General features: G+C 45.1%; 1 protein-coding gene and 1 pseudogene across 5 annotated transcripts; one reads left to right on the top strand and one right to left on the bottom strand.

The window, feature by feature from the left end:
• Nucleotides 1–22,860: 22,860 nt before the first annotated feature.
• Nucleotides 22,861–110,134, bottom strand: LOC148473161 (transcription elongation factor A protein 3-like). Of its 5 annotated transcripts, XM_088459971.1 has the most exons (17): nt 109,823–110,134; nt 101,969–102,031; nt 101,712–101,817; nt 101,378–101,450; nt 101,220–101,255; nt 85,653–85,697; nt 84,044–84,109; nt 49,869–49,937; nt 44,244–44,297; nt 44,097–44,171; nt 43,926–44,003; nt 43,700–43,836; nt 43,267–43,323; nt 37,671–37,825; nt 37,117–37,263; nt 24,878–24,949; nt 22,861–23,301 (listed from the first exon to the last, which is right to left on the bottom strand). In XM_088459971.1, the coding sequence occupies exons 1-17, from the start codon at nt 109,889–109,891 to the stop codon at nt 23,293–23,295; spliced, it is 1,311 nt and encodes a 436-aa protein (XP_088316097.1). In that variant the 5' UTR covers nt 109,892–110,134; the 3' UTR covers nt 22,861–23,292. The 5 variants fall into 5 exon arrangements, with proteins under 5 accessions (XP_088316097.1, XP_088316099.1, XP_088316098.1 ...); XM_088459973.1 differs by lacking the exon at nt 49,869–49,937; XM_088459972.1 differs by lacking the exon at nt 101,220–101,255.
• Nucleotides 51,736–52,834, top strand: LOC148473162 (uncharacterized; annotated as a pseudogene).
• Nucleotides 110,135–144,179: the final 34,045 nt, after the last annotated feature.

Below are 144,179 nucleotides of genomic sequence, written 5' to 3'. Positions count from 1 at the left end.
ACCCGTCCGATCACGCCCCCTTTTGCCAGCCACGCCCCTTGTTCTGCTGATCTGGCTACTCCCTCCTGGAAGGAGCAGCCAGATAGTCGGCAATTATGATCTATCCACAACCAGTAAGGTACATTACAGGAGAGCACACAAGTTCCTAATATTTCAGTGCGTGTAAATATATGTGGCTGTGTATATATATGTGGCTATCTGTGTGTGTGCATATGTGGCTGTATGTATATATGTGGCTATCTGTGTGTGTAATTGTGGCTGTATGTATGTGTGTGTATATGTGGCTGTGTGTATATATGTGTGTATATATGTCGCTCAATGCGTGTGTGTGTGCATATGTGGCTGTGTGTATATATGTCGCTATCTGTGTGTGTATGCATATTGACTGTGTGTATATATGTGGCTATCTGTGTGTGTGTGCATATGTGGCTATGTGTGTGTGCATATGTGGCTGTATGTATAGTCAGGTCCATAAATATTGGGACATTGACAGAATTTTCAGATTTTGGCCTCTATTCACCACCACAAATGTTTTGAAATGAAACAAACACGATGTGGTTTAACTGCACTTTCAGATTTAATTTGAGGGTAATTACATCTAAATCGGGTGAACGGTGTAGGAATTACAACGGTTTCAATATGTGCCTCCCACTCTTTAAGGGGCCAAAAGTAATGGGACAATCAACTCAAAAGCTATTTCATGGACAGGTGTGGGCTATTCCCTCGTTATTTCATTATCAATTAAGCAGGTAAAAGGTCTGGAGTTGATTCTAGGTGTGACATTTGCATTTGGAATCAGTTGCTGTCAACTCTCAATATGAGATCCAAAGAGCTGTCACTATCAGTGAAGCAAGCCATCATTAGGCTGAAAAATGAAAACAAACCCATCGGAGAGATTGCAAAAACATTAGGTGTGGCCAAATCAACTGTTTGGAACATTCTTAAAAAGAAAGAATGCACCAGAGAGCTCAGCAACACCAAAAGACCCGGAAGACCACGGAAAACAACTGTGGTGGATGACAAAATAATTATTTCCCTGGTGAAGAAAAACCCCTTCACAACAGATGGCTAAATCAAGAACACTCTCTAGGAGTGTCAAAGTCAACAATCAAGAGAAGACTTCACAAGAGTGAATATAGAGGGTTCACCACAAGATGCAAACCATTGGTGAGCCACAAAAACAGGAAGACCAGATTAGAGTTTGCCAAACAACATCTAAAAAAGCCATTACAGTTCTGGAACAACATCCTATTGACAGATGAGACAAAGATCAACTTGTACCAGAGTGATGGGAAGAGAAGAGAAGGAAAGGAACTGCTCATGATCCAAAACATACCACCTCATCAGTGAAGCATGGTGGTGGTAGCGTCATGGCGTGGGCATGTATGGCTGCCAATGGAACTGGTTCCCTTGTATTTATTGATGATGTGACTGCTGACAAAAGCAGCAGAATGAATTTTGAAGTGTTTCGGGCAATATTATATGCTCATATTCAGTCAAATTCTTCAGAACTCATTGGACAGTGCTTCACAGTGCAGATGGACAATGACCCGAAGCATACTGCAAAAGCAACCAAGGAGTTTTTTAAGGCTAAAAAGTGGAATGTTATGCAATGGCCAAGTCAATCCCCTGACCTGAATCCAATTGCGCATGCATTTCACTTGATGAAGACAAAACTGAAGGGAAAATGCCCCAAGAACAAGCAGGAACTGAAGACATTTGCAGTAGAGGCCTGGCAGAGCATCACCAGGGATGAAACCCAGCATCTGGTGATGTCTATGCGTTCCAGACTTCAGGCTGTAATTGCCTGCAAAGGATTTGCAACAAAGTATTAAAAAGTGAAAGTTAGTTTTAGGATTGTTTAGTTTGTCCCATTACTTTTGGCCCCTTAAAAAGTGGGAGGCACATATAGAAACCGTTGTAATTCCTACACCGTTCACCTGATTTGGATGTAATTAACCTCAAATGAAATCTGAAAGTCTGCAGTTAAATCACATCTTGTTTGTTTCATTTCAAAGCCATTGTGGTGGTGAATAGAGGACAAAATATGAAAATTCTGTCAATGGCCCTCATTCAGAGCCACTCGCTAGCGGCAGTACGCTCGTTCCGAGCGATGTTCGCACATCTGCGCATGCGTACGGATCGTTATACGCATGCGCGAACCAGTCAGTGCGGCCGAAATTCATGTGCTCGCAATATAGCGAATGCCTGCTATTTTGAGTGACAGAATGAGGTGTATGTGGGTGGTAACAGGGGAAGGTGCTTGAAAATGGGGAGTGGAGATCAGAACGCAGGCGTGCTTAAAGGTCAAAACGGGCGTTTTATGGGTGTGCATAATTAATACAGCAGCGTCATTGACCACGTCACTGGGTTATTTTATAGCCAGAACTGCTCGCAAGATTGTGGTAGCAAAAACCAACCACAAGAATAGTGAGCAGTTCATACGCTGGTCGATGTACTCGATTAATCTAATAAATAGCGGACATGACGTATGGTGCGAGCGGCCAGGGGGCGTTTTTAACAAATAAACGAGCGTATGTTTTGCTCGCTCGTTCAGACTTAGAGGTGTGAACAGACTGCAATTTGCGAACGGATCATTTGAATAGCCACCCCTTGTTTTTGAACGAACGACCGCAAATAGCGAACGGCTCTGAATCAGGCCCAATGTCCCAATATTTATGGACCTGACTGTATATATGTGCCTGTATGTATATATGTGGCTATCTGTGTGTGTGTGCATATGTGGCTGTATGTATATATGTGGCTGTACGTATATATGTGGCTATCTGTGCGTGTGTGCATATGTGGCTGTATGTATATATGTGGTTATGTGTGTGTGCATATGTGGCTGTATGTATATATGTGGCTATCTCTCTGTGTGTGTTTGTGTGTGTGTGTATGTGCATATGTGGCTGTATGTATATATGTGGCTATCTGTGTGCATATGTGGCTATCTGCGTGTGCATATGTGGCTGTATGTAAATATGTGGCTATCTGTGTGTGTGTGTGCATATGTGGCTGTATGTATATATGTGGCTGTATGTATATATGTGGCTATGTGTATGTGCATATATGGCTGTATGTATATATGTGCCTGTATGTATATATGTGGCTATCTGTGTGTGTGTGTGCATATGTGGCTGTATGTATATGTGTGGCTATCTGTGTGTGTGCATATGTGGCTGTATGTATATACAGTATGTGGCTATGTGTGTGTGTGCATATGTGGCTGTATGTTTATATATGTGGCTGTATGTATATAATATATATATATATATATATATATATATATATATATATGTGTGTGTGCATATGTGGCTGTATGTATATATGTGGCTATATGTGTGTGTGCATATGTGGCTGTATGTATATATGTGGCTATGTGTGTGTGTGTGTGTGTGTGTGTGTGCATATGTGGCTGTATTAATATATGTGGCTATCTCTGTGTGTGTGTGTGTGTGTGTGTGTATATGTGGGTGTATGTATATATGTGGCTATCTGTGTGTGCATATGCTGAGTGCAGAAACTCATAGTCACAGGTCCATCTTTCCTCCTTGCAGCTCACATTATTGGCTGGCAAGGTATTAATTGGAGGGGGAGGAGTAGATGCTAAACGGTAAACCGCCCCACTAAAAGAGAGTCTAGATCCGCCACTGTTCCTCCTATCCTGCCAGCTACTTCCCACCACTCCTCCCATCCTGTTCCCTGCTTCCCACTACTCCTGCCATCCTGCCCCCTGCTTCTCACTACTACTCCTGCCATCCTGACCCCTGCTTCTCACTACTACTCCTGCCATCCTGCCCCCTGCTTCCCACTACTCCTCCTATCCTTCCCCCTGCTTCCCAATACTCCTATCCTTCCCCCTGCTTCCCACTACTCCTCCCTTCCTGCCCTCTGCTTCCCGCTACTCCTCCCATCCTGCCCCCTGCTTCCCACTACTCCTCCCATCCTGCCCCCTGCTTCCCACTACTTCTCCCATCCTGCCCCCTGCTTCCCACTACTCCTTCTATCCTTCACCCTGCTTCCCACTACTCCTCCTATCCTGCCCCCTGCTTCCCACTACTCTTCCTATCCTGACCCCTGCTTCCCACTACTCCTCCCATCCTGATCCCTGCTTCCCACTACTCCTCCCATCCTGCTCCCTGCTTCCCACTACTCCTACCATCCTGCTCCCTGCTTCCCACTACTCCTCCTATCCTACCACCTGCTTCCCACTACTCCTCCTATCCTGCCCCCTGCTTCCCACTACTCTTCCCATCCTGCCCCCTGCTTCAAACTACTCCTCCCATCCTGCCCCCTGCTTCCCACTACTCCTCCTATCCTGCCCCTGCTTCCCACTACTCCTCCCATCCTGCTCCCTGCTTCCCACTACTCCTCCTATCCTGCCCCCTGCTTCCCACTACTACTCCCATCCTGCTTCCTGCTTCCCACTACTCCTCCCATCCTGCTCCTTGCTTCCCATTACTCCTCATATCCTGTCCCCTGCTTCCCACTACTCCTCCTATCCTGCCCCCTGCTTCCGACTACTCCTCCTATCCTGCCCCCTGCTTCCCACTACTCCTCCTATCCTGCTCCCTGCTTCTCACTACTAATCCCATCCTGCTCCCTGTTTCCCGCTTCTACTACTCCCATTCTGCCCCCAGCAACCTCGGAATGCATGGAGCTTGTGCACCTAGTGCTGGCTCTGTTGGGGGGTAATAGGCCAACCAACCCTGCCCCCTGACCCACCCTAAACACCACCCTCGCCTACAGAACATATCTGTAACCCATCCAACCTCAGGTCCCCTATATATACAGTTACCCCCACCCAAGGAACACACATACCCTCCCTAGCCCCAGAGACTGACTGACTACCACACCCCAGCCCCGGTTACATACACTATCCATCCTACGGCACCCCCACCCCCATAGCTAGGGACATACACTCCGTACCCTACCTCCCCTCGGCCCTCTAGATACAGCCCCCCCAACTCAGGGACATACTGGGCCTGATTCAGACCCGGTCGCAAGCGCTGAGTGCTCGCAACCAGGTCGATGGTGGCCCAGAGCACATGCGCACGACGGAGCTGGCTCCTTTGTGCGCAAGCGCGAGACCCGGATAGCGATGGGCAAGCCGTCGCTCCGGGTCTCGCACCAAAGGGGGTGTGCTGTCGATGTTCAGTGACAGCACGCCCCCTTTGGTGGGTGGGCCGGAGGGGTGGCTGCCCAGACGCAGGCGTTCCCATGAGAACGCCTACCGTCTGGGGCCGGCCCCACTGACATCACATCACCACAGCTATGCGAGCGGCCAGGAGGCCATTCTACAGAAAAAAAGACCGGCCCTGTTTCAGAGCGAGCACTCTGTCAGAGCGTCCGGCTCTGAATCAGGGCCACAGTACATTATCCACACTATCCAGACCAATTTGCTTGTTTTATTTTTTTCCTGTGGGATCCAATGTCTTTTATATTTTCCTGCGGTGTCTAAAGTGCTTTTTTTATTTTCTGTTGGGGTCAATGTGTTTGTTTTTTTGTTATTTTCTGTGGAGGCCAATATGTTTTAATTATTTTTTTTGTGTGGGCCAGTCTGTTTGTTTTCTGTGGGGGCCAATGTGTTTGTTTTCTGTGGGGGCCAGTGTGTTTTATCGATTTCTGTGAGCTAATGTGTTTATTTTTTTCTGTGGGGGCTAATGTATGCATTTTTTTTTCCTGTGGGGGCCAATGTGTTTCATTGTTTTATGAGGGGGCTAAGGTGTATTTTGTTTCCTGTGGGGGCCAATGTGTCTATTTTTTTCTTGTACAATGTTTTTTGTCTGCGAATGCGGTTGAGTTGCACTGTGCATGCTTCGTGCAGTGCTGCAGTACAGATTCAGGCACATGCAGTTGGCTAAGCAGACGCATATGTAATGTAGTATGGGTGTGTTGATGACGTTGCTTGTGTACAGTATAGAGACGCTGAATTGCTCACATTGGAGGTCATACTCAGATGGTTGATAATGCACCTAGCACAGGGCTAGTGAAAGTTTTCATGGTCTGAGCAATAGTGGCGTCTAAAGACTAAAAAGCAGGTAGAAATAGTGTGATAATAAGATAGACCAGATAGACACCTCCATTGATGTATATATATATATTTTTTTCTTCTTGTTCTTTTCCAGTAGCACTTTTAAGTTTGGGGAGGGGGGGGGGGGCACCAACACTTATCTTGCCTCCGGGCAACTGGGATGAAGTTACACCACTGCTGCATGATGTTTCAATACATCAACAAGATCAAGCATAGCATGTGGCAAACAATTGCAGACACAGCTAGCTCTGTCAAAAGTATCAATGAATGTAAAAAAACACTTCCAAAATTCTGAGCAACCCAAAGGCGAAGATGGACAAGATCAAGGAACATGTCTGTGGAGGGTTGGGTATGGGGTCCCAGCGGTCGGGATGCCAGTGGTGAGAATACCGGCAGTGGCATCTTGACAGTCAGAATCCTGACGCCCAAAGGTAAGTAGCCTAACCCTAACCTTCCCCCTAACCCACCTTTCCCACAGCCTAACCCTAACCCTTCCCCCCTGCAGCCTAACCCTCCCCCACCCCCACAGTCTAACCCTATCCCCCCTCCAGCCTAACCCTCGCTCTAGTGCCTAACCCCTAAACCTAACCTTCCACCTAACCCTAATACTTACTGTCGGGATGCCGGCGGTCAGGATTCTGGCGCAGGCATTCTGACTGCCTTTGGGAATTTGGGGCCAGGATTCTAACTGCTGTCGGGATTCCGGTGCAGGTATTCTGAGCACCGCCATCCTGACCACCAGGATGCCAACTATATGCCTCTGTGGCACAGGAGGAGGAAAACCATTTTGGATATTATGCCTTGATTGGGAGCAGGGCCAGCTCTTCCATTGGACTTGTTGGGTAGTTGCCCAAGGGCCTGAAGCTTGTAAGGGCCCACCAACCCGCCCCCCTGCAGCTGCAGCCAGTTGGTATATTTTTGATATTTTTATAAGCCGGCCACCGGTGCACTGTATTCTGATCTAACCTCCCCCATCCCCCCCTCCCCCCCACCGGTGACGAGTACTCACCTCAGTCCCAGTTTCAGTTAATCCACCGACTTCAGACGAGTCAGACAGAGTCTCTATGCATGTGTCGGAGGTCTGATGGGCATGCAGGAGGGTTTAATTTTATTGACCATTTATATTTTTTTCCCATGGATGGGTGGGTAGGGCCCCAGGGCATTGCTTTGCCCAGGGCCCACACTGCAGTTAAGACAACCCTGATTGGGAGTACAAGTAAAAGGAACAACACAATGGAGACTGTGGGGTATATTTACTAAAGTATGGGTTTATAGTAGGGGTGAGCGGGTTCGGTTTTACTCGGTTTTACTCGGTTCTTATCGCCACTTTACCGCAATTTCGGCTCGATTTCATTCGCTATCCAAAACACGTGTTCGGCGATAGCCAATAAAAAGATCCGAGTAAAACCGAGTAAAACCGAACCCGCTCACCCCTAGTTTAAAGCAATGGAGATGTTGCCCATAGCAACCAATCAGATTTTAGCTATTAATTTTAGATAGTGCTAGATAAATGATAAGTAGAATCTGATTGGTTGTTATGGGCAATATCTCCACTTCTATAAACCCGCACTTTAGTAAATATACCCGTATTAGTTTAGAAAGCCATGGTGAGGCAATATATTGAATGTAGACTTTATAAAAAAGAGAAACAATTAAAACCCATACAAATGTTATCCTCTGATCTATATGCACAATATCTACAGACCAGTACCCCAAAAAAACAGCGCAGATTCTGAATGTTGAAGGAAGGAAGTACAGTAATCTGATGGAACCAAATATGTCTTGCATTACACAAACAACCCACCCTTTCTAATTCTTGTCTTTTCCTTTTCCCTTCCAGTAAAATGTTCATTATGTTCCCCTCTAATTTATGCATAAGTGATGAAAGTCCTGATATTCGGTCTCATCATCTGCAGGAGGTTACATAACAGCAAAACTCACAATTTCACAAATTTCCTGTCTTTCCAAGTCTTTTTTACTATTTATGCACATAGGGCCTGATTCAGAGCCGGTCGCTATTAGCGCTCGCTCATTCAGAAAAAGGGGGTGGCTATTCAAATGAACCGTTCGCTCTTTGCGGTCTGTTGCCGCCTCTATGTCTGAACGAGCGAACAAAACATGCGGTCGTTTTTTTTATAAAAACGCCCCCTGGCCGTTCGCATCATACTTCATGTCCGCTATTTATTAGATTAATCGAGTACATCGACCAGCGTATGAACTGCTCACTATTCTTGTGGTTGGTTTTTCCTACCACAAATTTGCGAGCAGTTCTGACTATAAAATAACCCAGTGACGTGGTCAGTGACGCTGCTGTATTAATTATGCACACCCATAAAACGCCCGTTTTGACCTTTAAGCACGCCTGCGTTCTGATCTCCACTCCCCGTTTTCAAGCACCTTCCCCTGTTACCACCCACATACGCCTCCTCCTGTCACTCATATTAGCAGGCATTCGCTATTTAGCAAACAAACGATTTTCGGCCGCACTGACTGGTTCGCGCATGCGTATTAAGATCCGTACGCATGCGCAGTTGGGCAAACATCGCTCGGAACGAACGAGCGGCCGTTTACGAGCGGCTCTGAATCAGGCCCATAGGGCCTGATCCAAGTCCGGACACTAGTGTGTTAACGCAGTTTTTCGATTATCGGAAAACTGTGCATGCGCAGGACCCGTTCTCAGGGCCAGATTAACAATGGGGCGGATGGAGCTCCAGCTCCAGGCCTCCACATAAAAATAGGCCCATTGTCATGACAACATGATGTTGACTGGCCATCTGCTCTCCACACGGTCAGCATTAAATCATAAGTCATAAAAATGTATTTCTATTTACCTCACAAAATGAAGCATTTTTTTTCTTTTACATATTTACGGAGACATTGGGGCTGAGAGTATAGTTGATGTACACACCCACATGGCACTGGCCACACCCTCACAGCACTGGTCATGCCTCCTCTGCTTCTCATAATAGGCCCTTGGTCATTTTCAGCTCCAGGCCCATGTGGCCCTCAATCCGGCCCTGCCCGTTCTACGCATGTGTAGATTGGGTTCTGCTATCTCGCTCACAGATCCCCCAAGCCTCAGGTTTGGGGGATTTAGCGGGGTCTTGTCTGGCCTGCGTTCCTGGAAATGGAGACGGGCCAAAGCCAGAATGTCGACAGTGCTATTTGATCCTAAACCTAACTCTAATTGCAGCTTAACCCTACCTCTAATTGTAGCCTAATAGCTAGGTACACACTATTGTTATCTGTCCAATCTGGCTGGTTGGAACGAAAAACTGATTTAACCAATTTGTCTAAACGACTGTTTTCCTGTGTTTGGGAACAAATGGTTGATCGTCATTGCTCCCATACAATACCAGATTTTTGTTCCAACCAGCCAGATTGGACAGATAATCTTATAGTGTGTATCTATATTTTCCCTAATTGCGTATGTTGACATTATTACTGTCTAATTCGAAATATAAACATTTTGGACATGTCGATGATGACATTTTGGATGTCAACATGTTATTTGTTGACATTCAGAGCATTTTGACATTCTGGTGTTGACATTTTAATTGTCAACATTCTGACTGGAACCTGTGAGTATGCCTGTGAGGAGAATGGGTATGAAGTCCCGGCGGCTGAATAGCCACCAACCGGTTCATATCCCAACGCCAGGAGCCCGAAGGATGAAGATGCCGACAGGGGAGGTAAGTATGCTAACCCTACCCCTCTCCCCCCTCTAACCCTAACCCTCCCGTAGTGGTGCCTAACCATAACCTCTCCCCTGGGGGTGCCTAACCCTAACCCCCCCTTCCCGCACCCTAAACCAAACCCTCCCAGGTTGTGGCCTAACCCTAACCTCCCCCCCGGGGGTACCTAAGCCTAACCCCCCTCCCCATAGCCTAAGCCTCCCCGCAGGGTGCCTAATCCTAAAATCCCCCTGGGGCCCCTAAAACTAACCCTCCTCCCATGGCTAACAGCTTACAGGGACCCGATTACCTACGTTCGGGATGCCGGGATTTCGTCGTCGGGCTAAAGATAGGCTTCAGGATTTCGACGCCTATCTTTAGTCCTGGATCGGGATTCTGACATCGGGATTCCGACGGCCGGCATCTTGGGCACTGCTATATTAACTACACCCCCTGTACATACCCGGTAATACAGACTAATAACATGGTGATACAGCCATGGCCAGAAGTTTTGAGAATGACACAAGTATTGGTTTTCACAAACTCTGCTTCTTCAGTTTTTATTATGGCAATTTGCATATACACCAGAATGTTATGAAGAGTGATAAGATGAATTGCAATTAATTGCACAGTCCCTCTTTGCCATGACAATGAACTTAGAGCCGGACCCTATTTGCGAACGGTCATTCAGAAAAAGGGGCCGGCTATTTAAATTGAGCGCTCGCTCATTGCGGTCTGTTGACGCCTCTATGTCTGAGTGAGCGAACGAAACATGCGCTCGCTATTTTGTAAAGACGCCCCCTGGCCATTCGCATCATACATCATCTCCGCTATTTATTAGATTAATCGAGTACATCGAAAGGCGTCTGAACTGCTCGCAGTGCTTGTGGTAGGTTTTACTTCCCGCAATCACTGCGAGCAGTTCAGGCTAAAAGACAACCAAGTGACGTGGTCGATGACGCTGCTTTGTTAATTATGCACATCCATTAAACGCCCGTTTTGACCGTTTGGCACGCCTGTGTTCGGATCTCCACTCCCCGTTTTCAAGCACATTCCCCTGTTACCACCCACAAACGCCTCATTCTGTCACTCAAATGAGCAGGCCCTCGCTGTTTTGTGAGCGCACGATTTCCGACCGCAATGACTGGTTGGCGCATGCGCATTACAACCCATACGCATGCGCAGATGTGCGAACATCGCTCGGAGCGAGCGAGCGGCCGCTTACGAGCGGCTCTGAATCAGGCACTTAGGGCCTGATTCAGACCCGCTCGCGAGCGCTATGCGCTTAACCATAGTTACCTCCAAGGAAACATGTGCAGTCATCATTGCTTTGCACAAAAAGGGCTTCACAGGCAAAGATATTGCTGCCAGTAAGATTGCACTTAAATCAACCATTTATCGTATCATCAAGAACTTCAAGGAGAGAGGTTCAATAGTTGTGAAGAAGGCTTCAGGGCACCCAAGAAAGTCCAGCAAGTGCCAGGACCATCTACTGATATTCTGCAAAAGGTACAGGGATTGGACTGCTGAGGACTGGAGTACAGTTATTTTCTCTGATGATTCCCCTTTCAGATTGTTTGGGGCATCCGAAGAAGGAAAGGTGAGTGCTACCATCAGTCCTGTGTCTTGCCAACAGTAAAGCATCCTGAGATATTATTATTATCATTTATTTATATGGCGCCACAAGTGTTCCGCAGCGCCTTACAAAGTACATAAACAAATAAGTAACCAGCGACTTACAATACACGGACAAGGGTAATAAACAATTGCTATATTAGCGACTTTTACACCCCCATAAGCAGCCAAGTGTTAGTTACACTAGTGGGGAGTAAGAGATAAATGAAAATACAGTAGGGAGAAGCAAAAGAGCTTACATTCTAAAATGGAGGGGCAGACAAACAGGAGTGACACAGAATGGGGTAGGCGGGGAGGAAGAAAGATGTAGCAGCAAGTTAGGATGACAGCTGGAAGGCTTTAATGAAGTAGTGGGTCTTAAGAGCTCATTTGAATGATTGTAGAGAGGTGCAGAGTCTGATGGGGAGAGGGAGGGAGTTCCAAAGGTGGGGAGCAGTGTGGGCAAAATCTTGGAGGCGGGAGTGGGACGAAGTAATCAATTGGCATGAAAGGCGGTATACATGAAGTGAATGAAGAGGGCGGATAGAAGAGTGAAGGGAGATGAGATCAGAGATGTAAATGGGAGAGGAATGGGTGAGAGCTTTGTAAGTGAGTGTGAGAAGCTTGAGCTGGGTTCTGAAAGGGAAGGGGAGCAAGTGGAGGGCTTGTAGGAGAGGGGAGACAGATGCATAGCATTTGGAGAGGAAGATGAGCCGAGCAGCAGCACCGAGCACAGACTGGAGAGGAGTGAGATGGGATTTGAGGAGGCCAGATAGGAGGAGGTTACAGTAGTCCATCTGGAAATGACTAGTGAATGTATGAGGGTTTTGGTGGCATCCTGGTTGAGAAAGGGTCGGATCTTGGAAATATTCTTGAGATGGAAACAATAGGACTGTGAGAGGTTCTGAATATGTGATTTGAAGGAGAGGGAAGAGCCCAGGATGACTCCAAGACAACGCACTTTGGGACTAGATGAGATCGTTATGCCATCTATTGATAAGGAAATAGTGGAAAATGAGGTTATGTGGGAGGGTGGGAAGACGATCAGCTCAATCTTAGACAATTTAAGTTTGAGAAATTGCTGGGACATCCAGGAATAGATAGCAGAGAGACAGTTGGAGATACGAGTAAGTAGAGAGGGGGAGAGATCAGATGAGGAAAGGTAGATCTGAGTATCATCAGCATAGAGATGATAATTGAGGTCAAAAGAGCGGATGAGTTTACCTAGAGAGGATGTATAGAGAGAGAATAGGAGAGGTCCAAGAACAGAACCTTGGGGAACACCTACTTTAAGAGACTGTAGGGGAGAGGAGGAGTCGTGAGAGGAAACAGAGGAGGAATGGTCAGAGAGGTAGGAGGACAGCCAAGAGAGAGCAGTGTCACGTAGACAAAGAGGGTGGTCCACAGTGTCAAAAGCTGCAGAGAGGTCAAGGAGAATGAGCAGGGAGTAGTGGTCCTTGGATTTGGCAGCAAGGAGGTCATTGTTGACTTTTGTGAGGGCAGTTTAAGTGGAATGGAGAGAACGGAAGCCAGACTGAAAAGGGTCAAGGAGGGAGTGGGAGGAAAAATAATGTGGTGAGGCGGATGTAAACAATACGCTCAAGGAGTTTGGAGGCAAAAGGGAGGAGAGAGATGAGTTGGTAGTTAGAGAGAATGTTTGGATCAAGGGTAGGTTTTTTTAAGAATGGGGGAGACAAGGGCATGCTTGAATGCAGAAGGGACAGTGCCAGAAGAGAGGTAGAGGTTAATGAGGTGGGCAAGATGGAAACAGGCAGAAGGAGAGAGGTAGCGGAGGAGGCGGGAGGGGATGTGGTCAAAGGGAGAGGTGGAGGGGGGGGGGGAGGACTGGATGAGGGCCTTTACTTCCTCTCCAGATACAGGGGGGAAGGATGTCAGAGTCAGTAAAATGGATGGGGAGGGGTTATCCAGGAAAGGTGGAGGTGGAGAGCTGGGGGACTGGTTGGATATGATGTCCTGATGTATGAAATCAATTTTAGATGTAAAATAGGTAGCAAAGTCAATGGCATAGAGCAAGGAGGGGAGACGAGGAGGGGGTGAGCAGAGGAGGGAGTTCAAGGTGGAAAAGAGACGCTGGGGATTTGAGGCTGGGAGGAGATGAGATTCTTGAAATATGACTGATTAGAGAGGGAAAGGGCAGCACTCTAGGATGACAGCAGGAATTTGAAATGGAGAAAATCTGCCAAAGAGCATGATCTTCTCCACTGTCGCTCGGTGGTTCAGAAACATTTTTGCAGGTATCTGGTGCATTTGGAATGCCAAGGTTGAGGTGTGGATTTGCAAGGGTGAGCAGTGATCGCCGGAGCAATGGAGTCCAGAACAAATGTAAGGAAGGCATTATATAGGGAAGTACTGTAGCTTGTTTAGGGCAGGAGTTGCTTCTCAGCCAAAGGGGTGGGATCACTCACAATTTTGCCTAAAAACACAGCCATGAATAAAGAATGGTACCAAAACATCCTCCAAGAGCAACTTCTCCCAACCATCTAAGAACAGTTTGATGATGAACAATGCATTTTCCAGCCATAAGGCAAAAGTGATAACTAGGTAGCTCAGGGAACAAAACATAGAAATTTGGGTCCATGGTCAGGAAACTCCCCAGACCTTAATCCAATTGAGAACTTGTGGTCAATCCTCACGAGGCAGGTGGACAAACAAAAACCCACAAATTCTGACAAACTCCAAGCATTATTTGGCAAGAATGGGTGGTCATCAGTCAGTATGTGGCTTAAAAGTTGATTGACAGCATGCCAGGGCTTTAATGTAATTGTCATTAAAAGCCTTTGACACTTATGAAATGCTTGTAATTTTACTTCAGTATACCATAGTAACGGTATGCAGTCGGGAAGCCGGCGGACCTAATCCCGACAGCCGGCTTCCCGACTGCTTAATCCCCGCGAGGGTTAAATGACAGGTGAAGGGATGCCAGGTGCCGAGCGCGGATAGCCGCAGGGGAGTGTGGGCTAGGTTTAGGGTTCCTGGGGGGGACTTAGGGTTAGGAACCCCCTTGGAGGTTAGGTTTAGGCTAGGGGAATGAGGGGTTACTGTTAGGCACCCCTGGGGGGGACTCAGGGTTAGGCACCCCCCGGGGGACTTAGGTTTAGGTGGCGGGGAAGGGGTGGTTAGGTTTAGGCACTTAGAGGGGGGATTAGGGTTAGGCACTGGGGGGGAAGGTTAGGCACCCCTAAGGGAGCGTTAGGGTTAGGGGGAAGAAATTGGGTAGTATATACTTACCTTTGACGACCGGGATTTCCTCCTCTGCCAGGATGCCGCTGTCAGGATTCCAACCGCCAGGCATGGGTCCGACGGTAAATCATACCTATCCCTGCTTGAGGTGGAGGGTAACAGAACTTGTTGGTGAGTGATGGATTGTCCCCCCTGTAGCAGCAATAGAACTGTAGGAGAATAATGTTCTCCTCATTTTTAACTCTGGTATACCTCTGAAATATGCTATAATAATCTTACTACACTTTCAATAAAACCACTTACAACTAAACACTCTGCAACCTTAGATACACTGATTAAGTGTGATTAAGAAACAGGTGTGCTTAGTGATTGCAATCATGACCCAGGGCTGATTCAGAGCCACTCGCAATCTGCACGTAATGATGATGTTCACAAAGTTGAGAGATTTTTTTTGCAATGCCGCATGCGCAAAAATATCTAAAGATGCATATGGTGCATGTGTTAGAAAGGATGTAGTCATGAGACCGGCGGCCGCAAAGCCGGCGTTCTCTATACCGACATCCGAATCCCAACAAGGGACTTAAGATAGGCGTCGAAATACCGACGCCTATCTTAATACCGACGCCGGAATGCCAAAAGACGCCAGCCCGAACAAGGTAAGTTCGGGACGCCCTTAGCGTTAGCTGTGGGGGGAGGGTTAGGTTTAGGGAGCGTAGCAGGGTTATGGTTAGGTTTTGGAGGGGAGGTTAGGGTTATGTACTCCTAGGGGGGAGGGTAAGGGTTAGGCACCACTGGGGGGAGGTTAAGGTTAGATACCCCCCGGAGAGTGTTAGGTTTAGGGTGCGGTAAGGGGGGGTTAGGGTTAGGCACCCCCGGGGGAGGTTAGGGTTAGGCACCACTAAGGGTTAGGGGATGGAGAGGGGTAGGGATAGGGTACTCACTTGCCCTGTTGGGATGTTCAGCTGCCGGTATTTCATACCCATTCCTGTTACACAGAGTATAAGCACAATATACACTGTTGTAATAATTGAGGCAAATGGCATCAGAAATGTTGTGGAAAAGTGATGGCATTCCTGAACGGTGACAGGGAGGTGGTGACTAGTGCATTTAAATGTGGTCCATTCAGTGGGTGTTATGGGAGTGTTGTGGGTGTGTCAATGCAGGTGGCTGTGTTCACAGACGCACAGCTGCAAGCATAGGAGGATATAGGGGGTCATTCAGACCCACTCGTGAGCGTCAGTACGCTCGCAAGTGGGTCGATGTTCCCCACTGCGCATGCGCACGATGGAGGGAGCTCCGTCGTGCGCATGCGCGAGACCCGGGGAGCGACGGGCTTTCCATCGCTCCGGGTCTCGCGCCAAAGGGGGCGTGCTGTCTATGTTGATTGACAGCACGCCCCCTTTGGTGGGCGTGCCGGGGGCGTGCCTGCCAGACGGAGGCGTTCCCATGGGAACGCCTACCGTCTGAAGCCGGCCCCACTGACATCACTAGTGATGTCAGTGGGAGTGATTTTGGCTCTGATAGAGCCAAAATCACTCCAGGGCTTGTGGCAGGGAGACCCTACCGCAGGGTCTCCATCGCAAGTCCGATGGTCGCGATGGACAAGACCATCGCGACCATCTTTTTGGCCGCTTGCATATGCTGTGGGTGGTCACCCACAGCTATACGAGCGGCCAGGAGGACGCTCCATTTTCATGGAGGAGGGCCCTGATTCAGAGCGAGCGCTCTGGTCAGAGCGTTCAGCTCTGAATCAGGCCCATAGTGAGATGGAGAAAATGTACCTGCCATACAGTTGGTGAAAGTTTTGATGGCGCGACCGATGGTGGCATATAAAGATCGTCCAATCAGTATAACAACGTGCATGGATGCTTAAAGTGCGCGTCTCAGTCCTTCCACATTCAGCAGGTCGAATATACACAAGTGAAGGAGTTATTAGCAGCATTTGCTTAAAGTCGCACTGCTGCCAATAGATGCTACTGTGTGAACTTCTGTGTGTGACTCAGAATCCGCCATTCTCGCAGGAGAGGGATCTTATGACACTGTTAGAAAATTTGAAAGACTCCTCCAATGCAGGCGTGATATAACTCGCAGAGACAGCGGTTATTGCAACCACTGTCCCTGTGAATTACATTTAGTACATAGCAGGGAATCTTTAATTAACAATGAAAAAAGTCTGTTGCAATATGGATTGATAATAATTGCGGCACAGAGAAAGAACAGCATACCATGTATTATGAAAACATAATATAGCTCTTTCCTAACCTGTGGATGAAAGGAAGAAAAGATCAGTCACTTCACAGTACTCTTTGCCTGGATTAGATATAGCTAATATGAACTTCTGTACAGTATAGTTCTGAATTATGCTATAATAATCTATCGTACTATACTTTTATCAAAACACTTAGAACTAATAACTAACTATATAGCCACTGTGGCTTGCAACTATTGACTCCTATAGATGTAATACATTTGATTAAATACATTTAATGATGTGCCCTGACAAGCTCTCCACTGGGATCCAGCTTCAACAATATCTGGATTCTGTAATATCTTGAAGCTGCCCAGGCACCACTCTGTCCTTATCTGCTAATCACCTACTACCTGCTCTCTTCACATGAGCACCCAGATCATGCTTGACCTGACCTGTGTTCCAGCTGACTGCTAGTAAGATAGACATGGCCTGGTTAACACAGATCTATCCCCCAGCTGCAATGCCTCTCGGTTCCACCTTCTTCCCTTCTGGCATTTGTTCCTCCCAGATCCTATACTTTCTACCTGTTCGTCTGGCCATTTGGCTTCCACCTCCTTCAACATACAGTACCCAATTCTCTGACTAGAAACTAATCTAAACCTATTATTGGCCTACAACTATCCAGATTCTTCTCCAGATCCTTCTACCAACTGGTACCTTTCAACCCAGTTATTCCACTCCCGCTCCCCTCACCTGGATCTTCCTCCCAGTAAAACCCTCCCTTTGACTACTTACCTCCACGAACTTAAGCAGTGGTTGCAGCCTAGTACCCACTGCTGTTTCATGACATCCATTTCAGACTCCTGGATCCCTGCCTGCCAATCTCCGTGCTTTAGACTCCAATACTTGCTGACTGTCAGCTCTTTCATCCTTTGTGCCACAACCTTACCATCTTCCTCTAAGTAGTCGGACGCCTTCTCCATTGTAGCCATCCAATTGATTTCCTCTGTGGACCTGCTCCCTGGACAGCTGCAGCCCCTAGGTACAATCCACCAGTGTGTTTGTGTATGTGTGTATGTATATGGCTCATGCATGTCTCACTTTTTGTGGGCCATTACTGTGTGCTTGACTCAAAGGCTAAAATTACCCAGCCAGCCCCTGATTAATTGAACTGATGCTGCACTTACCCATTGGAGGCTATGTCAGATCACTTGTGCATCAGTAAAGTGGTATTGCAGATGAGTGGTATCAATATCAGCATTCAGGCCTCTCCATGATGTGTCACATCATTTGATGCCAATATTTGGGTGGAAGTCATGACGCTCAATGATGAAGTAAACTGCTGATTAATAGCTAGGCACAGATTACTGATGCTGACAACTGGTGCTAACAGCGGCTGTGGTGTACATGAACTCAGGTATCTGATGCAGAGGGACTTATGACTACCAACAGAAAATGGCTTCCCATGCAACACGTACATTCTCCACCACAAACAGGGCATCCAGAAAAACAGACCTAACCACGTGTCAGCAGATGGTAGGGATACACACCTCCCATGTGCTTTAGCTGTCAGGACTGTTTGACAACCAACATTTATTTACAGATTCTAATACAGAGAAGGTCTCTTCAGTACTCACTAGATTTGAAAAAAAAAAATGTATATATATTTATGGGAAGGAATAGGTGTGTGTTGGACGAGTTGCCCTGCCAGAAAGATAGAATATCCACTTTTGTGTAATTATCTTCCTCCTAAAAGGGTTAATTTTACTAATTGAAGCTACAGGATAATTTGTGGGTTATGACAATGTTTACAGTTTTTCTATTCCTGCCGAAATTGTTTAGGATACTCAGCAATAGAGATAGCAGTTCATATAGGGCATCCCCATTTAAGGCTCTATTATGAGGAAGACTAAGGGGTAACTTTACTAAGAATCGAGATAGGTCGAGATGACCATCTCGGGTGATTTATTCATTTTTTTCCTGCTTGCAAATTTACTAAAGGTAAAGTTGGGTGAGTTAGAGAGAGATTTCTCTCATCTCACTTGTAAAACTCGAATGCGATAGCACTCTTGAACCAAATCACTATCGGGCCAAATCGGAAGTACTTTTCACCTGAAACCTACATCTCTCAAATGTACCAAGCATTGGGATGACAAGCTCGGGTGAGATAGGAGCAAACTCTTTCAAAATCACTTTTCAAACTCTCAATCCCCTAGGCTGCGAGATGGTCAGAAACATATACAAATCATTGTGATTTGTGTATGTTTATTTCTGTCAATGGTTAAAATTGGGTTAATTTACTTAAAAAATGATGTGAGGTTCCCCCCCAAAAGACTAACCATCCCCGGGCTTGCCAGCCTGTCCTGGTTCTTAATTTACAGGGAAAAAAATGTGTAGAGTTCCACTGTAAATTACGAACCAGCAACAGGCAGCAAGGACAGAGCTGGTTTTAAATATACAGAGAAAAAAAATGGCATGAGGTTCCTCCCCCGCATGCTGGTATTTGGAGAACCACAAATACCAGCATGCGGGACTTTACGGGCCCACTGGCACTTGTAGTTCCACAACCAAAGCAATACGTAATAAACACAACATACACTGTGATAGTAAAATTTTATTATAACATACATGCACACTCACACTCACTATCACACTCACTATCACACATACTCACCTAGTATCCAAAGTAATCCATAGGGGTACCTATGAAAAAAAAATCCATACTTACCTCTCCTATGCGTAGGTCACGTCCTCTTCTCCAAGTAGGCATCCAAAGGGTTAAAATAAAAAAACGAGTACCAGAATCCAAGCCGGACTGAGCAAAGCTATGTGTTTCCACATAACTTTACTCCGCGCGAATGACCGGGCACACGTAGGCACCGTCAATGAAGTAACCGCCAGCCAATTAGCGGGCATCTCCGTCGGAGCAGCTCGCTAATTGGCTGTATGCGGTCAGCGAGTCTCTCCATAGACTTCTATGGGGAGAATTCTCCACTGAAGTCTATGCTGGGAACCGCGACATTGTATCTATTGCTGGAACCACAAGGGTAACCTCAATTAACCTTGTGGGTACAGCAGTAGATACAATGTTGCGGTTCCCAGCATAGACTTCAATGGAGAATCCTCCCCATAGAAGTCTATGGGGAGTCTCGCTGACCGCATACAGCCAATTAGTGAGCTGCTCCGACGGAGATGCCCGCTGATTGGCTGGCGGCTCCTTCAATGACGGGGCCCATGTGTGTCCTAGTCATTCGCGTGGAGTAAAGCTTTGTGGAAACACATAGCTTGGCTCAGTCTGGATTCAGGAACACCCATTTTTTTGTTTTAACCCTTTGGATGCCTACTTGGAGAAGAGGACATGAACTACGCATAGGAGAGGTGAGTATGGATTTTTTTTATAGATACCCCTATGGATTACTTCGGATACTAGGTGAGTATGTGTGATAGTGAGTGTGATAGTGAATGTGAGTGTGAGTGTGCATGTATGTTCTAATAAAATTTTACTGTCACAGTGGTGGTTGTGTTTTTTCCGTATTGCTTTGGTTGTGGAACTACAAGTGCCAGCGGGCCCGTAATGCCCCGCATGTGGTTCTCCAGATACCAGCATGCGAGGGATGTTCGCTGGGACTTGTTGTTCCACAACTAAAGACAATATTTAACTACATTTCTTTTACACTACACATACACTATCAACCAGGCACCCACTGCCCTAGGGTGCCGGGGATAGCCCCGGGCTATCAGCCTAGGCCAGGAGTGCCCTGGAGAGGAGGACCTCTTTATTGGAGGGGTCCCCAACTCCCCAAGGATCCCTGGCCTGGGCTGACTTGAATAGCGGTCAGGACTGATGCTGCGGCTGGGGGGCCCGGTGAAAGGGCACCCCTGGCTGTGGCATCATTCCCCCGCTAGAAAGGGTCCAGGGCTGGTTTTAAATATAGGGGTAACCTCACGCCAATTTTTTATCCCTATATTTAAAACTAGCTCTGTCCCTGCTGCCTGGTGCTGGTTCTTAAATTTACAGTGGAACCCTATACATTTTTTTCCCTGTAACTTTAAGAATCAGTACTGGCTGGCAAGCCCGGGGCTGGTTAGTCTTTTTTGGGGGGAGGACCTCACGTAATTTTTTTTAATAACATTTAACCCTTTTTTACAAGTCTTAACACACAAGTAGCCAACACATATCTCACTAATATGTGCAGGCTGCTAGCTCGGGAGAGATTTGAAGAGAGAAAACACTGCAATCTCGGGTGAGTAATCTCCTGCAAAACGAGATACTCGGGAGAGATGTCTCATTCTGCTTCACCATCGGCAAACTCATTTAGCCTCAAATCGCCTATTGGTAAATTTGGTAAAAAAAAAGGGATTAAATCACCCGAATTTTGGCGAGTTCCAGCGAGATTAATCTCCTTGAAAGTCGGGACCATCTCGAATCTTAGTAAATTTACCCATAATAGAGGGCCCTCTGTCATTATGGCAAAATCCCCTATTTTACAGTACTGCAAGATGTTTTTAGCCAACTCAGTGTCGTTCTATGCAACAGACACACACATAATAACTTTCCTTGCATACACCAAGCAAATCTGCAAATAAGAAGATCTAGATCTGCCTGTCCCTTGTTTGATATATAAATATGTGTACCTTAAAACTAAACATAAAGAAAGTGAATAAGCCTTGTAGCTTCAACAATTCCTCAAAAAGAGTAACCTGTGACTTAAGTTGATAATATTAAAATGGATTGTCTCTACAATAACATTGATTATCTTTACAATTGCTCCAATTTTTAATTTGTACCAATTATTGTGAGGGAGATATGGTAAGGGTTGCTTAGTTCATCAATTAGTTCATAGAAGGCAATCAAGATGTTAAAATTGGACAAGTGACAAATTGACAAATTATTTGATGTCATCATAATAGCATAGTTGTCACCTATTCCTATTTTCTAGGGTCATATTGGATATAATTATCCCTACTTGGATCTTTGTTATAAATAAAATTAAAGAAGAGTATTTAAAAACAAATAATGCTATTTTAATGCTTGCAACTATAAAAGCATTGTTGCTTTTCTATCAGGAAGAGAAAGTGACTCTGTTCTCTTAACACAGTTCTCAAGTGCCAGATAATTAAATAAAACAAAACAAAACAAAACAATAACTCGATAGGCTGTAACAGTTTTATTACCAAAGATCTCAAGCGGCTGATTGTTTGTGATGATTGTATATACAGAAATAAACAGCACATAACATGCAGCTCTAAAGGTGCCTACACACTTGGCGATGTGCTCACGATCCGACATTGTGTCCGATTTCCCCTTGAACTCTCCTCAGCAGCTCCCGGGCAGTCGTGGGCACGATTTGGTGTTAAAAACTGTCCAATGCGACAAACGATCTATCGTGCCTCCTAACTATTCCAGTGCATCATGACTGAGGTCGGCAAATCTGCCCTACAGCACAGCAGATCTGAAGATGCGATGTACGATCAGTGGGGACGTGCATCGGCATCGTGATCGTGAGTAGACACTCACGATTTGGGCATATTTGTGGTCACGATGCGTCGGAATCGGGCAAATCGTGTAAAATATCGCTAAGTGTGTAGGGACTTTAATGTGAGGATGGATATACAATGCAGTTAGGTATGGGGTAAATAAATCAATTTTAATATCTGGTCTTACCATATATTATTATTATTATTATTATTATTATTATTATTACATTTTATTTATAGGGCGCCACAAGTGATCCGCAGCACCGTACATACAGTAAAGCATACACAGAACATTACATTACAATACATTAACCAAAATATAAACAGAACACAAGTAACAATTAGCAACACAATTCTCCATACACAGTACAGCTCTGAAGGTGAAGGCTGTCATAGAAGTGCTAGAGAAGAAGGCTGTGAGACATTGGGGAGGAGGACCCTGCTCCTAGGAGATTACAATCTAATGAGAGGGCATGTAAAATATATGTATTTTACATGCCTTGAAGATAGTTGTCATATTTAGGGGCATATGTATCAAAGCTTGATGTGAGATAAAATTGTGAAATATATATCACCAACCAATCAGCTCCAAACTATCATTTCTTAAACACAGCCTGCAAAATGTAAGTTAGAAGCTGATTGGTTGGTGATATATATCTCACAATTTTATCTCACATCAAGCTTTGATACATATGGCCCTAAATCAATCTGTAGGAGATAAATACAGACATATAGATCTCATTGGCGACAGATTTATATACCTTTACTAGTCACTGCACAACGTGTTTGTATTCACTAATACAGACATCCAACACTTTAATAGAAACAGTGACACCAACAAAAATGTCAATGAAAAACCCTTCCCTAAAAACGAAGTTTTGAATTTTTTAAATGAAGCATATGCCCTGGATGATAATCTACAAATATTATTTAACACAAGTCTCTCTAGGATATATAAAATGTAAGGTGTGGGCCTGTAGGAGAAATACTGGATTCAAGAGGGGATAGAAGCATAAAAATGAGAGAAACAATTTAAAATTCTGGGGTATTGCTGGATCAAAGTAGAGCATTTTATAGCTGACACTGGGAGTCACAGATCAACAGAACTGCAAGATAAAGAGAAAAGGTTTAGAGCGCTAACAACTACAAGTTATTAAGAGAATGACAAACATAATAGGAGATACAGTCTATAGGACCGCGACACCAACGGCTAATAATTTGTAAAGATATTTAGCTGGAAGTGGTAGATAGACAGAGGGAGTGCAAAGTTTTATAATGAATATTTATAAAGAATGCTGGTGTTTGTTACTAACTGTACATTGTCAGTAGACTGTCCTATGGACTGTAATGGAATTATTTGTTAGATTTTCAAATGTGGGTTTCGGCATTACTCTTCCTCTTTCCGTGTCTACTACACTGTATGGTATCACAGAGTAATCAGTGGCTTCTTAGTACTGATGCTAATATACTGTAGGTATTGCATATTTCTTGATTGGTTAGATAAGTGATTGTTAGACTCGGTCCTCATGGAACTCTAACACAATAAATGTACATAGGGCGTAGGGATGTTGCTGCCTCGCGGTACATGCATGTGGCTTGCAGGGTGCATAGAATGGCACCCGGCAGCTACTAGCCCTACTGCAGAGCATCCCAAATCATCCAAGGGACACTACAAGCAGGCATCCTGCAACCTGTGGAGCTGCCCAGAGCATCCTTGGGATGCCAGCAGCCCCTGCTGTATCTACAGGTGGTATTAATTGGGGTGTGCAAGCGGTGCCCCATAGCACCTGCATCTGGCTAGCAGGGTGCCTGAATGCTCTGGGCACATACCCTGCAGCCTGTACAACCACTCAGAGTTTCCCGTTGCTGGCGGCCCTGACCCGTCAAGTGCTCAGGGGTCGTCACAGGGCACACTGCCCCCTGTTACAGCACTGCCTGAGGATACCTTGAAAACACTCACTGTTAGAGTTTTATGAGGACAAAGTTTGAAAAAACACTGGGTTAGAAAATCTTTGTGTTTTCATGTTCAGCCAAATATGAAAAAATCTGTTCAGTTTTAGTATACAGATACAGGTTGAGTCTCACATATTTTGGATAATTTTGTTTTTCAGAATACCTGGGAGGGGGGTCCGGCAGGTGTCACGGGAGGCCAGGTGTGTGCTGCATGAGGGGGGGTGTCCGACGGGTGTCGCAGGGGTGTCTGGCAGGTGCTGAGGGTGTCACAGGGGGCTCCGGAGGGTGTCGTGAGGGGGGTCTGGCAGATGTTGCTGGAGGAGGGAAGGTCCTGCGGGTACTGTGGGGGTCTGGTGAGTGTCACGGGGCATCTGGCGTGTGCTGCGGGGGGGTGGGGCACGCTGCTAGTCATTGCCCATGGATACTAGTGACGTCATGACAGCAGGCCACGTCATGACATCACGGCTGTGCCAAAATATTCCAGTTTTTGGAATATTTTATATTTTGGTTTTCAGAATTACAGATATGGGAGACTCAACCTATATAGAAAATAGGAATGTAATTAGTGCAAGACACCAAAGAAGATCAGAAATAGATATCAGAGCCATATGATGGTACAATAAATTAGTGGTAGGTAGACAGATATTAATGACATAAGGAGAACGAGGTTGAACAGACAGGCAAATACAGAGTTGAGTGCTGGGACAATAAGTGGTGTGGATTACTTACTTTCCAGCGATGCCCACACTCGTTACACAACACAAAAGTTGTCATTGGCTCATCTGCACTGCGCGTCTGCACCTAGAAGGATTAAGTTAGTGACAGTCAGAGATGTACTGGGGCTCCTGATCAGCCCTGGCATGAATCTCTGTGCGCACAGCGTAGGCACGTGTGCTTGCACAAAGGGGCGTGGCCTTGCCGCACATGGGTATGGCCTTGCCGCACATCGTCTCTCAGTATCCTGGCCGAGCAGTTCTCCGGGTGGCAGAGCTGCTCGACCAGGTTTCAGTCCGGACCGGCCCATTAGGCCAGTGGCCCTTTTGGCATTTGACAGGAGTGCCAGATGACCAGTCTGGCCCTGGTGACAGTTACAGTTTTCAATCTCCCCAAATGTTTTATCAATAAAACTTATATTACATTATATTACTTCTATTGCATTTTTTTTAATTTATCACACAGAGTCTTTAAACATAGATAACTAAACATTTACTTCTGAAATAAATGTAACCTATTGCAGTAAGATGGAACATAAGTGGGGTACTACAGGGATTAGTTTTAGCATCCGTAAACCTAAGTTTGTATAAATGACCCAGTAGGTTGTCTGGAACAGCATTTGCCAGGTTTGCTGAAAGTGGTCTAGAACAGCGCTATGTACAGTATGGTTTTTATTTGATTGAACAAATCAGTCAGGATTTTTTAACCCATGATATGGAACTCTAACAGGTGTTCACCATGGAATATGGGCCAACGGGGGTAAATTCTACTTTTGGTACATGCTGTAGATGTAACAAGGGACTGATTGTAAAAGTAGTTATTTCCACTGTATCCACTGTGTTACAAATTTCAGTTCCATTTACACAACTAAAACACACTTATGCATCACAGTAAAATCAGTAATGCCCTATAATTACATGCAAAATCCTAGAGAAAAATACAAAAGCAGCCATGCATTCATACAATAGGTACTGTATATGAAGTCAGTATCATTAAACTATTCAATACTTAAAAAATATATTTTGCTACAGATATGCTAAAAATGAATATAGCTTTATAAATCATACATAAACGATAAAAAAAAAATCAAGAGAATAGAAAATATAGAAAATAAAAACAACCAGTGAATTATAACATAAATATCTACACATATAGGCAAATAAATCCGCAAACTAAATAGACAGCAAAATACTGTGATAAATGACAAATGTATTAAAGGGCTTAGTAAATCTAATGGCTTAAAAATCAAATATATAAATAATGACAATGTCCTGAAATAGCAGCAAATGATGGATCCAAAAAGAAGTTCATATAGATATTGTATCTCAGAAATAGTCTTGTGCTGTATGAAATCAGTTGCCCTTAATTAGTCTGTACCTTTAAATTAGATGCCAACAAGTTGCAGCGCGGGGGTCACGAGTAGTCCTTCCAAAGTAGTATACCCCATGTTTGATGGTGACAGCGGGGTGTAGAGTAACACTGAGGGTGATGTATGAAGGGGTGATAGGTGTAATTTTGGTAACTGTGCATGGTATGTGCTGCAGTTACCGCTTCCCTTCAAATAAAAATGCAGGGAAGTGATCAAAATGACAGGGGTGCTATGCATTGCTATACCGAAGTGGTGTGGCAATGTAAGAACCGTTAGTGGCACAGGCAAAAGGACAAAGGCAGCTATCGATTTCAACAGCTGCAGCTGTTGTTGCCGCACCACAGCAGTGTCCCTGGCTGTCGGAATGGGAAGCAGTCGGGAAGCCGTTGGACGAAATCCCGACCGCTGGCTTCCCGACTGTCTAATCCCGGCAAGGTACAAATGACAGGCGTCGAAATCCCGATGCCTGTCATTAGACCTATGCTGGGAGCTCGACACCCAGCTCCCGGAGGGGACTCCCTCAGGTGGTTATGGTTAGGCTAGGGGAAGGGCGGGTTAGGGTTAGGCACCCCCGGGGGGAGGTTAGGGTTAGGCACCCCTCCCTGGAGACTTAGCTTTAGGCTGTGGGGAAGGGGGGTTTAGGTTTAGGCACTTAAAGGGGGGTTAGGGTTGGACACTTGGGGAGAGGTTAGGCACCCCTAAGGGAGGGTTAGGGTTAGGGGGTAAAAAAAGGTTAGTTATACTTACCTTTTGTAGTTTCGGAATTTTCACTCCTGCCGGTCTTCTGCTGTTGAGATTTGAACCGCCGGCTATACATAAAGATTTGTTTTCCAAAATAATGCTGCGGGTGCCGCTGTTAAGTTTTGACCGGCAAATGTGCAGACTCAGTGTTAGTGCCAGTCAAGTGCCGAAAGAGGGAGAGTGTAATTCACCGGACAGGTGAATTAACATCTCACTCTTCGGCAAATCAAATTATATATAATACATCTGGGAAGTGTCAGAATCTGCTTCACCACAATAATGGACGAAGCAGGTCCAGAAATGTTATGTTCTTTATCAAGATGTTAATACATATCCCCCACTGTCTGCACTTACAAGACTTCAGCAAGCCGTGATTGAGCTGTAGGCTGGATGCAGGTTACTGCTGTCTGTGTCTGACGCAGCTCAGGTGATGCTAAGGGGCTGCAGATCACTGTGTAAATCTTTCTGTGCAGCTTACTGCCCATGTTGTAGCCCCGCCCCCAGCTCTGCAAGCAGTGTCTGACTATACAGAAGTGAGGCTGAGCTGTTGCTGCCTCATTTCGTCTCCCTGCAGTCTCAGGGAGCTCCACAAAACTGGTGAGTGTTAGCTATACAAAATGATTACAGTAAACAAAGATGTTTATAAGTTATAAATATCTTCTTTGTATTATTCTAATCATTTTTGTATCAAATCTCAGGAGTATGACAGGGTAGGCTCTACCTCCCCTGCCTACCCTGACATCAAGTTATTTCTTGACAAAATATTTCATGCGGCACGGTGTGTGAGTAAATCTGTTTAATTTTACAAATAGGTAAAAAAATGTTTGTTTCTGCGGATGGCCTGCAAAGCAATCATGGCTTACTGCAGTCTTGTAAGTGCAAATCTCTCTATCATCATACTGCAGGTACTAGTTTTGGAGGATTACCTTAGCCTGCTACTTGCTGCCATTTGATTTAAAGGTGCCAACTAATTAAGAAGCACAGCAAAAGAATATAGATTACTAGACCAGTGTGGATCTGTTTGGTTCGAGGCACCCTGCAGCAGTAAAAAAAGAGGTATACCAACCTCACTAAAATCCAAAAATAACAAAGGGATACTGTTCTGGTGTGTCCCAGTCAAAACAACACAGCTGTATTTATGAAGTCAATTTATTAAAGAAAAAAAAAAAATAACATAATAAAATATATCTGTATAGCAGATTAGCTTCTAAATCATATATAGCAGCTCAATGATATTGTAATTGTTAAACACACAATGGTAATTTATATTGCAACATTGTCCCAATCAGATACAAAGTTTGAACCTGCATAACAAAATAAGAGCTGTATTCAATTTGAGCAGACTTTTAGCCTAAATCGTATATTTTGCAGGCGGAAAAGTATCGCGCGCATGCCCGCTTATCCCCATATCCAATTTGAAAGTAGGCAAAAACGGGACCCGGCGATACTTAAACAACCGGAAAGTACTGTCAGAATTGGGGAAATCAGCCTGACAGCCCCCAAAACATGTTCTGACATGGGGGTTCTCTATGATACCCCCCGATTTGGCTTGCTGAAGGTATTTTGTGTTTTTAAACGGGATCAATAGCTGCTAAATAGCGTTTTTGTATAAGTGGTGAAGAATAGTATTCTGGAGGGTTCTTTTGCAGAAAATAACTTATCCCAGCAAATTTGGGGGCCAGCATATTTTAAAGTTGCACCTGCTGCAAGCCCCTGCAATGAAAAAAACACCTGGGGAATACTTGGGGCCCCCCCAGAGTCAAGTTTGCTAGTTTATAACTTTGTCCTCGAACATTTTTTTTTCACCCCAGTGATTTTTTGTGGTGTCCTTAAGTGTTTTTTTTTACTTCTTTGACACAGTTTACCTTTGGGGGACTGTCTGAAGTTTGCACGGGGGTTCCTGCAATGTTGCACCCCAAAACCCCAATTCTGCACTTTTTTCCGCCTGCTATTCCTAGGCGAAACTTTTTCGCCTATTACATTGCATTAACTTTCCGCCTAAGCAGAAAGTCTTTCAAATTGAATATGGCGATACTTTTCCACCTAGCAAAATGACGTCATCGGTGAAAAGTTTCCGCCAAAAACACGCGAAAACGGCTTTTTGCCTCCAATTGAATACGGGCCTAAAGCGGCTAAATGTATGTCGTAAATGCAGTCAATATTGTTAATCCAGTACTCGATTAAAAGTCCAATATATTAGTGATAACATAAACCACGGCTTGTATCAGTCGAATTTAACTCCTGAGTTTCTGTTTTCTATGCGTCAGTTATGGTTAAATGAAAAGCCACAGCTGTGGTGAGACAACCATTGAAGGAACACAGTAAGTTTTCCCTATCTGGCTAACCTGTCTAATCTGTCGGACATGCACTTTTCATTTAATAATAACTGATGCATAAAAAAACGGAACCTCAGGAGGTAAATTCGGCTGATACAAGCCGTGGTTTATGTCTGGATTGTTTATCACTAATATATTGGACTTTAAATCGAGTACTGGATTAACAATATTGGCTGCAATTACGGCATACATGTAGCCGCTTTATTGATTGATTTTGTTATGCAGGTTTTTTGTAATAGATATTTCTGAAACATGAAACTTTGTATCTGACTGGGACAATGTTGCAATATAAGTTACCATTGTGTGTTTAACAGTTACAATATCATTGAGCTGCTATATATGATTTAGAAGCTAATCTGCTATACAGATATATTTTATTATGTTATTTTTATTGTCTTTTTAATAAATACAGCTGTGTTGTTTTGACTGGGACACACCAGAACAGTATCATTTTGTTGTTTTTGGATTTTAGTGAGACTGGCATACCTCTTTTTTTTACTGCTGCAGGGTGTCTCGAACCAAACAGATCCACACTGGTCTAGTAATCTATATTCTTTTGCTGTGCCAGTGTGAGCCAGTGGAGAAGTTGCCCAGAGAAACCAATCAGCTTCTGCCTGTCATTTTATAGAATGTACTTTATAAATACTACTCAGAGCTGAATGGTTGCTATGGGCCACTGGTCCACATATTCATTCTTTACACTACTTGATATATCAACTCCATTGTCTCTATTTATATATTGGGTTTTTTAAGCCATTTAATGCATTTGTCATTTGCCACAGTGTTTTGCTGTCTATTTAGATAGAGGATTTATATGCCTATATGTGTAGATATTTATGTTATCATTCACTGGTTGCCTTTATTTTCTATATTTTTTATTATTTTGATTTATTCTTTTTTATTGTTTATGTATGATTTATTAAACTATATTAATTTTAGCATATCTGTAGCAAAATTTCTTTTTTAAGTATTGAATAGTTTAATGATACTGACTTCATATACCCAATGTATGAACACAGCACTGTTTTCGTTTTTTTCCCTTCTTTTATCCGTGGCTTGCAACCTTTAAATGGAGGCTTGGGGCCTGATTCAGACCCGCTCGTGAGCGCTGAGCGCTCGCAAGCGGGTCGATGTTGGCCCAGTGCGCATGCGCACGAGGGAGCCGGCTGTCGATGGTGAGTGACAGCACGCCCCCTTTGGTGAGTGTGCCGGGGGCGTGGCTGGCCAGACGGAAGCGTTCCCATGGGAACGCCTACCATCTGGGGCCAGCCCCACTGACATCACAAGTGATGTCAGTGGGAGTGCTTTTGGCTCTGCTAGAGCTGAAAGCACTCCGGGGCTTGCGGCAGACGAGACCCTAACACAAGGGTCTCGTCGCAAGCCTGATGGTCATGATGGTCTTGACCATCGCGACCATCTTTTTGGCCGCTCGCTATAGCTGTGGGTGGTCACCCACAGCTATACGAGCGGCCAGGAGGCCACTCTAAAATTCAGAAGGACGGCCCTGATTCAGAGCGAGCGCTCTGTCAGAGCGTCCGGCTCTGAATCAGGGCCTTGGTTCATACAGTGTGTACATTCTCTTTTATCATTATATCAGTTTTGTATAGGTTCATTTCAAAAGCCCTGGGTAACTGTTGTTCGTTGCATGTACTGCGAGATACGCTGCTCTAAAAGAGGACTTTTTACACAGACTGATGGAGACACAAAAGTCCAGCTAAATTGGCTCCTCACATTGGGGTAGATGTATTAACTGTCGATATGGGAAAGAAGTGGTATCAGAGCACGTTATGTGCGCTGATGCTGCTTCTCCCCCATGTATTATTGGGGGTTAGGCGTTAAATGACAGGGGAGCTATGTGCCCCTGTAATTAATGGCGCAGCTATCTACAAGATCGCAGCGCTGATATTGAGAGCAATGTATGATCGGTCAGTCGCACTGACCATTCCGACAGATGCAGCTATCGATATTGACAGCTGTAACTGTCATTACCCTATCACCACAGCAGGGACAGCACTGTCCCTGCTGCGGCGGCTGCCAAGTCCTGGGGCTGCACGAGGGATCTTGCGATGCTTGCCAGATTCCGCGCATGCCCAGTGGAGCCGGCAGGGAGGTGAGACACAGCGCATCAGATCTAGGCTGATGTGCTGTGTACTCAGGCAGGGATCACTGGAGGGGGAAGTTTTCACTCCCCTTCTTCGGTAGATGAGATGTTAATCCATCTCATCGGTAGTGCTTCATGCTTCGCCTTGGTAAAGAGGTGAAACAGAAACAGTTATAGTGTCACAATCTGTGCCGCTATAATACATCTACCCCTCAATGCTTTAAGTAACAATATATTCCTATATAGATGGATGTGATACCCCATGCTTCTATAGACAACAGGGGTATAACATGTATGGACATTGTAATACCGGAGGTGGGCACTTGTTGGCACTGTGAAGAACAGGAGAGGTATACCGGCAAAAGAAAAAAGACTTTGAAGTTGCACATGCACAGTAGAGCTTGAGAGACGCTGAGGAGCGGAGCTGGAGAGTGTGGTGAGGTGTCGCAAAGTTGCTTGAGAGTGCACTACAGACTGAAATATAATTATTGTATTACTAAATGCTGAACTGAGCTATATATACATTATTACTGGAGAGCTGAAGCTGTTGTTTTCTGTGAATCAAGGATGACCAGCAGTAGATGTTAACTTCATCTAACTTTGCCTCTTGTGGATTCCTCTTTGATTATTACAACTACATGATTGTAATAGGACATTGATGACCGATCAAGAGAGTACTCTAATGAAAGAACTCTATGTACATCTACAAGTAAATGACTGATTAGTCTGAGGATATACTGTATATAATTGATATACCACCCAAGGCATGTGTATATCAGAGTGAGATCACACACCCAAGAGTGATATAGCTATCTTACAAAACAGTCATGTTCAAGTTCTTTGAAGAGATCATCTGTACCTGTCATATTTGGTGAGGACTGATGTCTTTTGAGGTATGTGGTAATTCTGCCAATTTTTTAAATATTTCTGATCAAAGTGAGGCAGTCATGTGCTGCCTTTCTTTGAGTAGTCTCTATGTGAGTGATTGTATTGATTACACTTGTGGAGTGATACTACTATGGCTTTTTGATTAGGTTTTGGTCAAAGTGGGAAGTAATGCAGGCATGCGGTCACGCTAGGAGGTGTGCGGCTGTTGAGAAATAATGATCGGCCATGTGATTTAGTATGTCCAATCATGTTAGTGGGATTTCTACATTTTTAACACACCATTTTATCATTAATAAAAAAAACAGTGTTTTGCACATGTGCGGTCTCACCACAACATATGCGTGCATGAACAGGTCCTGGCACCTGCCAGATCCTTTGTGCAGGAGCCAGGACCCAGTCATCCCGGACAACTGTCTCTTCCTCTCCTCCTGCACTGCAGGCAGCATGGACAGTGGCAGCCCCCCTCTTCCAAGAGGGTAGGAGCCACTGCTTACTAAGGACCTGATTCAGATTAGGGAATAGAGGCCCTCATTCAGAGCCGTACGCTCTGAGCAGAGCGCACGCTCTGCATGAGGGCCGGGCTCCTTTTTCATGGAGCGTCCTCCTGGACGCTCGTATAGCTGTGGGTCACCACCCACAGGCTATACGAGCGTGCATTTTGATGGCCGCGATGGTCGTGACCATCGCGACCATCGAAATTGCGAGCCGGAGCCTGCGGTTGAGGTTTTCAACCGCAAGCTCCGGAGTGATTTTGGCTCTATCAGAGCCAAAATCACTCCCACTGACATCACTAGTGATGTCAGTGGGCCGGCTTCTGACGGGAGGCGTTCCCGTGGGAACGCCCCCGTCAGGGAGGCACGCCCCCGGCACGCCCACCAAAGGGGGCGTGCTGTCAATCAACATTGACAGCACGCCCCCTTTGATCGGACACAACGAGCGAAGGAAAGTCCTTCGCTCGTCGTGTCTGGCGCATGCGCACGACGGAGCTCCCTCCGTCGTGCGCATGCTCAGTGCAGACCATCGACCCACTTGCGAGCGTACAGCCGCTCACGAGTGGGTCTGAATCAGGCCCAGAGTTAGAAATAAATAAGACAAATAAATAATGTTTTTGCATGTAGGGTAAATACTGGCTTCTTTTGCATGTAGCCCACTAATGCTGGACACACCCCTCCCAAATCTAAATCTCTGCACATTTTACATCTGCCCCACTTGTAGTGTAACATGGTATTACCAAGATGCACAGTTACTCGGTCTATCTTACTCTGTTCACAACTCTGAATAAGAGATGAGCGGTCCGGATTACCTTGAATCCGGACTGCTTCAAAATTTTTAATCCATCCAAGTCCTGGTTCAGAGTTTTCCGCCAGACTCTGATGTCAGATCGAGGCCGAATGTTATTCTCCTGGCGTCGGATTCTCGCGGGTTTTGGATTCCATATAAGGAGCCGTGGCCGGGACATGGCGCCATCCACTTCAGTCCAGTAACACTTCTGCATGCTGCGCTCTCCTCTGTGGTGTCCAAGTGGGGCTGTGTCCATCTCTACGGGCTGTGTCCATCTCTAAGGGGCTGTGCTTCTGTGTGTCCATCTATAAGGGGCCGTGCTGCTTGGGCTTTGTCCATCTCTAAGGGGTTGTGCTTCTGTGTGTCCATCTTTAAGGGGCTGTTCTGCTTGGGCTGTGTCCATCACTAAGGGGCTGTGCTGCTGAGGCTGTGTCCCTCTCTAAGGGGCTGTGTCCATCTCTAAGGGGATGTGCTGCTGGGGCTGTGTCCATCTCTAAGGGGCTGTGTTATCACTATGTCCATCTAAGTGGCAAACTGTGTTCAGTCCCCTTGGTCCCTTTGGTCTAATTAGTTTAATTCAATCACAGTGGTGCTGCATTGACTCTGCAGGCCCCACCCACTGCGTTCACAGTGTGACTCCAGCAAAAAAACTTTAAAATAATAAAAAAGTATAAAAAAAAAAATAAGTAAAAAAATAAAAATTGTTGTATTTGTACTGTTGTGCGCACTGCACCCCAGTACACTGCATCATGGCTGCCATCAGGGGGGGACTGCTGGGACCCTTGTACCGGGCCCGGAGAGAGAAGGGGCCCGGCAGAGAGCGACGAGATATGCACCGGGCGGCGGCAGGCAGGAAGAAAGATCATCTCATCAGCACTGTGACATATCAACTATGGACTGGAGCCAACCGCGAGCTGTGATTGGCTTGCGGAATGGCAGCCAATCAGGAGCAGCAGCTCCTGATCAACCAATCAGGAGTGGCCGATCCTAATTGGCTGCTGTCCCGAGAGCTGTGATTGGCTCACGGAACGGCAGCCAATCAGGAACAGCAGCTCCTCATCAGCCAATCAGGAGCGACCACTCCAGTCCATGGTTGATATGTCACAGTGCTGATGATCTTTCTCCCTGCCTGCTGCCACCCGGTGCATTCCTCATTGCTGCCAGCTGGGCCCCCTTCTCTCAGGACAGAAGAACAGGTAAGCAGGTATGCTGATCCTGCCCTGTGCCCCCCTCTCTTGTCCAGCTAGCCTTATCTGCAGTTCAGCCAGCCAGCCTTTCCTGCTCCCCCCCAGTTCAGCCAGCCTGCCTTCCCTGCCCCCCTAGTCCAGCCAGCCTTCCCTATGCCCCCCAGTCCAGCCAGCCTAGCTTCCCTGCCCCCCCAGTCCAGCCAGCCTGCCATCCCTGCCCCCCTCCAGTCCAGCCAGTCTTCCCTATGCCCACCCAGTCCAGCCAGTATGGCTTCCCTGCCGTGCCCCTCCCTCAGTCCAGCCAGTCTTCCCTGCACCCCCTCATAGTCCAGCCAGCCAGCCTAACTTCCCTGTCCCAGTCCAGCCAGCCTTCCCTGCGCCCCCCCATGTCCATCCTGCCTGTCTGTCTTCTATGCCCCTCCCCTACTGCCCTTTGCCCCCCCTAGTCCAACCAACCTTCCCTGCCCTTTGCTACCCCAGTCCACCATTCCCAGCGCAGTGTCCCCCCTTGTCCAGTCCCTGCCCTGTGCCACCCCCCACCACCATGACTAGCCATCCCTGGTTTACACACCAATTTAGGAAGCACCCCTGATATAGCTTCACCCACGTTATCCACAACTCCGACCAACTGCCCTATACCCAGGGGGGGCAGTGCCCTGCCTATTTTGTTAGTACCGGGCCCCATAATTTCTAATGGCAGCCCCGCACTGCATTACCCCAGAGCATGTGCGTAAAAGCGGTCTGACTCTAAGAAGTGAGCCAAGCTGCAAGTTTTAAAAATTTTAAATTGTTGTATGTGTACTGTGCACTGCACCCCAGTACACTGTATTACACTAGAAAGTATGTGCGTAAAGCAGCGTCTGACTCCAAGCAGCTGTGAGGTGGTCAAAATTGACTGAAAATGACTATATATCAATGTTAATACTCTAGGAACAAAAAAAAAGCCCAAACTATGTCATTTTAGCTTTTTTTTTGCAAATTTTTGAAAAAAATGCAAATCCAAATTCGGATGACGAATCTGAGCCAAATCCAAATTCAGCAAAAATGGTCCAGCGCACATCTCTACTCTGAATCAGACCCTAAGTTCATTGTGCAGCCCCAACTTAATGAGACACATAAGTGCATCCCACTTTCCTCTTTTTAGAAGTGAACGGGATGCAGCAAGGGGAGAAATGTGATCTAACCCCAAAAATGTGGGTTTGACCGCATTTCTCATATGCACCATGCCCCGGAAAGGGCTATGGACTTCTATTCGTGAAGTGCTGTGAGAGGGATCCAATCGGATACCTCCCAGCACTCCCCGTGATACATGTGTCCTTCTGCACATTTGCAGTAGGATGCCAGAGGGGCTTCTGTGTCATAGACCTGGAAGTCCCTCATTATCTTACAGAGAGAGCTGTCCTTTGTGATTTTCTTCATGCATACCGGCGTTACTAATGCCAGCATGCATGCGAAGGGTGGCGGGATGCATCGCATCCTGAATGTAAGGGGTCATGCATCCCACCCCATGTAATGCTTTGCATAACTACTTATGAGACTGTATGCCACAATGGGATAAAAACACCAGAGTTGAAATGTCACTCATAATTCCTTTTGGATCATCCACTGAAATAATTTCAATATTTTTTTCTAAAATACTGATTATATAAACCTTTTGTATTATAGGTCAAAGGGGTGAGGGGACATTTAGCTCCTAACATGCACTTTCATGCATAAAATGTATCAGCAATGTGGCCAAGGGGGATGTAGTCAATTTGGCAGTGGACGGAATCCCGGACGTCGATATACAGACGCTGGAAACCCGACGCCCGGCATAATGCTGACACCGATATCCCGAACGAAATCAGGATACCGGCATCGGCATCCCGACCCCCGCCATCCCAAATGTCAAGAGCCAGGTAAGTCTGGCTTTTCAGTCTTCGGGGATCCGGCATCGGGATTTGAACCACTATTGAGCCGCCGGTATTTCATACCGATTCTGGCCAAGGCATCCCATTGGAAATATAAGCCGACATCTGATTACCAGCACCTCCAAGGAGGTATAAAAAGTTGCCCATATCCATATACTTGGTTACTGTCATCATCATCATCATCTCGGACTTGCAACAGCCCTATACTTGGCACAAGAGATACTTCTCCACTCAGAATAAACTCTGCATAGTCTGCAATTACATGCACATCCCACTACCATCCAGATACACCCATTAAGTCGCAAGTGGAGATGCAACGGCTTTGTGTAAGACCCAGAGTTGCCCACAGTTCCGTACGCCGAGTTTGTATGCTTGCACAGTGCTAAAAATCTTTAGATCTGTAATAATAATGCTAAGAATACAGTCATCTGAATAACATGCCTGGTTGTAGGTGCAGTTCTTTTTCCTGCACTTATCACATTGCAGTAAGTCTGTCTGAGTTCCTCCTGTCTTTGCCATCTGATGTTCCCTTATGGCCTCTTGTGTCAGAGTGTTCCTAAGTTCCTTCAGCTCATCACTTGCCATCTCCTGTTATATAAGAGAAGATAGTGTCACCTTCTACAGCACAATTTCTAGGAAACATAAGGTCGCGTTATAAAGTACTGTTTCACCTTTCAAGGCAAAAATGCCAAAATTACATAAGTTGACATAAACAATTCTATCTGCCAGGAACATTTTTAAACTCTAAACCAAGTAACCTGGAAATGAATGCGCTCCAATCTGATTTCATAAGAACAATTCAGCAAGCTAGTTCTTAGCAGTTGTTTTTCAGTGCAGACAAGTATGGTGAAGTAAGAAAAGGCTTTTAACTCTTTCATATCCAGCTCACTGAGCTTCTAGGGAACTTTGATCTGAGAACAGTGTGTAATGCTTCGCTTTTCCCTTTTGCAGGTCAGAGGACAAGCCCCTTATTTAATGCTGTAAGATGCAGTCACCTCGGCTGTCATTGTTGCTATGTTCTGCGGTGATACCACTCCACAGAGGACGTTACGTCTGAGGTTGGGATTCTTTGGATCCTTTAGGTTACTAATCCGACTCCTGACCCTATTTCTGTATTTCATATCCGTGGCCTTCATTTCATTGTATATGCGTGAGAAGGTTAGGGATAATGACAGGAGGATTACATAATCAACCAACTAAAATAAACAAACAAACAAACACACTCACACACAAACACGGGGACATACATGAAAAGAATCCGAGGGCAGATACTCTATTGGATTCAAGGAAGACACAAGAGGGCGCCATTTAGAGAGGGATGTAAGGACCTGATTCAGACCTGCTCGCTAGGAAGTGTTCGCTCAAACCCGATTGGATTTTCGCATTCTGCACATGCATATGCATCGCAGTGCACGTACGCGAACCAGTGTGAGAGATCGGGAAGTGTTCGCTCGCTGCGCATAGACTGCCCGGCAGAGTGAGTGACAGGAGAAGCCGTTTGTGGGTGGTGACAGGGGCAGGACATTATAAACAGGGAGTGAAGGTGCGAACGCAGGCGTGCATAATTAAAAGGAACCGTCATAGTGCACGTCACCTGGCTGGTTTTTACACTGAAGTGCTTGCAGTAGGGTATGGTCTGCCTCAAGCGCTCCATTTGCTTCGGATGGTGCCCGATGTACCGATGATTGCATACACTTTCTGGAGATGACGTGCGCAATTGGGCGTCTTAAGACAGGCTGGTGAGCGTCTACATTCACAAAGCGATCACACGGCAAGACATAGTGGGTGTGCTTATGCCTTGCCGTGTGATCGCCTGCCATGCCGTCACTTAGCCGAATTTGCATACGCTGGGTGCGAGCGTATACATCTAGCGAGCGGGTCTGAATCGAGCCCTAAGTGCATATTACAGGTGTTAAAATGTACCTTGTTTTCCTGTGCTGTAAAACTATGTGGAATGTTTAACTTTGGTTAAGTTCCATTTACAGTCTCCTACCCTGGGAGAGGTGGATAGGGAGAATACAAGCATAATTATATTTGCCTACTCTCGCAAATTCTGCATGAGACTTCCAGATCAATGTAAAGTCTCCAGCTGCCCCGGTAGGGTTGTGTTACCATATAGGTAATTGTTTAAATAAAAGATAATTTAGTAGGAAATATTAGGATTAAAGGAAAATTGTTTGAATTAAAATATCATTAATGATTAAATGTGTGTTTAACCACAGTTAATAGTTTACAAGAAGTAGATAGGTTATATTAAATAGTCTGTGTGTGTGTGTGTGTGTGCATGTGTGCGTGTGTTTGAGAATGACTTACTGACTTAAAATGAGTATCTTCAGGATGACCCTATATAAATAGTAAACTTTTGTTCCTTTACAGTGAGGTTCAAACAATTGTGACAAGTGTGGACAAAGAGGTGTGAATGATGACTTGGTCAATGCAAAAAGTTATCTTTTATCAAGTGTGGCAAGATCAGGGGAAGTATGCCGTCTCCTGGGGCAGATGGTTGCACTTTCATACAGCAGCCAAATAGCACACCAGCACACGGCCTTGGTATTGGTAGCCACAGCTATATTTATTTGGGAAACAGTCGGGAAGCCGATGGACGGAATCCCAACCGCCGGCTTCCCAACTGTATAATCCCAGCAAGGGTTAAATGACATGTTGACAACTGTAATTTTCCCTACGCCGGGAGCCCGACACCCGGCTTACCGATCCTCGGTAAGCCGGGCGACGGGCGCGGACAGCCACTGGGGGGGGAGGGTTAGGTTTAGGGTTCCCGGGGGGGATGGGGTTAGGCACCCACCCGTGAGGTTAGGTTTAGGCTAGGGGAAGGCGGGGTTAGGGTTATGCAACCCCGGGTGGAGGTTAGGGTTAGGTACCCCCCTGGGGGACTTAGGTTCAGGCGGCGGGGAAGGGGGGGTTAGGTTCAGGCACTTAGAGGGGGGATTAGGGTTAGGCACTTAGGGGGAGGTTAGGGTTAGGCACCCCTAAGGGAGGGTTAGGGGGTAGAATAGGTTAGAGAATACTTACCTGGGGACGATCGGGATTTTCAGCGCTGCCGGGATGCCACTGTCGGGAATTGAACCGCTGGCCAAATCATACTGAATCCATTTATTTGTAGCACAAAGATAAAACATAAAAGAAAAGCCTAGTCTCTAAGGCTCTAACGAAACAAAATGATTCCCTCTCAAAGTGAAAGAACGTCCCTTTCACAAAACAGCAGTATTACCACAGTACTTACAGCCGGTAATCACAATGTCTCTCAACTGGCCTGAGAGACTGAGACTAGCAACTGACGCACCTTATATGAGCCTCTCACAGGTGCTTTGGGAATCAATGCTGCCAATTAGCTTCTTTCCACCAGACAGAAGCCAGGAATCTAGGGCACACATAGCTACCATTTATAACTTCTCCCATGCTCATATCACACAAGGCAATAGCAATTGGGAATCGAATAAGATTTCTACCAAGACTTCATTACAATTTAAAATACAAAGAGGTTAGAAAGGTCTATTGCAGTATAACAAGAGTCTTGGCCTAAATTAGCATTTGTATAAATGGATGTAAGGTCCATATAGTTATTTTGCAAGACCAAAACACAAGACCTTCACACTTATGTTACAAAACAAGATAAATGCCCTGATGACAGAGAATGCCCCAAAGGTTCACAAACTAATTAAAATTAGTCTGGAATGAAATAAAACTCTTTTGATCACGTGGGGCAGCTCAGATAGCTGAATAAGACTATTGGTATAAATATGAGGGGTCACTCTAGTGAAAGGCAGCCCAGATGGACAAAGACAGACAGAACGATCCTGAGACATCAAGAAAAAAATTAGTTATGCATTTACCCTGATATATTCTAGCAAATGTACAGTATGTGTATTAATTGTTTGTAAAATAGTTTTGTGTTTTGTTATGTATTTAGATAAGGAAGCAGTAATATAATTAGAATATTTATCACTACTATGCTTTTCTAATCTGTGATTTGTCTTACCTTTAAATAAAAAATTATAATAGAGCAGATATTTTCACATCTCTGAAATTACTTTAGAGTCATTAGTTTAATGTGTATGAAAACTGCATATATCTATTGGACAGATATTATTATTATCCTTTATTTATATAGCACCACAAGTGTTCTGCAGCGCCTTACATAGTACATAAGTGAACAAAAAAAAAACAGTGACTTACAGTACAATACAATCAGAGGCGTAACTAGGTCTTTGAAGGGGATGTAGTTTGGAAGACGACGGTTTAAATGCCGACCGCCGGCTTCCAGACTTTCTAATCCCGGCGTGGTACTAATGACAGACGTCAAAAACTCGACGCCTGTCATTAACCAGACGCCGGAAGACCGACGCCCGGCATACCTAATGAGGGTAAACTGGGCGCGGGTAGCCGCGTGAGGGGGGGTAGGTTTAGGGCTCCCAGGGGGACTTAGGGTTAGGCATCCCCCCGGGAGGGTTAGGTTTAGGCTAGGGGAAGGGGGGGTTAGGGTTAGGCACCCCCAGGGGGAGGTTAGGGCTAGGCACCCTCCCGGGAGGGTTAGGTTTAGGCTAGAGGAAGGGGGGGTTAGGGTTAGGCACCCTCGGGGGGAGGTTAGTGTTAGGCACCCCCCCGGGAGACTTAGGTTTATGCAGCGGGGAAGGAGGGGTTAGGTTTAGGCACTTAGAGGGGGGATTAGGGTTAGGCACTGGGGTTGAAGGTTAAGGTTAGGCACCCCTAAGGGAGGGTTAGGGTTAGGGTGGTAGAATTAGGTCAGCGATACTTACCTTAGGGACGATCAGGATTTTCACCCTTGCTGGGCTGCCGCTGTCGGGATTTGAACCGCCGGCCATGCATCCGGCGGTAATACCTACCACACCCATTTGAAGGCCCCATAGCAATTGTTGGTATGGGGCCCTATGTACCACCCAATGCTGAAAAATCTATATAACATATGTAACTTTGAGATGGAAGATGGCCCCCCCTCAGCTCTGGGCCCCATAGCAGCTGCACCCCTTGCACCTATGGTAGTTACGACCATTAATACAATGCAAGACAAGGACAAGGTTTATATACATTGCTGCAATATATCCCAGATAGTCAATGAGCCAAGTTAATACTGTATATCTTTGTATGTAGTGTATTTATTATTACATAGATATATTTCTTGGACTGTAGAGACATATAGTAGGGGCTGATTCAGGCTGGATCGCAACTGCAGCAGCGTACACAGATGGCCGATTGTTGTGCGCAAATGCCACACTGTGATCGGGACTGCGATTGCAGTGACTACGCAGACCCATCGCAGAGTGATTGACAGGAAGTACCGTTTGGGGGTGGTAACGGGGGATGGTCGGAGAAATGCAGGCGTCCCAGGGTGTTTGAACACCATTACAGGGGCATGCATAAATTAGCCACTGCTATGCTATACCCAGCCTGAGCTTTCACTGCATACCGGAAGGTTAGCAATTTCTGAGTATGGTCTGACCTTGTGCAAGTGTGCGTGATGCTGCGATTGTACTTGATGTTACCAATGGTTTTTGCTGTCTTGCAAAGTATTACAGATGTGTGTAAGGTAAGGTGGGCGTCCTTATGTTGTGTTGTAATGGCATAGCGATCTCAGAGATTTAGCATACTGCGTGTGCACTTGCGATCCAACCTGAATCAGGCCCAGAGTCTCCCTTAAAAACATGAGCCAATAACATGCATATGTATAAATGTGTTTATACAAAGTACATAATTGTGTGGTTTGACCAGTATTAATCATTTCACCGTTTAGTTATAAGCAACCAAATTGCAAGCCTGACATAATATATTTGGAGATATATATGAGATATATACAGTACAGTACATAGCGCTCCCGCTAAGCTGTTTTAATGGGGTGCCGCGCCCTGCACTATTTCTAAAGGGCAAAAAGCACTCTGTCCTCCGGCGCGGTGCTCCGCTGAAACAGCCTGCGGGTGCTGTCCCCACCCGCAGGTCGCAGTGTCCCGCGGGTGGGGAAAACTGCAGTGTAGCGGTCACCGCCAGTGAATGAATTCCGGGTGCATGTGCCCAACATGATCACTGACAGCAGCGCTTGGGGACAGCTCGACATGTCCATAAGTGGCGGGCACACAACCAAAGGTGACAAAAAGGGGATGTGTCTTAAAGACACGCCGCCCTTTCCTTGGCCACACCCCCTATGAATCTAGGGGTGGAATAAAGTTTGGAAAGAGGGATTTGGAAGCTTAGTTATTTCTACTAGTAAATGTGCAGATAGTGTATATTTTTCTACTTAGTTTGTAGAACTACAGTTTGCAAGGAAGATCACCATGGCTACTACAGCATGTTGGCAGTTATAGTGTAAAAGCAACAACATGCTCTAGGAGCCACTGGCAGGCATCGGCTTGCTGGCACTTGCAGTTCTACAAGTACTAGCATGCCCTTCAGGTATCAAGGAAAAAAATAAACAATTAGTCATAAGAAGGAAGATGGTGAACATGCTCGTACTGTACCTCTTTGAAGTCCCGGTCTCCTTGCACTGAGCAAATATATATATATAGTTGGTAGATACAAGACATTTAGACTGTGGTAGAAGTTCTGACCATATAAAAAGGATATTTTCTTCTATTTCCCATGCAATTCTCTCACAGTTTGCTCCAAATTGTTTGTGATCATCTAGAAACAGGTATGTGAAGAAATATCTTAGCAAAGTGTATTTACTTTCTGCAGAGTATCTCAATGACTCTAGTATATTTTTAATCTCCCAACATGCTCCTGCATGGCTCTGGTTAGGTTGTACACTTTAAAAAAAAAACCTTCACTAAAGCCCCTCCCTAGCAAATAATAATACTTTGGTGGGATACCTTCCCTGGGTCCCCCACTATCTGCTCTATTTAGCGTGGTACCAACACTTACAGATAGCTGGGATCTCTGTCAATCTCCCTCAGTGCTGCTCAGCTGTTTTCTTAGCAAGAGAGATCCTACACAGCAACTCTAAGTAGACAATCCTTTATAGCCCTCCACCATGCCAAGCCGATTTCTCAGGTCTTACCATCAGTCTTCAGAGCGGCTGCCACCATCTCCACACACTTGTCTCTCACAGAGTTACCTGTTGCATAACAGGGTGCTAAAAGCGCACATGAAGTAGGACTGCTACAAGTGGGAGAACTTGCCAACACACCACTTGGTCTACAGTAGAAAAGATAACAACATTTTACTTAAAAGTGAAACTATAGAGATAACTGACCATTTCATTTATACTTTAAAACCATTGTCACCTTTCCTCTATGGTAATTGTAGAAGATTTGCTGGATCCATTGCGAGCTCCAAGAGTTGGGGAACCAATAGAGTATTTCCTGTAGAGAGCAGGAAGTGGGGAATGGTTAGCTAGTGATTGGTCAGAACAGAGACAAAGCTACCCCTTTGATGCCAATAGTTAACATTATCACCTTTCTTCTTTGGTGTTACTTGAACTTTTACAGGAAGCAGATGAGGCTGGGAGTGAAGCATTCAAAGAGAGTCTCCTAGTGGATAAATATAGAAAGTAGGGGTTAAAGTCAGTCATTTTACTGTCAGTTCCTTAAAGTAATTATCACCTTTCTGGCTTCTTAGAAGAATGAGATGAAGACTGGACATCAGTAGAATGGCTCCTGCAAAGAGCACAGTGATATCTTAATTCACCATAGGAATAAATGCAGCTGACAAACATTCTTCACATCAGTAATAGGGTGAATGGACATTACATCCCTGTCCACTGTGACAAATCATCAAGAACATTTTTTACTATACTATATTGTTGTCTCATTGAAATATTACATAAAGTTATGCTTACTTTATGAGTTATTGTAACAAGTATTTTATCACTTCAATTTCACAAACTGTACATGTGCTGACACAGTGATGCTCTTTCATTATTTGTGCAAATAAGTGGGTTCACAGTTCTTTGATTTGTAAATGAGTCATTGCAATTTATTTACTAGCTTCCAAAAGCACTACCCTTAAATATCGGGCCTAAACACGAACAGAAGTGTCAGGTTTTATAACCCAATACTAAATAAACCCCCAAGTGTTTACCCTAGATATGTCTTTAGCCGTATATAGAACATAAAAACAGCCAGTATTTCCACATTTACTTACCTGCACACAACAAATATTGGAACTTAGGACCTGATTCAGACCCGCTCGTGAGCGCACAGCGCTCGCAAGCAGGTCAATGGTCGGCCATTGCGCATGCGTTGCGTGTGCACCGCGCGTGTGTGAGCCCCGGGGCGAGTGAGAAATCACTTGCTCCGGGGCTCACTACAAAACGGGGCGGCTGTTGATGTTGATTGACAGCTCGCCCCATTTTGTAGATTGGTTGGGGGGGGTGGCTACACAAATGGAGGCGTAGGAACGCCTGCCATTTATGGGCGGCCCTATTGAATCACACGTGATGCCAGTAGTGAACTTCCTGCTCTATTAGAGCAGGAAGTTCACTGGGGCTTGCGTTGGACGAGACCCTACCACAAGGGTCTCGTTGCAAGCCCGATGGTCCAAATAATCACGACCATCGTGAGGCTGCCCACTAAAGCTGTGGTTGGTCACCCACAGCTTAGCGAGTGGCCCGAGGCCAGGGTAAGAAAAAAAACGTCCCGTCCTGATTCAGAGCGAGCGCTCGCAAATAGCGGGCGCCTCTGAATCAGGGCCTTAGTATCTCTTTAAATATATTAAGATATATTGTAACTACATTGTTAAAAGGTACAATGGAAATTAGGGGTGAGCGGGTTCGGATTTCTGAAATCCGACCCCCCCCGAGCGAGGCCGATCCGAGTCAGGCTCGACTTTTCCCGCCTGACTCGGATCTGAAATCGAGGCAAAACATCATCATCCCGCCTTCCGGGTCTCGCGGGTTTTGGATCCTATATAAGGTACCCGCATCGGCGCCATTTTCTCACTCGTCTGTGGACAGTGAAGAGGGAGGGTGGGAGTTAGGGCTGGCTGGGCTGCGTAGTGTAGTGTAGTGCAGAGTAGTGTTGTGCTGTGCTGTGCTGCACTGTGCTGCTGGTGTCCATAGGGGCTGTGTCCACTACTTCAAAGTCCATAGGGGCTGGCTGTGTTGTGCTGTGCTGCTGTTGTTAATAGGGGCTGTGTCCACTACTTCAAAGTCCATAGGGGCTGGCTGGCTGGACTGTGTTGTGCAGTCAGTTGTCCATAGGGGCTGTGTCCACTCCAAAGTCCTGTGCAGTGTCCCAGTCCTAAAGGGGTGCTGTAGTGTTGTCCAGGGGGTGCTCTGTCCATCAGGGGTGCTCCCCCCAAGTGCTAATAAAAATAATATTTTTTCTGTGTTTGTGAATTGTGTGCGCAGTAGCCGCACGTGCATCAACAAAGCAGTGCCAAGCGTGCGCCTGTGTCATAAGTAAAGGGCCGGCTGGCTTGACCGTTAAAGGGTGCTGTAACCCCCAAAGTACACTCCAAACCAAATAAAAAAATATTTTCTGTGTTTGTGAATTGTGTGCGCAGTAGCCGCACGTGCATCAACAAAGTAGTGCTAAGCGTGCGCCTGTATCATAAGTAAAGGGCCAGCTGGCTTGACCGTTAAAGGGTGCTGTAACCCCCAAAGTACACTCCAAACCAAATAAAAAAATATTTTCTGTGTTTGTGAATTGTGTGCGCAGTAGACGCACGTGCATCAACAAAGTAGTGCCAAGCGTGCGCCTGTGTCATAAGTAAAGGGCCGGCTGGCTTGACCATTAAAGGGTGCTGTAACCCCCAAAGTACACTCCAAACCAAATAAAAAAATATTTTCTGTTTGTGAATTGTGTGCGCAGTAGCCGCACGTGCATCAACAAAGTAGTGCCAAGCGTGCGCCTGTGTCATAAGTAAAGGGCCGGCTGGCTTGACCGTTAAAGGGTGCTGTAACCCCCAAAGTACACTCCAAACCAAATAAAAAAATATTTTCTGTGTTTGTGAATTGTGTGCACTGTGGCTGCACGTGCATCAACAAAGGAGCATCGCCAAGCGTGTGCCTGTGTCCCATAAGTAAAGAGCCGGCTGGCTCATTTCTTAAAGGGTGGTGTAACCCACAAAGTGCACTACTCTCCAGCAAATATAAAAAAATATTTTCTGTGTTTGTGTGCGCCTTAGCCGCACATATATATCAATATAACATAAATGGAGGACCAAACTTTCTCCGATAAAAATAAAATAGGGAAAGATCAAGAACCACTTCCTCCTAGTGCTGTTGCTGCTGCTGGGAGTTGTTCATCATCCCAGAGAGGAAGTAGAAACACCACTACTTTTACTAAACAATTGACCCTCCAACAGTCCCTAGCGATGAGGATGAAGTACGACAGCAGTCATCCTGAAGCAAAACGTATAACTGAGGCCTTGACTGCTATGTTGGTGTTAGACGTGCGTCCGGTATCCGTCATTAGTGCAGTGGGATTTAGGCAATTGATGGAGGTAGTGTGTCCCCGGTTCCAAATCCCATCTAGATTCCACCTGCTTTCTCAAAGCAGCAGCGACAAGCGTGCGTCTGTCTGTTAAAGGGTGGTGTAACCCTCAAAGTGTGCTCCACAAACAATAAAAATATTCTTCTTTTTTTTTCTGTCTTTGTGAATTGTGTGGGTTGTAGCCGCACTTGCATCCTCAAAGCAACAGCGACAAGCGTGCGTCTGTCTGTTAAAGGGTGGTGTAACCCTCAAAGTGCGCTCCACAAACAATAAAAATATTCTTCTTTTTTTTTTCTGTCTTTGTGAAATGTGTGGGCTGTAGCCGCACCTGCATCCTTAAAGCAGCAGGGGCAAGCGTGCGTCTGTCTGTTAAAGGGTGGTGACACCCTCAAAGTGTGCTCCACAAACAATAAAAATATTCTTTTTTTTTCTGTCTTTGTGAATTGTGTGGGCTGTAGCCGCACTTGCATCCTCAAAGCAGCAGCGACAAGCGTGCGTCTGTCTGTTAAAGGGTGGTGTAACCCTCAAAGTGCTCCAAAAAATAAAAAACTATTTTTTTTATGTGTTTGTGACTTGTGTGCGATGTAGCCGTACGTGCATCAACACAGTAGCAGCGCCAAGCGTGCACCTGTGTCATAAGTCAAGGGCCGGTTTGGACATCTGGTCCGGACTGAAGGACGTGCCAACAATTTCTGACAAGTCTACTGTCACTGCATATGATACTATCCTCAAAGCAGCAGCGACAAGCGTGCGTCTGTCTGTTAAAGGGTGGTGTAACCCTCAAAGTGCGCTCCACAAACAATAACATTTTTTTTTTTTTCTGTCTTTGTGAATTGTGTGGGCTGTAGCTGCACTTGCATCCTCAAAGCAGCAGCGACAAGCGTGCATCTGTCTGTTAAAGGGTGGTGTAACCCTCAAAGTGCGCTCCACAAACAATAAAAAAATTCTTTTTTTTCTGTCTTTGTGAAATGTGTGGGCTGTAGCCGCACCTGCATCCTTAAAGCAGCAGCGACAAGCGTGCGTCTGTCTGTTAAAGGATTACATCGGTGACAGCATCCAAGTAGGCATGTCAGACAGTCCGTACCTGTACTGGCAGGAAAAAGAAGCAATTTGGAGGTCCCTGTACAAACTGGCTCTATTTTACCTGAGTTGCCCCCCCTCCAGTGTGTACTCCGAAAGAGTGTTTAGTGCAGCCGGGAATCTTGTCAGCGAAAGGCGTAGGAGGTTGCTTCCACAAAATGTGGAGAAGATGATGTTCATAAAATGAATTATCAACTCTTCCAGGGAGACCAGCCTCCAGAACGTACAGAGGGACCTGTGGTTGTGGATTCCAGCGGGGACGAATTAATACTCTGTGAGGATGAGGATGTACACAACACTGAAGAGGGTGAGGAATCGGTGGATGAGGAGGATGAGGACGACATCTTGCCTCCGTAGAGCCAGTTTGTGCAGGGACAGATTAATTGCCAGCTTGTTTTGTGGGGGCCCAAACGAACCAATCATTTCAGCCACAGTCGTGTGGCAGACCCTGGCACTGAAATGTTTGGTTTGTTAAAGTGTGCATGTCCTGTTTATACAACATAAGGGTGGGTGGGAGGGCCCAAGGACAATTCCATCTTGCACCTCTTTTTTTTCTTTGAATTATGTACTGTTTGGGGCCTAGTTTTTCAAACTGCCATCCTGTCTGCCACTGCAGTGTCCCTCCTAGATGGACCATGTGTTTGTGCCGCCCACTCGTATCTCTTAGCATAGTCATCCAGCTACCTCGGTGCAACCTTTTGGATATAAAAACACTATTGTGAGGTGTGAGGTGTTCAGAATAGACTGGAAATGAGTGGAAATTAAGGTTAATGAGGTTAATAATAGCATAGGAGCAGAAAAACCCACAAATTCTGTGATTTTAGCTGTTTTTATGCTTTTTAAAAAAAAAATACAGATCCAAAACATAAAACCCAGAACCCAAAACACAGAAGGGTGGTTTTGGCAAAACCAATCCAGATCCAAAACACGAAGAAAGATCCAGATCCAAAACCAAAACACAAAACACGAAAAGTGGCCGGTGCACACCCCTAATGGAAATATATTCTCATAGCAGCTGCACCCCTTGCACCTATGATAGTTACGCCATATTTACCTACTTTTGAAAAGGCTTTTCAGGGAGATTGTGAAAGTAACACCTATGTGCACAGTGGTAAAGTGAACATTTACTGCTACATGTGAGGGCCATGTCATAAAATTGACTTACATCTGCATATAAACAAGCCCCAAAACAGTTAGTAAGACCTGCTTGGTGATAAAAACATACTTATATTTTTCAGAAAATGTATATAGCCGTAGGGATCATTATAACCAATGCAGGGAAATTATACTAATTATTCCATCTGAATGTATAAATCTCTGTTTTTTTATACTGTGCAGTATATAACATCTTCATAATGGGGGCAAGATGCCATCAGGGAGATTGCTCGACTCTTCAGGGAGATTTCTACTATTTCAGGGAGTATCCCTGACAATCAGGGAGAGTTGGCAAATATGATTTACGCCCATAGATGCTGCATCTTTGGATGCAGCAACGGGTCAGAGACTCGGAAGTGGGCGTCTTTTTCCTTAAGACGCCTCCTATAACTTTTGCATAATATTGCACAGCCGCTGCTTACAAAGACATAACGCCTGTGCTATTGTGTCCATCTCTGAATCAGCCCCACTGAGTTTTAAATTCAAAATGGTTTTCAAAGTGTAAATTAGCACATGTAAATACATTACAAATGCAATTGTGTGCAAGGCTCTTACCGTTTAATTTTTGGTTCCTTGGCAGTATTTGGCTGATTCTGGGATGGTGAGTGGATGTCAGGATTTTCACTATACGAGAAAAAATATGCCTGTAGTTAGCGGTCTATTTATTCAGAAAAGTCGTTTTTATGGTGTTTTCAATGAAGAAGTACTGTTGTCATATATTCTCAATTTAATACAGATTAACACCAGAGATCAGTGATCATAAGGTCTATTTAAAAACAAAGTGGCATAAAAAAATTGCTGCTTTTTGTGGCACATCGGTTGTCCATTTGCCTCTATATTTATATATTTTGTCATGCCAGAACATACTTCGCGGAAAAGGTCTTTCCCGGCGATAAGAAAAGAGGGCAGAGTCAAAATTATGCAATTAAAATAGTTGCAGAGCTTAATTCCCCCTCCTAGACACCTGCGAATAGGTATGGGACATTGAAAGAAGACATCGGTAGTACTAATGTTTTACCATTTGTCATAAAACATTGTTTAGTCCTAAACATTTGTTCAGGAACACTGATGGTTCCAATAAACTAGCTACCTAACAACACTTTAAGCAATCAAATTGTATCAAGCATCGCATTTTGAATGTGATACATCTCGCCATTTTCCGCATGCATAGTTGTGGCGTTTATTAATGCCACATGCATTTAGATTTGTGATTAAAACCGCAAACAACAGCTCTTCCGATAAGAGCTGTCCTTTGTGGTGTGAGGACTTTTGGGTTTACGACACAGGGGTTCTACCGTGCATGTGTGGCCATCGGGGGACTCTGGGAAAGATGCTATTTGATCCATCTCGTGGAATTATGCGGGATAAAAGCCCATAGGCTTCTATTAGAAAATGCCATAGATGGCGTTGCCTATCGGGTACAAGCTCCGCAAAGTTTGCCTTTCCGGAGCTGGATACATATAGGTGTAATACCCCACTATGTGAGTTATTACGTCTGACTTGGAATTACATTGGAAGACATATCCCAGCAGTCTCAGCAGCTGCTGAAGAGGTCAGGAGCAGCAGGTCACATGACCAGTGTCAGGTCAGTGACAGTTGGAGCTGTGGAGAGAGGAGAGCTGAGGGGACGCCATTGCAGAGTGATAAACAGCTGTAGTAACAGAGACAGAGAAAAAAAAATAGAAGAGTGGCTGGGACTTATAGTGCCACATAGTAAGCCATGCTGAGAGTCCTGTCCAATTGTTCACTGTGGCTACCTTTTGAAGAGAAAGTCGCATCCTAATTTTGGTCCTCAGATTTGGTGAGAGGAAGCCATTATTACACACAACTTCTATGTGTGATATAGAGACACTACTCCTAATTTATATATCAACACTGCAACATTGCTGATTGTCATTCAGTTGTAAATACGCTTTAAGGGCCCCAACGTGTGCACAAGGAGTTATCCGTAACCTGGGTTATAAAGGACATGTCACCTGTCTTAGGTTATTGGGACATTCTATTAATTTGAAAAGAACATTGCTAATTTAGTATAGGAATAGTCAATTAGAAAAGCAGTAAGTTTGTTATTGTAATTTATGTGATTTAGTGTGTGTATATTGTACCAAACCTATCATTCTATAACAGTTACCCATTTCAGTAATTGTGGGTTTCTAAAAATAAATCCGTATAGCTTTTGCATGAATTTTGTCTCCCATTGTATGTGTCTGGTTGGAAACCCTTGCCTCTCTGTGGGTGTGGTCTGAATTAGGAATTGCCGCCAGTTACACCTGCACCACACCATCTGTATTTTTCCCATTGGGGTATTACATTTTAGCGTCCACGAACAGGATCGACTACAGAGACAAAAGCGGGTGGCTACCCTCAAAAAAAAAAAAAAAAATCACAGCAAGGAGACAGATTAAACAGAGGAAGTCCTACTATGTCTACACTAATTACTATGCCATACTACTTCGAGGGCCCCATGGCTGCCAACTTACTCAGGGGATGCATGTACACCAGGCACAAGGGCATTTAAAGAGTTTAAGTACAAATTACAATCGATGTTCAGACTGTACCAACTTGATGAAGTACAGAAAGTGGAGATACTCATCGGGCAGTTAAAAGGCACCGCTTTATGTGAAGTGAAATCATGGCCTGACAGATACCGTAGAACTGTCAAAGATATCTTCGAAAAACTAGTCGCTATTTTCAACTCACGAACCGTATCGGAATTGAAAAGGCACCTTTATGCGAGAAAGCAACAGCCTCATGAGTCTTTAAGAGAATTTGCTCTTAGTTTGCAGAAATCACTTCAAGAATTACAAAACCTTGACCCTATTGGGATCCAGCAAGAGGCTGAAACATTAATCAACCTCTTTATTGAGGGAGCACTCGGGGAGGAGGTGTGCACTCAATTGCGAATGTGGAGATTTCAGAATCCAGATTGTCCTTTCCTAGAATTTAAAGAGACTATTATGAAAATTGTGGGACTGAATCAAAGTTCTGAAGTTGACTGTTCCATACTTGCAGAAAATTCGGAGGCAAAGGGTCCGCACGATGTTAGCTACAAAGAAAGACAAGACCCCCTAGCACCTAAAGAGTTCGTCATGCAACACACTCAAACATCCTCCTGTCCTGATCCTATTGGGGTATTAAAAAGCCAGATTGCTGAGCTCACACAAGGTCTAACCAAAGTGTGTCAAGAGCTGAAAGAACTAAGGCAAGAACAGGCCCCATCTAAGCAAAATGAATGGCGTTCAGATCATGGACCGCGAAATAACCCTAGACGGGATACTATTAGGATCTCAGGAAGAATAGAGAGAACAGGTCCACCCTTGGAAGAACAACATCACAAGGATGCAAGTGCAAACACAGTATTGCAGAGCCAGGTTGGAATGGTAGTTGAAACATGTGCAGACAATGTCCTGCTAGCCAGTACAAAGAAAATTTCAGGTCAAGTTGTATGGTTCCATGTGCAACGTGGATATGGGTTCATACATCGAGATGACACAAAGAGCGATATTTTTGTACATTACTAAGCCATCCAGAAGAACAACCCCAAAAAATACTTTTGAAGTTTGGGAGATGGGGAGACTGTAGAATTTGATGTAGTCAAAGGAGAGAAAGGTGCTGAAGCAACTAACGTAACTGGTCCTGTTGGAGTTCCAGTCCAAGGCAGCAAATATGCAGCAGATCGCAAACATTATTGGCATTATCCACGTCGCAGAGGTTCTCCACGTAACTATCGACATAGTGAAAGTAGAGAAAGACCAGAAGAAATTGAAAGTGTGATAGAGGGTGCTAATCCACAATGGCCTTACCGGAGGTGTCACTACCCACCATCCTATCTAAGGAGATCTTATGGACAGAGACCACAATATTCTGGTGTCGCAATGCAGGATGAAGTGCTGATGGGAATGGTTGGTCAAGATGTATAAAGACAAAATATACTGGTGTGCCAGAACCAACAAGTAATAGTCCGGCCAACAGTTGCTCAAGAACCACAACCACAGAATCAACCAAAAGTATTTGGCAGTGCTTCCAATGTGGTCTGCAATCACCAAGAGTCGAGTACAGATAAACATACAGAAGACACAGAGAAAGTTCAGCACTTACCCATAGCAGAGAAGTTGAGGTTCCCTGAAACAAATCACGTAGTTTATTCTATGCAAAAATCTAAATCTATTGATATTGAGGAACCATATATCATACCCAAAGAGCCCCTAATGTCTGTGCCCTCAGAATACAAATTCCCAGACCATGAATATACTGAAATAAGTTCTAGGGAGGTAGCATTAATCCTACAGAGAATTCTGGGAAAGTCAGGAAAGAGGAACAAAGGTGCTCCATCTTTACAGTATAGACATTAACATGTGAAGAAGTGTTTAGAATAAATATTGTTCTTCTTATTGTACATATCAGATGTAAATAGCCTTTGTGTAAAAACATTTTAAAGAGACTGTTCTACAGTGGACTTTGAGGACACGCATAATTCAAGTGGGGAAGTATGTAATACCCCACTATGTGAGTTATTACGTCTGACTTGGAATTACATTGGAAGACATATCCCTGCAGTCTCAGCAGCTGCTGAAGAGGTCAGGATGAGCAGGTCACATGACCAGTGTCAGGTCAGTGACAGTTGGAGCTGTGGAGAGAGGAGACCTGAGGGGACGCCATTGCAGAGTGATAAACAGCTGTAGTAACAGAGACAAAGAAAAAAAAAATAGAAGAGTGGCTGGGACTTATAATGCCACATAGTAAGCCATGCTGAGAGTCCTGTCCAATTGTTCACTGTGGCTACCTTTTGAAGAGAAAGTCGCATCCTAATTTTGGTCCTCAGATTTGGTGAGAGGAAGCCATTATTACACACAACTTCTATGTGTGATATAGATTTATATATCAACACTGATATATATATCAACACTGCAACATTGCTGCTTATCATTCAGTTGTAAATACGCTTTAAGGGCCCCAACGTGTGCACAAGGAGTTATCCGTAACCTGGGTTATAAAGGACATGTCACCTGTCTTAGGTTATTGGGACATTCTATTAATTTGAAAAGAACATTGCTAATTTAGTATAGGAATAGTCAATTAGAAAAGCAGTAAGTTTGTTATTGTAATTTATGTGATTTAGTGTGTGTATATTGTACCAAACCTATCATTCTATAACAGTTACCCATTTCAGTAATTGTGGGTTTCTAAAAATAAATCCGTATAGCTTTTGCATGAATTTTGTCTCCCATTGTCTGTGTCTGGTTGGGAACCCTTGCCTCTCTGTGGGTGTGGTCTGAATTAGGAATTGCCACCAGTTACACCTGCACCACACTATCTGTATTTTTCCCATTGGGGTATTACATAGGAAATGTGGCAGGGGCGTATTAAGAGAGGAGAGGCCCGTGTGCATTCCCCATACAGGGCCCCCTCCTCCCCAGTGCCCCTGTAGCGGACTGACCGCAGCAGTAGACTTTGGACATTAGCGGTTGCCATTTTCCCAGTGATTTCCCCCTGCGCATGCACAGAATGCCAGGAAAATGGCCGCCGTGGCCATTTTCAATGTGTTTTATGCAGGGCTGTGACACACGACACCGGAATTCAGAGAAGTAAGTATTACAAAATATGGGTTCAGGGTGTGCAGTGTGGGCCTGTATGCACTGCATACTCTGCACCAGTGGTGTAAGTTCATCCCAGATGCCCGGAAACAAGTTAGAATTTGTTACCCCCCTCGTCACAGCCACTGACACTGTAATGTAGCATTTCGCAAGCAGATATACCCGCAGTTGCACACAGAATATAGTCATGCCATGGAGGATTGAGACAGAGAGTTGTGGGTTAGGGAGGAACCGGACATGTCACACTGAAAAAAGAACACCAATGAGTATGGCCAGGCTACAGATAGATGGAGACGGCAGCTGATGGCCTGACACGGAGCTCTCCACTAGTGTATAGTGGCTTCTTAGTGCCAGGATGAGGTGCCATGCATTAGGCGGTCATCACGGTACACTCCTGGTAAATAGTTACAGCCCTAACTGGGGTGAATATATTGTGGGTAATGGAGGAGGTGCCCCTTCAGTGCTGGAGCCCAGCGGCAGGCGCCTCCATTATCTCCCATAGTTCTGCCCCTGCACCCATTATAGATACGCCCCTGGGATGTTGTCAAACCTCCATAAACGGCAGTTTTTTGAGTCTTGACTGCATTTTGCTATTAGTACATCCCACACCAAGCCTCTTATACCATATTCATACACTTAACTTAACTATCAGTAATAGTGTGATTTATGCGGACCTTGTCATTCAGTTAGAACCCTCTGTATTTAAAACACACATTTCTCTGCATGCCATACTCTCAACTTCACGTAAAGTCAGACACCTAACACATGGTGCTATTTGCTCCTGCATAGTAAGGTCAGTAATTATATGAAGCTACAGATTACGCTCATTACACTCCACGCTCATCTAGGCATGGATGGCAAGACTAGCGTGCCCGCAGCTATGGCGTTCGTACGTGCATACGTCCGTGTACACCACAGACTTCAATGGGGTAATTGCCGGCTGCGAGTGCTTGCAGCCTTGTGATTGCTGCGCTATGCCAGGATACATGCGCACGTGCGGGCACATCGTGGAAACGATGAGGCTGGCTGCATCTGTAGTTGTATTTGTCAGTTTTAAATATTGCAGCTAAGCAGATCTATGTAGTGCGTGGATGCATGTAGTGTATGGCTCCACACTATAGTATATAGGTCTGCTTAGCTGTATTGGTTTAAACTAGGGATGTGCAGGCTCGGATAGGTGCGAGTTTGCACGTTGAGTTCGGATTTTTCCCCAAAAAAAAACGGAACTCAGAAAGAGGCAAAACGTCATCTTACATGGACGAACATCATCATTCCTGGACAAAAGTCCAGGAATGATGATGTTCGTCCATGTAAGATGACGTTTTGCCTCTTTCTGAGTTCCGTTTTTTTGGAGGGAAAAATCCGAACTCAACGTGCAAACTCGAACCTATCCGAGCCTGCACATCCCTAGTTTAAACTGACAATTGCTATTGGTAGACACTACGATGGTAGATGGCAGCGCTGTTCAATGGAGGTTGATTCACATGGTAGATACAGGATGTAAGCAACAGTCAGTTGCAGCCTGGAGCGTTAAAGGTTTTCTACGTGTATTGGTGTGCCAGGTGCAGGGGCGGATTGGGTTGGAAAACCAGCGCAGGAAATTTCTGGAAGCAGCCCTATTTGGGGCGTGGTCTGATGAGGGGGCGGTTACTATCAAGGGGGGCGGGATTCCTCAGATGGCCTGATTCTGAGTTGGACACAACTATTACATATTCTAAAATCACAAGCACAAGAAGTACCAGTATAGTAGATTCATACAGAGGGGATGTAGTTGACATCCCAGGGGTCAGGATGCTGGGGCTCATAATACCAGCACCACAATCCAGATGGTAAGTATTAGGTTTAGGGGTTAGGGTTAAGGGTTAGGCACAAGGGGGAGGGTTAGTCTGCAGGGGGGGAGGTTGGGGTTAAGCTAGGTACACACTATCTTGAGCGATTTGACCGATTCTGACGCATCGGAACAACAAATCATTCATACAGTGTGTACGCACGATGTTGATGCGCGCTCCTGCCCGGTCGCCCGTCGCATCCTCAAATCTTTTGTACATGCAGAAACATTTGAAGATGTCGCCAGCGATGCCATGCTGCTGAATGCAGCATGGCCCCAGCTATCCCCCGCTGTTGCTCTGTCGCTGCCAGCTTCGGCAAGTGTGTATGCACTTAACGATGCCGGCACCCCCTCCGGGTTCCATTGCTGACGAGATCGTGCTAGATACACATCGTCTAATGTGTACCCAGCTTTAGGCTGCGGGGGAGAGGATTAGGGTTAGGCTGCAGGGAGAAGTTTAGGGTTAGGCTATGGGGGGGAGGGTTAGGTTTAGGCTGCGGAAAACGTGTGTTAGTGGGAGGGTTAGGGGTCAGGGTTAGGTAACCAGAGATACCACCAGCAATACACCAGGCTTCTCTGGGCAAACATGTCACAGGATTGTCACAGCAACATCACAACACCAGACCACGCTTGGAGCAGTGACGTTATTGGATTCGGATACACCTAAAGCAATCAATTCTGGGACCTGTTCCATTTCGACATTTTAAGGATCTGAATTAGCGCACTATTTGTTTGATAGAGATAGGCAGATAATTATCATATAGATAGATAGAGAGAGATAGATCTATACACACACATTTTCTTTAAATAGCACAATCACCTCTCTAAATTACTAATTACAAGTGCAACCTACATAAATGTCAGTGTGCATGATATTAAAGTAACACAAACACCTTAAACAACTTAAATATATATATATATATATATAATATATATATATATATATAATATATATATATCTTTCACATCCCAACCCACAAGTTGTGATAGTTATTTAGGTGATGCCTGGGATGTGATGTGATCATAAAATTATAATCACATCACATCCTATGCATCACCTAAATACTAAATAACTATCACGACACAACTTGTGGGATGTGATATATATAAGGAGTCATACAGTATGTCACATCATGTGGATAAATTGTGACTCACACAGTGTTGCGGCCGCTCGCTCCAGTCCTGAAACAGCCTTGCCACCCCTGCGGCCTGCCCCTTCTCCCCTTCCTGGCTCCTGCGATGGACTGGTGGCTGCTGGAGGCGGAGCCCTGAGGTGTCCCCATAATAATGCACCTGTGCCCATATGGTAACTCCACCATAGTAATGCCCCTGTAGTAGTCCCCATATGGAAATGACCCCATAGTAATGCCCCTGCAGCGCCCATATGGTAATGCCCCATTAGTAATGCCCCTGTAGCGTCCATATGGTAATATCCCCTATAGTGCCCTTATAGTAATGCCCCTGTAGTGCCCTTATAGTACTGCCCCCTGTAGTGCCCTTATAGTAATGTCCCCTGTAGTGCCCCCATAGTAATGCCCCTGTAGTGCCCTTATAGTAATGCCCCCTGGAGTTCCCTTATAGTAATGCCCTTATAGTAATGCCCCCTGTAGTGCCCCTATATCCGCTGACACACACACACACAAAAAAATTACCTTAAACCCGCTCCTGCGTCCTCCGCCCTCTGGTCCGCCAGGCTGCTCCTCGGAACTATGGGAGAGACGTCATGACGTCTCTCCCATAGTGCCCGTGGGGAGAGCCGGAAGCTGGAGTCCTGCGGAAAACTCCAGCCTCCGGCTACCGCACAGTCCGCATCGTGCACTGAGCTGAGCAGTCTGTGTTCAGCCAGTGCTGTGATCGGAGCCTGTGTAATGTGCTCTCCGCTCTCCGCACATTACACAGGCTCCGATCACAGCACAGGCTGAACACAAACTGCTCAGCTCAGTGCATGATGCGGACTGTCTGTGCTAGGGGGGCGATCGCTCCAATTGCCCCCCCCTGGATCCGCCACTGCCCACAGGAGGAGCTGCTGCCCTCCCTCTGCCATCTCATTACTGAATGAGCTTCTGCGCATGCACAGAAGCTCAATCATGACCGCTGCGCTTTCCGGCATGAGCCCCTATCGCTGTAGCGGCTGTTAGAGCCACCGGCCGGTCAGCCTGTGTAAAGTGGGCCAGCAGGGAGGAGAGGGCACCGGCCCATCGGGAGCTTTCCCGCTGTCCCGGTGGCCCAATCCGCCCCTGGCCAGGTGCATAGATAAACAGTAGTGGCACTGCGGTGGTGGCATAGTGGATATTATGGTCTCTGTGGGCTCTTCGTTACACGGAGCTGGACACAATAGGAGAAAAACATGTCAGGGAGATGTGCATGCACAGCAGCTCTGGTCAGGGGTTGTGCCTCCGAGAGTCCCCACGACCTAGTCCCCAGCGGCTCTATAGTAAGAAGGCAGTGCCGAGCGCTCCTCTAACACACCCATCCGCTTAAAGCTCTCTTTGGTTACATCAATTTCAAACATTGCATATTTGAATGTCACACCTGTAACCAAAACACAAGGACGTTATGCAAAACAGGATATAATAAAACTAGAGATGAGGGGTTCGGGATTCTGTGGAATCTGAACTGCTCCGAACCTCGGGGATCCGAGTCCACCCGAACGCTGTTCAGGTGTTCCCCGTCTGACTCGGATCCCACTTCGAGGCCAAACGGTGGCCTCCTGTCGTCGGATCCTCACGAGAGAATCCAACGTCAGGGCCCCACACGTGTAGGGCAGACCACAGTGATAGCCGTCTGCCCTACACAAAAACAAACACACAGCTGCCAGCGGTGGCTGTGTGTTTGTTATAGCAGCCAATGAGAGTCAGGCAGACTCTAATTGACTGCTGCATCCACAGAGGGAGCCGGCTGGAGCTCACACATGAGCTCTTCCTTCGCTCCCCCTGCTGCGGGTGATGAGAGAAATGTCATGACATCTCTCCCATAGTGCAGAGAGGAGCGGATGGCTGCAGTCACGGCATGAGCGGGGATTCAGGTAAGTTTTTTTTTTGTGTTTAAGGGGGCGCGACTGGGGGCACTACTAATGGGGGCATACTACTAGGGGCACAACTATTGGGGGCACAACTACTAGGGGCACTTGTAATGGGGGCATACTACTGGGGGCATACTACTAGGGACACTACTACTGGGGGCATACTACTGGGGGTACTACTAGTGGCATACTACTGGGGGCACTACTATTGGGCGCATACTGCTAGGGGCACTACTAATGGGGGCACAACTACTAGGGGAACTTCTAATGGGGCATACTACTGGGGGCATTCTACTAGGGACACTTACTGGGGGCATACAACTGGGGGCACTACTAATGGGGGCAAACTACTAGGGACACAACTACTGGGGCATCCTAATTGGGGCACTACTAAAGGGGGCATACTACTGGGGGAACTATTACTGGGGGCATACTACTGGGGGCACTATTAATGGGGCATAGTACTGGAGGCACTACTAATGGGGGCATACTACTAGGGGCACTACAAATAGGGGCATACTACTGAGGGCACTGTATAGGGGGGCTCTACTACTGATGGCATTGTGTAAGGAACACTATTGCTGTGGGCATTGTATAAGGGTCACTACTACTGTGGGCATTGTATAAGGGGCATTACTACTGTGGGTTTTGTGTATCAGGGTCACTAATGTGGACATTGTGTAAAAGGGGCACTACTGTGTGTCATAACATAAATAAGAGACACTACTTTATGGTGTAATTTGAATCAGGGGCACTATGGGCCTGATTCAGAGCCGCTCGTTGCTGGCGAGCGCTCACTTTGAATCAGGGCATTTTTTTCTCCAGGCTGCTCGCAGAGCTGTGGGTGACCCACAGCTTGTGCGAGCGGCCTGGAGTCCTTCGCAATTATTGCGACCATCGGGCTTGCGATGAGACCCTGTGGTAGGGTCTCAGCTCCCGCAAGCCCGAGTGGACTTCCTGCTCTAATAGAGCAGGAACTCCACTACTGACATCATTAGTGATGTCAGTAGTGATGTCAGTAGCAATATATAGCTAATGATGTCAGTAGGTCCGCCCTCAAATGGCAGGCGTTCCTTTGGTAACGCCTGCATTTGCCCAACCACCCCCCCTCCCCGCCTACAAAACGGGGTGAGCTATCACTCACCATCGACAGCCGCCTCGTATTGTAGCGAGCCCCACAGTGACTGAAGCTCAGTCGCTCGTCGGGGCTCGCGCATGCCGGATGCGGTGCATGCGCAGACCATAAACATCGAGCCGCTTGCGAGTGGGTCTGAATGAGGCCCTATGTGCAGTGTAATGTGAATAAGATTGTGCACTGTGACTCCTTGGGCTGTAGCCCACTGTGTAAACAAGTACTGTGACTCTGCTGGCCGTACCCCACTGGGTGGGAGGGCCAAAGGACCATTCCATCTTGCACTACTTTTCATTTCTGCCACTGCTGTGTGGCTATGTTTCATAGATGTGCTTTAAACTGTGGTGTCTGTGTCACTGTGCCGCAGCTCTGTCGCTTAGTAACTAACCAGTCAGCTCACTGCAGCCTTTGTCCAATAATGGTGAAAACAATGCTATAAGCTGTGAAGTGGTCTAAATTGACTGTAAATGCCTGGAAATTAATGTTATTGAGGTTAATAATACTCTAGGAAGAAAAAAATACCAAATTTATGTGATTTTAGCTTTTATTTGTAAATTTTTTGTAAAAAATCCAAATCCAAATCCAAACCCAAAGCCAGTCACCGCAGTTTGGTAAATCCAAATCCAAAGCTGGACGACGAATTAGAATCAAATTCAAATCCGGCAAAAATGGTGCCTAAACAAAACACATCAACATTTCATATGTTATCTGGTCCACACTTTTGTAAGAAGTTATTTAGTACATGTGGCAGCGACCTTTAGTTAACATGTCAGCAAGATTTTCTTCACTGGTCACTTCTGACTGAGATGCTCTTTAATGAAATGGTGTCTTATGGCAATCTGTTTAAGGTCAACCAATAGGCTGATCAGGCTGCAGCCTAGGATGTCAGGACTAGGGGCACGCCAGAACCGCCATTTATACTGTGTCGAAGTCAAATAATTGGTTATGATCATTTATAATTATTAACTGATGATCTAGTCATTTATGGGCTGATAAAGAGTAAATCGGATGTTACTCTGCATTGGAAACAAGCCGATGCGCACAAATTCGTATATAAATGTCATTCAAGGTTTAGCCAAGTGTGTGAGAAGCAGGAGTATGTCTGTGACAAGTAATTAAAAATACACAAAGAAACTGTGAGTGTTTGCATATATATTGAGAAGCTGTGGCAATTGAAGTGTAACACAGACACTGATATGCTCAGATGAAGTGTTCTGAATGTAGAGTTAGAAACAAATGTCAGAAGTTTGATTATCATTAGCAATTGTATGCCTTGTGTCCAATGCTGATGTGGTTAAGAAGTACTGGCAATTGTATTCTAAATAAGCATAGGAAAGCCTTTGTTGAGTTATCAGACTTCTGACTATGGCCAAGGCTTGCCCCACCTGTGAGCAGGACAAACTTCATTTTACATGACCTTCTGTAATTACATTCAGACAGATATAATATCAAACGTACCAGTTACTGGATAAAGATATATATATATATATATATATATTAAGCCATGATACAGACGCACATTAGCGAATAAAAGATAAACTCACATACAGCACCTATTTGCATGATACACGACACATACACGCAGCGCACATTTGCGCTGTGTTCAGCCGTACAACGCACACTGATGAATTCCTGTAAATATCTCACATTCATTTATGCAAGCATACATAAAGGTTCACTAACATTGAGTGTAATATTAGAGATTTTGTTAGCTAATCATTATGGTGTAAAATGTACATATATGATATGTAAGGTATAGAACTTAGTAGACATGTCATGTTTGGTATCATACTGACACCCAGTTTAATTCTAGATATCTGAATCTATCGGCGAAGGAGACGCATCTTGAATTCGGTGGTTATGGATTATAGGGAATTATTGGTTAGAATATGTACTTTGTATGTAGTGTCTTATCCAGTTTTATCTCATCTGGAGGGATGGACGATATCCCTGTTGTCACCATATGAACTGTCCTATGACCTGCATCGTACGAAAATGACAAGAACAAGGATCAATGGAATTATGCCAGCTCGTTCCTATTGTGTTGTCCACTATATATTCAAGCGCTCTCAGGGCCTGATTCAGAGCCGCTTGTAAGCGGCTGCTCGTACGCTCCGAGCGATGTTCGCACAACTGCGCATGCATATGGGTTGTAATACGCATGCGCGAACCAGTCATTGCGGTCGGAAATTGTGTGCTCGCAAAATAGCGAATGCCTGCTAATTTGAGTGACAGAATGAGGCGTTTGTGGGTGGTAACAGGGGAAGGTGCTTGAAAACGGGGAGTGGAGATCCGAACGCAGGCGTGCCAAACGGTCAAAACGGGTGTTTTAAGGGTGTGCATAATTAACAAAGCAGCGTCATCGACCACGTCACTTGGTTGTCTTTTAGCCTGTACTGCTCGCATGATTGCGGTCTGAAAATCCAACCACAAGCACTGCGAGCAGTTCATACGCCTTTCGATGTACTCGATTAATCTAATAAATAGCGGAGATGACGTAGGATGCGAGTGGCCAGGGGGCGTTTAAAAAAAAATAGCGAGCGCATGTTTCGTTCGCTCATTCAGACATAGAGGCGTCAACAGACCGCAAAGAGCGAGCGCTCTATTTAAATATCCGGCCCCCCAAATAGCATCCGGATCTGAATCAGGCCCTCAGTCCTGTAGTTAGTCATCTTCTTTCTTTCTTATGACGGAGGCTTCACGTTTGATGCCGGGAATCTGGATTCAGAGCGCTTGCGTATGTATTGGCTGTACCTTTTGTATTTAATTGTCTTTGCGCTAATTGTGATAGATCAAAGCATGTAACTTACTTTTTGTTGCAATAAGAACTTTTTGTGCTTTGGAACCACAATGAAAGTCTGGAAAGCAATTATTTCTGTTTAGCGATATTGGGGTAATCATAGATGGGGGCTCATAGTTTTGGAGGTCACGCTACCAAGAGGTCACACAATAACGTACGGATCTCGATTTCATAACAAAGGGTGGAATAAGGCGCCATATGCAGGAAAGAACGTACTGTGTTCAAAACCTGCACCATCTGGAGTGTGAAACAGATATCCGTTGTTATGTTATTTCAAGGAGCGCTGACTAGGACCTGGGGCAGGAGAGAAAAGTTTGTTTCTTTCATTGACTGTCTTGGCGCTAGAGTGCGAGTCGCACAATAGCGTATACGTGTTTCCTGTATTGCTGCCATGAGTTTCAAACAATCGTTCTGATAGTATTGTCATATTGATAGTGATTACATTGTTTAAAACCTCTGTATCATACTGCCATACTAGTGAAAAGTTTATTTTCTGCGCAGAAAACTAAAAGTGTGTGTGAGCAAACGTGTGCTTGTAAATTGAAAGATAGGGACTGTGTGCCAGACCTATAGACGAGGTACCGTGTTACGGGCCTAAAAGACTCAGTAGGTGTCTGATGAGGCAGAAAGCTACTGAGTATGTACACATAGCAGGTGTATTGCAGCTAGGACAGGGATTTTGTACCTTAAAGAAAACAAGGGGTTTTTCGAAATCGGCCCAAAACTGTAGTCACAGAGCCCACTGATCAGTTAGGTACTCTGGACACTGTGACTGGACAACATGGTTGGGCAGACCGTGATTGTGGCTTGGGGGATAGTGGAGGAAATCACTGGAAAGGGTAAGTGTAATTGGAACACTTAAATTCTAACAGGGGAAGTACTCACAAAGGGTAAGCTACCGGACAAGGGCTGAAAGGTGTCCGGAAAGACAGTTTAATCGTATAAGACGTTATTCTGTACCTCATTGTGCAAGCTGTCCATAACGGTTAGCGGGCCGGTTGTGCACAACGGGATAGGAGTGCGTGAACGTAGCTCTATTGGAATCGTTCACCGGTCCACATTCACTAGTGAAAAGTGCTTAGTGTTTTCCCAGATGGGTGCCAGGCTGGCGCTGGGAATGGTTGACGATGTGCTGCTTTTGGAAGGGCCGACAGGTTCGGCAAGGCATATAATGTATACAAAGTATGGTGCGCAGGCAACTGCGTACTGTAATGTATGGGTTAAGATGACCGAGGAATGTGTGAAACCTTTTCCTAACGATTGGCAGTTTTGATGTGGAGGTGTTGAATAATGTTAGAGATGGTATCTGTATGGTGAAATCTCTAAAGAAACAGGTAAAGTATAATGATTGTTTAAAATTGTGGCAGCATGAGGGGAACACATTGTTGAGTGGCGTGATCGTGCCGCTAAGTAGCGCCACGAGCATGACGCAAAAGAGAGTGCAAGCAACGCAAAACAACATTGGCCAGACACCACCAGGGAGCGCGCCCACGACGCCAGTTAGAGTCGGGTGCACGCAACCAGGGAGCATGCATGCACCGCAAGGTAGCGCTGCCCAAGGTATTGCTATTAGCGCATGTTCACCTCTGCTGCCCTATGTGGCTGCAGGTGATGGTACAGCCAATGCAAAAAAAATTATAAAAATCGTAACAAGTAACTATAAAGAAAAATGTAACTGAAAGAAATAAAAAAATAAAATATGTTTTAAATCACCTCTAGGAATTCTAAGTGTGTACAGGCCTTAGTCATTGCACCGCTAGGAAAAAAAATCAGGTGTCTTTGTTTACAGTAAATATTGAGATTGAGAACTGAGGCCAGAATAGCTACTATATGTGTTAATTTTTCCTTGATCTCCGTGAAAGTCTAGGCAATCTGCAGTGAAACTTATGCATTCATAATTAATCACAGCAAACCCAAATATGAAGGTTTTCTTTGTATAAGTTTGTAGTTACATGCTGCATATAATAATTTTCTGTGTGGAGTTTTGTATGTGCACATATGTATGTACTTCTGAAAAATCCTTGCAATACAGCAGTTAAGGAATTCACTTCTTAGTAAGGTAACATATGGTGTGTTATACTGTATTATCTGTGTATTAGATCGCCTGTAAACCACATATAATATTGCAGTTTATGATTTGAAGGTTTGCTGAATATGTGTTCTACTCTAATTCATTTACTGTATGTCATGATTGAACGATACTAAACTATTGTTGCTAAAGGCTAAATACTTGAGACACTGTCTAACCCAGGAGCTACGACACTTGACCACTGACAGAATACAGGCCATACAGACCATGACACTGCTGCAAAACCAGCAGCAAATCCGTACCTTCTTGGGCATGTGTGGATACTGCAGATCATGGATCCCAGGTTTTTTTTTCTATTTTGGCATTACCATTGCAGGAATTGGTGTCATCCTCAAAACCCGACCGCGTCACACATACTGAGAAAGAGCAGGCTTTCCTTAACCTTAAGGATAGTCTGACAAGAGCACCTTCCGTGGGAATGCCAGATTATGAAAAACCTTTTAAGTTATATTATACGGAAGCTGATGGCTGTACAGCAGGTGTCCTCACACAAAAACATGGTGATGCTAGCAGGCCTGTAGCGTACTACAGTGCACAATTGGACACTATGGCAAGATCACTCCCAACGTGTTTAAGAAGTATAGCAGCAACCGCTCTTCTGGTAAACAAGAGCAAGAATGTAGTATTAGGTCATGACATGATTGTTTATACACCACATGCTGTGTCTGCTTTGCTGAATTCTGCCCAAACCAGACACGTCTATCAAGCCAGGTAAACGGTGCAATACATTAAATCCAGTGACGTGCTTGCCATGTGTGCCTCAAGATGCACAAAGGGTGGAGAAAGGTGAGCTGCTGGTTGAAGGTGAGTTTTGCAGGTATACTGATACACAGGATTGCATGGAGTATTTGAATCAGACCTTTACTGCAAGACCTGACATATGTGATACATCAGTAGAAAATGCAGATTTGATGGTTTTACACGGATGGGAGTTGTCATAGACAAACTGACAGGAGAATATGCACAGGATTATGTTGTTGTAAATGACGAAGAACAATCTCTTTATACCGTCATGGCCACATTACCATGAGACCCCACACACGCACATACATGCACCAATAATTATTTTCTCTGATAGATTGTTTTCCACAACTTATCTATAGACGAGTAGTCGGGCCGGAAGTGCAGGTGAATAATTGAAAAAAATTTCCCTTCAAATAAACATACAGTATATCAAATATAGACGAGTAGTCGGGCCGGAAGTGCAGGTGAATAATTGAAAAAAATTTCCCTTCAAATAAACATACAGTATATCATATATTCCCCCCATACACATACGCATGTACACTTCACACACATACATTCATGGTATATCATTCCATTTTTATTCTGTTCCATTATTTTCTGTTTAATAAATCCTGCAGTGATAAAACTTATGTATGCTAAGTTACAAAAGGCAGTAGCTGTCATCAAATACAAAGCCCATACATGTGAAGAAGACTCGGTGTCACTGGGCAATAGCAGGGCAGATGAAGCTGCCAAATGGGCAGCAGGGTTAAGAATTAACATGCCAGTTAATAAAATTATGGTTTTTCAAACAATTGATATGCAGAAATTAATTGAGATGCAAAATTTGTGTTGCATTCAGGAAAAGGCAGTCTGGAGATCAAAGGGATGTGGACAAGAGCCCTCCGGACTCTGGAGAGATGGACAAGGTAAGCCGTGGCACCCAAGGCATACTACCCAAGCTTGGCTGAAGCAGCACGTGGTCTGACTCACCTGGGAAAGCAAGGTATGTGCAAGTTGGTCAGAGCATATTGGTGTGCACCGGGCTTCTCTTCCCAAACTGAAAAGAGAGCAATGTCCTGCTTGACTTGCTTGAGGAAAAACATTGGAAAAACAATACCAACCGAGCCATCCCACATCTCTCCGACAGACGGACCTCTTCAGGTAATACAAATTGATTTCATCCAATTACCACCCTGCAGGAATCTCAAGTATGTATTAGTTTGTACCGATGTGTTTTTTAATTGGGTAGAGGCATATCCAGCTGCCACTAATACTGCTGCGTTTACTGCTAAAAAGATTGTTCAGGAATTTGTATGCAGGTACGGTATCCCTAGAATCATAGAAAGTTATTCTAGGGATTTGAATGCAGGTACGGTATCCCTAGAATCTCTTAATCTGTATGCAGGTACGGTATCCCTAGAATCATAGAAAGTGATAGGGGTACTCATTCCATTGGTGATGTCTTCCAGAACATGTGTAAGTTGATGGGTATTAATAGTAGACTTCACACCCACTATCGACCGCAAGCCAGTGCCAAGGTGGAGAGGGTAAACGGTACTATTAAGAACAAACTGAGTAAGATCATGGCAGAAACTGCATTAGGTTGGCCAGAAGTCTTACCACTAGTCCTTCATAGCATCAGGACAACTCCTAGACCCCCTCTTAATTTGTCCCCCTTTGAGATACTGTTTGGGAGACAACCTCATCTGATTGTAAGTCCACAGGAAGACTTGAAGAGTAACAACGAGGTTACTGTAAAGTATCTTATAACAATGAGTAAACAGTTGAAACAGAAGCAGCAGAAATTGAAATTGTCACCTGATATGCCAGAAACAAACTGTCATGATGTTGAACCTAGAGAATTTGTTATGATCAGAAATTTCTTACGTTCAGGTTGTCCTGGCAGATCGGTGGGAAGGTCCATATCAAGTGTTGCTGACAAGTATGACATCCTTGAAAGTGGCAGAGAGAGATACCTGGGTCCATTCCACTCACTGCAGATAGGTCAACCAACCGGTGGAAATACAAGGTGGAGTCGAGGCAGATAACATAGACCTGTCAATTGCGAGCTTGTTCCGGGAGAGTTAAAGACTGCAGTGAGATACCTGAGCTAGGGAAATTTGCAGTCCACTATTCCAGCAATGGAGTGGCGGGCTGGGGTTGCGTTCCTATTTTCTTCCAGAATTCTCATCATCCTTGTTTGTTTCGGGATGTCCTGTTTCTGTAACGGAGGACAGATGATGGATGGAGAGGTTGATGGTGATATCGATGGAGTGGGGTTGGGAGAAGGAGCAATATATTCACAAGGGCGGTATCTGACCAAACTCAGGGTCTCATTCAGACCCGCTCACAAGCGGGTCGATGGTGAGGCCCTGCGCAGAAGAAATTCTCTCGCTCCGGGACTCACTACAAAAGGGGAGAGGGTCTTAAATCAGACTGAATGTTGGGTGTGCTCTCACGTGCCTCAGGGACACCATAATGTAGGACTAGTACCACTCCCATTAAAAATCTCTGAGTTCCTTGGATTACATAAGGAGAAGACGCTGGACTGGAAATTTATTATGTCCAAGCCTCCAAATTTTAAGCTCCACCAGTACCAAGTGGATAGATCCCTGTTATGTATAAACATCACCAATTCCAATAACCAGGAAATTGGGAGGTGTCCGGGAACAATCAGACAATGACCTTTTCACAGAGAGCTGATAATGCACCAGTAGATGGTGGACTTATACATAACATTACCAGTGGAAGATACTTCTGGTATAAGTATACACTTAGCTCTACCAAGGCAATGGTTGGCAGAGTACCAGAAGGGTACTGTGCAGTTATTGTACAACCTAAAACGTGTATCAGTCAAATGGGAAAATCTGGGGTAGGATTATTTGTCAGAGAATTGTGATCGATGATAATGATGCATTCTATCCCTTATGTACTCCCAGACGATGTGTATTTTATATGTGGAAGGAAAGCATATAAGTGGCTCTCTCCGAGTTCTGAAGGTTTATGTTACCTGGGAAGGGTACTCCCAGAGATTTTGACCCTTACACATGGTGAAATGCTTGGTATCCATAAAGAGACGCCATCCCCATATCTCCATATGCATTATGAACACCGTGACAAAAGAAACATGATACCTGGTGAAATACATACAGCCACACAGTTGATTAGCTAAACAACTGGTTTCCAAATTTTGGTAGCATTAGATCCCACCAGGATCGCTCGGGGTACTTTCAATTTTAGATACATCCAAGATCTTGCTAAATTAATAGATAATATCACCGAGATGTATGATGACACGTTTAGGTATACAGGTAAGGAGTTACAGGCTTATAAGAAAGAACTTGTACAACATAGGCTAGTGTTAAATTATTTAACAGCTGTTACTGGCGGATACTGTGTGACTCTAGCCACCCAATTTGGTGTCAAGTGTTGCACGTACATCACCAATAACACTAGTGACCTCAAGGAGGTGATAGATCGGAAGATGGATGAAATTCTGCAGCTGAAATGGGAATTTCGAAAGAACCATAATGCTTCACTGGTTGAAGTAGAGGAAAAGGTAGAAGAGTGGTTCTCTTGGTTGAACCCTGTGAAATGGTTCTCCGGTCTAGGAGTGTGGGTCCAGGAACTGGTTGCTATTGTGGGTAAGCTCCTGATCCTCATACTTATTGTCATCCTAGTAATTGGCTTATGTGTCAGGTGCAGGGCCGGATTTCCCGTTAGGCATCCTAGGCGCTCGCCTAGGGCCCGGCGGCACCCAAGGGGCCCGTGGACGGCCCCTTTGCCTTTAGAAATTACCCAATCACAGCGTTCCCAGAGGAGCACGGCGCGAGTACCACATGACATCATGACGTAACGCAGTCCCACCTCCTCACCCAGAGAGTCCCGCGCGGCTCTCTGCGCGGTGCTCTCTGGGAAAGAGAGACTGTGTGTACTTGGCAGCCTGCCTGAGCAAGAGGGAAGGGTGTGCGTGTGTGCGCACGGCACACAGTGACTCACCGGGCCTGCGGCCCGCCGCTCTGTCCCTACTGTGGTGGATCCAGGGGTGGGCAATCCGGGAGATCGCCCCCATAAAACAAAAGAATAAAAAAGTTTTTCCCCATAAGGGGGCGTGGCCACGGACCCGCGATTAGGCCATGCCTCCTTGATCCAGATGGCTCTCTGCAGAGACAACTTTGTGCTGTCAGGAGGAAGAGCCTGAGGAGCAGGCAGCGCACACTAAACTGGCGGCCATGGTTGGAGCAGCAGGACGCCGAACTCAAAGAAAAAGGAGCAGTCCAGCTGCCGAAATGAAGGTAAGTTGGAGGGGGCAGTGGAGCTGGTTGGTTGTTGAGGTTACTCAGGGCTGGAGCCTGGAATGACAGGGGCCTTTGAGGGGAGACAGGATGACAGGGGCCTGAAGGGGAGACAGGAGGCTGGATGTTGTAGGGCTGGAAGGGACATGGGCTGGAGGCTGGAATGACAGGTGGCTGGAGGGGACACAGAAGGCTAAAAGATGAATGACAGGGGGCTGGAGGGGACACAGAGGACTGAAGGCTTGAATGATGAGGGGACAGGAGGCTGGAATGACAGGTGGTTGGAGGGGACACAGAGGGCTGAAGGCTTGAATGATGAGTGGCTGTAGGGGACAGGAAGCTGGAATGACAGGTGGCAGGACTGGACACAGATGGCTGAAGGCTAGAATGATGAGGGGCTGGAGGGGACAGAAGCCTGGAGGGGACACCGAGGGCTGAATGGCTGGAATGATGAGGGGCTGGAGGGGACAGGAGGCTGAAATGACAGGTGGCTGGAGGGGAAAAGGGTTGAAGGCTAGAATGACAAATGTCTGGAGGCTGGAATGATGGGGGGTTGGAGGGTACACAGAGGACTGGTGGCTGGAATGCCAGGGGACTGGAGGGGACATAGATGGGTGGAAGCTGGGGGGAACACGGGGCAGGAGGCACAGGGGGCACATTTCTGGTTGAACTTCTGTTGTACGATAATGACATTGGTTATATTCCTACACAACCAAGCATCTTCCGGACCATGTGATCTTCAACGTGAATAGTGACTACTGATTGAGGACATTGTCTGCCCAGGGAGGATCAATTTCTTCAGAGGTTCCCCATTGCCGAGAAACCACCATATAGGTAAGGTGAGTTATTATTTAGTACACACAAATACAGTATTGATTTTTTAGTCCTTTTAAGTGGGGCACCAAACGGAATTTTCGCCCTGGGCTCTACTTGGTCTAGCCCGGTCCTCATATGACACACAAGGTCCTCCTCCTACAGGTGACTAAAACCGGATTAATGAGGAGTCTGAGGACCCAGGCGACATGTACCTCACTCCCTGGGCCCCCATTGGCATCCATGATGATGGACGGATCGCCGATGTGGTGGCAAGCACATCCTTGCCACCACTACATATACACACACACTGCCCCCCCTAAAGCAAGAGTCTAGATCCGCCCCTGTTCCTCCCTGTTGGTGATCCATCATCAATTTGGCTAGCCCCGCCGCCGCCCACCAGTAGCAATCAGCAGCACCCAACAAGGCCATATACACATATCACCCATCACAATCATGTCATCTGCTATGAAAAATTGTGTATCTTAGATTGTTTTTGCCCTTATTTTTAGGATTTTGTGTAATGATCTGAAGTAATTTTTTGTAACATTGGTGTGTAGTTTAGATGGTCTTTCTAAACTGTCAGCTTACAAATGTTTTTTTCAGAATATTTTCTCAAACATTAGGTAACACTTTGTAAGCTTCTATGACTAATCTTTTTAGTATGTTGTACATTTGTAGTTGTTCACACACTTGATGTTTGAGATATTATGAGGTACTACTGGGTACTATGAAATATAGTATACATGTACTCTGGCATAATTAATAATTTCTGCATATATGTTTCCCTGCTTATTAGTTTATTATGTGCTCTCAGCTTGTGGCTTGGTTATTATGTTGTTTACTTTTTTGTGTTCCCCCTTATTTGTGTCTTTGTCATTGTTTATTTATTTATTTATAACTGTCTAGGTCCGGAGCTGCACGTCGCCCGGGCAACAGGGACGCAGACTGTGGGTGGTTCCCCACCTCCCAGAACTGACGCGTAGGTTGTATGCGATAGCTCGATGGTCAGGTAGCCGGGCGTCATTACAGTGCGACCCGCTCCCGGACACCGGACACCATGGAATTCATTAATTGTATGCATATCTTTAGGCCTTGATGATGGGGCAATAAATAGCTCCGAAACGTCGGTGATACTTTCACATTCCTGTGTAGCGTTGGTTATTTGGACAGAGTGCCGCCTGATTAGATATATATATATATACATATATACTGTACATACACACACACACATATACAGATATATATAAATATATATATATACAATATGGTGAGATACTGAGACAGCGCTCAATCCCATTAGTTTCTGAGTATATGCAGTTAGTCTCTGTAGATATGGATAATATAGTCCACTATAGTCCCATTTTTTTGTGGTGGCTGCTGTATGTTCTCCAGGAGAATCAATTGTTGTGTGATCCAGGAAGGTTTATGGAAAACAAAAGGTGAGAATAAGCGCCTATATAGTGTAGTATAATATGAAATATACAGCACACTCTATTTATAATTGGCATGCGTACCGTAATGACCCAGAGCAACAGGCAATAATTATGAGTCCTTATTTGGGCTTCACCAAAGTAGTCCTCTTATATTCCCCAAACGTAGCTTGTTACATCCTCCAAATATGGGATTTAAGGGGAAAGAGGACACTTCTCATAGTGTAGAAAGTTTAAAAATTTTTAATCAAAAATACACACAACACACAAAGAAATGAAGAATTACATTAATAAAGATTCAAATAGGCTTATCTGATAGTAGCTGGTTTCAGAGTTAGGAATACATCCACAGTCCTCAACGCGTTTCATCCTTATTGCAAATGTAGCTGGACTTCTTCGGGAGGATTCACACACATTAGTCTAAAATACTGTCTTATATACCCTTAGATACACTTACTAGTGTCTACTACAGGTGTTTCCGTTTTTTCCGGTGATTGCCGCCATTTTGTAGGTTATCGCGCATGCGCGGGATTGATATCATACTCGCGATTTTCCAGGAGATGTATACCTCCATGCGTGAGTTGCGGCGCCATCTTATGTTTCCCCACGCATGCGCGAAACACTCTAACATCTCGTGGGTCTCTAAGATAAATGAAGCACCACGCGTGACTCGCGGTGCCATTTTGTGTTTCCCGCGCATGCGCGGTAAACACTACGCCGGAGACCTGCTCTTTTAATGCAGTATAAGAAGTTGTTATGAGCGATGCTGTTACAATCACCTATAACAAATTTTGTCCTTGAGTTATGGCTGATTTTCATATTAGGCTAAAACATTTATCACTTATTCCAAACAGTGATGAAGCTTGTACATTCAAAAAATGTCCCGCCTATAGTGGCCATTTTGTTGGAGTACCTTTTAACATTATAACAGCAATCGCCCTATAGTTTAAAACACACATTGGCATAAATACATTGACCATAATACATATATAGCAGCATATTTTTTTAAAAACACTAGCAGCAAGAAGGAGTTAAAAAATAAATATAAATAGACTAAAATGAGGATGTATAAAAAGGAGGATACATTAAAAGTGCAAAACAGATCAGTGCATTTACATTAAAACGCATGTAATGCGAGCATCATAAAAAATAGAGTTATAAATATCACTTAGTATTACAGATGTGCAAAAATAAGATTTATAAAAATGGTGCAATCTCATATGTCTCATTCAGACCAAATGGGGCCATTGTGTTCAGAGTATAGATCCAATACATTTCACGCTGTGACAACTTCTTTTCCCTATCTCCGCCCCTATCCCCCAGTGAGACACATTCTATAGCTTTATACTTTAAACCAGTGGGGTCTGCATTGTGATATTTGCAAAAATGTTTGGGGACGGAGTGGTTGTCAACCCTATTTCTTATTCCTCGTATATGTTCTTGGATTCTCAATTTCACATTTCTTTTTGTCTTGCCTACATATTTCAAATGACAAGGACATTCAATTACATATATAACCCAGTTGCTCATGCAATTCATCTAACTCTTGATTTTAAAAGAAGATGTGTTATCATGATTGGAGAAGTGGCTGTTATTGGTATTCACAAACTTACAGATATTACAATTATTGCATTTAAAAAAAACCTTTGTTTGCCTAATCCATTGTGGGGGTTTGGTTTCTATTGTTTTTAGATTGCTGGGAGCAAGAGAATTTTTTAGATTTTTTGCTTTCCTAAAAGCCAGTAATGGTTTGTCCGGGAGTACTTTTCCAAGGATTTGATCAGTTTTTAGTATATTCCAATGTTTAATAAATATTTTTCGTATTTCTTTTTCTTTGCTATTATATTGAGTGACAAAAATTGGGTTGTTTTTGGTTGTAGTCCTAGGTCTGTAGACCAAAAGATCTTCCCGTTTGATACTGGCCGCTCTTTCTGTAGCTTGGCATACAATTTCTTCTGGATATCCCCTTTCCCGAAAACCGTTGGAATAGATGTCCGCTTGTTCTTTAAAAGTCTCCATCGATGTACAGTTTCTTCGTAAACGTCAAAATTGGGAGAATGGTATATTCGTTTTCCAACTATTTTTGTGTCCACTTTTAAAATGTACATAACTGTTGGTGTCAACCGATTTTATGTAGTTACGACTCTTGATTCCACAATTGTCGCTGGTTAAAATTAAATCCAGGTACTCGATTTCATGTTCATTAAATTTATGTGTAAAACATAAATTATATTCATTTACTTTAATATACTCCATAAAAGACATAAAATCGGCTTCTGTGCCATCCCAGATAATTAAAATATCGTCTATGTACCTGGCATACAGAATAATTTGTTTTTTAAAAAGAGGGTTTCCATAAATATATTTACGCTCCCAGCTTCCCATATGGAGATTGGCGAAGCTGGGAGCAAAAACGGTGCCCAATGCTGTACCTTCGTGTTGTTTGTTTTAAACTATAGGGCGATTGCTGTTATAATGTTAAAAGGTACTCCAACAAAATGGCCACTATAGGCGGGACATTTTTTGAATGTACAAGCTTCATCACTGTTTGGAATAAGTGATAAATGTTTTAGCCTAATATGAAAATCAGCCATAACTCAAGGACAAAATTTGTTATAGGTGATTGTAACAGCATCGCTCATAACAACTTCTTATACTGCATTAAAAGAGCAGGTCTCCGGCGTAGTGTTTACCGCGCATGCGCGGGAAACACAAAATGGCACCGCGAGTCACGCGTGGTGCTTCATTTATCTTAGAGACCCACGAGATGTTAGAGTGTTTCGCGCATGCGCGGGGAAACATAAGATGGCGCCGTGACTCACGCATGGAGGTATACATCTCCTGGAAAATCGCAAGTGTGATATCAATCCCGCGCATGCGAGATAACCTACAAAATGGAGGCAATCACCGGAAAAAACGGAAACACCTATAGTAGACACTAGTAAGTGTATCTAAGGGTATATAAGACAGTATTTTAGACTAATGTGTGTGAATCCTCCTGAAGAAGTCCAGCTACATTTGCAATAAGGACGAAACACGTTGAGGACTGTGGATGTATTCCTAACTCTGAAACCAGCTACTATCAGATAAGCCTATTTGAATCTTTATTAATGTAATTCTTTATTTCTTTGTGTGTTGTGTGTATTTTTGATTAAAATTTTTTAAACTTACTACACTATGAGAAGTGTCCTCTTTCCCCTTAAATCCCATATTTGGAGGATGTAACAAGCTACGTTTGGGGAATATAAGAGGACTACTTTGGTGAAGCCCGAATAAGGACTCATAATTATTGCCTGTTGCTCTGGGTCATTACGGTACGCATGCCAATTATAAATAGAGTGTGCTGTATATTTCATATAATACTACACTATATAGGCGCTTGTTCTCACCTTTTGTTTTCCATATATATATATATTATATATACATATATACTGTACATACACACACACATATATATATATATATATATATATACATACATACATATATATTATAGAGGTCCAGGTCCGCGCTAGCTGTATAATGGATGGTGAGATGTAAATATGCACCACGTATGCAAAAATTATATAAGGGCATAAGGATTTCAATTGTATATATCAAAGCTGTTTATTATATTATAATCTCTGTTAAGGTTGGAGACGCACTATATATTCAAGCGCTCTTAGGACCTCATTCAGAGCCGGACGCTATTAGCGCTCGCTCGTTCAGAAAAAAGGAGTGGCTATTCAAATGAACCGTTCGCTCTTTGCGGTCTGTTCACGCCTCTAGGTCTGAACGAGCGAACAAAACATGCGGTCGTTTTTTGGAAAACTACGCCCCCTGGCTGCTCGCATCCTACGTCATGTCCGCTATTTATTAGATTAATCGAGTACATCGACCAGCGTATGAACTGCTCGATATTCTTGTGGTTGGTTTTTTCTACCGCAATCTTGCCAGCAGTTCTGACTATAAAATAACCCAGTGACGTGGTCAATGACGCTGCTGTATTAATTATGCACACCCTTAAAACGCCCGTTTTGACCTTTAAGCACGCCTGCGTTTGGATCTCCACTCCCCGTTTTCAAGCACCTTCCCCTGTTACCATCCACATACGCCTCCTCCTGTCACTCAAAATAGCAGGCATTCGCTATTTAGCGAACAAATGAATTTCGGCCGCACTGACTGGTTTGCGCATGCGTATTACGATCCGTACGCATGCGCAGTTGGGCAAACATCGCTCGGAATGAACGAGCGGCCGCTTACGAGCGGCTCTGAATCAGGCCCTTAGTCCTGTAGTCAGTCATCTTCTTTCTTTCTTATGACGGAGGCTTCACGTTTGATGCCGGGAATTTGGATTCAGAGCGCTTGCATATGTATTGACTGTACCTGTTGTATTTAATTGTCTTTGCGCTAATTGTGATAGATCAAAGCGTCTAATTTACTTTTTGTTGCAATAAAAAATTTTTTTGCTTTGGAACCACAATGAAAGTCTGGAAAGCAATTATTTCTGTTTAGTGATATTGGGGTATTCATAACTGCCACTACAAGAATTGAAAAAACTTTTATTCTGTTTTATTTACTTATTTTACATCAGGGACCCAGTGCTGATTGGGGCCAGCTATAGACTATTATTGGTCTGTTCCAGTGGCGTATCTATAATGAGTGCAGGATGTGCTCACCTTGCACCAATGTTTAATACATCTCTGGAGTCTCGTTTTGGCAGTGGTGGAGCTGCACAAATCACATGTGCATTAGAAAAATCATTGCGAAAAATCACGGGCGACATGTTTTCGGAGACCTACACATGCGCAGTACACACTGGCAGACTGCCATCATCTACTAATCAACACCACCTACTAGAGAGGAAGGGGGCCTCCACAGAGACTGCCCATTCCTCTCTTAATCCACTTCTGGCTGGCTCCCTGACACTGATTTCTTTCAATCCTGCCACTTACTGTTTTCTGTGGCCCCATCTCTTCCTTCCCCGTCTCTCAGTCACTGATGATGCTGTAAATAATGCACCTAATAGCCATAGGAGACGTCATGACGTCTCTTACATAGTGCCCATGGGGGGAGCCAGAAGCTGGAGTTCAGGAGAGAACTCCAGCCTCCGGCTACCGCTGCGCTGCATGGAAGGAGCCTGGCACCCGCTGGTAATAAAACCTTACCAGCAGGCTTCCGGCAAATGACGCTTCCTGGCGGGTGCAGCGGCGCTGTCAGATGCAGGGGCTATGGGCCTCTAATCCGGCACCTGGTGCACATGCACCTCCAGCTCCCCTGACATTGCGGGGTTCCACGCCGTAGCTATTAAATTATTCTGTATATTTCCTGCACTGTAAATCCTTGTGTAACGCGTGGTAACCCATAGATTCTGCGTAAATGAGGAATCAATGTGTTTGTCTGCACGTTAATCCAAGAGGGTGCACTTTAGCGCAGACTTGTGCACCCTTGGTAACACCTTCCAGGAATGCCCACTGGAATCCATGCACCATTCTGCATCTATATGCATTAAAAACCGTGACACATGTGCAGTACTTAAAACATCAGCCAACTGCATTCATCAGGTCCTAGGTGGCATATTTTGAAACATAGGGGGTCATTCAGACCCACTCGCAAGCGGCAGTACGCTCACAAGTGGGTTGATGTTCCCCACTGCACATGCGCACGACGGAGAGAGCTCCGTCGTGCGCATGCGCGAGACCCGGCGAGCGAAGGACTTTCCATCGCTCCGGGTCTCGCACCAAAGGGGGCGTGCTGTCGATGTTGATTGACAGCACGCCCCCTTTGGTGGGCGTTCCGGGGGCGTGCCTGCCAGACGGAGGCGTTCCTATGGGAACGCCTACCATCTGAAGCCGGCCCCACTGACATCACTAGTGATGTCAGTGGGAGTGATTTTGGCTCTGATAGAGCCAAAATCACTCCTGGCCTTGCGGTTGAGAAACCCGACCACAGGGTTTCACTCGCAAGTCCGATGGTCGCGATGGTCAAGACCATCGCGACCATCTTGTTGGACGCACGTATATGCTGTGGGTGGTGACCCACAGCTATATGAGCGTCCAGGAGGACGCTCCATTTTAATGGAGGTGGGCCCTGATTCAGAGCGAGCGGTCTGGTCAGAGCGTCCGGCTCTGAATCAGGGCCATAGAGTGTAGTATGCAATGCCTCCATTAATGCTTCTTAGCTGTAGCATTCTACCTAACCAAGATGGCCACTGTTTGGTCTTTTGCGCATGCGTAGCACCTCTTTCATTGTGTTTGTGTGCCACAGTGGGACATATACACGTTCTACTTACTGTAGCTTCAGAGACCCTGCTGCTACATTATTCTGCATATTGACTTGTATATACTCGTATCCTGCATATACGTGCTCCACTACCAACATACTGGATGGTGCTCAGTATGTTCCACGTTGACCAACGTCGGAAGACCGGCACCCGGCATCCCGATCGAGCGGATGCCGGGCGATGCAGCTTAGAGCCGCGGGGGGGAGGGTTAGGTTTAGGGCTCCCCGGGGGGACTTAGGGTTAGGCACCTGTCATTTGCAATCTATATACATACTGTACACCAGACTACACCCACTTCCCAGCATTCCTCATGGTCCTAGGGACCGTCACTGAAGATCTAGGCTTTCACATGCAAGTTAGGAAGTGTCTACAAACATTAGGCATATCCAATGCAATAACATCACAGCACTCCCCCCCCCCCGGCAGATTAGGGTTAGGCTAGGGGGAGGGAGGGTTAGGCACCCCCCGTGGGACTTAGGTTTAGGCAGCAGGGAAGGGGGGTTAGGTTTCGGCACTTAGAGGGAGGATTAAGGTTAGGCTCTGGGGGGGAAAGTTAGGGTTAGACACCCTAAAGGAGGGTTAGGGTTAGGGGGTAGATTAGGTTAGTCAATACTTACGTAGAGACGATCGGGATTTCTTCCTCTTTCAGCCACGCGCTGTCGGGATTTGAACCGCCGGCAAGGGGTCCAGCGGTTATTCATACCGATTCCCCAGTAACTACTACTACTACACTTCAATAGACACTGCCTTGACAAAGAGAGTCCTTCTCGAAATGCGTTGGAAGCAGGTAACAGGAATGCTATTATTGACTGCAGAGTAACTATTGCCAAAGTCTTGCAGCATGTGGACCCAGTCAGAAGTTCTGGAACCTCAATATTTAATATCTACAGGCCTTCCTGTCAATAGACATCTGGTAATCCTCCAATTTTATCTTGTGATGTAATGCATATCACACAATGTTTTTCCATATGTATCTTTTTATATATACTACAAAAATCATTCCTTCAAATTAGAGATGAGCGGTTCGGATTCCTTGAAATCCAAGCCACTTCGACCTTCTGGTATCCGAGGCGATCCGACCCGCAGCTCGGATCTCACTGTCTGCCTTGGATCCCTATCCAAGTCAAAACCTCAAAATCCTGCAGTCAGATCTCGCGGTATTGGCTCGGGTGCCAATTTCAAAAGTCCCATTGAAATCAATGGGCTGAACACTGATTGGCTGAGAGAGCCATCTGTCACGGTTCTCAGCCACTTAGCGCTTCCCCATAGACTTCAATGGGGAAGACGCATGCAAGATGGCGGCCCCCCACCGCAATGAGGACACCGCTGCTTGCACTGTCGACACACCTGCAGTGCCGAAACTGCCAGCACCCCAGCACTGCCGACCCCGCCGGCGCCCCCATACTGAGGACCCCTGCACTGCCAACACCACTGCCACTCCCATACTGTGCACAGCGCTGGCACCCTTACACTGAGAACTCTGCCGGCATTCCTACACTGCCAACACTGCTAGCACCCCCACACTGAGAACACTACTGGCACTCTTGCACTGCCAACACCGCCAGCCCTCCTGCAGTGAGGACACCGCCGCCACCCCCACACTGCAGACACCGCTGGCACCCCAGCACTGAGAACACCGCCGGCACCCCCACACTGCCGGCACCCCCACACTTAGGACACCGCTGGCACTACTGCACTGCTGACACCCACGCACTGAGAACACTACCGCCACTCCCGCACTGCCGACACCGCCAGCAGTCCCACACTGAGGACACCGCTGTCACCCTGGCACGGCTAACACCACCGGCACCCCTGGCAGAGAGAACAATGCTGGCACCCTCTGTCACAGTTAGTGCACCATTGGTCTATCCAACCTGCACTGTATCTGACCGATACTGTATTTGACCTGCACTGTACCCAACCTGCACTGTATCCTACCGGCACTGTATCCAACACGCACTATAACCTGCACTGTATCCGACTGCCACTGTATCCAACACGCACTATAACCTGCACTGTATCTGACCCACAGGTATGCAATGCAGTTTTTATGGTTGGGGAGATTTTGGGGAACTGCTCAACAAAAATGCTGATTGATCTGGGCTTTCCATGGGCACAGAGTGCCAGTCATCAGTGGCCCAGGGCCCCAGGAGGGAGGTACAGATTGGACACCGAGAATAGGCATGTGCTGGGTGCAGGGGCGTATTAAGAGAGGAGGGGGCCCATGTTCACTCTCCGTCTGGGGCCCCCTCCTCTCTCACCGGAGGCCGCGGCGCAGTGACAGGTTCAGTAGACTCTGGGCATGTGCAGGACGCGGCAGACATTTTCCTGGCAATTTTCCTACTGCGCATGCGCAGAATGCTGGGAAACTGCCCGCGGTGGCCATTTTCCAGGTGTTTTGTGTAGCACCTCTCCAGCCGACATGGGAGTTCGTAGAGGTAAGTATTAGAAAGAATGGGTGCAGGGTGTGAGGTGTGGGCCCCCTGGGACCCAGGGGCCCATGTGCACCGCACACCCTGCACCCATTATAAATACACCCCTGGCTGGGTGCATGTGCACTTGTGTAGGGGTATCCACGTCTGCTGTTGCTACTTTACACATGGATAAGGGTTTTTTTTCCTTGCTGTTTGTTAACTACTACTACTTTAGAGCAATGATATTCCACACACAATTCTTAATACATTTCTGGATTGTCTTCTATTGAAAGTACTTGTGAGTTGGTTCGAATGGTTATTGCTAATACATTACTAATTTGCAAAACATTTTTAAACAGAAATAACTGCCGTGTGTTTGTGCCGCTGCACAGTTGCTTAGCCAGTCAGTCTTTGGCCTATGTTGGTGAATAATATTGTGAGCTGTGAGGTGGTAAGATTGAGTGGAAATGACTGGAAATTAATGTTATTGAGGTTAATAATACTCTAGGAACAAAAAAAGGCTCAAATTTATGTGATTTTAGCTTTTTTTGTACACGACGTTCTGCAAAACCAAAACCAGACGACGAATTAGAACCAAAACCAGTAAAAATGGTACTTCACACATCTTTACTTCAAATACCATATTTACCAATGAAGTATAACAGAGACCATATAAGTTCAAGATAAGTAGCATATATATTTGTTTACCTTTACCTCTTCATGTATTTCACACATTTGGTGATTATTGGGACTAGCGCATCTTTGTTTCTTTATATTTGTATAGACCAATAAACCTGACACTTTAAGCACCTGGACTGTTTGGTGTATCTGCAATTCTGCTGGTGTTGCTATTTAACTCTGTATACCACCACCAAATATCACACACGTATCAACAGCATATCAATGTGGATATACTGGGAAAAACCAGTTAGAGTCCTCCTTTAGAAGTGTTGCCATTAAATGATTTATGCATTAAATCTTTTTATGTAGATTTAAAATGATCTTTGTATTGTACAGCGTTCACTTAAATGCTCTCTGCATTGTTTGTAAGTCACTAGAATGCTTTCTGTATTGTGTATCAGTCACTATAATGCCAACTGTATAGCCTAAGGAACAAATAATCCCCTTTACATAATTTACTTAAACTGGGCTGTGGTGAGAGGGATTGTTTGGTGGAATCAGCTTCTTCCGAGGAAGGCTGGAGTGAAACCTGTGTGTTCTGCACCAGCAGTGTAGGTATGGAATTCCAGGGTTTCACATTTACACAGACCCAGCTGGAATAATCACTGGAGCACAGGAAGGGTTTAAAACTCTCATGTACCTGATGCTCATTGCCCTGATCCTGAGTAGCAGCCAGGAAGTAGAGACACAGTGTTGTAGTGCCAGGGTTCAAGGGTTGTGCTGGGAGGGCATTCCCAAATTGTGGCTGCAAGCCACTGCTGACTGATTAGCACAAGGAGTGCTGAGACTTTTATGTTTGTCTGTTTATTTCATGTTATGTGCCTGTATGTGTGCAGGCCTGAACTCACATATGCTAAGGTGCAGTGTTTGCTGCTATTAAAAAGCCACTGCTTTACCAAAAATACCTGCCTGTCTGGAATCCTCATTTCAAGTATCCGATTTACAGGGCATACAGTGCCAGATAAAATGCCTGTTAGATCAAGTTAGGGATGCCTAACCCTAACCCCCCTAGTGCCTAACCCTAACCTCCCCCCAGGGGTGCCTAAACCTAACCCCCCCTCCCCGCACCCTAAGCCTAACCCTGCAAGGGGTGTGCCTAACCCTAACCTCTCCCTAGTGGCACCTAACCCTAACCCCCCCTTCCCCTAGCCTAACCCTAAACCTCCCCTGGGGGTGCCTGACCCTAAGTCCCCCCGGGGTGCCCTAAACCTAACCCACCCTCCCCGCGGCTAAGAGGATGGGCGCCCCGGATTTACCTCATTCGGGCCGTGTCATCCTGGATTCCGGCGTCGGGAATTATGATAGGCGTTGGTATCTCGACGCCTGTCATGAATCCCTAGCTGGGATTATGACCACCGGTCACCTTGTGGCCGCCAGTCACATAACTACATACTGTCTATATTATGCCCAAATAACATCCAGAATGTACAGGGGTATCTGTGTGTTACTGGACATTCCATTGTTTTTGCTGAACTATTGTGTTTTATGTTAAAATGTGATCAGAAGTATGGGGTGTGGTTATATCTATATGTATGTACCTGGAACAGTTGTCATTAATTGTAAATGTACATCTTTGGTCATGTGTAATATTGGAAAGGGTGCACAGTACATTCTTATTGCACACTGTGTATGCCTTACCGTTTCAGTTTTGGGTCCTTAGTAGCAGGTTGCTGGATCAGAGAATGAGAAACTTCAGGACAGTCACTGCATGACAAAATAGAATTAGTAATAAGCCTGTATCTCATCGAGAAGGCATATAAATACAAAGAAGACATCTGACAATGCGGATAAACCTAGTAATGGCTGAAGTGTTTCCTGGGTGTGTGCTTATTATACATAATCAAACTTATCTAAGAAGTAAACACATGGAGACAGTAAATAGAATTAAAAATGTCAGCTATTTATTTAAAGAAATTTATTTTTAAAAGATTGTATGGTGGCAAGAAAGGACGGCCCCTAAACAGTGCAGCCAAACAATGCAAACTAACAACCAAACACTGCATTGCGGGCGGCATCTTCCCAGTGGATGCAAAAACCAATTACTAGTGTACTAAGCACAAACTTTCGATTCTCCCAATCCCAACCAAAGATGGCCATACTGCTACCGTATTTCTCCACAATTGCTAGAAGGTGAGTGAACACAATGCACCAAGGCTGATGATAAGCTGTATTTTCATGCCAAAAACAATAGCTTACAACAAACAAGGCACTAGGAAAGGGTGGGCGGGAAACATTTTCTTCAGGAAAAAGGCCTAAAGCCTACTATCCCAAGTTTAAGCAAAAACCACACCCCTAGCTGTCCGACAGGTTAGCTCACAGGTTCTCAAACTCAGTCCTCAGGACCCCAAACAGGGTATGTTTTCTCCTCACAGAATCACAAGTGAAATAATTAGCTCCATCTGTAGATTTATTAAAACGAGTCAGTGAGTAATGACTACACCTGTGCACCTGCTGGGTTACCTGGAAAACGTGAACTGTATTGGGTACTGAGGGCCGAACCACTGGGTTAGCTGAACTGCATGTGATCACTACCCAAGCCAGCCCCCAGCCTTCTGGTTTAAGCCACTTCCGGCACATCTGAGCCCTCCATTATTCTTCTTATATAACTAATAACTATCATATGTGGCCAATGTCTGTGAACCTGGGATAAAAATGTTTGTATAGTTTTGTATTGTCATGCCATGTCATGCAGAGCTAAATAGAGGCCTGTGCTATCATCATTTTGCCCTGGTATATCCAGTTCCATTACATGGGGAGGTAACCAATTAGCCCTGAACATAGTTCGGGCGCTAATGGATAGCCGCGATTGATGAAAAATGGGGTATATCGCAGTTTTTTGCCAATGTTTTTTTTCACCCTATCCTATTATTTTGTTCGAAATAATAGGCTAATTCTCCCGAAAACACATAGGAACCGCGATAATCTCGTGTTTTCACCATTTCACCATTTAGGTGGTACATTATTGTATGATTAACTCTTATGCTGTGTACACACTAGATGATATGTCGTCCGATCCGGCGGATCAAACGACATAACGGGCACATCGGCCAGTGTGTACCTGCTATGTCGCTGACAATGCATGCTCTCACGCGTCGTCAGCGTCATTGCCTGGCGGACCTGGATGCAGAATGCAGCATGGCCCCCGCTGTGGCTCTGTTGTATGCACTTGCCGATAACGTACAGTATAAGACACACTTAACAGAAGGAAGGATATTTATCAGTAGTGCTGGAGGAGTGAAATAAGTACCTTCCTTTCTCTGTATGCAGATTCTTGGATGTAGCAGATGGAGGCCTGTGGGTGATACAGAGCACAAGTCAGATATTACAGGGGACAGCAGAAAATACAATAACATCATGATGAGCTAACTGTAAATTGTACAATCAAAGCCTTTAAATAGAAGATAATCACATGCACTTCTTAGTTAGGATTTAAACTAAAAACTCTAATCATTGTGGATGGATACAAACCATGTTTGCAGACATTCTGGCAGCCCATCCGGGAGGGGGCAGCCAGGTCGGACAAGCAGGGGACGTGTGATGCGATAGAGGGGGGACTGGCCAGGGGTACTACCCGGTAATGGGGGTGGGGGCGTGGCCACATAATTGCATCATTTTGGCCCCGCCCCCACTACACAAAGCCGATATTTTTGGCATTGTGAAGCAGGGGGCGGGGTCATGATGACGCGATTCATCGCCCCCCCTCCCGCTGCGGGGGTTTGTGTGTTATTTGCAAGGGGTCTGGAGGGATCGGCGGCTGGCCGAGAGGCTTGACTGCTTTTTCGGGGGGGCAGGAGCATCACCCGATTTTTGAGAGGCTCCCACCCAAATTGGGAGAGTATGCAGGTATGATACAAACACTGTTTTTTACAACCGCTGTGGGCATCTTACCCGGATACTCTTCAAAACCTACATTGCTAAACCAGTGGTTCATATTTCCACATGTGGAAATTGTGTATTCATCAAGCTCACTTGTGAGTGATACTGTACACCACTCTGAGATATAGTACAGTATCTGTTTACATGGCAGCTTGTGCAAGAGGGGGATCTATTCAGATCCATCCTGCTATGTTTACTTACCTCCGGCGTCTCTGGCAGTCACTGACTCCCTCCTGTGCTTTTCTGCAGGCAGGAGCTTGTGCTGCAGGAGTGCGGGGGGAGGTTAGGAGAAGCGGCGGGCATGCGGTGGGAGGTGGTTTGGATGGTCAGAGTCCGGCTGCGGATTGAGGTGGGGGGTCGGCTACAGAAACCAGCGGGTGCGAGGGGAGGGGGACTGGCACCTACTCTGGCAGTATTGACACTGGCAGCCACACAGGGGGAGGGGGCTGCACTGGCATCGGTAGCTGTGAGGGGAGGAGAGGCCAGCAATGACACCGGCAGGCGCAGAGGGAAGGTGCTGCACTGGCACCAGCAGTCGTGGGGGTGGGGGGACCGGCACTGACACTGGCAGGGGGAGGAATCCAGGAATGCCCCTCACTTCAAAAAGCTGTCTCCGCAAAAGGAGCAGTATTTTGGCAGTGAATATTCTGTAAGGAAGGAATAATGAATTAGATTTTTTTTACAATTAATTCGCTTACAATTGAAAACTAAGGCCCTCATTCAGAGCCGTACGCTCTGAGCAGAGCACACGCTCTGAATTAGGGCCGGGCTCCATTTTCATGGAGCGTCCTCCTGGACGCTCGTATAGCTGTGGGTCACCACCCACAGGCTATACGAGCGTGCTTTGTGATGGCCGCGATGGTCGAGACCATCGCGACCATCGAAATTGCGAGCCGGAGCCTGCGGTTGAGGTTTTCAACCGCAAGCTCCGGAGTGATTTTGGCTCTATCAGAGCCAAAATCACTCCCACTGACATCACTAGTGATGTCAGTGGGCCGGCTTCTGACGGGAGGCGTTCCCGTGGGAACGCCCCCGTCAGGGAGGCACGCCCCCGGCACGCCCACCAAAGGGGGCGTGCTGTCAATCAACATTGACAGCACGCCCCCTTTGATCGGACACAACGAGCGAAGGACTTTCCTTCGCTCGTCGCGCCTGGCGCATGCGCACGACGGAGCTCCCTCCGTCGTGCGCATGCTCAGTCCATAACATCGACCCACTTGCGAGCGGACAGCCGCTCGCGAGTGGGTCTGAATCAGGCCCTAAATCATCTCAAGTGGAAACTATTTCATGATGAATAGGTCCCCTAGTATGGATGAAATGATTTCATTTCTCTGTATCTATGGCTTTATTTACACTATTTAAATGTCAGTTCAGTATGTGTATATTCCTAAGTAACAACTGAAGGCCCCCATACATCAGAGATGGATTGCAGCAATCGTGCAATTTGCAATCGATTGTATATAAAAATCTTTCCCTTTTTCAATCGATTTCAGATTGCAGAATAGCCACAATCGATTGAAAAAGGGAAAGATTTTTATACACAATCGATTGCAAATTGCACGATTGCTGCAATCCATCTATGATGTATGGGGGCCTTAATCCTCCTCCCAAAACTCACTTAGGGGCCTGTGAGCCTGATTCAGTAAGGATCACTGATGCGGTTGTGGCTGCAATCGTATACGCAGGTCTGCTGCTAAAGTATGCTAATCACAGAGCACTCGCACGGACAACATGCATATGCCCACTTCTCGCACATCCGTAAACCCTTGCAATCCAGCCTAAACATCGGTAACATTGAAGCCATTCTGCAGAGTTCAGCAGCATCATTTTTGAAATTCACGATGTAGCCTAATAACAGATCTCAGAGACTTAGGACCACATTCAGAGTCGGTCGTTGCGGCCGCATGGTCGTACGCCACCGATGTTCGCTAAACTGCGCATGTGTAAATTTCGCAATGCGCGTGCGCAAACTAGCTATTGCAATCAGAAATTGCTCTCTCCTTCAACTTGGCCAGGTTGCTATTTTTTGTGACAGGATAAGGCGTTTGTGGGTGGTAACAGGGGAAGGTGCTTGTGAATGGGGGAGTAGAGATCCGAACGCAGGCGTGCCTGACTATGCAAACGGAGTTTTATGGGAGTGCATAATTAACTAAGTAGTGTCATGGCACGTGACAAGGGAAGTTTTTTCACTGACTTGATCGTAGTGCTTAAGAGAGGGTATTAATGATACTGGATCAGAACCTCTATACACTCCTGCCTATACCTTCTAATATCCTGCCTATACCTTCTAAGGATGACGCTAATTTGCGTACGCAGTCATACAGTAAATAAAGACTTAAGACCTGGAATCTATGGTTCCAAAGCACAAGTATTAATCAAAAAAAGTACAGTCAGTTACACGCTATTGATCCAGACACAATTCGGCGCAAAGGAATTATACAGACCCAATACCCAGTATACATACGCAGCGCTTCCGGACCAGATGTTAGGCATCAGCAAGAAACCAATCGTCTATCAGCATTCAGCACAAAGACTAAAGACCCAGTGTTGGAGCACACATATTTATACCCCCCAGGAATAGACAACACAATAGAGAAGTTTGTTGCTGATGTTATTGGTTCCTAAGGGGGATACATCTGTTACAGCGCATTTAACAGGCTGATTCAAATAGACACAACCCAGCCTCCAACAACTGCGGGTCCCTAGATTCCCGTCACATGCAACATCCTAGCAGTTATTCATATCATATACATTTTGTTGCTTGAAGTCTCTGCGGTCCATAAGTTGAGAATGCATGATGCGATCTCCCCACCGATAATACCGGAATACTGTGGAAAGAGTACGCATCAGTACAAAACCAAACACGGCTTACTTAGCATGTATAAAACCTTAGTTACCAAACAATCTTTATTTCATAGCATTTATACTTAATGAACAAACTTAAATCTTATACCTTAAAGCTTATGGAACCTTGTATGTGAATATGTAATGTGTGAGTATACGGGTTTGATATAAAGACGCTAGTTAACTGGGGACAGATGCGTGCGTATTTAGCTACTAAACAGCGTTTTCATATAGGATCTTATGCATTCGCTAATATGCAACTAGTTAACAGCGCAATTGTGAGTATGAGAAACGGTGAAAGATGCAATCACATGATACTATTAGTAATATCGCCATATGTACTTAAATGTGAGTTTCTCTAAAATGGCGCTTGGGTGGCCATTCGCAAAATGGCATCTTGCGATCTCATTTCCAAGATGGCGTCTTGCAGTCAGTCGCAAGATGGCATTGCCGCGATTCAATTTTAAACTGATCTTGTCTCAGCCAATTATCCAGCTTCGACAGTATGGTCAACCTTAAGCTCTACGACCAGCTCCGATGATTCCCGATGGTCTCGATTAATCCTTATATGCCCGGAGATGACATGTAATGCGAACAAAAAGGGGGCGTATTTTTAGTCTTACAGCCGCATCCTCCCTTCGCTCGTCCAGCTAACGATCTCATCATAACGACGCAACTTGCGAGCGCTTCATTTGCATATCCGGCCCCTTTTACCTTACAACAGTGCAGCCGCAACGACCGACTCTGAATGAGGTCCTTAATGTCTATCGCCTTTGATTCTGCTGCACCCTCACTGACTGATCTGTGGCGGGGGAGTGGAATGATTCTGAATTTTACTTTTGAGGTGTGCAAATGGCAATAAAACACAATGGAGTTAGTAATAAATGGAGCAATGTGGAATGAATGATTTTGTATTTAGTAACATCATTAGTATTCATTTCATTTTGCAATTTTGTGTCCATCTAAAGCAACAATTTGTAAGGTGTTCACCCCAATTATCCAGCTTTGACAGTCCACCCTTTGATAGCAAACAACATGCTATCAAAATCTACGCTTTGAATTTAATTTAGGCTTACATTTACATATTATTTAGTGTTATTATGGGATGGTACAAGGTGGTTCTTAGTCCATCAATAATGTGTCTCTGAGTGGGGACATAAAACTACTATTATACGCATACCGTGGATCTTGGAAGATCATGTGAAAGGTGTGGGGATACACCAGTCCTATAAAGGCAGTCTTGAAGGGGAATTGAGACTTTACATTATCTGAGGTGTTTTTAAAAATAACATTTCAATAATACATTCTATGCATGTCTAAATATAATACATTAAATGATGGTATTTCCTAGTTCAGGGTTGTAATGCAGTTCTATATTTACCTCGGTATTCATATTGTCATTTCTGACCACCATCATAGTTTCGTTCTTTCGTTTTACCCTATTTTTACACTTTCCACACTTCAACACAATAGGAACACACCGGACACATATGCCAATCATTATAACGACAATCAGTATAAGGATCAATAATTTGCCTATGCTGGCTATCACTTCCTGAACTCATTCCCCTAAACCTGAGAACCATTTCACTGGGTTCAGCCATGAAACCCATTCCTCTATCTTTTCCCCTACTTCAGCCACTGAAGCGTTATGGTTCTTATGAAACTCCCATTTTAGCTGCAGAATTTCATCCATTTTCCGGTCTATCACTTCCTTAGGGTCGCTGGTATCATTGGTGATATAGGTGCAACATTTTACTCCAAACTGGGTTGCTAACATTATGCAATACCCTCCAGTAACAGCAGTTAAATAATTCAACACTAGCCTGTGTTGCACCAGTTCTTTCTTGTACGCTTGCAATTCTCTCCCTGTATACCTGAATGTGTCATCGTACATCTCGGTGATATTATCTATCAATTTAGCAAGCTCCTGAATATATCTAAAGTTTAATGTACCCCGAGTGATCCTGGTGGGATCCAATGCGACTAAAACTTGAAAGCCAGTTGTCTCACTAATTAACTGAGTGGCTTTGTGCACGTCACCAGGTATCATATTTTGTTTGCCTCTGAGTTCCTATTGTGTGTGAAGATATGGTGATGGTGTGTTTTTATGTATACCAAGCATTTCAACATGTGTGAGGGTCATAACTTCTGGGACTACTCTTCCCAGGTAACACAAACCTTCGGAACTCGGGGAGAGCCACTTATACGCTTTTCTTCCACATATAAAATATACATTATCAGGGAGAACATAAGGAATGGTATGCATCATTATCATTAAACACATTTCCCTTGCAAACAATCCTATTTCTGGGTCTTCCATCTGGTACATGCAAGTTTCTGGCTGTATTATTTTAGCACAATAACAATCTGGCACCTTACCAATAATTTCTTTGGTGGAACTCAATGGATACCGATACCTAAAATGTTTCCCACTAGATTTAATTGAGCATAACAAATCATGGTTTATGGACTCATTATCAGCTCTTTGTGAGAAGGTCATCATCTGATTATTCCCCATCACTTCCCAACTCCCGCGTTTATTGGGGTTGGTTATGTTTAAGCACAAAAGTGATCTATCTACTTGGAATTGATAGAGTTTGAAATGAGGTGGTTTGGATGAGAGGAACTTTCCATCCAATGTTTTCCCTTTCTGTAATTCTAAAATTTCTGTGATATTCAGCGGAAATGGCACCAACCCTACATTATGCTGTCCCTGTGGCACATGTGAACACACCCAGCAATCAGTTTGATTTAACACTTTGCCTACCATGCTATGATAATCCTCTAAAGGATACCCACCCCAGTACGGGTTATATTTAGGTTGGCACCGTTGGATACAGTTCTCATCAACTAGGGACCCACATAGCTCACAAATACAGGAATCTTCAGACGATAAACCTCCACACCGTCCCTGAGTATCCGGAATGACAGCTCTCTTAACAATAACAGTACTAAGATTGGTCAGACACTCCCCTGATTGGCATTGCACTCCTCCTGACTCCACTCCATCAGCACTGCCATCAGCTCCCATTTCCTCGATTGGTCTCCCATCACAGAAACTGGATATTCCCGAGCCGACCAAGATGATGAACACTCTAAAAGAGAATATGAAAATTAACACAGCAGGCCCGTCCATTGTCACAACAAAACCTGCAAGTTTCTCTTAGTTCAGGTATCTCACTACAACATTTTCAATCCTCCCAGAACAAGCTTGCGAGCGACAGGTCCACACTATCAGCCTTGTCTCTGACTCGTTTCTCCTCCGGTTGATTGACCTTTTTGCAGTGAGTGGAATGGACCCAGGTATCTCTCTTGGCCACCTTCAAAGATGTAGTACTTGTCAGCAGCACCTGGTACGGACCTTCCCACCGATCACTCAAACAACCTGAACACAAGAAATTTCTGATCATAACATATTCTCCTGGTTCAACATCATGAAAGTTAGTTTCAGACATATCATTAGACAACAATTTCAGTTTCTGCTGCTGTTGATTTAACTGCTTACTCATTGATATAAGATACTTTAAAGTTACCTCATTGTTACCCTTCAGCTCTTCCTGTGGACTTATAATCAAATGAGGTTGTCTACCAAACAGTGGGCCTGATTCAGACCCGCTCGCGAGCGCTGAGCGCTCGCAAGTGGGTCGATGGTGCCCTAGTGTGCATGTGCACGATGGAGGGAGCTCCGTCGTGCACATGCGCGAGACCCGGGAAGCGACGGGGAAGCCGTCGCTCCAGGTCTCGCACCAAAGGGGGCGTGCTGTTGATGTTGGTTGACAGCACGCCCCCTTTGGTGGGCATGCCGGGGGCATGGCTGCCAGACGGAGGCGTTCCCATGGGAACGCCTACTGTCTGGGTCCGGCCCACTGACATCACTAGTGATGTCAGTGGGAGTGATTTTGGCTCTGATAGAGCCAAAATCACTCCTGGGCTTGCGGTCACCGAGACCCTACTGCAGGGTCTCGTTGCAAGCTCGATGGTCGCGATGGTCTTGACCATCGCGACCATCATCAAGGATGCTCGCATAAGCTGTGGGTGGTAACCCACAGCTATGCGAGCGTCCAAGAGGCCGCTCCAAGTATAGGTAGGAGGGCCCTGATTCAGAGCGAGCGCTCTGGTCAGAGCGTCTGGCTCTGAATCAGGCCCTGTATTTCAGTTTGGAACCGATTTAGAGGGTGTTGCCTATGTAGGACCAAAGGCAACGCTTCTGGCCATCCTAGTCCAGTCTCTGCCATGATTTTACTTAACTTATTTTTAATAGTCCCGTTCATCCTCTACCTTGACACTGGCTTGCGGTCGGTAGGGGGTATGAAGTCGGCTATTAATACCCATCAGCTTACACATATTTTGAAAAACATCACCTGTGAAATGAGTACCCCTGTCACTCTCAATGATTTTAGGGATACCGTACCTGCATACAAATTCCTGAACTATTTTCTTGGCAGTAAACGCAGCAGTACCAGTGGCTGCTGGGTAGGCCTCAACCCAGTTAGAAAATACGTCAGTGCACACTAATACATACTTAAGGTTCCTGCAGGGTGGTAATTGGATGAAATCAATTTGTATCACCTGGAAAGGTCCATCAGTCGGTGGAATGTGGGACGGTTCGGTGGGGATCGCTTTCCCTATGTTCTTCCTCAAGCAGGTCAGACAGGACATTGCTATCTTTTCTGCTTGTGAAGAAAAGCCTGGTGCGCAGCAGTATGCTCTCACCAACTTGCACATACCTTGTTTGCCCAGATGAGTCAGACCGTGCGCTGCCTCAGCCAGGCTGGGGTAATATGCCTTGGGGGCTACTGGCTTACCTTGTCCATCCCTCCAGAGCCTGGAGGACTCTTGCCCACATCCCTTGGACTTCCAAATGGATCTTTCCTGAATTGAACACAAATTTTGCATCTCAATTAATTTCAGCATATCAATTGTTTGGAAAGACATAATTTTTTCAGTTGGAGAAAACATTTTTAACCCTGCTGCCCTTTTTTCAGCTTCATCGGCTCTGTTGTTGCCCAGTGACACCGGATCATCCTCACATGTATGGGCTTTACATTTAATTACTGCCACCGCTTTGGGCAGTTGGACTACTTCTAAAAGATGTTTTATGTGTCGGGAATGTGCAACTGGTGTGCCTGCTGCTGTCATAAAATTTCTCAGATGCCATAGAGCCCCGAAATCGTGCACCACCCCGAACGCATACCTCAAGTCAGTGTAAATGTTAGCAGATTTGCTTGCTACCAGGTCACACGCTCTAGTTAGTGCTACTAACTCTGCCACCTGGGCTGAGTGAGAAGGACCAAGAGGCTTAGCTTCTATGATGTCTGTGTCATTTACAACAGCATAACCTGTACATAATTCACCTTTGTCTGTTTGTCTATGACAACTCCCACCCATATAAAAAGTCACATCCATATTCTCTAAAGGTGTGTCATGTATGTCAGGTCTAGCAGTAAAGGTCTGATTCAGATATGTCATACAATTGTGAGTATCATTATGCCTGCTGAACTCACCTCCCGCCAGCAACTCCTCTCCTTCCACCCTTTGGACATCATGTTGTACATATGGTAAATACGATGCTGGATTCAGCGTGCTGCAATGTTTAACAGCAATGTTTGCGGGTGCGATTAGTGCTAGTTCCCATTTGGTAAACCTAGCCAAAGAGACGTGTCTGGTTTGAGCTGAGTTCAACAGAGCAGGTACAGCATGGGGAGTGTAGACAATCATATCATGACCCAATACTACGTCCTCACTTTTACTCACCAATAGAGTGGTAGCTGCTACACTTCTCAAACAGGTGGGGAGTGATCTTGCCACAGTGTCCAATTGGGCACTGTAGTATGCTACGGGCCTACTGGCATCACCATGTTTTTGTGTAAGGACACCTGCAGCACAACCATCGGCTTCCGTACAATACAAATCAAAAGGTTTTTCATAATCAGGTATTCCCAATGCAGGAGCTTTTGTCAGACTATCCTTAAGATTAAGGAAAGCCTGCTCTGATTCCTCTGTGTGTACGACACGATCGGGCTTTGAGGAAGAGATTCATTCCTGTAAAGGTAAGGCCAAAATAGAAAAACCTGGGATCCACATTCTACAGTATCCACACATTCCCAAGAAGGTACGAATTTGCTGTTGATTCTGCGGCAGTGTCATGTTTTGTATGGCTTGGATTCTATTCATTGTAAGATGTCGTAAACCCTGGGTTAGGCAGTGTCCCAAATATTTTACATTGGATTGGCACGGCTGTAGTTTGTCCTTAGCCACTTTGTGTCCTGTATGCGAGAGATGAAGTAACAAAAGCTTAGTATCATTTAAACATGACATAAACGAGTCAGAACATAGCAATAAATCATCCACATATTGAATTACAACAGATCCATTGGCAGGTTGAAAAGATTGTAAACAGTTGTGCAATGCCTGGGGGAAGATACTGGGGCTGTCTATGAAACCTTGGGGTAACCGTGTCCATGTGTATTGTAAACCTCTGTATGGAACTGTGAATAGATACTGACAGTCAGGGTGGAGAGGCACAGAGAAGAAGGCTGAACAGAGGTCAATGACAGTGAAATGGGTTGCATTTGGTGGGATCTGCATCAGAATGACAGCTGGATTTGGCACTACAGGGAATTGGCTCTCTACCACCTTATTAACACCTCTAAGGTCTTGTACCAGCCTATAACCCCTCCCACCACTCTTTTTCACTGGAAAAATTTGGACTGTTGGCTATACTAGCTGTACAAACTAAAATTCCCTGTTGCAATAATCGCTCAATTATTGGAAAAACCCCTAATTCTACCTCCTGTTTTAGTGGGTACTGGGGAATTTTTGGAGCTTGCCTACCGCCTTTTAAATTTACCATTACAGGGCTTATGTTTGCCATTAATCCAGTGTCCTATCCATCCTTAGTCCAAAGGGAAAGTGGAATTTGGGACAACATTTCATCTACCTGGGATGGATTTTCATTTAAACTTGTAGAGTGATACATTATCCTTTTGGGAGTGTTAAATATATCCCGCACCTCGTGTACAACTCTCTCTGGGATCTCTAAAAATACACCATCAGTGGTGCATTATATAATACATCCCATCTTACATAACAAGTCTCTACCCAGCAGGTTAGTAGGAGCCACAGCAGCCAGAAGGAAAGAATGCCTGGTATGCAGCGGCCCAATAGTAACCTCTGTGGACTTTGTTAAAGGGTAATGTTCCACTTTACCTGTTACACCCATTGTTGGTACTGTCTCGTTGGTCACCTGTAAATTAACGGGAGATTTTATCACTGACCTGGTCGCCCCTGTGTCTACAAGAAAAGGATATTCAGTACCAGCTACATCAACCATCATGACCGGTTCTTCCCTAGTACTTCCCGTTAACCTGACTATCTGTAGACTACAGGTATGACCTGACCCCTAGCGTTGGCTACCATTCTCCAATAAAGCATTTACGGCCACAATTGGAGCTGGTGGCTGCTGGACATTTGCTGGTCTCTGTGCATATCCCTTATGGGGATATCCAGGTCTTCCCTGACTTGGGGTTCCTACTCTTTTTACTGTACAGTTTCTACTTAAGTGTCCTGTTTGTTTACAGTTAAAACATGTTCGCGGATCGGGTGAAGACATGTGTTGTTGTGAGGTTTGAGCAGAGGGTAAAGGTGGTGGATATGGGTAAGGATAGGGAGGGTAAGGGTATTGTGGGGGATATGAAGTTTGTGAGTAGTATGGGACCTGTGGTTGTATTGGATTAGGGGGATAGAGCTGTGATTGTTGTTGCGTAGGGTTAGTGAGGGCATATACTTGTTCAGATGTAAGTGTGTGTGCAGGTGCAAGTGTGTCTGTTGGCTGTGATGTTACCGTCATTCCCTCCAGAGCTTGGATACTGACAGCCATTAGTTTTTCGCTCTGGGCTTCTCTCTTCTGTGAGATGTTTTAATCATGTTCGATGGCGGTTTCTTTGAGGGTATCTATTGTGAGTACCCTCCAGCCAGGCTGTGAGGTCTGAACCCGGGTTTTTAAACTCTCTTTCAGACCATCCACGAGTACCGTGACTATCATTCCCCTGTGGTGAGTGCTGTCTTTAATATCCTCTATCCCAGTGCCCGGTCGCAATAATCTTCTGCAGATTCACTCTCCTTCTCCTTTTGCTTAATGGTGAAAATTTTGTTCCAGTTAACTACTACTGGAAAATATATACCCAATTGAGTTACAATGTGGGAAATGTTACCTTGGTTTACTTGGTCTGTTAAGGGAACGTCACCACCCAATACACAAACCGTGATAAATTTTGTCACGTCGGGATTGCGTGGTAGACAGGCCCTTAACACCACACGCCAATCTTTATTAGTGGGCTCATGTGAACTACCCAAATTTCTCAAAAATCTTTGACATTTGGCTAGTTCCTTTTTGGGATCGGGGAAATAATTTATGATGGAATTTAGTTCTGCTCTTGTCCAAGGACAATGCATTACTACTTCCCTCGTGGGCACTACACCGTTCGCATCTGCATTTCCATTTGGAATAGTTATTGTCCGAATGGGATGCAGACCAGTAGCACTGCTACCTTTGACCTGGTTACCTGGCTGGAGGTTTAATCTGCTGCTGCTATGTATGGTATGAACAACTTCCTCTACGGGTGCAGAGGGTGTTAACACTTCCCTTGCTGTTACCGATGGAGATGGCGGCACCACTCGTGATTCTGGTGATGCAGCATCTATCATTTGCACAGCATGGGAAATGGCAGACATTACAATAGGCTCATCATCCACATCATAAACATTGTCTTTATGGTTGCTTAAGAGAGGGTACAAATTGCTTGTTACATTTTTATGATTATTTTTGGTAACTGTACTTGCACCTCCATCCACATAAGGTGGGGGAGGTGAGCGTGAACTGCTGGTAATACTCTCCACAACGCTACCTTACTGCACGTGCATGCCATTTTGCGGCTCGCCCGTATTGCAATTTAGCGTCGCGGATGTATTTTCTGACAATGTGCTCACGACGCTAGTTTGCGTCGCTTGCACATTTTTAAGCCACGCATCCCCTTCATGCTGCCACAATTTTAAACATTCGTAATATTTAACCTTTTTCTCTCGGGAGCGCATCAGACTGATGTGATCCCGGACATTGTCTAACACATTTTTATCAAAACTACCAATTCTGGGAAATGGTCTAACACTCTTCCTCGTCATATTAAACCATAAATCACAATACCTTATTGCATAAGTACCGTACTTAGTATGCATAATACGATGAGCCGATCCAATCGGCGCCTCCATTAGCAGCACATCATTGTCTAACATCTATACTGTTTACGCGGCTCCCATTCTGAGACAAAAATCCTATGCTTTTCAATAAAGATTTAAACTGGTGAAAGACAATCAAGATACTTTCACTTACCTGTGGACGATTTAAGTCGGCGGAACTCACACACCTGGATAAGAATTGAAAAAGGCAACTTCCACACCCGGATAAGATTTAGTAAGGCAACTTCCACACCTATGGAAGTTTGTATGTCGGCTACTTCCACGCACCTCTCTACAACAAAGACAACATGTACACCTGCTACTGTGTATAGAACGGTAAAGCTACTTACCGAGCGGCTAGACTAGCCCTTGCACCTAGCCCTTAAGGATCATACGATACCCTTAACTTTGTTCAACAAATACTCACTGTTACACACTTTTTTCCTGTGCAGAAAAATACACATTAACCCAGATATTGATAACAATTGAAAAATGTAAACCTCAACGGCTTTATTTAAACACGTGGCAGCACAACCAGAAGTACGTATACGCTATTGTGCGACCAGTCGCATACACAATAATGCGACTACCACACAACCGTATGATGATAACCTTTAGCTGCGTACACAAAAGTGCGTCTTTGCTGTGCACAAACCTGCGACTCAGCCGCGTACTCGATACTGCGGCACCCCTTTAAACGTTAGGTTCTATCAACAGAGGAAAACAAACTTTTTCCTCTCTTGTCCCTGCATTCTAGTCAGCTTCCTTGGCTCACACGGAAACGGATAGTGATCTTTCAGCACAAAGTGGTTGCAGGTAAACCCTGCATGTGGCCACTCCACCCTTTGCTGAGATATCGATAGCCGTATGTGCCGTGTGAGTAGGTAAGTGACTTCACTATGAGCCCCCAACTAACGATACTGGATCAGAACCTCTATACACTCCTTCCTATACCTTCTAATATCCTGCCTATACCTTCTAAGGATGACGCTAATTTGCGTACGCAGTCATACAGTAAATAAAGACTTAAGACCTGGAATCTGTGGTTCCAAAGTACAAGTATTATTCAGGTAAAAATACAGTCAGTTACATGCTATTGATCCAGACACAATTCAGAATTATACAGACCCAAGTACAGTATACATACGCAGCACTTCCGGACCAGATATTAGGCATCAGCAAGAAACCCCTCATCTATCAGCATTCAGCACGAAGACTAAAGACCCAGTGTTGGAGCACACATATTTATACCCCCCAGGAATAGACAACACAATAGAGAAGTTTGTTGCTGATGCTATTGGTTCCCAAGGGGGATACATCTGTTACAGAGCATTTAACAGGCTGATTCAAATAGACACAACCCAGCCTACAACAACTGAGGGTCCCTAGATTCCCGCCACATGCAACATCCTAACAGTTATTCATATCATATACATTTTGTTGCTTGAAGTCTCTGCGGTCCATAAGTTGAGAATGCATGATGCGATCTCCACACCGATAATACCGGAATACTGTGGAAAGAGTATGCATCAGTACAAAACCAAACACGGCTTACTTAGCATGTATAAAACCTTAATTACCAAACAATCTTTATTTCATAGCATTTATACTTAATGAACAAACTTAAATCTTATACCTTAAAGCTTATGGAACCTTGTATGTGAATATGTAATGTGTGAGTATACAGGGTTTGAAATAAAGACGATAGTTTACTGGGGACAGATGCATTCGCATTTAGCTACTAAACAGCGTTTTCATATAGGATCTTATGCATTCGCTAATATGCGACTAGTTAACAGCGCAATTGTGAGTATTAATGTGTATATGAGAAACGGTGAAAGATGCAATCACATGATGCTATTAGTAATATCGCCATATGTACTTAAATGTGAGTTTATCTAAAATGGCGCTTGGGCGACCATTCGCAAAATGGCGTCTTGCGATCTCATTTCCAAGATGGCGTCTTGCGGCCAGTCGCAAGATGGCGTTGCCGCGATTCAATTTTAAACTGATCTTGTCTCAGCCAATTATCCAGCTTCGACAGTATAGTCAACCTTAAGCTCTACGACCAGCTCCGATGATTCCCGATGGTCTCGATTAATCCTTATATGCCCGGAGATGACATGTAATGAGAACAAAAAGGGGCGTATTTTTAGTCTTACAGCCGCATCCTCCCCTCGCTCGTCCAGCTAACGATCTCATCTTAACGACGCAACTTGCGAGCGCTTCATTTGCATATCCGGCCCCTTTTACCTTACGACCGTGCGGCCGCAACGACCGACTCTGAATGAGGTCCTTAACGTCTATCACCTTTGATTTTGCTGCACCCTCACTGACTGATCTGTGGCGGGGGAGTGGTATGATCCTGAATTTTACTTTTGAGGTGTGCAAATGGCAATAAAACACAATGGAGTTAGTAATAAATGGAGCAATGTGGAATGAATGATTTTGTATTTAGTAACATCATTAGTATTAATTTCATTTTGCAATTTTGTGTCCATCTAAAGCAACAATTTGTAAGGTGTTCAATTCCTTTGCTGTATTATCAGACCCACACAAATACACCCCCCACCTCCCCATCACATATCTCCAATCTTTTGTTCTGTATTGAGGGAACAAATGGAAATAAAAACCACTCCACTCAGCTCTGTGCAGGGAGAAACACAACTGAAGAGTTATGAACAAAAGATTTCAGACTCTTCATCAATGATTACACTGAATAACACAGAGCTAAGGCGGCATGCCAGAGAGTGCTACAGACCTATACATTGATGAAAGCTCCCTCTTACACCCTGCAACAAGTATGGGCTGAGATTACACAAGCTATAGCTATACAGGCCTTGTATTGTGTACTAACCTTTTTGAATGTAACTTCTTTCCTTCTTTCTTCATGCTTAATTTTAAATGTCATTTGTGGAAAAAACATTGAGGCAGAAAAAGGAAGAGAGGAAGAGAAGTTGAGAGATGGGTGTCGTAGCACAGATATGGAAGTGTAGGCCCTTACTAGACACTAACCTTGGCAGTTCAACTCTAGTGGGTGATGACATCACTGAATCCACAGGGGCATCATTAGTCTTGTATGAGGATTCTGAGAAGAAACACATATGCAAGTGGGGAACATGGGGAGGGAGGTAATGGAATCCAGAGTAGGAAAATAATTGAAAGTGGAAATAAATACATATCACAGTGAATTTCCAATATTAAGATTATAAACTCAGTTATGCCTAACATCCCCATGCATGTACCTTCCATTGTTTTCCTGCCCTTTTGTTAGGCCTCATTATTCCATTTATCAGTTTCTATTGTTCAATTGACAATTTCTTTTTTTATCACCTCCAAGCCTACTCACCCAAAAGTCTCTTCCAGTCCCTGATCATGACTTTGGCAATCTCACCAATCTCTCGATCCTTGCATTGCTTTCGTAGTTTATTGACAGTCACTCCAATCCCTGTGCTCTGGAAGAGGAAGGGATTGCACTTTGGTCCTCTTACATGGACAGAAACCACCCCTAAGAAGCTATAAGCTACTCACTTCTAGACTCTAACAACCCCTTACTCTCTAATGGTCTGTGCAGGCCTCTGAAGTGGGAGTAGGTGCCACTCTTACCCGCAGGAGGGGGACAGTCATTTGAAATCTCTGAAGTTCCTTTAATAGGTCCAGAATACGATCCTAAAGGATAAAAAATTGCAAATAGACAAAAAAGAGAGAAGCATCCATTAGTTTGAATGACATGTCTGCACAGTTTATATTAATGCACATGTCCAGAAGTGCCTTGCAAAACACCTGGCACTATTCCACATGTGCAATATTTACTGACCTTACCTATAATTCACTTTTTTAAATTATGCATACTGCTTTGATATACTTTTAGTGAAACACGTTTTGGAGCATTTTAGGATATATTAGCTGAATGCAATAACTACTTAACAATACAAAATCTATTTGCGCTACTATAGAATCAAATCACTAGTGCATGATCTATAGTAATCTGCCTGTGATACCCCTTGCAGACATCCCGGGTTGCCACATATGTCTGAAAGGTACCTACCCGGGAACACGTTCCCGGGTAGCCGACCCTGCAATAGACCAGGGAATTTCCCTGGACTTAAGTCCCAGGAAATTACCCTGCTTATGTCTGAATGGTGCTACCCGGGAATTTACTACTCCCGGGCTGCACCAAGCAGCTTTTACATAGAGTTGGCAGCGCAGAACATCCTATAGGACGCTCAGCGCTGTTGCTCACCACCCCCCGCGGCAGTGGCTGTGTCACTGTAGATGGAGTCAGCGACACAGGACCCCAGCCGTACGCTGGGAACACCCGCCTGCACTGGAGACCGCTGACTGGTCTCAGCAATAGCGGCCCACCCTTACTCCCGCTGGACCACCAGGGTAATAAAAGAATTAAAACAAATAATTAATTACCAAAATTAAAAAAATTAAAAATGCAGCATTTTGACTGCCCGGCTTCCGGCAGCCCAATGATGACATCATCAGCGGCAGCCAGAGAGGGGATAGGCTAAGAGGAGGAGACGGAAGAGGAGAGGCAGGTAAGCTGTAAAACCCGGCTTATGTCTGAAAGGGGTCTACCTGGGAATTTCCCAGGTAGACACTGTAGTGTGAAAGGGGGTCCTCGACCAAATGCCCAAGAATTTGCACAGGAGAAATTCCCGGGTCTGAGCAGGAAATGTCCCGGGTTGTATGTCTGAAAGGGGTATGAGTGAATATATGCTCCTTTGTACATTAATAGAAATGATGAGAATCAAGATACATACTCAGCAGTTATACAACTATGGCAACAGATGTTTTATTTTGTTACCTTCTGCTCAGCATGTAACATTTACTATGGTTTGTCCACTATCTCATTATATATAACATTCAGTTCAACACACAGCAACCAATATTATACCTATTCCCTGCACCAGTTATATGCATTGTAATTAAAGTGTTCCATATTAGGAGATGCTAATTAATGAGACACCAAATTCAACATTCTATCTAATTAAAAAAAACTGTGAATTATAACATTTATTACTTATGTATAATTAATAAATAACATCTTTTAACACTACTATTGACACCAATAAGAAACTCATACTGGAAAGCACATGTGAGAAAATGGGGTTGGCCCCTGCCATCTATTAGTAAAGCTTTAATAAAGGTTAATATCATTAAGCCATACACCTAAACAATAAAGTGTTGAACAACCCCTGTGACTGGCAGAGAAAAAAAGAACATTATGGGGTATATTTTGTAAGGTGCAGGTTTTTAGAATTGACGATGTTGCCCATAGCAACCAATCAGATTCTACTTAACATTTATCTAGCACCTTCTAGAAGATAATAGCTAGAATCTGATTGGTTGCTGTGGGCAACATCTCCAATTCTAAAAACCCGCACTTCAGTAAATATATCCCTATCAGTGTACTCCAGAGGTAGATGCTATAGAAGCCTAGACTTTGTTAGGGCAAGAGATGCTGCATAACTAAGCAACAGCAGCCCTGCCCCACATACAGTAGCAACCCTTACAGCAGCCCTGCCCCACATACAGTAGCAACCCTTACAGCAGCTCTGCCCCACATACAGTAGCAACCCTTACAGCAGCCCTGCCCCACATACAGTAGCAACCCTTACAGTAGCCCTGCCCCACATACAGTAGCAACCCTTACAGTAGCCCTGCCCCACATACAGTAGCAACCCTTACAGCAGCCCTGCCCCACATACAGTAGCAACCCTTACAGTAGCCCTGCCCCACATACAGTAGCAACCCTTACAGAAGCCCTGCCCCACATACAGTAGCAACCCTTACAGCAGCCCTGCCCCACATACAGTAGCAACCCTTACAGTAGCCCTGCCCCACATACAGTAGCAACCCTTACAGTAGCCCTGCCCCACATACAGTAGCAACCCTTACAGTAGCCCTGCCCATTTAAAAGCTGTGAGTTGCAGCTGTGGACCCTTACTGTGCTCCAAAAAGCATCTGTCACCACGATCAGTAACACTATTACAGAAGTAGCAGAAATACTTACCAGTACCTGACCGGAGTGACCTCATGTCATTTAACAAACTGTAAGTTTTCAGAGTTAGCTTGTGAGACTTATGGCATTGGTTCCTAGACCCTCGCTGCTTCCTATGGGAAGGTAGTCCGGGGTTGTGAATAGGGATCCACGCAGATATCTCCATCATTTCTACACTGGTCACTCAGTTTCACTGCTCCAGAAGTAGCAGTGATGCTTACTGGTGCCCATCCAGCAGACTACGCATGCTTGACCTCAAGTCATTTAGCAAGCTCTAAGTTTTCGATGCTTGCTTGCAGGACTCACAGCAGACCCTCAGCTCCTTGCTATGGGTTGGAGGTCCAGGTTTGTGAAGAGGGATTTGAGCAGATCCCTCTGCCATCTTCACACTGGGTCTCCGGAGTAGGCGGTCCTATCGGACCCCTAAGAATGAAAGAACCTGTTGAAAAAAATGCAGAAACTAGTGTTTCCACATGTGTAACAAGCCAATAAGTGATTATGAATAGTTCTCTTAATGTCTCAATATAATTATACAATGCAAAGTATCATTACTGCCCAGGACCCTGATTGATCTATCTGCTATATTTTGTTTCTTTGTGACACAGCCACATGCACAGTGTGAGGCATAAATAAGTAGATTAAAAAATCCCCCCATTATGCCACACCACCAATGTTGGAAGCAATAATTAGCCATGCATTACAGATCTATCAGAACATCTACAATAACTCCTGCATCTTCATGTCTGCATCCCTTAAATGAACTCCATATCCTGCTTGAGCGCAGGTGTTTTAATCAGTGCCACAGTTATTTTGATTTAACCATCTGTTCTCAAATATGGATAGCCTTTAAACCTGGACTGTTAGTGTGCCTTAAGGATGGAGGTTGGGAAACCCTGCTCTATATAGTTATTTGTAAAATGCCCTGATGAATTAAACAAGACTCAGCCCATGAAAGATGATTTCTTAAACTAATCAAGAATTCAGTTATTCTATCATTATCTTATTAATATGGACATTACATTCATCGCGCTCATTTTCTACATGTTATCTAAAAGATTCTCTTCTGTTCAGTCTCATCACTATGTGGACTTTAATACAATTGTCACACCATAGCTTCCTCATAAACTGAACAGAAACATGTCCAATCTATTCTGCCAGGACCAGACTGTACAGCATTCTCTGCATTATACACAGCCTCATACAAATGTGCTTGAAAAAAAATGTCTTGTACATCAAAGGTTCCCATCTACAAGCCCAAACATAAGCACTGTACAAGTGTCAGACTGTTTATTCCAGCATGATTCCAAGAAGACAAAGTTCAAGTGTTTTTGTTCCCGAAGTATGAGATATCTGTGTTCTATGTATTGCTGATTAGAATTAAATTGAACAATATGTACTGTTACAGTATTATGCACAAGAGCACTCACAATTTACATAAAACATGCTCTGTAGTACTCATTGGGTTTATGCAGAGATGAACATATGCCAGTTTGCGTAGCATACTTTGCGTGCATTAGATATGCGCATACTTGGCAAATGAGCGCACGCAAAGGCAAGAATGCAGAGTCTAATGCATTTCTATACTTTCTACTGCCAGGCATGTGGAATGGGGGATGGGGCATTGTAATGTAGGCAAAGTTAGTTCAGGGTAAGTACACGCAAATGCAGGCCATACAGACCAGAACATAAGTACATTCACAGTTAATTTGATCCAAGGAAAAAAAACCTCAGACATTTACCAAAATCAAAGGTATAAATCTGCACTAACAACATAGCAACCAATCAGACATTTGCTTTCATTGTCTAACTTGTACCAGAGTGATAAAAACTATTGCCTGATTGGTTGTTTCGGTGAATTACAGTCTGCTGCTGTTTGGGGTCGGGGGGGGATGGAGGCAGCAATGGCATCCATTTTCCCAAAACAGAGGCATGATGCCACCATTGAGGGGGAGGGAAGAAGCCAGAATCTCTGTCAGCTGATGGAGATTTCCTAGCCTCTTTCTCCATCAAGGATCACACAGATGATCAGATGCTGCATCCACGGTTCATTAATGCATGCAGGAGCCATGATGCCTCCTGCTGCATTAACTTAATTGCAAGGACGGAATTGCAAAACTGCTTGCGTGCAGCTTTGCAATTCTGTCCATTACTTAATCACCCTCTTAGTTCAGACTTGCACCTCTGTGTAATGCTCATTGAATGCCTAATTCTGAGTTGGACACATATGTGTAATCGGACGCATCTCCCATTTCGACAGTGCATGCATTTCAAAACATGATGTACGCATGTGCCATACAATGTGCCTGAAGTTACAAGTAGGTGCATGCATGCCGAATCTTGTGCAAATAGCGACCAGGGCATAGTAAGCGTTTCTGGGTAGCAACTGGGGAGCAAGTATCAAGACACACTGAGCAGTAATCTCTACTCACTGCAGGGTGCATGTCCTTTGCACGCTCCAGGCAGTACTAAAGCAGCACTACAGGGTACAGGATGCTGTTCCAGGCATCCTGTTAGCCAGATGCAGGGGTTAGGGTTAAGGCCCTGCACCCTTGGCGGTGGTATTACTCGCAAACCCCTCCCATTGGCCTTGGATCTCTTGCACTTAGCATGGGGCTTGTGCAAGTGTCAATACTAATGATGACAGCTGCATCTGCGGATGCTAGAACAGTGCATGATAGGCTTGCACTTTCAGGCACATATATTTGTACTTAGTTCTGCCATTTATCACAGCATATGCAAGTAAGTACAATGCATACTTGCCTACTTTAAGTTTTTTCTCCCTGGGAGAAGCCCGGGGAGAAGAAGCAGGTGGGTGGTGATGGGGGCGGGGCCGGACGGCTTGCATTGCTAAGCCCCTCCCATTCATGGGAAATTACAAATATGAATATGCAAATACCACATATTTAACTAGGGAGCAGGGCCGAATTATGCAATTCTTATAGAATCGAGTCATTAAGCTCCGCCCATGACTCGCCCGACCGCCGATTCCCAGGAAAATACTCCCCGTTCTGCCCACTTCACTAGGAAGTGGGCAGAATGTGGGAGAGGTGCCTACTCTTTCGGGGGTGCGTGGGGTTAGCAGAAAAATCGGAAGCCTCCAGTAGTTCCCGGGAGAGTAGGCAAGTATGGTACAATGCCGTGGTCATCGTGAAAAGTGGCTGCAGAAGCATGGAACTCAGAATCAGGCCCAGACTCTCCATTGTTAACACACCGACGCTCTCATATTTACTAATTGTTTTCTGTGTCATGGTCAAATACACCACCATCTCCACACAAAGACATTACATTGTTCTATTACTATTTTGTTCCCAATTGTAGTGTGCAATGGAATATGCTGGTGCTACTGTATATAAGCAATTGATAATCTGTAGTAATATAATAAGACCGCTGTGTCTGTTTGTTCCAAGTTGGCGCAAAAAAATACTACACCAATTTTCATGAAAACTGCATCATTGTGTAGTGGAAACTCCTAGAAATAACCTGCACAGTGTTACATCTCCATCCTACAATGTAAAGGTGAGCAATAACAAAACATCAATGCAAGAGATAGGTGTGGCACCATGAGCTCGCCCCTTGAGGCATACTTGCTGACTTTGCTGCCCCCTCCTCTGGGAGGGGGCAGTCAGGTTGGCAGAGAGGGGGAGTGGTGGTTGGGAAAGTGGGCAGGGCAGAGGGCGTGGTTAAATGATTGCATCATCATCGTCTTGTCCCCCACTATACAGTGCCAAGTAAACAGGCATTGTATAGCGTGGGGCGGGGCTACAATTACGCAATTCACCGTGAATCATGTCATTTCCCCCCACTGGATCGGCCACTTGTAAGTGGGTAGCTGTGGGGCGAGGGGGAGGGGTGTGCGAGCAAGTGGTGGGGGGTGGAGGTGGTGGAGAAGGGTGCTGGAAACTTGCCTACTTTTCTGGGTGGCTGAGAGCGCCACTAGATTTTTGGGAGCCTCCCAGTCAATTCAGGAGAGTAGGCAGTATACAGTAAGGGAGAGGTGCTTTGTGCCCGTGTTCACTTGCATAGGATAGGCTACATAGAAGTCTGTGCACAGGGCACACAGTGACATTGGTGTGAGTGGTGGGTGAATGGGATAGGCTACATAGCAGTCTGTGCACAGGGCACATAGTGACATTGGTGTGAGTGGTGGGTGAATGGGATAGGCTACATAGCAGTCTGTGCACAGGGCACACAGTGACATTGGTATGAGTGGTGGGTGAATGGGATAGGCTACATAGCAGTCTGTGCACAGGGCACACAGTGACATTGGTGTGAGTGGTGGGTGAATGGGATAGGCTACATAGCAGTCTGTGCACAGGGCACACAGTGACATTGGTGTGAGTGGTGGTGAAGGAACTGCTGCCATCAGTCTGTATAGCGCTGCTTGTCATGTGGGCGACTCCTGCAACAGGGCCCCTACGCAAAGCAATACAACTATAACACCTTGGCAGAAGCGATTTCATCCTAAGCGAGCCCTCGTGCAACAGCTAGTAAATAAATACAAAAATTTCCCAACGTGCTGCACAAAGTAAATTTTACATTGAGGAAAATATATCATTTACAATATTTGAACAATTGCATTTAGAGAAACAATAGGAATTAGAACACTGTTTAAAAGAGCTTACAATCAACATGACATTGACATAGGGCAAGTACTAAATAATTCCATGTAGCATGTTGGACTTTGTGCTTAGCCACCAAAAACACAAACACATTCTAGCTGCACACCCAGAACACGAACCCCGAGTGTGCGTGTTTTGCTGTTTTCCTTACACTTCTATGATGACTGATGTAAGGAACTGATGTATGCACACTGAGATATTGCACATGTAAGAACTTATTTCCTATGCTTAGCTCCATTGCTGTGCATTCCATCTGATAAATGAGGGCTGTTTAGTAAATGAGTTGTAAAGCAGGTTGCAGCGTGTACAGTTCTACATCTATCTGCTGCCTGTCCTGCTCTCTTTAGCCTATGTGTCTCTCTGCCTATTTCTCCCGATCAGCCGATATTTCTCACTATCTTACTTTTTTCTCTTTTCCATCTCATGTTTCACAGTCTATCATGTTCCTTGTCTCACAGTGTTCGCCCACTCAATCCTTCATTACTACAGCACTGATTTAATTTCCTTGTTTATTCCTTCATATTTCAGAATTACATAACTCCCACGATCAGGTCCACATGGCAGGGTTCCCATGCTCACACGACTCAGAATTGCTACTTGTTCTATGTGTAGTGTCCTACATACTACTTCTCTGCACTATTTTATTGGCTCCTCCCTTCCCCCCCTCAAACTTACCCCAACCTCCCGGCCACATGGCACAAAACAGTGACTATTCCATGTAATCTGTACATTCTTGCACTTGCTTCCTTGTTCTTTTGTTTATATTTTGACCCCCTTTAATCTGCTTCTCGCTCCAATATGCTCCCCAAATGATTTCCAATTACTCACCAGATTCCGCTCATTGATCCTCTTCTCCAGCTTCCTTACGATTCTTTGTAATTCCTCTTCTGACCCCATATGGTCACATAAAGACGTAGCACAAGTAATAATGTGAATACTATTCTGTGCACAAATCTATGAGTTATTGTCAACAAGTTGGTAAGTGCAGGTGAAGTGGGTGTGACTGTACAACTACATCATTCTGTATAAGGCTATGTGTAATTTTATTGTCTGCAGTCTCATAGAGAAATGTCTGCATAATACCTTGTAGATTGACTACTTTGTGTTTTTGTATACACTGTTGCATATAGTGTGTCACTGTGTGGGTATATACTAGCTCTGTGTGTATACAGGCTTCTCTAGCTTGTTGTCAGTAAGGAGGTGTGTCCCAAATTATAAATAGTCCCAAGGTCTTTGAGCCGGACACAGGAGGGGGGGGGGGGTAGTGACAGCTGGATACATGTCACACATGGCTCTAGACACAGTACGCTACTAGCAGCAATACATGACTGCATATGCTGTTAGGTATACTGCTGCAAAATCACACAAAGTAAAAAAGTTGCAGGTAACATCACAAGCATTAGCTACATACTCTCCTACTCTCTTGAATTGTCCAGGAGACATGGACTCACAGAAAAGCTAGGCACACTCCACACCTTTCTCTATTTGCCTATATTCGCTATGAAATGAGCAGGACAAGGGGGGGGGGGGGGAGCTATGGTGCATACCTCTGCAAATTGTTTTATTGTATTCTACTAGGTCTGTGCAAAGCGATGATGCACACCACTGCGGTGCAGGGGGCAGGACTGTGATGAAGCAATCCATACAGCCCTGCATTAGTCACCTATTTCTCCCAGAGGCAAGAACAAAAAAGTAGGTAAGTATGATTAACTGAGTTCAGCTGAAATAAGTGTGCATCCAGAAAAGAATAGGAGCCTGTTTATAAAGGAATATTTGTGGAATATGGCTTATGGGGGGGGGGGCACATTCAAATAATAAATATCCCCGGGAAGTATGTATTGGGAACCGCAGTTGCTCTGTTTTCCACCACAAAAGCAGCCCCCATAGGTTTCAATAGGAGCTGCTTTACTGTCGAATCTACCAAGCTCAGCAATTACGTATGTTAGTTATTGCAGTCATAGGATCCTTTCCCAGCAATGGTCTCATGCACATGCACAAAGCTGAGAAGCAGAGGAGCTGAGGCTCGGCATGAAGAGGAGCAGCAGCCAGAAGAGAATAAGATAAGTGACTAGGCTGGAGCCAGAGAGATTTAAGGGGTTGGAGTGACACAGGGGGGCATGGAGAGACACAGGGGGCACCTGGAGAGACATGGGGGGGCTGAAGAGACACAGAGGGGTGACATGGGGAGCCTGGAGAGGCACAGAGTAGTGACATGGGCAGGCCTGAAGTGACCCAGGGGAGAGACACAGGGTGGGTCTGGAGAGACACAGGGGGCCTGGAGAGTAACAAGAGGCCTGAAGAGACACAGGAGGCCTGTAGTAGCAACCCTTGTCAGGAATCCTTGACTATTAACATTGAATACTTTTATGGCCTTTTCTTAATTGCTGCAAAACAACTCTTGCATGGCCACATCTAAATTTTAATTTATTTAATCAATCAATCTGTAAATCGATCATTCTTTTTCACCTGCCTTCCACTACATACTCCACCTTAATTACCCTGTACTCTGAAATAAATTTTAATTTATTTAATCAATCGATCTGTAAATCGATCATTCTTTTTCACCTGCCATCCACTACATACTCCACCTTAATTTCCCTGTACTCTGTCTGATCTAGTGTAGTTCTTGATTAATTAAATCATTATTTCTATGGGGTTGTATACTTTATTAAACTACCATCCTGTCAGACACTGCTGTGTTGTAAAGTTGCATAGATGTGCTATATGCTGTTAAACTGCCGTGTGTTTGTGCCGCTGCTCTGTTGCTTAGTTTATCCAGACAGCCTTTGGCCAATATTGGAGAACAATTTTGTAAGGTTGGTCAAAACTTACTGGAAATTAATGGTATTGAGGTTAATTACACTGTAGGAACACAAACAGGCCCAAATGTTATGATTTTAACTGACTAATCATTTTTAAAAAAAAAATCCAGATCCAAAACCAAAACATTTGAGGGTGGTTTTGGCAAAACCAAAACACGATGATGACTAAGAATGGGGGTTCATGTACTTCTCTAGTTAATAGCCTTATGTGTAAGTAAAAACATTTTATATTGAATTCTGTAGAACACAGGTAACCCATGGAGAGACTGAGAGAGTGGAGTAGCCTATGATGAACATTTAGCGAGGAAGATCCGAGATTATTGCAGTAGTCAATGTGGGAAATAATGAGTACATGAATGAAAGGTTTTGCAGTGTATTGTGTAAGACATGGTCATATTCCTAATATGTTTTTTTAGATGTATGTAACATGATTTGGAAATAGATTGAATATGAGTAACACAGGATAGTTCAGAGTCAAGGATAACACCAAGGCAGCTTGCTTGTGAAGTAGGGTTGATTGTTGAGTTATCAACAGTAATAGAGATAACAGTTTTGTACATGCTATTGGACGTGGAAATATTATTACTTCTGATTTGGATTAAGTTTGAGGTTGCAAGATGACATCCAAGATGAAATGTCAGAAAGACATTCAGTAACTGGGATCAATACAAATGATTATAAATCTGGGTAGGATAGGTAGATCTGAGTATGATCTGCATACAGATGATAATGAAATCCAAAAGAGCTGATAAGTTTGCAAAGAGATGTGGTACAGATTGAGAAAAGCAGAGGACCTAACACTGAGCCTTGCGGAACTCCAACTGATAGAGTTAGCGAAGAGGAGATGGAGTCTGAGAAACAAACACTGAAAGAGTGATTCGATAAGTAGGATGAGAACCAGGGTAGGGTTGTGTCCTGAAAACCTACAGATTGTAGTATTTTATGAAAAGAGAGTGGTCAACAGTGTCAAATGCAGCAGAGACATCTAGAAGAGTACTAAGGGGTCTATTTACTAAGCAGTGTTAGGAGACAGAGTGAAAAGTGATAAGGTGCCAGCCAATCAGCTCCCAACTGTCATTTTTCAAACACAGCCTGTGAGATGGCAGTTGGGAGCTGATTGGCTGGCACCTTATCACTTTTCACTCTCTTTCCTAACACTGCTTAGTAAATAGAGCCCTAAGATAGTAATGGCCTTTAGACTTGGCAGTGACCAGATCACTCACTACTTTAGTCAGTGCTGTCTCTGTGGAGTGTTGGGAACGAAAGCCTAACTCAAGTGTGTCCAATAAATTATACTGGTGAAGAAGGTGTCTGAGGCGAGTGTAGGCAAGTCTCTCAAATAGCTTTTGGGGGGCATTGGAGCTGCAAGATCTGACAGTTATTTGAGAGAGTTAGGGTCAGAATTTTTATTCGAGAATAAGAGTAATAACTGCAAGAAAATATACCTCAAAGATACCAATAGAGAGAGATTACAGATTGGGATGAGCACAGGAAACAAAACTATTGATTTATGAGGGTATGGGATCAAGAGAAGAGGTAATAGAAAAGGAGTGTAGATACTTTATCCTCATTTGTGGGATCAAATGAAGAGGAGGTACCAGAGGGTTCAAGGAAGGAATTGAGCAGGTAATTGGCTGAGGAAGAGCATACCATTTCATTTCAGATCTTATCAATCTTGTCCTTGAAATAGGAAGCAGGATCTTGTGGACTGATAGTAGTCAGTGGGTTGGGTGCGGGAGGGGTAACAAGTAATTTAAATGTATTAAAACGTTGCTTGGGGTTAGAAGCTTGAGCAGAGATGAGAGATTGGAAATATGTTTGTTTGGCAGTGTCCAGAACATTACAATAAGAGTAGTAGATAGTGTTATATGTGAGGAAGTCACTTGGAGTATGAGACTTATGCCACTGATGGTCTACTTTACATGAGAGTTTTTGTAGGTGTCTTGTTAATATAGAATGCCATGGTTGACATCTAAGTCTACATGTAGTGTAATGGGTATCTGGAGCCACTTCATTGAGGTCTATATCTAGAGTTTGGTTAAGGTGTAATACAGCAGTTTTAGGAGAAGCGAATATAAAAATTGGTGAGAGTAGTTGTTGTAGAGAGGTGTAAAGTTGTTGAAGATTATAACGTTAATATTTCTGTGGGTAGAGGAGGCTTGGAAGACTGCAGTGACAGTAAGCTTGAAGTAATGGAGGAGAAGGAGTAGGTGATAAGGTTGGGATCTGAGACAGAGAAATGAGTGTTAATAAATTTAGAAACAGAGCATAGGCCCTGATTCAGAGCCGGACGCTCTGACCAGAGCGCTCGCTCTGAATCAGGGTCCACCTCCATAAATATGGAGCGTCCTCCTGGACGCTCGTATAGCTGTGGGTCACCACCCACAGCATATACGAGCGTGCAGGATGATGGCTGCGATGGTCTTGACCATCGCGACCATCGCCACTGCGAGCAGAAGCCTGCGGTTGAGCTTCTCAACCGCAAGGCCAGGAGTGATTTTGGCTCTATCAGAGCCAAAATCACTCCCACTGACATCACTAGTGATGTCAGTGGGGCCGGCTTCTGACGGTAGGCGTTTCCTTGGGAATGCCTCCATCTGGCAGGCATGCCCCTGGCACGCCCACCAAAGGGGGCGTGCTGTCAATCAACATCGACAGCACGCCCCCTTTGATCAGACACTACGAGTGAAGGAAAGTCCTTCGCTCGTCGCGTCTCCTGCATGCGCACGACGGAGCTCCCTCCGTCGTGCGCATGCGCAGTGCAGACCATCGACCCACTTGCGAGTGGACAGCCGCTCGTGAGTGGGTCTGAATCAGGCCCATAGTCTGGTGAATACAAGATTAAGGCAGTGGCCATCATGATGAGTAGAGGAGTCAGTCCACTGGGAGAGGCCGAGAGAGGAGGTTAGAGAAAGTAGTTCAGAGGCACAAGGAGATTGTGGACTAACAATAGGAATATTGAAACCCAAGGAAACCCAAATAGCTGATAATACTTCATTGTTGCGGGTATATTATATTAAGTTGTGGCTGTCTTTTTAGATTTTTTTTCTTGTCATTTCCATTTCAACTATTGCAAGAAAAAAGATTCCTTTTGCATTTATAAAGCTGTAAATCAAGGGTGCACAACCTTTCTAGTCCGAGGGCCACTTTGAGAGATCACATTCATTGAAGAAGCCACAATAAAACTTTACTGGCTCAAGTATGTAAAAAAAACACAGTATTGTATTGTTAAAAGGTCCCTGTGAAGACAGAAGTGTGCGCAAAGCTGCAAAGCAGAATGCTCCACCACAGGGAATGTGGCTATCTCATGCAGCAGAATGCGCCACCTCAGGAAATGTGGCTATCCCATGCAGCAGAATGCTCCACAACCGGGAGTGTGGCTATCCCATGTGCCACCACCAGGAGTGTGCTTTTCCATGCAGCAGAATCCACAGGGAATATGACCAGCTCAAGTAGCAACACATTTCCCATTCCCCCTGTAGCAACACATGTCCTCACCTCTCAATCGCATAGCAACTAGAGATGAGGGGGCCGGTTCCCTGAGAACTGGACCCACCCTAACTTCGGGGATCTGGGGCGATCCGAGGTGCTCCTCGGATCTCTCCTCCTGCCCCGGATCCTTAAACGAGGCAAAATCTCGCAATCCTCTGTTGGATCTTGAGGTTTTGTCTTGAGCGGCCATTTTTAAAAATCCTTTGCCTTCAATGGACAAGCGCTGATTGGCTGACAGAGCTGTCTGTCATGGCTCTCAGCCAATCAGCATTAAGCCCATTGAATACAGGGAAAAAAGAAGATGGCACTGGTCCCGCGGCCCACTTGCTGCCGGCACCCCCCACTTCCGACACACCAGCTGTCAGAACCCCACTGATGACACCGCCGGCAGCCCCGCTGCTGACACCACTGGCTCCCCCATGCTGCCGGCAGCCTGCATTCAAAACACCCCTGCACTGCTGACACCGTCAGCAAACCTGCACTGAGGACATCGCTGGCACCCCCGCTCTGCCGACACCGCTGGTACCCTGCACTGAGGACACTGCCAGCACCACAGCATTGCCATTCCATGTACTGAGGACACCGTCAGGAACCCCTGCACTGCCGACACAGCCAGCAAACCTGCACTGAAGACACCGCTGGCACCCCCATTCCGCTGACACCGCCAGTACCCTGCACTGAGGACACTACCAGCACAACACCACTGCCATTCCATGTACTAAGGACACCATCAGCAACCCCGTTCTACCGACACTGCTATCACAGTAAGCGCACTATTGGTGTATCCAACCCACACTATATAACACACTGTATCCGTGTTGGAAATTGGAAGCTGAACTGCCACATGCTAGTGCCGCCCACTGTGCCACTTAGCTTAGTCAGCCAGCTAGCTGGATGCAACCTTTTGGCCTTAACTAGATGAAAAAAATTATATTGTGAGGTGGTAAAAATTGATTGGAAATGACTGGAAATAAATGTTATTGAGGTTAATAATACTGTAGGTACAAAAACAGGCCCATTTTATGTGATTTTAGCTGTTTTTATGATATTTTAAGAAAAAATCCAGATCCAAAACAAAACCGAAAAACAAAACACCAAGGAAAAAAATCAAAAACCAGATTCAGATCCAAAACCAGGGGAGATCCAGATCCAAAACCAAAACACGAGGGTTGACGCACATCTCTAATAGCAACACATCCTCGTAAACTACCACTGTGCTCTCTTCATTTGGCTCCCACTACTGTAGGGTTAGTAATGGTGCTATCAAACAGATGCAATCCCAAGGCTCTCTCTTTCAGCCATGTAAATAGACGTTTGCATGCAAAAGTAGTTGGGGTTTATTTACTAAAACTTCTAAAAATGAAAAGTGGTGGTGTTGACCGTAGCCACTAATCAGATTCTGGTTATCTTTTTTAGGATGCAATTGAGAAATGATAACTACAATCTGATTGGTTGCTTTGGGCACCACCACCACTTTTAATTTTTAGAAGCTTTGTAAATCTACCCCATAGGGATCTATTTACTAAGCAGTGTTAGGAGACAGAGTGAGAGGAGATAAGGTGCCAGCCAATCAGCTCCCAACTGTAATTTTTCAAACACAGCCTGTGAGATGGCTGTTAGGAGCTGATTGGCTGGTACCTTATCACTTTTCACTCTGTCTCCTAACACTGCTTAGTAAATAGACCCCTTAGTCTGGCTTTGGCTATAGTAAAGAAAATAAATTGCACAAAATTCTCTCAAATGCATCAGAAACCAGACATTTGTTGCCCTGTGCTGACTCCTGTCTCCTGTTAGCGCTGGGAACCCGTATTGCCGGTGGCGCATCACTGCGTGTCCTCTGGCATCAATACAGTACTGCACATGCATGCCTTTATCATGCATATATAGCTCTGTCCTCCTTAGAGGAAGTATGTGCCCCTTAGAGTCTCCCCAGAGAGACTGCCTTCAAATACAGGAGAGACCCTGCATGTTCCACTGTATCACCAAAGCTGTATGTAAGTGGGTGCATACTCCATTGCCATTACTGTTTGTGTATGTACAGGTTTGTACTTCCCTGTATCTGCACACCTCCTACATTAACACCACCTGCATTCCTGGCTGGTACTGCAGCATCTACTGTATTATATACCTGCATTGTATACCTGTTGTACATACCAGCATTTACCCTGTGTTATCCTGCAACCTGTTCTGCCTGGTTAATAAACCTAACCTGGTTAAGTTGTTCATTGTGTGGACTGATCTCCATCACCACTGGCACCTATATCACATTCTACAGGATCTGGCAATAGACTATGGGCCCAGGCCACCAGCATGAAGAATAACAATACTAAGAAAATGGCTACACTGGCATGGAGAAGAGTCCTTTATTCACAATAAGGGGTATATTTACTAAAGTGAGAGTTTTTAGAAGTGGAGATGTTGCCCATAGCAACCAATCAGATTCTACTTAACATTTAACTAGCACCTTCTAGAAGATCAAATCTGATTGGTTGCTATGGGCAAAATCTCCACTTCTAAAAACTCTCATTTTAGTAAATTTACCCCTAAGGTGAAAATGTACAATGCAGGTGCCAGTATAAACTTTGCCAAGTTCGTGGGTTCAGAGAATTACGCTTGGAAATTTGCCATGCAGATACAGTTAAAGCTTTAAAAATTATGGAAAGTCACTAGAGATTCAGTGATAATCACAACTCAGATGATGTGGATAGAGCCATGGGGACCAGCTGTAGCTGTAGAGCAGCATGTGTATTCTCTAATTCATGGGAAGGTGACAGCACATGAAATGTGGGTAGCATTGCAGATGTCTTATAAATACAAAGACTTAATGAGAAGGATCAACCTAAGACACAGTATGCCGTCACTAAGCTAGGTGCATGCTATAATATGAATGAATGAAATATAGATAGGATGCTGTCTATCTCAGCGATTGACATCAGTAGGTATCAAAGTAGATGATGAGGAGGTTTCATTGGCAATGCTGCAAAGCTGTACACCAGAGTATGATTTTCTAGTAGTAGCTTTGGAGTCAAGCGCTGCCTTACTATCAATGGAGATTGTACAAGCCAAGGTACTGCAGTTTCAAGAGCGCATACCTGTTGAGACCAATGTTGAGAATTCTATCCTGCTATCCTGCTAACAAAGGGTGTAACACCCAAAAAGTACAAGTGCTTCAAGTGTCAAAAGTATGAAATAAGGCCTCAGAAACTAGGGCAAGTGAACCAAGTAGTACCTTAAATGTAACCAACAGTCACCGCAAAGATTGCTGGTACATAGACTTAGGAGCCACGAGGCACTTCAGCTGCAATGAAAGTTGGTTCAAAAAGTGATACAAGGTTCAATTTGCAGAGGTACAATATTGTGTACAATAAAAGATGAACTGTAATTATAATGGCAACCTGGTACCAACAACTCAGTGGCATAACTAGGGCAGGGTCGCCGGGGCTCGAGCCCTGGGTGCTGTAGGACCAGGGGGGGGGGGGGGGGTGTGTGTGGTGTGCCGCTGGCCGTGGTACAGGCCTGCCCTAGTTGGCCAGTGTTGCTCAGACTGCAGTGAGTGGAGTCACGCTACACATTTAGACACACATTGCCGCCGGCACCAGTACCACCAGGAGGCAATGTGTGTGTTAGCAGCCAATGAGAGTCAGACAGACTCTTATTGGCTGCTGTGCCCACTGCCAGAGCTGGGCTGGAGCTCACTCATGAGCTCCACCTTCCGGCTCCTGCAGTGGGTAATGGGAGAGACGTCATGACATCTCTCCCATAATGCAGAGCAGGGCTGAGCGGGAGGAGCAGCGGCAGCAGCAGGGATTCAGGTAAGCCTGTTTTTTTATGTTTTGTGTGTGTATGTCTGTGTGTGATAACTACTGGGGGCCTGCATAAGGGGGACCACTACTGGGAGGGTACTGTGTAAGGGGGACTAATGGGGGGCCTGGCTGCATAAGGAGGATCACTACTGGGGGCACTGGACACTCATGGGGGCCTGCATAAGGTGGACCACTACTGGGGGGGCACTGTGTAAGGGGCACTAATGGGGCCCTGGCTGCATAAAGGGGATCACTACTGGGGACACTGGACACTAATGGGGGCCTGCATAGGGGGCACCACTACTGGGGGGGCACTGTGTAAGGGGCACTAATGGGGGCCTGGTTGCCTATGGGATGGAAAGGAATGTTCCCAGAGTGACGAGAAAGGGGTGTATATCATGTTGACATGCCCCATTTTTCAGTGACCATGCCCCTTGTGACATATTTCAGTGCACGCGCACATGGTGGGGGCTCCTTTTTTAAATTTGCCCTGGGCTCCAAATACCCTGGTTATGCCTCTGCAACTACTACACATCCTAGACAATGAGCAGGGCCATCTCTTCCATTGGGCTTGTTGGGCAGTTGCCCAAGGGCCCAAAGCTCGTAGGGGCCCACCAACCCAACCCCCTGCAGCCGCGGCCAGTTGGTAAATTTATGATATTTTTATAAGACGGCCGCAGGTGCGCTGTATTCCGATCTAATCTTCCCCACCCCATCCCCCCCGTGACGAGTACTCACCTCAGTCCAGGTTTCACTTCATCCACCAGCTTCAGACCAGTCAGACAGAGTCTCTCTGTATGTGTGGGAGGTCTGATGGGCATTCAAGAGGGTTTAATTTTATTGGCCATTTGCATTTTTTTCCCATGAATGGGTGGGTAGGGGCCCCAGTGCATTTATTTGCCCAGGGCCCACACTGCTATTAAGACATCCCTGACAATGAGGAGTGTTGTGCAATGGAAGCATCAGATTCTGACCAGTCTATGGAACTATGGCATACCTATGGTACGATAACATACAGAAACCTCTAGACAAAATGGTGATGGGGATGTCAGCAAACAACCTAGAAATATCAAAATGTGAAAGTTACCAGAAGGCTAAGCAAACACGTTGCCCCTTTCCAAAGTCAGAATGCAGAACTAATACATCATTGGAACCAGTGCACATGGATATGTGTGGACCAATGACGATGGAGTCAATGAGTGGAAACTGCTACTTCATGACAATCATAGATGTTGCTACAAGGATTACACATGTCTACTATTTAAAAACAAAAAGTGAAGCAACTAGAAATATTACAGAATACAGAAGTCTAGTGGAAATTCAAACATGCCAGAAAATAAAAAAATTTAGGTCTGACAATAGTGGTTAATATAAAAATAAAGATCCAACTATATTTCTATAGAGGTACAGTATGTCACCCAACACCATTTAACAATTGCCTACACACCTGAGCAGAACAGCGTTAGTGAGAGGGCAAACAGAACAATCATTGAGAAAGCACAGACTATGTTAAGTGATTCAGATCTGGATTACAGATTTTGGGCAGAAGCAGTCCTAACTGCGGTGTGCCTAAAGAATTGAGCACCTACAGTGGCAGTTAAAAGTAAAACACCATTGGAGTCATGGTCCGGTAAAAATCGGACCCAAAGTCATCTCTGTGACTTTGGGTGTAAGCATTTGTCATATCCCTAAATAAAGGAGAGGCAAGTTATATCCCAAGTCCATCTCATTATGTATATTGTCAAGTAAGCAAAGGATACAAATCGTGGGACATTCACTCAAAAGATCATAAAGTCAAGAGACATACGGGTAAATTTACTAAGAATCGAGTCTGATTAAGATGACAATCTCTTGTGAGTTTAGGCATGTTTTTCATCTCGCAAATTTACTAAAGGCAAACTCTTATGAGTTTGGGAGAGAGTTCTCTCTTCTCACTTGCAAAACTCAGGTGAGATTGCAAACTCGAATCTTACCACCATCGGGCAAACTCGGAAATACTTTTCACCTAAAATATACAGCTTGCAAATTTACCAAGAATCGAGATGACAATCTCGGGTGAAATGACAGCAAACTCTCTGCCAAATTGAAGTTTTAAACACTCACCTCCGGAGCTGCGAGTTTGCCAGAAACATACACAGTTCAGTGTGAATTGTGTATGTTTCTGCATGTAAATATTAAAAATAGGGTTCATTTAAAAAAAAAAATGACATAGGGTCCCCTCCCAAAACCCTAACTACCCCCGGACTGGTCAGCCAGTCCTGGCTCCTAAAATTACGGGGAATAAAATGAGTAGGGTTCCACCGTAATTTAGGAACCAGCACCAGGCTGCAGGGCCAGTCCTGGTTTTAAATATAGGGTGAAAAAATTGCGTAGGGGTCCCCCTATATTTAAAACCAGCACCAGAACCAAAGCAACTGGGGTGTAATGCCACAGCCAGGAGACCCTATTACAGGGTTTCCCCGTCTAAGAGCATAACCCTAACCCCCCCTGTTGATGTCTAACCCTAACCCTCCCTGGTGGTGCCTAACCCTAACCCACCCCGGGGGTGCCTAACCCTAACCTCCCACGCCAGCAGCCTAACCCTAACCCCCCTGTGGTGCCTAAAACTATCCTGGACCACTATACTTACGATCTGATGTCGGGATTCCTGTGCCGGTGTTGTGGCCACAGGTCGGGATTACAGTGCCGGGATTTCACCTGCCAGCATTCCAATCGTAGGTAAACTGGCTACATCCCCAGGCATCTTGTAATATATGTGTGTTTCACTTTGTTTGTCAGACATGTTAGCAACTGCAATCTAGTTCAAGGTAAACTGCAAACAGGTTACTGTGTGTTTGTCAGACATAGTATTACCCGCAATCCAGTGCTTCAGAGCAAACAAGCTCTTGTGTGTGTATGTTTGCTAAAGTGAACTTGCACTTATTTCATTAATATATATCTACAATACACTGCAGTAAATCTATATATATTGTCACCTGTGTATGAGGGGTGAAACAGTGTGACTTCAACATTATTTGTCCAGAAAATACTGTGCTGTGCTGTGTCTAAGGGCTCTATTCATCATCACTTAATTTCTACAATAGCAGGCGAAAATTAACATTTTCACCTGCAATTGTAGAAATTATGTTTTCGGGCTATTCATCAAAGGGGTAAAGCAGTAGATATCACAGATATCTTCTGCTTACCAGAATGGCCCGCTGTCCCCATACACTAGTATGGGGACAGAAATCATCAAGCTCCGAAAATACAATATTTTCGTAACTTGATTGTTGGATCATTTGCCATCTTCAGATGGCGAGTGCTCCCGCTACCCAAGAGTCCCGGGTCGCTCCTTCCGTCGGATATTGGGGCTCTTGTTCTCATGCGTGACCTGTAGGTCATGCATGCACACTTGTCTCACTGTGCTGAAAGGAGAAGTGAAGTGCTTTGGGCACACAGCTGATTTTCAGATCAGCTGTCTCCACGCCGAAGCAATGATGAATTGCTCTGGCACTCGCGTCGAGAAGAAACCTGGTATTGGGGTCACGAGTGCACTGCAGTCAGTTTACGCAACACGGTGTTGCGCCAGGTTGCTGTGGCCATCCCAGTGCAGGGAGCAGCTCCTGTCTCCTACATGAGCACATTATCTGCTGCGGTCTTCTTTCCTACAATATGGGGATTGCGACACATCTAAGAAGATGGCAGTAGTTGGATGTTTGGTTGCCTTTGGTGCTTCGTACATCCTGACCAATGTGTCGTATGTCACTGGCATCGATAGTGGCTTGCATATTACGTGGAGGTAGTCCTCATCCGATTTTATTATACAAATTGGTAACCCACGCAGGCCCCAGGTCACTCTATGGTTTATTGGCCAGGTCATTTCTTTCAGTTCACAGTACATCTGCACCTCGCATGGCCTGACATGGAAGCCCGATCCTTGTCTGCTCCAGGGTTGGATTGTCCAATATCATCTTTTATGTTGTCAGCAACCATGTTTTCCCCAGGGTGATAGAAAATCTCATGGTTGGTACTAGTCCAAGATCCTACCCGTGGCGGATCCAGGGAGATCGCCAGCCCTAACACACACAGCTAAACAGCTTCTGCAGCGCAGAGCAGTGGAGTGAGTTTGCGGCCTGCAGCGCAGTTTGTGTTATGTGCAGTGCCAAATCAAGGGGTGCATGGGGGAGGCACATGACCCTGGGCCTCCCACCCCGCAAGTGCACATTTATTCTCCCGCCGCATGATTGGGGGCAGGCAGCGGGCCGGAGGTGCAGTGGAGTTGGGCCAGAAGAGGAGCATGGGTGGATCAGAGAAAGAGCTGGGTGGGCCAGAGGAGAAGTTTGGAAGGCCAGTGGAGTAGTGGGGCAGGCTGGAGGAGGAGTAAGGCGGGCTGGAGAAAGAGTGGGGATTGACCGGAGGAGGTGTGGGGCAGGTGGGCAGTCGCAGGACAGACAGCTGGGAGGCTGGGACTCCTCATCAAAGCCACACACAGCAGTAACATACATGGGGGCAAATGTATGAAGCTCTGGGAAGTGATAAAGTGGAGAGTGATAAACGACCAACCAATCAGCTCCCAAATGTCATTTGTTTATTAAACATAGCCTCTAACATGACAGTTGGGAGCTGATTGGTTGGTCGTTTATCACTCTGCACTGTATCACTTTTCAGAGCTTCATACATCTGCCCCAGGGTGTCCTCAGCTGCACACAAACAAACTGCAGCTGTTAAGCCCACTGATAGGGATGGCAGTTACTCTATCATGGACACAGCACAGAACCAATCATTAGAAGCTGGCAGACTGTCATGGATGGAAGAATATCCAAGAGATTCTACATAAGCACCTGGATATTTTACGTACGGATCAGGATCTAGCTGAGATGGTTGGAGAAAAAATCCAAATGAGTTGGAGGAGATCAAAGAATCTGAGGGATATTTTGGTGAAAAGTCATTTGGAATCACCAAGAAAAAAGCTATACTTCAAAAATGGATCTAGAAAATGTGGAACATGTAAAGCATGCCCAACTATGATCACAACTACCACCTTTAGTGACAGATTTAATAAGATCTGGCATATTAAGGAGCATATTAATTGTGATACTGCAGGGATTATTTATAATCTTCAATGCCCCCGTAAGAAAATCTATATTGGAAAGACTAAAAGACCATTTAAAATAAGAGTTCAAGAACATATAGGAAGCATAAGGAATGCGGAACAAGACCAACAGAAGTTCAGATCTCTGACTCCTATAGCCAGACACTTTTTGAAGTATCATGATGGAAACCCCAAAGGTTTGCAAGCTTTTGGATTAAAAAGAATCAACATGAATATCAGAGGGGGAGATGTGGATATTGAACTCCTAAAACAGGAAACCAAATTTATTTTTCTATTAGACTCACTAACACCTAAGGGTCTAAATGAAGAAAATAGTTACTCAGCTTTCCTGAGATAATATCATCTATATTATGGACCTTTGACGAATAATGATCATCACACATTATATCATATATTAATGTTTGATTGCCTAGATATATTACGATAGTTTTGGGAATACATAATATTATTTTCTCTATTGACTGATTAACAATCAGATAACAATAACAATACTTTGAGAGTATTGTTATACTATTTTATTTAATGATATGTGCAACACCATTTTGAATTATTAATTAAAAACGTCTTTGATATGTTTAATATAATGATTACATTTATATCTCACATTTTACAGTTACAGTTATTGCAATAATTAGGGTAAATAGTTTATATATTATTATTTTGAAGATAATTTATACACAATTTACACTTATTATCACATATTTTTTCCTTTTTCACATGATTGGTTTCACATTTCATTTTTCTTTTTTTCACTATAGTTTTAATTGATTTAATTAATTTAGGTTGTAATTGTGCACAACAACACTGGTGATTCCAGTAACACTTATTTCTTATATAATCATTAATTAAGAAAATTATTCATTTATGTATTTATTATATATTGTTTATAATATAAATTAATTTCATATCACATTTTTCAACAATATATGATTACTGATATCACCATCAACACTGTATATGTTTAGGTTTTCACATTAATTATAAAGGGGAATTTAATATATAAAAATCTTTTTGGGAAATCACTGAATATGAATATTTATATATAATATTTATCCTATAACATGAATTTCAGCATTTAGAGAATTATATCCATAATATAGGTGATAGATTGATGATGCCTTGTCAGGAGTGAATCCTTGATTGTCTATCCATTAGATGAACCTGAATAGACTCTAACCTGATACTATAGAATGATCACGTGACCGCTCCAGACGATTCTTAATGATTCTAAATATATCCAATAGAACATTCTAACATTAATAGCATAAATCCTTAGAGGGATTATGATCAATAAGACTGTTGAGAAATACTGTTCTTTCTTCATATTAAAGATAACAGAGACATCGATCTCTGAGATTGATTACTTCAGCCTGTTAACTAATAGGTTGATCGGAAAGCGATTGATGATCCTTGGAAAATTACGTCACTGGCCCTAGCATCAGTATGAGCTGGAGGGCGGGACTTAGTGACCTAATGTGATGTTATAGGTGTTATTTAGAGTGATTGACATCCCACTTACCAATGATACGATCGCGGGTATATAAGGCAGTTCTGGTAAGTGGCTCGGCTTACCTTGATAAAGCCTTTAAGCGAAATGCCGCGTCGGTTAGCGGCGCACCCTGTTGCTGCTTATCATGATACATACATATTTCTGTTGATCCTCATGTGTAAACCCGAGAGGGTCTGTTGTTATTAGCCACCTAAATAAGTATGGTGATTAGAATGTACGGGATGTAATGGCTCTGTAATTACACATTGAAAGCTACTTCTCCATTGCTTCTCAATAAACACCCGGGAGGGTTGGTTAATGAATGTATAAGGAGCAGGGAGATTAGAACCAATACTGTGCACAGAATTTACATATATATTTCCCAGGAGCACTTTTATGAGACTGAAGAATTGGTCCATATAAAATCAGTACTATGCTTAATGTGACAAGCTTAATATATGTTTATTCACAATCTGGGACAAATAAAAGTGACACAGAAGAGACACATTAACCATTTTAATAAACATCAACTTTGACTGCTATAATTATATAAGCAATCATTCAACAATACTCACTAATTTTCAATTGTGCTCATCTGTTTAAAAACAGATTTCAATGGTTCAATAGCAATTACAGTACCTATTTAGGATTGGTATATACAACTATAAACTGTACCTGAATAATATACAGTAATGTATATAATGCTGGATCAAAGCCAACAACAGAAACTCAAGATCAATGCATATGGCATGCCGTATATAGGACAGGTGCCATACATAACTATTTTGATGTAATATAAGCTTATGCGGAAATACAGGGGCGTTGCACATATTTTATTTCACTGAATTCATTACTTTTCACTCTTTCAATGTTTTAAATTTTCTACTTGTCTTGTTCGACAATATTAATTGAATTAATAAAAGTTATATTTTAATTATTCCTGTGCACCACTTCAGGCATTTCTTTTCTTTCTATATTATTTAAGCTGGCAGACTAGCAGTGTCCAATGAGATCGAGTCTGCATTTTGAACTTGATCTTATTGTCCGGGGCTCATCTGCAGGTTCTATGATTGGCTGCTGTCCTGGAGCTTCTGTGATTGGTCTAAGCAGCTTTGCCACTTAGGGCCGTATTCAATTAGAGGCGAAAAGTCAGTCCACTTTTTCGTGGGTGACGTCATTTTCGCATGTTTTGGTTTAACCACGTATTCAATTTGAAGGACTTTCCACCTAGGCGAAAAATCAATGCAATGTACCAGGCGAAAAAGTTTCGCCAATGAATAGCAGGCAGAAAAAAGTGCAGAATTGGGGTTTTGGGGTGCAACGTTGCGGGAACCCACCTGCAGCCTTCAGATAGTCCCCCAAAGGTAATCTGTGTCAAAATTAAAAAAAAAATCACTTAAGGACACCCCAAAAAATGACTTTGAAAAAGGGGGCGAAAAAAAAAAGTTGGGGTATAAAGTTCAAACTAGCGAACTTGACTTTGGGAGGGGGGGGTCCCCAAGTATGGCCCAGGTGTTTTTTTAATTGCAGAAGCTTGCGGCATGTGGATTTTTCTCGATTTTTTTCAACATCACTTTAGCAACTTTAAAATATGCTGACCTCCAGTTTCAAGTAACCCAAATTTGCTGGGAATAGTTATTTTCTGGAAAAAAAAAACCTACTGAATACTATTCTGCACCACGTATAGAAAAATGCTATTTAGCAGCTATTGAGCCCGTTTAAAAATCCTAAATACCTTCAGCAAGCCAAATTGGGGGGTACCATAGTGAACCCCCATGTCAGAGCATCATTTGGGGGGTGTCAGGCTGATTTCCACAAATCTGACAGCACTTTCCGCCTGTTTCAGTTTCACCGGGTGCCGTTTTTGCGTACTTTCAAATTGAATACGGGGTAAAGCGTGCACGCGTGCAATATATTTACGCCTGCCAAACATGCGAAGTAGGCGGAAAGTCCGGGCCGCGAAAAAGTATTGCGGCTCGGCTCATATTGAATACGGCTCTTAATGTACAGGAAAGGAGAATTTAGAAATCAGTTTGAGGATAGACAGGGACTGCAGGGGGAAAAGGGGGGGGGGGGGGGTGACAGGTGAGGAGGGAGCATTAGCCAGAACAGAGAGAGTGTTAGAGGAGGGGGAGAGGGGAAATATAACAATAAGAGGGAAAGCTAGGAGAGAACAGACAGATAAGGGAAAGAGCCGGAGATAAAGCTAAATCATAGAAGAGAGAGCATCATGGAGGAGAGGGCACATGAGACATAGGAGAGTGTGGGATGGGGGGATTTCTGTTTGGTTGGGGGGTGTGGAGTGAGAATCCAGGATACATATACGTGCAGCCGCTGGCATAATAATACAGAACCTCCAGACCCAGTTCAACAAAAGGAGGAATTGGTTCAGCCAACAGCGTCGGAACCCCTACAGCCAACATTTTTGAAGTTAGTGTCTGGGTGAATGTATACAGTTAGTTGAAATTTTGTAATGAATTTCACAGTGTATGTACAGTATGTGTGTATGTATTTATGTATGCATGTATATGAAAAGGGGGGATGGACGCGCTGTCACAAAGCAGCTGGTGATAAAGGGATAGTCAGTCCCTATAAGGAAACAACATACAAATATATACACAAAAAACCAGCGCTGAATAAGATGGACGGTGTAATATAAACCACAAAGTTTTATTTAAAAGACAGAAATACCTCAAATAAAAAATGATTGAATAAAAGTTCACAATAGAACAAGATGAATGAATGTCTATTCCTGTAATAAATAGCTGGACCTAGGACAACCTAAAATACGTCCCATTCAACACCCTAAAATTACGTACTACAATATCCCTGATTTTCCGAGAACTATTATTGAACTTGCATATAAAGGACAGATCTTTATCATTATTTTTAAATAAATATGGTGGAAAATAATGATAAAGATCTGTCCTTTATATGCAGTTCAATAATAGTTCTTGGGAAATCAGGGATATTGTAGTACGTAATTTTAGGCTGTTGAAACAAGATCATGTCCTGAGGAATATTTTGCCTCCAGTACCCAGAATTATATACCGTAAGAATAGGTCCCTTAAAACCAACTTAGCTCCCAGTCATGTGAAGAGTTTAAAGAATGATCAGACTACACATAAAGTTGGTTGGTTACCCATGAAACCGAATGGATTCTATAGGTGTGGGAAATCTAGGTGCACTATGTGTTCCCATATGGATAGACGCAATGTAGAAGTTGGTATACCTAATTCTAGTGACAAATATTCGTTAAGCAGTTTTATGAATTGTGATTCTAAATTTATTATCTATCTCTTGATCTGTCAGTGTGGGCTTAATTATGTAGGTCGAAACATTAGACCGCTCAGAACCAGTTTCATGGAACACTGTCGTGGTATCATTAATGGCAATCTTTTACATAGCGTTCCACGTCACTATAAGAATATACATAACGGTGACCCCAAATGTTTGAGGATTGTTGGACTTGAGAGCATTCCTCCAACAGCAAGGGGATGGAACCGGTTCAACAGATTATGTAGTAGAGAAGTCTATTGGATGTTGAAATTTAATTCCCTGTACCCTGATGGCTTGAACGAATCAATGGAACTCAATTCTGCAATTAGTTGATCATTACATCATTTATAGGATTTTATTGATCATGTATATAATTTTTTTTTTTTTTTTTGTATTTGTTTTTTTTTTTTATTATTATTTTAATGCATTTTGTCCATGTATTTTTATTATTATTTTTATTTTTATTGTCATCTTTACACTTTTATATTCATTTTATTATAGTTTTCATTTCTGTGTATATCTGGATAACCCATATTATATTTATTCATTTATTTATATATTTGATTTGTTATCATGTGACTACATGTGTTATCCATTTAATGTGGAGAATATTCTTCCACATTCCCCTTCACGTGCAGTCGCGTGATTTCCCATCACGTGACTGCACGTGACTTTCATTCACATGCGGTCACATGATTTATTATCATGTGGCTACATGCGTCACACACTTAGTGCGGAGAATGTTTACCCGCATCTTCCTCCACATGCGGTCACGTGATTCTCCGTCACGTGACTACAAGTGACTTCTTACGTTTTCACACGCGTCATGTAGTAGCCTTGCTTTAAATGATCCTAGTGGCCTGTTGGTACCCACGTGATAGTCGGGTCAGGTGATCGAGTGACGTCATCTGGTCATATGATTGTATATACGGAGATATTATAATTTATAATAAAGTTTGGTAGACTATAAATGTTTTTTTATCAGGTGTTGAGTAAGATTGCCTTCATTTTCTATTAATTAAATAAATGATTAGGTGGATTTAATGCAGTTTTGATGGACGGTGTTTGTTTTAATTATGCAATTAATTAACCTCAAGTGCAACCATTTGGTTGATTACCTCTGGGTATAAAAGAGGGCTAACTATGGACACAGTTTCATACTCCTGAAGAAGCTGGGTGGTCTTCTTTACCCAGTGAAATGCGTTGAGACCCCTCTGTACTCCTGTGATACTGCTGGACTATAATTTGGACTCTGCTGTACTCCTCCTGGACCCCTTTGGCATATACTGGTACTTTCCATGTGGATTGATTACACAGCTCACCAAGTGCTGCATCTGGAATGCTAAGGACTTTGCTGGTGATTTACACACCACTTCATGGTAATTAAGTGTTGCCTTCATATATCTATTCATCTGTATGGGACGTATTGGAGGTTGTCCTAGGTCCAGCTGTTTATTACACAGGAATAGACATTCATTCATCTTGTTCTATTGTGAACTTTTATTCATTCATTTTTTATTTGAGGTATTTCTGTCTTTTAAATAAAACTTTGTGGTTTATATTACACCGTCCATCTTATTCAGCGCTGGTTTTTTGTGTATATATTTGTATGCATGTATATGAGAAGAGGAGTCAGGATTAATTCGTAAACCGCCCCCCCCCCCTAAAAAAAAAGGCTAGATCCACCCCTTGATACTACATAATGTATTTATTTTGTATTACCAGTATCTGGCCCCATACATATTGATATCTGCACGCTCTCCTGCTAGAGCATTATAGTAATTATTGAGACTATGTATTTATTAGTGTAATTGGTTTTTAAGTATCACATCTGAATACGTTACTGTGTACAGCTGAAACTTGCCATATAATATATCTTTAAAATTTGCTATTCGACCATGTGTGCGATTAAATGGTTGTTGTTCGCATCTACAGTTCTTGCCCCTAGAGCAGAGGTTCCCAAACGTGGTTCTCAAAGTCCCCAACAGTTCAGGTTTTAGAGATATCCATGGTTGAGCACTGGTGACTTAATTAGTACCTCAGTCAATTTGATTTAACCACTTGCGCTCAACCATGGATATCTCTAAAATCTGAACTGTTGGCAGGGGCAGAACTATGGGAGACAATGGAGGTGCCTACCGCCAGGCTCCAGCACTGAAGGGGAACCTCCTCCATTGTCCGCAACATATTCACCCCACTTAGGGCTGCAACTATGTACCCGGAGTGTACCGTCACGGTCGCCCAAGTCATGGCACCTCTTCCCGGTACCTGAGAAGCCCCCATACACTAGTGGAGAGCTTCATGTCTGACCATCAGCTGCTGCCTTCATCTATCTATAGCCTGTCTGCATGCAAATTGCTACATTACAATGTCAGCGGCTGTGATGGGGGGGACGACGACTCAAAATTATAACTTGCTCCCAGGCATCTGGGATGAACTTACGCCACTGACTGTTGAAGAGCATTGAGGACCGCGTGTGGGAACCTCTGCCCTAGAGTAATGGTTAACTGCTTTTATATTGTCAGCAATACCCTGGGACAATGTGTATCCTTCTGCTCAGCATGAGTTTGGTAACTGTGTGAGGTGTAGCGAGAGCTCGTTAGCCAACACTCACCACTTTCCCACGGCAGAGTCCTAGAGCCTTCGTACCCGAATTACCAGCTGGCCTGTGATCCGGATCCTCTTCACCGATTAAGTGTCAGGTTCAAACCAGCCTGAAGCTGTAAGAGAATGGGGTATTCAATAACAATCCTCCCATGCTTGATGACACTATAAACGCTAGGGATGATCGCGACCTTCACCGGTTGGGTGAATGGTCATCATCGGCATGAGGCCTCAGCTACCCAGTTTTCACCTATACAGTGCTCACACACCAAGGTGTACTTTGGATCTCCCACCATTGTGCGAGATCCCCTAACCGGTGCTCAAGGGAAGAACAGACAGAGAAAGAAAAAGTATAGAATGTTTGGATCTCTTACCGTTGTAAGAGATCCCTTATCTGACGCTCAAGTGAAAGGCAGACAGACACTGAGAGATACTCACACTAGACCTCTTGTCACCTTAACAAGTCGTCTGCCGCCCCTGAGAATCAAACAAAACAATCCCCCTTCCTTCACGGACAAATCACACATACAATGCTGTACCAACTGGGTTACCTGATCGTATGCCCGAAAACATGAACTTCACTTCCGGAAACTAGGTGAGCAGGTAGGATATGTTTCTCCACAAATTCTCTGCTAGAATAACGAGAAGATTCAATGCGACCAACAAATAAACATTTTCTTACACACTATATGAACTAGGCTTGGGATATATACACATCTAGCGAACACACTCTCGTTATGGCTGTCCGTCTCTTTCTCTTCCCGGCCGGCCGGCCCTGTCTGTGCCCTTCTGAGAAAACACAGCTGCCTTGACCCTCTAGGTTGGATCTTCAGAGTTCCCACTACAGGGGTTCAGCACCGGAGCCGGACAACCCCTTGCACTGACTCCCGAGGGGAACTTACTCAATACCCTGTGCCTAGTACTCAATCCCACCAAGCTGGGGCCAACGCAGGTGATCCGAGTCTAATACTCGGATTACTTTATTCCACAAGCCACCTACCAGCACTCGGTACCCAGTGATGCAGACCACTAGTGCCGGTCACTCTACTGCGCAGGCTCACCGACTTGTGGACGATCTCCTGTGTTCTGGCCGGTTGCCAGAACACCTTTCAGTTCAGGCCCACCCTCCGGTGGCCAATCCCTAGGGATCTGAGCATAACGCCCAGAACGCTTTGATGCTGGGCCGCCTCTGGTGAGTCTAGTGGTCTGGGCCTGATGCCCAAACCTCTTTATACAAGGGGCCGCCTCTGGGGGTCATTTAGTGATCTGGGCCTAATGGCCAGACCATGGTATATGCAAGGCTGCCTCTGGTGGTCACTTAGTGATCTGGGCCTAATGCCCAGACCACTTTATATGCAAGGCCGCCTCTGGTGGTCACTTAGTGATCTTGGCCTAATGCCCAGACCACTTTATAGGCAAGGCTGCCTTTGGTGGCCACTTAGTGATCTTGGCCTAATGCCCAGACCACTTTATAGGCAAGGCTGCCTCTGGTGGCCACTTAGTGATCTGGGCCTAATGCCCAGACCACTTTATAGGCGAGGCCGCCTCTGGTAGCCACTTAGTGATATGGGCCTAATGCCCAGACCACTTTATAGGCGAGGCCGTCTCTTATTTACAGGCCTTAGGCCTGGCGGGTGGCACGTGCCTGGTGCTCGCCTACTTAAGCCCCAAACAGAGAACAAATAATTCCCTATATGGCCTAATGCCCCCTGAAAGCCCCGGGGCCTTGTGCCCCTCCTATATGGCCACAGGCCTAGTGCCTGACTATGTCCACAGGCCTTAAGTCTGACAACAGGTGACCTGAATGACTTTAAATATAAGTAAAGGTGGCCCACGGCCGCCTACCCGTTCCGTTGGGAGAGCCTGCAGTGGGGAACTTCGATAAGCTCTTTAACTTCCCTCCACTGCAGAACTCTCCAGTCCTCAGCTTTGGCTCTGCTGCCCTCCGCCCGCCGCCATCTTCCTGCTCCAGCAACAGCGCCTCCGTCTTCTGAGGTTGAGCGCGGCGTCTTCCGGCACCTCTGGAACTCTTCCTCTCCGTGGGCAGTCTTCTTGGCTTGCTCTCCGCCGACGGACTGACTCGCCCCGCTCAGCAGCGCCTAATATATGGAGCCGTGAGGGGGCAGAGCCATGACGCTGCGAGCCATGATTGGCTAGCCGTGTCAGAACTGGATTGGCTGTCCGCCCACGACCCATTACTGGCCCACAAGCGGCGCCAAATTCAAAATCCATGTCGGTGGTTGGACGAGCTTGAATCTTTTCAGATGCAAGCTTGTCCAGCCCTGTCTCCTGCCGCCGCACCGCGATGCCTGACCCGCTGACGCCTGCCAGTCCAGTGTACACTGGATTTCGGGCTGGATCAGGCCCTGTACTGATGATCCCGCTCACATTTCCACCCCCTGTGTCCTTTGTAGTCCCTACAAAGGAGGTCCGAGACCAGACAAAGTCAGGATCAGCATATCAAGGCCCAGGCATGCCACGAATGAACCGTTGAGAGCGTCTAGGCAAGGGTGTTACATCCGCCGCCTCTGGAACATCGGCGACTTAATTTACAGTAGGAGTTTCCACTGGCGTCCACCACTCTTCTTCAAGGTTGCCCATTCATTACGCGAGTCATTCTGAATGAGGTCAGGTATAGGGTCCCTTTCTGATGAAGCTGGGAAAAGGCAGGGACGTAACATGTCCCGATGAAGAGTCCGCAATCGCCCCGCACCATCAGTGGATTCCACCTGATAGACCGGTCCTTCCACTGACAAACGACATCTGATCACATAAGGTAAAACTTCCCAACGCTCAGATAATTTACTCCCGGACGAGTCATACGAACCAGGACTCATTGGCCTACGGAAAACGGCTCAACCCCTCGCGCCCCAGCCGGGGTACGTCTATGATCGGCTATCATCTTTTCCGCCACATAATGAGCAATTTTCAGACGCCGCCGATGTTCCTCCACCCAACCTGTAGGAAGCGATTCCTCCCTATCGTTCGACTCGGTTAGCACTAAATCATGAACTTCTCGGCCCGGCTGACCGAACAACAAAAAGAAAGGAGAAAACCCGGTAGTACTATGCACCCTATTATTGTAGGCCCAAACCAATTCTTGCACATGTTCAGGCCATCTCAGTTTTTTTGTTTCTTCCAGGGTTCGGAGCATCTGTAACAAGGTCCGGTTTAACCTTTCACAGGCCCCATTACACTGAGGGTGGTATGGAGTTGTACGGGACTTTTGTAGCCCGTACAATTGACACCGATATTCCATTAGCCGCCCTTGAAAACAGGCTCCCTGATCTGAATGTATCCTTTCGGGACACCCATATTGCCATATAAAATTCTCCACAATGGCTTTGGTAGCCGACTCAGCTGTCTGGTCACGGGTTGGCACTACCACAGTAAACTTCGTGAAGTGGTCCGTCATCACCAAAGCATATTGATGCCCACTAACAGACTCTCCAATCAGCACATAATCTATCATTAATAGCTCTAATGGTCGATTTGTACAGATGGTCTGAATAGGCGCATGTTGTTTTTCCGAGGGTTTGACCACTCCACAGCGTCTACACTCCCGACAGACCCGAACAACCATGTTCTGTATTTGAGGTGCAAAATACTGGCGTTGCAACCATTGATAGGTCTTCTCACTGCCCAAGTGTGCTCCTTCTTGGTGTGCTTTTTCAATCAGTGGTCGGACCAATGCTTCTGGTACCACTATCCGCTCTACAAACCGAAGCTCCGAACCAAGGTAGGTGCGATGCCGGAGAGTACCTGCACAAACCTTGAGTCGGTCCCACTTACGCAGCAGCTTCTGACAGAAAGGAGTAAGTCTACTCCTTTCCCATTTGCTGGGCCAGTGACCATCTTCCTTCCACTGCATAATAGCTCTGAAACCAGGGTCCTCCTGCTGCTCACGTGTCCAGTTTTGTTCGGTATTCCGCAGTATTGTGGCACCCTGCTTTACATTCCGATCACCTTTTGTCCCCAATTTCCTCACACATGTCAGATCAGGGACTTCTACCTCCTCCCAGTCTTCATCCCCCGGTGTCCCAGGGACTTCTACAGTGAATCGAGATAAAGCATCGGCATTACCGTTATTTTTTCCTGGCCGATAATGAATGGTATAGGAAAACTTAGCTAACCGAGCTACCCAACATTGCTCCAGGGCCCCAAGCTTGGCAGTCCCCAAATAGGCTAGAGGGTTATTGTCGGTAAAGATATCTACATGTGTGGCTGTCAGATATTCAGCAAATTTTTCGGTTACAGCCCAGACTACGGTCAATAATTCCAACTTGAAGGAACTGTAGTTGTCTGGGTTCCTCTCTGTCTCTCTCAAACTATGACTCCCGTAGGAAATCACTCGGTCCTGGCAATCCTGAACCTGAGCGAGTACGGCCCCTAGGCCTTGTAAGCTCCCATCAGTATACAAAGCAAACAGTGTCTCAAAATTGGCATAGGCCAATATGGGGGCTTCTGTGAGAGCTTGCTTTAAGCGCACAAAGGCCGCTTCTTGAGATTCGCCCCACTCCACTACTTGAGTTTCCTGAGTCGTGGCCACCCCTCGCAATAGGGCGTGGAGTGGCTCAGCAATCTTAGCAAAATCCTTGATGAACCGTCGGTAATAACCGACCAACCCTAAGAATGCTCGCAACTCTGTCACTGTACGGGGTGTCTTCCATTCTTGCATGGCTGCAATTTTACTCAGTGTGGGATGCACCCCATCACGTGACACCACATGCCCTAAATACTCCAGACTGGTCTTTAGTATGTGACATTTCTGATGTTTGACCTTCAACCCATATCCCTCCAGGCGCTGTAGGACCACCTCCAAACGAGCTAAATGTTCATCCACAGTGACGGAATACACAATAATGTCATCTAGATAAATCAGGAGGGTTTCGAACTTCAAATCTCCCAGACACCGCTCCATCATCCTCTGAAAGGTTGCTGGGGCATTGGTGAGCCCGAATGGCATGTGACAAAACTCGAAAAGTCCCATGGGTGTAATGAACGCAGTCTTTCCTTGATCTTGCCTGTCAACCAGTACTTGCCAGTATCCGCTGGCCAAGTCTAAGGTGGAAAAAACTTGACCTCACCTAATGCCACCAGGGACTCCTCAATCCGAGGTAGAGGGTAGGCATCCCGTATGGTGCAACTGTTCAGCCTCCGGTAGTACACGCAAAAACAGATGGTCCCATCCTTCTTCCTTACCAACACTATGGGGGCGGCCCATGGACTCTTACTTTCCTGAATTACTTCATTATCCAGCATCTGTCGAAGCATTGTCTTGACCTCCTGGTAAAGCTTTGGGGGAATAGGCCGGTATCTTTCACGAATGGATAAGGTGTCTCCAGTGCGAATCTCATATTGTAAATCTTCTGTGTAGCCAAAATCTTCCTCATGTCTCGAAAAAGCTTTCTGACATCTCTCCAGCATCTGGTCCAACATCCGCACAGTATCTGAGTCACAGTCAGCTACCGAGACATCCATCTGCTCCCTTATTATCCCTCCGTTCCACTCTATACTCTGTTCTTCCTCTTGCTCGTCCTGCACTGACATGGTCCATGATTCAGTGGCTTCTGACTGAAGCGAAATACTTTGGCCTCTGCGAACACCATCATCATCAATAGCTACTACTCGGGCAATTATAGCACCTGCTGGGACACGCTGAATTTTTTCCCCTAAGTTACATATCCGGACCAACACCTTCCCTTCCTTGACTACTGACAAAGTTCTAGCCAGAACTATTCCAGATTCTATTCCGAAGAAGCCTGTGGGTTCTATCATTACCTCGAACCCATCCAATCGCTGATGGGTACGCACCGCCAGGGGGAGTACTATCTCCTGACGAGGGGGTAGATCTATTCGTTGCTGATGGCTGGTTTTAATGAGGCCCAAAGATTCATTTCCTTTTCCCCGGGTCTCACATTGCTGTCCCACCAGTTGAAAGGCTTGTTGAACCGGTCGTTGGACCCCCAAATGTCTCCAGTACTGAGGGCCATTCTCTTGAAACAAAATTTGATCCAGATCTTTCAATACATTCATACCAAGGTTCACCGGTCCATGACTCAAACCTGTGCTACCAACCACAAGGATACCTTTCTTCCCCAACTTTCGGCCACAAACTTCTATTTCCATCCAGACAACTCCGACCACCGGAATGGGGAGGTTGTTAGCTGTGGTGAGAGTGACCCAACTCTCCAAAACAGATTCCTTCAGGTGAGAATAATGTTTCAAGAAACAGTCCTCGGACATGGTGGTCACCTGAGATCCTGTATCCAACAAACACTGTTGATTTTTTCCCTCAAGACATCCAACAACAATGGGACACTCCCCTACCAATTCAGCCGAGTTGACAATGACTATCTCTCCAAGTAACTCCCCCGTGGGTGGTCCCCTTACCGCGAGGGATTCTAGTTTAACCGAGGCTCAGAAATTGTCTCGGTACAATTCTGGGCAATGTGTCCAGCCGATTGCAACGGTAGCATCGAGGGCCCCTAGTTCCTCCCTGTCTAGCCCCAACACCTCTTCCTCTGGATCCATCTGATTCTCTGGGTCGGTACTCTTCTTCCTCTCTTAGCCGGTAAACTTTTTCTTTCATTTCCTGGGTTGCCTTAGAAAATTCTGCTTTAAGGTCTTGAACGCATGTTTCCAAAGGGTTGGTCTCCCGGCCCATCACGGGAGCAGACGTAGGATGTACCCACTGTGGAGTGACAGCATATGGACCAAAATTTGCATCTCGGTCCCTGGACATGGCGTCTATCTGTATCTGGTGGAATGTCAGTTTGTCGTCTTGCGTGATCTTATCCAACAAAATCTGTCACAGCGGGACATTCCTCAACCCCATTGCAAATTGGTCTTGTAACATCTGGCTGGTATTCGGAAGTGCACCCATCCCATCTGGATCGCACCTTTGAATTTCGCCCTTCAATTCTTGAAGTGTGTTAGCAAACTGAGGAATGGACTCATCCTCTCTCTGGAACCGGGCAAACAACCGTTGTTGCAGGGTACCAGCCGATGATGTATTCCCATAGAGATCCCCCAGAATCTTCAGTACCTTTTTCAGGGAATAGTGGTTTCTTCCGGTCTCAAAAGGATAGTACCTCTGGCTTCTCCTTCGAGAGAGTTCAGAGCCAATTGGAGTTTTGACTCCAGAGACACCTTATATAGGAGGGCAATTCCTTCGAGCCGCGATTTCCAATCTTCCAACTGTAAATTGCGGCCATCGTATCGAGGCAAATGAGCAAGGGCAGGGCCTATGTTGACCCGTCCAGCTGCCCCCCTATTCTCTTCATTGTCTGACATCCTGCCGACTACGCCAAATGTGAGGTGTAGCGAAAGCTCGTTAGCCAACACTCACCACTTTCCCATGGCAGAGTCCTAGAGCTTCCATTCCCGAATTACCAGCTGGCCTATGATCCGGATCCTCTTCACCGATTAAGTGTCAGGTTCAAACCAGCCTGAAGCTGTAAGAGAATGGGGTATTCAATAACAATCCTCCCATGCTTGATGATACTATAAACGCTAGGGATGATCGCGACCTTCACCGGTTGGGTGAATGGTCATCATCGGCACGAGGCCTCAGCTACCCAGTTTTCACCTATTCAGTGCTCACACACTCAGGTGTACTTTGGATCTCCCACCATTGTGCGAGATACCCTATCCGGTGCTCAAGGGAAGAACAGACAGAGAAAGAGAAAGTATAGAATGTTTGGATCTCTTACCGTTGTAAGAGATCCCTTATCTGACGCTCAAGTGAAAGGCAGACAGACACTGAGAGATATTCACACTAGACCTCTTGTCACCTTGACAAGTCGTCCACCGCCCCTGAGAATCAAACAAAACAATCCCCCTTCCTTCACAGACAAATCACACATACAATGCTGTACCAACTGGGTTACCTGATCGTATGCCCGAAAGCATGAACTTCACTTCCGGAAACTAGGTGAGCAGGTAGGATACGTTTCTCCACAAACTCTCCGCTAGAATAACCAGAAGATTCAATGCGACCAACTAATAAAAATTTTCTTACACACTATATAAACTAGGCTTGGGAACAATACACATCTAGCAAACACACTCTCGTTATGGCTGTCCCTCTCTTTCTCTTCCCAGCTGGCCGGCCCTGTATGTGCCCTTCTGAGAAAACACAGCTGCCTTGACCCTCAAGGCGGACAACCCCTTGCACTGACTCCCGAGAGGAACTTACTCAATACCCTGTGCCTAGTACTCAATCCCACCAAACTGGGGCCAATGCAGGTGATCCGAGTCTAATACTCGGATTACTTTATTCCACAAGCCACCTACCAGCACTCAGTACCCAGTGATGCAGACCACTAGCGCCGGTCACTCTACTGCGCAGGCTCACTGACTTGTGGACGATCTGCTGTGTTCTGGCCGGTTGCCAGAACTCCTTTCAGTTCAGGCCCACCCTCCGGTGGCCAATCCCTAGGGATCTGAGCATAACGCCCAGACCATTTTGATGCTGGGCCACCTCTGGTGAGTCTAGTGGTCTGGGCCTGATGCCCAAACCTCTTTATACAAGGGGCCGCCTCTGGGGGTCGTTTAGTGATCTGGGCCTAATGCCCAGACCACTGTATATGCAAGGCCGCCTCTGGTGGTCACTTAGTGATCTGGGCCTAATGCCCAGACCACTTTATATGCAAGGCCACCTCTGGTGGTCACTTAGTGATCTTGGCCTAATGCCCAGACCACTTTATATGCAAGGCCACCTCTGGTGGCCACTTAGTGATATGGGCTAAATTCCCGTTCCGTTGGGAGAGCCTGCAGTGGGGAACTTCGATAAGCTCTTTAATTTCCCTCCACTGCAGAACTCTCTGGTCCTCAGCCTTGGCTCCACTGCCCACCGCCGTCTTCCTGCTCCAGCAACAGCACCTCCGTCTTCTGAGGTTGAGCGCGGCGTCTTCCGGTGTTTTCCGGCGCCTCTGGAACTCTTCCTCTCCGCGGATGGACTTCTTGGCTTGCTCTCCGACGACGGACTGACTCGCCCCGCTCAGCAGCACCTAATATATGGAGCCGCGAGGGAGCGGAGCCATGACTCGGCGAGCCATGATTGGCTAGCCGTGTCAGAACTGGATTGCCTGTCCGCCTGCGAGCCATTACTGGCCCGCAAGTGGCGCCAAATTCAAAATCCACATCGGTGGTTGGACGAGCTTGAATCTTTTCAGATGCAAGCTCATCCAGCCCTGTCTCCTGCCGCCGCACCGCGATGCCCGAACCATCCAACGCCTGCTGGTCCAGTGTACACTGGATTTCGGGCCGGATCAGGCCCTGTACTGATGACCCCACTCACAACTGCATGACATTGCTCCTCTTAGCTGCCTACTAGTGACAAAATACAACTAGTGCTTCCCATGGCAATCAATCGAATATCCGCTTAACACTGTGGTGTGGTCTATTATGGATAATTATAGTAATTTATCATCGGTTATCATCTGTTACGGCATGTATTTTACTGATGCCTTTTCTTGCTTCATATACTTTCTCCACTGGTGCGTTTGCACTTGCTCTTGCCGCCTGTTGCAGGAGAGGATAGCGTGGCTTAGGCATGCTCTTGTCCTGGCCCTAGGGGGTGGTCATCCCTGTGATCGTTCTTTTGCAGGAATAATGGGTTGTGCACCTGCATCACTTTACTGTTACATCTTGGTACTTGTGGTAGTTAGCAGAGTGCTATATTGCACCGAGAGTGTGGAAATGTTTAGTGCTGACCACCATCGGTGTAGGGCCTTCACAAGCAAGCGAGAGGTCAGACCCTGTCCTGGATTTTCTTAATTTTGTTGGTAGCTTTATCCTTCGGGGAAGGCTAGGGCAGTGTTGTCGCCTTGGCTTGTGGGCGGCTTCGCAAGTAGTGAGGTTTTTCTTGGGGTTTTTGGATAGTCGAGACATTACAAGTAAGGTATGGTTAGCAACTGTGGGCCTGATTCAGCAAGCAATGCACAGGAGAGAACGCATTCACTTGGCCAATGTTTTTGTACTGCGCATGCGTATGCATCACACTGCGCGTGCATGAACTAGCCAGTGTGATTGGGTAAGTGTAAGCAGACTACACGCAGAGTGTACGCAGACCCATTCCGATATTGATTGACAGGAAGTGCCATTTCTGGGTGGTGACGGGGGGTGGTCGGGCGAACGCAGGCGTGCCTGTGCATTGGGACATTTTAAGGGCGTCCATAATTAAGCCAATGCAGTGACAGAGGCTGTGATGAGACTCCATGCACACAGGAAGATGCCAAGATCCTGCGCGAGGTCTGGTCAACTACTATTATGCAAATGTGGTCGATGGTTTTCGATGTTACCGATGTTTACACTACCTTACATACTGATCAGGCGTTGAGTAAAAGGAGATGGGCGGCTTAATATACGGCTGAGCGTCTGCATCTTGTGCTACTGTGTCCGTGCATATACATTGATTTGCATATTCTCACAGCGGAATTGTTAGGATTTGCAGTTAGCAAATCATTTTGCTGGCAATTCTCAGTCTTAGTTGTTACTGGGATACTGCATCATGTCCTATCCTTGTTCTGGCTTTTTGCAGGAAGCTGGAAATCCTGTCTTGTCTGTGTCAATTCAGGTCTGTCTGTGTTTGTGTTGTTTCATGTGTTCAATAATTAACTAGCTTTCTCCTTGCAGAGCAGGTACACACATGCCTTTTAATTAGGAATCAGTCTCCAGGAATGGTCTCTGATTGGATCCTGCATCTCATAAGTATACACCCAGCCCTGATCTCATGGCCGGTTATACTGTGTCACTATCAGAGTATGTTGGCTGTGTTCAGTTCCTAGTGCATGCCGGTCTACTGAGTACTTTGGTTATTGAATCTGGATCCTGTCTCTATTCAGCCCTGCAGTAATATACCACAGTCCTGTCTGTCTGCATTTATCTTGTTACCTTCAGTGTTTCCACCTCACTGCCTCCATTATGTGCTACTGTAGCATCTGAATCCACCTGTCTGCTGTTTAGGCCTCTTCCTAGACCATCTCAGCTGCTTGTGTCAACCGGGTGACACAGGCTGCATTACAGTGTCTGCGAGTTCCCTCTGCCTGGCTGCAGAGTCAGGTTGTTCCTGTTCTCCTGTTCACTGAACTACCATATGGCTTCCTAGCCGCTCCAAGTAGCTTCTGTGCTACCACCAATCTCCAAACGGCTTTCTTGCCACTCCAAGTAGCTTCCGTGCTACCACCAATCTCCAAACGGCTTCCTAGCCACATCCAGCAGCTCCCGTGCTGCTAACGTTCACCATACGGCTTCCTAGCCACTCCAAGTAGCTTCCGTGTTACCACCAATCTCCAAATGGCTTCCTAGCCACTCCAAGTAGCTTCCATGCTACCACCAATCTCCAAACGGCTTCCTAGCCGCGTCCGGCAGCTCCCGTGCTGCCAACGTTCACCATACAGCTTCCTAGCTGCTCCAAGTAGCTTCCGTGCTACCACCAATCTCCAAATGGCTTCCTAGCCACTCCAAGTAGCTTCCGTGCTACCACCAATCTCCAAACTGCTTCCTAGCCACGTCCAGCAGCTCCTGTGCTGCCAATGTTCACCATACGGCTTCCTAGACCCACCTAGTAGCTCCGTGCTACCACCATTCCTCATTTGGCTTCTTAGCCACTCCAAGCAGCTCCCTTGCCGCAACATCAGCACCATCGCTGCAGCATCGGCACACTTGCTGCACCATCGGCTCTCAAAGCCATTATCAAACCATAGACTGTTTATCTACGGCAATTACCCCAACATCAGCATCATCGCTGCAACATCAACACACTTGCTGCACCATCGGCTCTCAAAGCCATTATTAATCCATAGACTTTATGTACAGCTATTGCCGGACCATCGGCACCATTGCAGCACCATCGGCACCATTGCCGCACCATCGGCTCTCAAAGCCATTATTAAACCATAGACTGTTTATCTACGGCTATTGCTGCACCATCGGCACCATTGCCGCACCATCAGTATAATTGCTGCACCATCGGCATCACCACCGCACCATCAGTGCAGCGGCCACACCATCAGCTCCAAAGCTATTGTCCAAAAAACCAAACTGTACTCTCACAACATCTGGACCATCGATATGCTTATCATCATCAACTGTGTCAGTCCTAACTGTACATTCTTTACCTATTGAATTCCCCTGTATCTCCATGTGAGCCGCTACTACCTCGAGCATAAGTCCAGGCAGCCGCCTAAGTACCAGTGAATGTATCCTAGCTCTAAGGGAACAATGGGCGGTTGTTATTGGCAGAAGATCTCGCTAGCTGGGTTTTTGTGGTGTCACATGGAGTAGGCATCGGAATTCATAACATTATAACCAGCCAACAAATTACAGACCCTACTGGAGTGTCTTCATTATTGTCTCTGTCCTGTCAAATCCTGATATGGAACTATCAAACAAAATTCTGAACCTCGAGAGCATGCAAACGCTGCTGCTACAAGCCTTCCTTGGATTATCATCTTGTGTGGATGTGCTGCAGCAGCAAACATTTCAAGTCTCCCAGATTTCGTCGGTCGCATCTTGCTATTGCAAGAATCAATCGAGGGAGGAAAAGTTGGACGGCACCCCAACAGTAAACTGTTCTATAACACCTCAGTCATCTGAG

This window comes from Taudactylus pleione, unplaced genomic scaffold (genome assembly GCF_031769625.1).
Source record: "Taudactylus pleione unplaced genomic scaffold, aTauple2 ptg000959l, whole genome shotgun sequence".
NCBI classification, from domain to species: Eukaryota; Metazoa; Chordata; class Amphibia; order Anura; family Myobatrachidae; genus Taudactylus; species Taudactylus pleione.
This window is presented reverse-complemented; position numbering and strand designations above follow the sequence as displayed.

Excerpts from the sequence above, each read along its gene's own strand:
- LOC148473161 (XM_088459971.1), bottom strand. The coding sequence starts at position 109,891 with ATGGGGTCAGAAGAGGAATTACAAAGAATCGTAAGGAAGCTGGAGAAG. Across the intron at positions 44,004-44,096 it reads AGTAACACCAAAGAAGAAAG|GAAATACTCTATTGGTTCCC; the intron begins GTGATAATGTTA and ends TGCTCTCTACAG. Across the intron at positions 37,264-37,670 it reads TAGCAACAATGACAGCCGAG|GAGATGGCAAGTGATGAGCT; the intron begins GTGACTGCATCT and ends CTTATATAACAG.